Genomic DNA, 125,899 nt, shown 5'->3' with positions numbered 1-125,899 from the left:
AAAATAAAATAAAATAAAATAAAATAAAATAAAATAAAATAAAATAAAATAAAATAAAATAGAGAAAAGAGTATTTAAAAAATATCCAACTGGTCATCTGGTCTGAGGTCTGATGACTTTAATCTGACTCAGACTCTTTTATTTATCATATTTACATCTCTGTAGCAATAGGAAGTCAACACATTGTGGACTACAGGAAATGCAACAACTTTCTGCTGCAATAGTATTGCAAGTCCCACTGAAGACTCTGGGGCATCTGTGTGGAATCAGGCTCATGCTTTGTGTATGATGCATGCAGGTGATGCAATTGATACACTATGAGTGGAAAACCTGACCCCAAATATCCTGCAATGTATGTTTTGTATTACTTTTTGTTCCCCAAGTTACTGCTGCACTTCCGAGTTCAAAAGACCAATGGAGAAGATGGACTGCTCTTCCAGCTTCCTCCTGGAAAAGGAACAGGAATCTGACAAATCCTCCATGGATCTGAGACTGGACATAAATGGAATCTTCTCGAGAGATGGAACCCAAACACCACCCAGTCCTACTTTTGCTATGAGCTGTGGGTTTTAGAAGAAAGTCAGAGGTAAGAAAAGGGAATTTTCATCTGGAGATGGTCCACTGGCATGTATTCAGTGGTCTCTGGCATTTCAACAATGGCCAGGTGCCTACAAGAAAAGTCATGACCCAGCTGATACTCCTCCAGGGCACCTCGCACTTGCAAAAGACTGCTTGGAGTTGCACAGGTTTCTTTAACTCAGACGCTGGTTTTTTTCTTTTCATGGTGTTATAAATCACTCAGACCCCAGGCAGGAGTGAGTAAATAAAATTTAATTAGAACCCATTAAAGTTGCAAAGCAAAGAGAGGACAGTGCTGGGAGCATAGTGAGGCTTTTTCTGCTCACCACAGGCTCAGCTCATAAAATGGCATCTCTGCCTTTCAGACACTCAAGGTTACATCAACTACATTAATATTCATAAACAGTCCTTATATGTCCTCCCAGCACTTCCCACAGTCCGTGGCTTTGCCCATATATGTATATTTGGCTCCTCCTGGTGTCTGTGGTCCCATTCTTATAGGTAGATTTGTCTCCTCCCAAGGTCTGTCAGCCAGTCCTCCATGGCTTTCACTGCTGGAGCCCTTCTCACATCTTGGTGAGATGGTGGTGAGATGCTATCCTGATGTTATCCTGATGTTCTCCTGATGTTAGTTAGATGTTATCCTGATGTTCTCCTGCCAAGCCTCCCAGCAACACGGGTCCCCCACTCCCTGCCCCTCCTGCAAGGGGCAATACACACCCTCCCCCAGATGTTCTGACAGCCCTGTTAGCCAGACCTGCCAGGCAGTAAACACAAAATGGGGAGAGGAGGATTGAGGGGTGAACAGAAAAGGGTTCAAAACCAAGCTAGAACAACAAAAGTACCTGTCAAAGAAACTGTAAACCTTAACAGAACTTCTTCCCACCACACTTAATAACTCCTTCTCATTTACATGAACCAATCACTACACCTTATTCATAACAATGAGGATGGTTCCAGTGGACATAGCATGGAGAGCTGTAAGAGATGAGGAATTTTGCAGTGTCTCTAGATTGAAACCACCAGAAACCTTGAAATGGCAGAACGGTGCCTTCAACTGAAATAAGGTGGAAAATGCCCAGGAAGGAGATTTTTACTGATCCTGGTATGAGCTCTTCTCTTTACTGGGGTGGCCCTGGCTGGATTCAGAGCAGGATAGGGAGCAGTGTTCAAATGTTGCTTGGTTCCCCATGATACAATTTCTAAGGACTCTACAGCCTCTACGTTCTGAGCACACAAGAGAGTTCATAAACTTTATTACTATTGGTTACTTTTCCTGGAGGTGTCTTTGCCACAACTTTTGTGAACAAATTCCTTGGTAAACCTACATTTCAATGTAAAGAATTACAACCACCATGTACATCTTTCACGACCCCCTGAAGCATTGGGGTTTGCTGTACTTTAGAGTTCAGTTTAGTTTGGCTTTAGTTTAGAGACACAGTTTTACTGATTGAAATTTGTAGGCATGAGTCAAAACTGTCTCCTAAAACCATGTTTAGGTTTTCTGAGAAATGTGATCTCATTCAGAGAAATGTCAAGAATCTTTCTGTGGCCATGGAAAGCAGAGGTGCTCAGCACCTTTGAAATATCATCAACCTTAAAGAGTCTAAATATAGGTTTTAAGGTCTAATTTGAGAACATTGTTTAAAAATAAAGAAAATTCTGTGGTTTTTCTTCCCTTGGGTATCTATAAAATATAAAAATTCTAGAGCAACATACTGTCATATACTTGCAATTTTGATTATTTTGCTTGCCAAGGAGCTGCTTTTCAGTAGACTTAAGGTATTTGTTCAAAATAAGTTTGATGTAGTATCTATGTTGTCCCATTGCATTTTGAAGAAATTTCATTTTAAATTACTTTAAATCATTCTTTTAAATATCTATTAAATAATTATTTTAAATATCTATTATGAATCAAGTCCTATGAATCCCTTCAAGATGCAAAGTGTGAGGATTTATTTTATTTTTTTTTTAATAATAAAGCAAGAATAAAAAAGTTGTACAAATATATGCACATGCCTTATGTCAGTTTTCAAAAACAGAGAACACAGTTTTGGTAAGATGTCATTTAACTGAGACATCTGATAAACTTCCACTGAATGATATGTATTTGCATTCTTAATTTAATTTAACATTCTGCCTGGTATTTTTGTTGGGAAATACTCAGAAGGGTGATGATCTGAGATCACAAGAATCTCTCAAACTTTGTCCTCAACAGCAGCATATGACAGGAGAATGTTGTACTGGGGATGTCACCCAGAGGCTTGTACAGCACACTGACTGTGATCCATGGCCATTATTTCATGTGAGCACCAGGGATGGGGCCAGGAGAAGTATGAGGAGCATCAAGAGGGATTGTAGAGCCCTGTGTGGTGGTGAGAGACCTGGGAGTGCAGGTAGTTTTTTACTGGATGTTCCTGGTCAAAGGGAAGCCATTTGAAAGGTCCAGTTGAATCTGGGGAACCCACAAATCCTTGCAGGGCTAGTGCCACAGCCAGGGATTCAGATATTTAGAATGTGGGACTCGCTTTGAGAAACCTGCTCTGCTGAGAGCTGATGGGGTCCTTCTGTCAGAAAAGGGAAAAAGCAATTTTGGTTACAAGTTGGCCAACCTGGCGAGGAGGGCTGTAAACTGAAGTTGCTGGGGAAAGAGAACCTCAGTCCATCCCATTCCTACCAGTTTTATGCCAAAGCCAGCAACAGATGCCCAGAACCCAGAGAGGGATCACAGGTCAGCAGAAGAGCACCTGAAGAGCGGTACAAGGCTGCTCCAGCCACTAAGCCAGCTTAAATGGCTCTGTGCAAATATACACAGTATGGGGAATACAAGAGGAGATGCACACACATGTAGCACCTCAAACTGATCAGGAGCACAGAGATGTGGTGGGATGGCTGCTGTCCCTGGAGAATCGGATACAGGCTCTTCAGGAAGGACACACGGCAGTGGATGTTGTCAATGACCAGCTGGAGTGCATGGAGCTCTGCCTGGGGACAGATGAGGGTGAGCTCACAGGTCAGGAACAAAGGAGAGAAAGGGACAGATGACATTGCAGTGGGGGCTCTACTGCAGGCCATGTGAGCAGAAGAACAAGTGGATAAGATGATCTATGGATAGGAGTAGCCACACATTCAAGCCCTGGTTCACATGGGGGACTTCAACCACCCCAATACCTGTTGGAGGGACAACACAGTAGGGCATAAGCCAGGAGGTTGCTAGAAAATGTTGATAATGATTTCCTTCTCCAAGTGATAGAGACACCAAGGATAAGAGGTGTTATGATGGACCTGGTTCCTGGACAAGGAGAAGCTGGTGGGGAATTGGCAGCTCCAGGACAGCCTGGGCTGCGGTGACCATGAAGTATTGAATGGAGCTCAAGATCTTTGCAGAGAGGAGGACACACAGCAAACTCACTGTCCTGGATTTCAAGAGAGCAGCCTTTGATGTCTTCAGGGATCTGCTTGGAACAGTATCATGGGATAAAGCCCCAGAGGGAGGAGGGGCCTAAGAAAGCTGTTAAATATTCAAGTATCATCTCTTCAAGCTCATGAGCAATGCATCCCAGCAAAGAGGAATTCAGACACAAACACCAGGAGGCCTACATGAATGAACAAGAAGTACCTGGATAAACTCAAACACCAAAAATACACCTTCAGAGGATGGAAGCAAGGGAAGTAACATGGAAAGAATGCAGAGAAGTTGTCTGAGCAGACAGGGATCAGGTTAGGAAAGCTAAAGCCCTAGCAGAATTAAATCTGACCAGGGATGCCAAGGGCAACAAGGAAAACTTCTAAAGGTATTTTGGTGATAAAATATAAACTAGGAAAAATGTATGCATCTTCATAAGGAGATGGGAGACTTGGTTACCCAGGATGTGTAGAGGTCTGAGATATAAAATGATGTTTTGTCTTGGTCTTCATTGGCAAGTGCTCCAGCAGAGAGGAGGCCATGGAGATGCTTTCAGGGCTGGAGCTCCTCTGCTCTGGAGACAGGCTGGGAGAGCTGAGGATGTTCAGCCTGGAGAAGAGAAGGCTTTAGGAAGATCTCAGAGTCCCTGACAGTGACTAAAGGGGCTCCAAGAGAGCTGCAGAGGGACTTTGGACAAGGGCCTGGAGGGACAGGACAAGGGACAATGGCTTCCCACTGACAGAGAGCAGGGTTAGATGGGATATTATATATGGCAGAAATCCTTGGCTGTGAGGATGTTGAGGCTCTGGCACAGGTTGCCCAAAGAAACTGTGGATGCCCCATCCCTGGAAATGTTAAAGGTCAGGTTGGACAGTTCTTGGAGTAGCCTGGTGTAGTGGAAGATGTCCCTGTCCATGGCAGGGCATTGGAACTGGATGATCTTTAAGGTTTTTTGCCTTTATTCTCTGACTCTGTGATTTTGTATTTAGTTGAAGATGTAGGTTTTGAACTCCAGGCCATGTCTTTTCTTTATTGGACCAATAAATCAAAAGAAACATAGCTAACTTACCTGTTGCTTACTGAAATCCCATTAAAATTATTCAACAGCTATTTATTTCATCAGTTATTCTCTTGTATGCTCCTGTTATCAGTCAGGAAGGAGAAAAAAGATATATCTGATGCATAAATTTATTTATCTCATTTTAGGATCAGGCATAGAATTCAACTATTTTTTATAAAAATAAATGTGACTTCTATTGCAGGAGACAGTTTTCAAAGGAATGATGTTGAGTTTCTGAGCATGTCTATTATCTTCAGTATGATGTCATGTTGTCTGAGGCTTAGATATTCTAAGTCACATTAAGACGTGATTTACAAGTTGCATCACTTTTTCCAAATAACCATGGGAAGTCCCCAGCTGTGACAGTTTCACCAAAAAAAGTAATGAACTGGTATTTGGCAAAAAACCTTACAGACCATTTTAAAAGTTGAACTCAAAAGAAAAGCGGGGGGAGGAATGTATGGTTTAAAATGATTAACCAGCTCACTTTGTCCCCTCCCTGTAACTCCACAGTCTTGCTGCACAATCAGCTACATCCTTAAAAGAAACTTTAGTTGGTGACAGAGTCATGTATATGCCATGAAGATACATCCTGGGCCACATCCAGATGGAAGACTGTGCTCACCACCTCATCATCTTAGGCTCTGCAATGTGTTGTGCATCTTATCATCACTCACAAGGGCTTCAGAAGAGAGCTCCCGTCTCTGTTCTTCTCACCTACATCAAGCTGAGTCAAAATTGCTGGTCATCATCTCCAGGATATCTGGTATCCTCTCCTGAAAGCTCCCAGCTCCTCAGAGCAAACCCAAATGTATCTCTTCTGTTGTGTATCAACTGCAGATGTGTGCAGCATGATCTGCTATGATTGAATACATCATCGGGTCAGGTGATGTGTCCTGAGGCTCCTTCCCATCCCTTCCCGTCAAGAATGACCTGCACCCAGGTATTATCCCAAAACACCCCTTATCCATCACCATGAGATAAGAATATATGGTGTGGCTCCAGGAGGAAAACAGAGCTGGGACCAAACCAAGCATTGAATCAAGCCCTGCAGATTAAAGTGTCTTTACTCCAACATACAAATCACACATACCTCCCAAGAATTATAGTGGCATCAAAATGGCAAGCAACAAAGTGAGCTGTAACTCACATTCACTGGCTGAATGTGAAGTATGAAAAGAATTCCTTACAAGAGAAAAAGCAGGCAAAAATCAAGTTGTTGCATCAAATGCATCCGGCCTTGCATTGAGCAATCTTTGCCAATTTGAGGTGAAATTGTCAATGGTTTCCTTAGATAACTTGCTCTCTTCTGGCCTTGTGGTAGGAGCACACCCTGGCAAAATGTGGGAAGAAGGGAAATCTTATTTTCTTTACTTCAAAGACTTGCACAAGATGATTTATCTTGACAGCAACAAATTCTTAGGAAGAAACTCACTGACACATCCTACTGCAGACACATCCCAGATGTCCAGTCCCCTGACAGTTTGAATAGCAAAGACCTCTCCTAGACAGAAGAATTCAGCTTAGGACATCACAGTGTTCTTTGTTTAACCTTTTAATTCTCTGTGGGCTCCTGCCTGTTAGGTTCTGCTTATTACTGACTATCAGACAACTCCTAGATAGAAATGGTGTTTCTTTATGTTCAGTTTCAGCCAAATTTGGAACAACCTCTTAAGAAACCTGACCTCTTTGCAAAGCTTAATGTGAATCCATCCCATGCTCAAGGCTTCAAAATCCCTTACAGGTTTTGGGAATGAAGAGTTTAAGTGTTTATTGCCTTCAGACCTGTATATCTGTGAGCTTCATAAGCAGTTAATTTTGTGTAATGATGCAATACTACACTTTAGCCCCTTTTTTGTGAACAAGACCCAGTTTCCACCAGACAGGAATGAGACATTCTCACAGCAGGTTTGCAAGTAGGTACTGATAAAAGTAATTAAAATGCAAACTCTCTGAGGATGCAAAGGTCGCTAGGTAGGAGTGAAAGCAGGAGATGACATCAGGCTAAGGCAGAGGAAATGAAGAAATGGAAGCAGCCTATGCAATAGAGACCTTGCTGCTGGAGGAAACATTGCATCATATCTCTGAGTGGCATCACTTGCGGTGGCAGGAGCAGGTTTGGGGGACTTTTTACCCTCCAGATCTGTCAGCAGGGGGATTGTGGTGACTGAGACCAGCTTAGACTCACACAAACCTCTACCCACGCACAAAGACAGAAGTGGGTTTTCAAGTATGTCTTGCCCTTCTCAGAAATTACTATCACAAATTAGGGGAAGATAATTTGAAATCATTGTGATCCTTCTTAGGCCACAAGTCCTCAAGAGCTACTTACAGCTGAGACAACTCTGAAAACATCTGGGCTACCAAAACCTATAACACAGTACATGTGGATTTTGTCTCAGAACATACAGCCAAACACTGGACTTAGACAACTGAGTTCAGGGGTAATTTGAGCAGCAAAGAACCTCTATCTTCTTTTACCAGTATTATGGTAAATTGAACTTAGAAGCTATCTCAAAAAAAAAAAATCTACTAGAAAATCACATCAGTGGAATTAGGATTTCAGAATTGATCACTTTTGCTCATTTCAAGCCCAGCCTCTGCCACTTCATCCCTTCTCCCAGGCTCCAGGGCAGTGTTGCTGACACACCACCCAGAATCAAAATAGTCAACTATGCAGTGCAGTGAGTGCTCATGGCATGGGTGCCATGAGTGTCATGGATGAACACCTAAGAACACATCCTGGCAACACTGCTTGGCTCAGTTATGATCACACCCCTCCATCGCTGTCCAGCTCCATTGGCCTGCACAAGAAGAGAATGGGATGGGACTGGACTCCAGATGTTGCTGCAAGGACAATTGCACAACCTCCAGACAGAAACCTCATCAATGTGTGACCTCAACGTGTACAAGGTGGGGACATCCCCAGGGTGTGCCTTAGAGGCTGTTTTTTGGGTTAACAGCCTGGAAACCACCATGAGAAGTGATACTGATGCCTAAAAGAACCTAGAAATGAAACAAGACACTTTTGAGATAATATAAGTCTGGGAGGAAATATAAAGACTGGTCTTTACTGGAGGCCTCCAAAGGCCAGATATGGAAAATGGCTAAATGCCCAAATGCCCACCCCCACATGGGGTGAAAACAGTTCTATAAGTTTAGCAAATTAGCATAATTGACAAAAGTCACCAGTTAGGAGCAGAAGTAGTGAGGCAATTCCTCTCCAGTTCAGCCCCTTTCTAAATCCTTTCCCCTCATCCTTTCCCCTCTTCCTTTCCCTCTTACATTCCTTAGATGAGAACTAAATGTTGTTTATGAAAAAGTGTCTCAAATAGCTGGTTTCAGCCTTGGTTTCCAGGAAGAACCAAGGTAGGATAAGGGCCTTGTATCCCCTTGGCTTGGCAGTCTGAAATGTGTTTTGTCTTTCTGCCTAGGGAAAAGGTAGGGAGAAGCACTGGGATGAACTACAAATACAATAATAGAGCTACAAATATATAAAGAGTTGAAATTCTATATATCTAGAATATATATTCAGAATATATAGAATATATATATATAAATATTATCTATATGATATTTATATATATAAATATATAGCTATATATAAAAATATATAATATAAATTCTATGAATCTATAAAGAATATAGAGAATGTTTAAAAGCAAAAATAATTCTGGCAACTTTACCACCACAGAGCTCAGCAGCTCAGCAGCCAGCCAAGCACTCAGCTGCAGTGCAGCATAAGGGCACCAGCAGCTGTGTAGGTAAAGCTGCATACTTATGCCATCCACCAGCCCCACAGCAATACTGTTTTTATGTATTTTGAGGTAGTCAAATATCTCTGGGTCCCCACTGCTCATCCTTTGTGTTCTTACAGGGAATTGAAGGGGAGATTATATGATGGAATTCTGCCCTGTGAGGGTGGTGAGGCCCTGGCACCTGTTGTCCAGTGAAGCTGTGGCTGTTCCACTCCTGGAAGTGTTCAAAGTCAGGCTGAATGGGGCTTGGAGCAGCCTGGTGTCCCTGCCCATGGCAGGGGGGTTGGATTAGATGGTCTTTCATGTCTTTTCCAATACAAACCATTCTATGATTCTATGAAACTCAGCATTTTGCATAAAGCCAGGGCCACAGGATCATGTCCAGGGAGGCCACAGTTACTGGTGACCGGAATAAGAATTCAATGAGATGGGTCTCTGCTTGTTTAAGCTCAGGAAACCATTTATTCACCTTAAATCAGGGACAGAGAACCCAGAACAGAAGCACAGGGTGGGGGTTTTATGGGGCAGAGTCAGGCCAGAGTTTGATGGGGTCTAATAGGAACACAGCAAGGGAGAAACCCCCGGGGCACAAACCAACCATAAACCCCTGGGCTGCCACCCCACGAGGGGTCCAGGACTGGGGCAACTCTTCCCACCTCACAGGGCACATCCCCCAAGGCAGAGTGGAATTTATTTTCCCCGTGTTTTAGAGCCCTTTAACACTGCTTACCTCAAACTAAATCTTTGCCTCCCTGGGCAGGGGCATCCCACAAAAGCCCTGGAGTCAGAAGTGACTTTGAGAAAGGACAAAGAAAAATGTGTTGACCAGCAAGCCCTACACATTGTTCCCACACACCAGATAAAATTTGTCTTTCAGATTAAAAGACTGTGACATTTACAAATCACCATGTAGGCTTCCTGAAAAATAATTTTTAAGTGGAAATTCCCCAGCTATTCCAGGCCAAAAGCAAACTCTGTGAGAGTGAGAAAAAGAAGCTCTTAAGGCTTTATAATGGTGAGATAGGACTAAAGGGCTGGAGAGAAGCAGCCTGTGCCCTATATAATGGGGCACAGAGATAGCTATGTTATTTGCTGCAGCGTTTATAAGACAGAAAGTAGATGAAATGGTGTTAAGAAAAGAGACAGGTCAAGAGTAATCTTTTGTGCAAAGGCAATCTGCAGCTTTGGTCTGTATTGTGGAGTGGGAGGCAGTTAAGCATGGAATTCAGTAAATATCCAATGCCCAACTTTTAATGGCCACAACAATCTTTTGTTTTTCACAGCTCTTGGATATGCTGGGAAGGAAAACTCCAGTATAACTCCAGATTTTGGTAAATGCCAATGGATTTTGTGTTGTGCTGGTTTCCTGGTACAGCAGAAGAAGCAACCAATCTTCTCAGTCATTATTAGTTATTTCTACCCACATATCCACATTGGATAACATGCAGGACAGTGCCATATTGATTGCATTTCTTACAGACTGGGTCAGGAGGACTAATAACTGTACCAGTTTCCCTTGATGCTTTGCCACGTTTACTTCAGGAAGAACTTTGATTCCCATGGACTGTACTGGTGTGAATCTGGAGAAAAAGGGAAAGAACAACCATTGGTATAGAAAGAAAAGCCTAAAGCACTGAGATTGGACATGATTTCAAATATTCATCATAGGTTGACAATGGTTTGTGTTGGAAGGGACCTAAAAGATCTTTGGTTCTAAACTTCCTGCCATGGGCAGGGACACCTTCCACTACACCAGGTTACTCCAAGAACTGTCCAACCTGACCTTTAACATTTCCAGGGATGGGGGATCCAGAGTTTCTTTAGGCAACCTGTGCCAGAGCCTCAACATCCTCACAGCCAAGGATTTCTGCCATATATAATATCCCATCTAACCCTGCTCTCTGTCAGTAGGAATCCATTGTCCCTTGTCCTGTTCCTCCAGGCCCTTGTCCAAAGTCCCTCTCCAGCTCTCTTGGAGCCCCTTTAGGCACTGCCAGGGGCTCTGAGATCTTCCTAAAGCCTTCTCCAGGCTGAACACCCTCAGCTCTCCCAGCCTGTCTCCAGAGCAGAGGACTCCAGCCCTGAAAGCATCTCCATGGCCTCCTCTGGACTCACTTTGCATGGTTACTTACCCATTGAGCAAATTACATTGGTGTGCAGGGATAAAGGTATGATACATCACAAACTGTCTCCCTCTGCTGCTTAACATGAGCCCTGAATCAATTTTTTCCCCATTTATGTCATTGAAGCAGAGCCAGTATTTCCTGAATGACCCAATACACTGATTAATATAATCATCAGTCACATCTTACAATTATTGCAACCCACTTATTCCACCCAGCAGAAATTAATTAATTAAATTAATTTTGCCCCTCAAAAAAAAGGCCAAAAAATAAAAATTACTTTTATTATTATTTATTTTCAGTCTCTATTTAGCCCTTCAATTTCTGTATGTGAGTCAGTCCCCTCCAGCTGTGAATTTCAGCTAGTTCCCTGGCAAAACAGCTTTCATCCTGCCCAGAATTCCTTTGAGAGCACTACACTGAGGGAACTAACTATCATCTTGCTATTATTCTTCAACACCTTCATCTTCACTCTGAATGCTAATGCAGACTAGAGGTGCCAGCTGGGGTGTTTTGTAGACTGAAGTCCCTGAGCAAATTTTCTCCACTACTGTAAAGCAGGAAAGAACATAAACTTGGTGTAATCATATAGACAGATATAATAATCATATATATATAATCATATATCAGATATATAATCATATATCGTCACAGACATTGTAAGTCCTCCTGGGAACTTTATGGGTTTTGGATAAAGAAACCATGCCCTTAATTTGGGTGTGATTCAAGGGTGGTATGAGAGATGGGTGTGGATTAGGCATAAAAGAAATTATGTAGTTTCTAAGATTTAGCCTAGCAGACAGTTTTGTGTCCTACATTGAAGTTAATCCCATAAGATATAAATAATGGAAATTTCACAAGGTCATAGGGGTGGGCTGCACTTGGTTATATCTGAGCTGGACCAGGAAACAAAATTTGGGTTTAAATAAAAAACTTAAAACTATGGAGAGAGTCAGACACTGCAACTCTGAGGTCGTGACCCTGAGCTCAGTGACACCCTCTTTGGCTCTCAGACAGACTTAGTGGTGCCTTTAGATAGACATTAACTTTGACACATGGAGAGACATCTACCAACCCTATTACAAAACTAAATAATTATCTTCAGAGCCCCATATTCCTTGCTCCTACAAGTGCAGCTTCTGTTAAATCACTGAAGATTATAGATAGGCTGAAGTCTTGGGAGGATTTTTTAAGGTTCATCACTTTATTAGTTCTGTTTATCTTTCTCTTGCATGGTTACAGCTGAAGTAATCCCAGACTTTACCAATAAACTCACCTGTGTAATCTTCACCTGTGTTTAGTTAAAGACCATGAGGTACAATACTTTCCACAAGCAGAGCCTTGTCAGGGGAGCTATACACCATGCATTGTGCTGGAAATGATATTGTCCACATTTAGTGCCCATTTGGTGCCCAGGTAAACTGGTGTAAACTTTAAAATGCTGGCAGCAAATAAGGAAAACAGCTCTTTATTTTTATTTCTGCCAAAATCTCAGCTGAAGGTTTGTCAAGAGGTCACCAGTCCACCTTTCATTACAAACCTGCTGAGTCTGAACTTCTGTTGTTTGTTTGATTTTCTTAAGTGTCTGGTAATCCACATAAAAGACTGAAACAGAGTGTTACTGAACAAGTTTCAATTTTGCAAAGAGAAGCAATAGAGAAACAAAACAAACAAAACTCCCTCAATAAATTTCCAGTTGAAATGTGAGCAAGCTACTGGCATTAGATTCTGCTCTGGGCTGAAACTTTGTCCATCCCTCAGTGAGCCTTTGAGCCAAAGTAATTTTTGGCCAAGTACAGTTTCTTCAGGAAAGTCAAGCACTTAACCTCCAGTCTGTCTTTTGCTGGCAGCCTGGAGCCTGAATATTTTGGGGCAGATGTACAGGGCTGTGGATCACTTAAAATACAGGGAGACCTGTTTGCCTTTCTTGGAGTTAGTCTGAAAGCTATTATTCAAAGTTCTTTCTGCTGCATGATGGATTTTTCATTTTAGTTTTAAATCAAAAGATCTGTTACATGTTTTCTTTCTGCTAGTGAAAAATGACACAAATAATTCTCCTCACAAAAAAAACCAAAAAAAAACAACAACAAAAAAATTGAAACAATGATCCTGTATGGGACACTTAAGGGCATGTAATAACCACAAAATATGCAAGTGAAGAGCATCATAACTCTCACCCTGAAAATTATGCCTTCTGATAATGTTTTCATAGTTTTAGTTACTTTCCCATGGGAGTCCTGTAAGCATAAGTTGTTTATCACATCATTCTAAGAAATGTCTTTTGATGGATGTTTCACATGGCAAGTGTGCTTGGGAAGGTGGTAACTTAGTTATCCAAATCCCTGGTCATTGCTGAGAATCTATAAATACTGGAGTCAGAGGTTTTGTTCTGATACTAAGAGTGATTGTGTGAATCATTTTGTGTCCTTTAGTGACACATAACCTTCAGCCAGGAGACACTGGCTAACAATTTGTGCTACACAACTTGGCCTTCCACCCAGAGTCTGTCCTGTGCAGTGTGCAGGTCGTATGAGTGCATCAAGATGGTATTTCCAATAATCTCCTTGGGGACAAAGAGCAGAAGAATTTACATCCTGAATGAAGCATCCAATGAAGGGATCCAACAGAAGATTACACTTCTAAGTATAAGTTAGTTAATGCCTGGATGCCCAAGCTTGCTCCCCAAATCCATACCTGGAAAAGAGTGTGGAAGGAAAAGGGATTTTTGGCAGAAGGTCACTTATGTACATCCTGAAATGGCTGAGTGTGAGATGGGCACTGGGGAACAGCATAACAGTAGGAAGAAGCAGCATTTCTCACACCTAAATGTGAGAAAATATATATATTCTTGTATAGGAAAGAGACCCAGCTGCACCTTTTCCTCTGCTCCTCCTGTGCTGGTTTCCTCAACAAGAAAACCTGCATGCATGTGTGAGGAAGGAGCTAAAGTGCCTTCCAGCAGGGCTGTGGTTGGGGTGCCAGGTTTAGATACTTTGGTAGACAATCGACTCAGATGAAGTAAGGGATCCTCTGCATTTAATGTAGCTTTAGTTTCCTATTAAGTTTCTGAAATCAATGTAGATCCTCAATTTTTCAAGAACATCAGATGAATTTCTAAGAGTTTTTTGGTTTCCTTCTTGAAAGAAACCAAACTTGGGTATGTGTCTTCCAACTGGCCTGTACCCAACACGCCTGTGTCTTACTCTGGTTTTGTGTCCTGTTTCTACTCAGACCAATGACCACTGCTCTACCAGAGGGGTGCTTGGGTGATACCAGAGATGTAGGGATTGCTTGGTCCTTGGGGAGACAGTCTGGGAGGATCTTTGAATTCCCAGCTGAGTGCTCAAGCTATCCATGCATTGAACCAGAAGCATCTGGGAGGACAAATACTACTCCCATCCATGCCATGACACACAAGACAGCAGCAGGAGCTTCCCAAGAGATGGGTGTGCTTACAGTGCTTTACAAAGTGGGTCTCAGGGCTTCTTGCCCACACCCTGCCTGCCTGCCCAAGCACAGTCCCCTCTCCCAGCCAGACCCAGCAGAGGACACTTACACATCCTGGAATTAACAAGGTCAAAAGGAGAGCTGAGGAAGGGTCTGAGTCTGGTTCTGGTATAGAAGATTCAGTTGGGAGGAAGGGAAGAGTTCCAGATTCCTGATCTCTTCACATATGTTCTGCTATTTTCTCACTGAAATGTGCTAATGTCCTACTGCTCTCACCCCCAGGAAGTCCACCAGGGAGAGAGGGCATTTAGCAAGGACAAAACATAAAAGACAACCGAGGTTCTCTCTTCCCGTGTCCCAGTTTTTAATCCAAATGGTTCCAGGGCAGAAAGAGGGCAAAAGTCTCTTGGGCCGAACTTTTGAACAGAGGGAAGGTGGGGAGAGGGAAGGCAGGTCACAGCCAAAGGGGAGGAAACCAGAGGGGAGGAGTGAGGGGGAAGGAACCAACACAACCACAGATCCAGAGTGGGGACAACAGGGAGAATGTAACATGTAAAGTAATGCAATACAACAGAAATGGTGTTTCATCTGGATTCCCTTCAGCAGTCACAACACAACACAGACTTTCCCATTCCTCAGCAACTTTCCATGACTGTCAAAGCAGAGATCTTCAGATCTTCAGAATTCATATGATGAATTCAGGGAATGACCGTCAGGGGCAGGAATGATGCTCACCAGCTTTCTGAGGGTCTTGATAGCTTAAACTCACACTTTCCAAATAAAAAAATAACCTAGGAGAAGACAACCACAAGCTACCAGGCAGAGGAACACATATACAATGCTATGAATCCTGTAAGAAACCTTAGGCCTTCAACATTTAGTCTGGATGAGGGTGGTGAGGCCCTGGCACAGGTTACCCAGAGAAGCTGTGGCTGCCCCAGCTGTGGCTGGAAATGTTCAAGGCCAGGTTGGTCAGGGCTTGGAGCAACCTGATGTAGTAGAAGATGTCCCTGCCCATGGCAGGGAGTTTGGAACTAGATGGTCTTTAAAGCCTTTTCCAACCCAAACCATACTATGATTTTATGATTCTAAGTATCTCAAACATAATTTTGTGCTATTTACTCATAAAAACATATTTGAAATTAATATCTGTGTGCTTCCTTTGTCTGCAGAGGAAGAAATAACAAACTTTGAGATGTGAATCTCTTCAACCAAATTACTATTGGTCTCACTATATCTCATTGTAATGTTTTGCTTTGTTCTCTTTTCTATTACTTTAAACAATAATTCTCACACTGCAAAGCTGTAAAACCAGTTTTTTTGCTTGGCTCACAGGATTCTGAGAACTTGCAGAAAAATAACATCACTAGAATTGACCATCAGCTAAATGAAGCAAAACTGCTCTCCCAAACAAAAAAATACTTTGGAAATATGTGGGTATTCACTGAAAGGAAGGGTGCATTACAGAGACTTTTACGAGTCAAGGGGGTTTGGCCATTCTGGTATTGTTGCCTTAAGCCCCTAAAATCAAGAGCCAAGCAAGGTTAAGGTGATAAAAATGCAGCTACAATTTAATCATTTAATGAAGGGTCCCTCCAGGTGCACAACATGGTGAAATACATGCTGAAAATGCATCGAAAATGCACATGGGATACAGGGAAAATACAGCTTTATAAGTTTGGCAAATTAGCATAATTGATGAGAATCCCCAATTAGAAATACAGGTAATGAAATCATTCCCCCTCTTGGTTCAACCCCTTCTGAAGCCCCCCTCCTGGCTGGTTGTTTATATCTAACACATGAGAAAGCATCTTGGGAAGGTATCTTGGTCTTGATTCCCAGAAGAAGCAAGATTAGAAAAGAAATTTGCCTGATAGGAAAAGTATTTGAGTTAGGAAACTATATAACTGTACAATACTAGTCTACAGAGCTACAAATATATATAAAGTATATATAAAAGCAAAAATCATTTTGGCATCATTATGGAAGGCAAACAATCTGCAAAGCTGCTGCTGGAAATTTCTGGTTGTTGGCAGAAAAGGTACGTCATAGAAAGGGTGACAGTGACTCAGGAGAGCAGGTATATGCTCCAGATTATGCTTATATAGTTGTTTTCACATGTTTATTTTTTGCAGGAAACACCAGGCTGAGTCTCTGAGAGAAGAAAGAGGCAGTGATGTCTCTTCATTCCCTGTGATTGGGCCAATGCAGAGCACTATGTGGGCACACGCATGAAAGACATTGACAAGCCAGAGCTTGTCCAGAGAATGGCAACAGAGCTGGAGAAGGGTCTGGAGCATAACACCAGGTAGTTTATAGCCCCATCCAACCTGGTTTACTTATGCTTCTTCTGATATGATGAGGAAATTTAAATACTTTCCAAGCCAGCATCTCTCATTATGAAGATAAAGATCTTTTCCACCAAAAAAGTTTCCCCAGTCCCCAGATGAGAGACAAAAAAGACCCTTTTCTGCAAGAGAGGCTGGGAACCTAAGAAATAGCTAATTATCATTTCTTTCAGTAAACTCTAGAAGATGCGTTTTTCTACTTGTGTACTTTTAATTTTGCCCCAAGTGCCAACAGTATCCAAGTGACTCAATCACAAATGGATTTTATCTTTACACTGCCCTGTGGAGAAGGTAGATGGCCAAAGGCTTGGGGAGCCAAGGCAAAGAGCACAGCAAGTGATTTATTAGCCTGGGGTCACAGAGATTCTGGTGATGTGAGCCCTTGTTAAGCCTCCTCACCACAAAGGCATGCTTTCCTCAAAGGAGGGAACTGATCAGCAACCTACTGGTGTTTATTTGAAGAAAGGCCAGAGGATAAGGAAAACACTAATCATAGAGTAATTAAATTTGGAAAAAAACCTCTAAGATTATAGAGTACTCATTAAACCAGCACTACTGTGTTCACCCTCATGCCATGTCACAGAGAAGTGTCACACACACACAAAACCAAAACCACACTGCTATAATTCCAGTTTTCCACTGGAAAAAGAAATTCATGATTATAAATGTGCCACGCTGAGGCAGAGCTCACACTGTATCATACTGTTGGGTCTGCTCATGAGAGACAGTAGTGGGATGGGTCCTGATGAGAGGCAAGATATTGCTCCACTACAGCCATTCACGTGGGGTTTTTTCCATAGGGAAAAGGACTCCTGCATACTTCCCAGCATTGAAAACTCAGCTGCTCCAGCTGTGTTTCCCACCACCTAAACAGTTTGGTGAGGTTAACACATTTTCCCCAAAACAACAACACTCCCTTGTGGCTTTTTGACTGACAGCTCAGTACTGATATAAAACTCATCATTGCTAGGTGATGCTCCCATCATTTGGATAGAGCAGAGACTTCCTTGCTTCAGCACAAGCCTTTTGTGCTTAGAAGTTCTATTACAAAGTTCACCTCCCCAGAATATGGGAGACATGTGAACAGCAGAATAAGAAATTAAATGCAGAAGCATAATTTTTTTTTATTCCATTTGACACGTAGAATCATAGATTGATTTGGGTTGGAAGGCACCTTAAAGATATCTACTTCCAACCTCATAGTGAAGAATTAATTCTTATAGTGAAAAATTGATATTTTTAATGCTGTGGTACATGGCATAACCAGACTAAATAATTTGGGGATTTTCTGGTATTAACTTGATTTTTTTGAGCTATTTATTTTGTCAAAAGATCACTAAGAAGGCCAGCCTGCCACCACACTCAAACTGTAACATAAAAACTGATTAGGTATTGTTCTTCACAGGAAACTATTTATAGCATGATGCAATTTGGGTGTTCTGGCTTAGGTTTGCTATGACACATCTACATGAGATTGTTTACACTCCTCAAGGGAGAGGAGAGAGCTTAGGGCATGGCTGGAGAAGCCTGGCTATATTCCTAGAGAGCTTCATGCAGGTGTCTTGGTTTGGAAGACAGGTGTCTGCTAGGGAGGGCAGGAGCCTCCCTTGGAATGAAAATGTAGATCCCCTCCCTCCGAATTATTATAATTTTGAAATCAAGGGGCTCTCAGGCAGAGATCTGGGGACAGGAATAACAGTTCATTACCAGTATGTATAACAAGGCACACAAACAACAATAACTACAGCATTAACAACAAAACAGAAGCAGGGACCCCGTGACAGCCTTCTCGGCCCAGACAGGAAGGGATGGAGGAGAGGCTTTGCTTCACAAACCCCTCGGGCAGTCAGTCCCGGTGCTCCTGCAGGGCTCTGAGGAACACTCAGCTGGAACAGCAGGGATGAGCTGAGATCCTGGGCTGGGGGATGAGGTGGATCAGCAGCTCCAGGCTGGCACTGCCACACGTCCCGACAGGACAGGGGGTGCGAGGCCCAGAGATGAAGAAGAAAGAAGCAGCAGCAGCAGCTCCGTCTGAGTGATGGCAAATTCCCTTCTCTCGGCCACAGCAGCTCCCAGCGAGTGTCTTGCTCTCAAGCCAAAGAAACCAGCCAGCCCCCAGCTGCCCCCGCACCCACTAAGTACCAGCAATCAGTTTTTCCCCAAAACTAAAAAATTCTATAGGTGAGAAGAAACAAAAGGAAGGACACCCAACTCCCAACAAGGTGGCAACCAATAAAGGCACCTGACTCTTTGATTTATCTTTTATGTCAATAATGGTATGTTTTTGAGGGGTACAGAATGAAATAATAGGTTGAATTTAAAACTCATGTACGTTTTCTGCCAGCAAAATCCTTCATCCTTCATAGAAGAGAAACATACGATACCATCTGCTCATGTTTCAAAAATGAAGTATCCAATTAAAAGTCAGTCTTTTCCAAACAGCAGGCTTTCTTCACTTCCATTATAATCAAGTTATATATTATTATATTATTTAGTTATATTATGAAACAATGAAGTGGCTGTACCTGAAAGCAAACCGAAATTGAAGCTGTGGCAGAGAAACCTAGGGAAGTCCAGAGGGGGTCAGAGACAATGGTTTTAAACTAAAAGAGGAGAATTTTAGATTAGAAACTCATTTCCTGGAGGGTGGGGAGGCCCTGGCACAAGTTGCCCACAGCAGCTGTGGCTGTCCCATCCCTGGAAGTGTTCAAGGCCAGGCTGGATGGGGCTTGGAACAACCTGTTCTAGTGGAATGTGTTCCTTCCCATGGCAGGGGGATTGGAATGAGATGATTTCAAAGGTCTCTTCCAACCCAAACCTTTCTATGGTTCTATGAAATACAAAGTGTAATTGGCCTTTAGTTTTGTGGTTTAAACTATTCATACTACTTATGGCCCTGAGCTATTTTTTGTCCTTAATGCACTAGAAGTTGTAGAGACTCCTTGTTTTTTATTACAAACAAGCTGTATCCTACATAGTTCAGAAGGGACTGGTGTTACCTGAATAGTAATAAAATAGTACATAGGAACAGAAAACTAAATCTGTGTGCTAATATGAGACTGTGAGGAAAAGGAAGTGGGAGTGAGGTTGAGCAGTCCCCCTGGTGGCTCCTTTCTGGTGAGAAGATGGACCAACATAAGGCACTAGCATTAAGAAAAAAAATTTCAAAATATTTGTGAAAGAACAGGACAAATTTGAACACTCCACAACAGCCAAGTGGGGATGTTACAGTCACAAACTAAGAGGAACAAGACTGTAGCCAAGACATTGCACAGCATGGAACATGTTATGGACCTCTGTAGGCTGGGTCCATGCCAAGCCAAAACAGAAGGTATCTACATTATGCTCTCCTGAGTTGGAAAATTTATTTTGGTATCAAGTAATTAAATGAAGAAATTAAATACCAAACAACATATTTGGTGATACTCCAACAGCAGCAATAGTGTTATTTTTCAAGTTGCTATTACAAAACTCATCTTGCCAAGGGAAGCAGAAGACGAGTCTGATAGACAAGTCACACCAAAAAGAGACACACCAGAATAGGAGCAAGACTATTCTGTTTCATTGGGCTTCTTGCACTGGTTTGGTGGAAACTTGGGAATCTACAAGAAATATTTTGATCAGCAGAATGGGTGGAATATAACAAAAAGAGGGCTCAAATCACAAGACTTTGAATTTTCATAGAACATCAGGCCAAAAGGTTGAAACATTCATAAGTCTATAAGAGAAACAATCACCATTTTCCATAGGAATAAAATCCAAGCTGTCCAAGGTGTCTTGTTGTTTCCATTGCATATTATATTCCAGCAGTCATGAGTGAGCTCAAAAAATAATGCAGAAGCTGTCATTGCTTTAAGGGACATTGTCATAGGATGCAGGAGCAAATGCAATGTCTGGCAGTGGGGAATGTTTTTGTAGTGTGGACTCATTTATTTGTGGAGGACTGTGTAGCCCCCTGCTGCAAAACAAGGTGAAGGATGAAAACCCATGAGCTTTCTCACTGGAGACTCCACAGGTCCTTGGGGGTCATTACAATGTGACAAGGATCACAAAATCTTTGCTTTTGTACCTCTTAATTTCATCACAACCAGGACTCTTTACACTCTCCCACGGGAGAGTCATAATGATTGCATGCATCTCTCAGTGGTGTGATTGACAACCTGAAGTTTGCAAGCTTATGTTTCATTTCACCTGCTGAGCTCACCAGGCTACAGAAGGCACTCCATTCCTTCCTGCTTCTCAATGGCCCCATGAACTCCACTGACCTGTGCAGTAGCTCATGTTTCTCCAAAAAAGTGCATGTGTAACACAACATCAACACCTTGGTCTGTGCCCTGCAGTCAGAGTGTGACACACCCTCCTCCAAATCATAAACCACACAATTGTTTAGGTTGGAGAAGATTATTTAGTCCCATTGTTACTCCAGCACTGCCATACTCACCACCAAGCCAGGTTCACATCTTTTGGATGCTTTCAGAGATGGCGATTCCAGCATTTCTGTGGGCAGCCTGTTCCAGTGTCCCATCCCACAGCAAACCTCAGCTCTGTGAGGCAGTCTCCATGGCATGGAAATCAAGATCTTCTAGGCCTGTGGTGAGGAAGCTGTCCCATGATTTTCTACAGCCATCCTAACCAACTAAAGAATTTCTTGACAATTGCCAAGGGAACTTAATTTAAATTTGACCTAAGAACCTCCACTCCTTACATTACTGCTGTCCTGCTAATCTCTAGGCTGTAGATTACTGCAATATGACTGCAAAGTTGGGGAAGAAAAGGACAGAGAAAAAGGAAAGGGAAATAATGAAGTCCTTTGGAAATCACACAAAGGACATCCTTTCTGCCTGAACCAAGATCAAGAGTATGATTTGTAATGAAAACAAACTTCACTCTCATAAAAAAAAAAAAAAGTTGTTGGACAGGAAAATTTATTTCCAGTAGCTTCAATAATGAAGTTGGGTAATTTAAACTTTATTGTCTAGGGGTGGAAGCTAAGGAGAAAAGAGGTAATGGGGGGCACAGTCCACCTCAGTCAGGAACTTGTTAACTTTTTGAGTTCTAAGTTTTGCAAACAAGGGTACCACTACCAGATCAACCATTTAGGTGCAAACCACGGCCGTGTCTCACCATAACAGGAGCTGGAGCTCTCTGTAGGGGATTTTGGTAGTTCTCCTCCAGTTGTCCTGCTGGCATCTGTACATTATCATTTCCCACATTCCATCTGTACATACCATGTACATCCAAACCAAGCAATTTACCAGATAATTCTTCTACCCAGCTTTTGCAATGGGACTAAAACTCTGGGGCCAGAGTTGTCCTTGTGCCATCTCCACCTTGATTGAAAGAATTTAAAGGATCCAGGTTACATTTACCCTCAAGTTTAAAGTTTGAAACCCTTATTCCTCAACTCGTTTATTTCAGCTTGAGCTTCCTATTTTATTTCCAAACAGTAACTTTCCATAAAGCACCAGTTCTAACCCTAACCAAAAGTAACCCCAAGTCCTGTAGTACTTACACAGTGGCTGATCAGATGAGGCAATTGCTCACTGAGTCCATGTCCTACTATCAGTTAAACTCAATAGCAATTATTTGTAATACAGTATTTTGATAACAATTATTTGTAGTAAAGCCTTACTTATCCTGTGTTCTCTGTACTTGGCAAGCTCTGCTTTGCAGTATCTTCCTGGGTTGTCTTAAGATGCTTTGGCAGATTTTTATTATTATTTTGGTCTCCTCAATTCTACTTATTGCAGGGGAATTCATGCATGCCTCAGGACAAACTCATCTGCCACCAAATGAGTATGTGCATCCTCAAGGAATGGCTGTAGCAAGGCTCCATCCTGACCAAAATCCCTGCTTCACAGGGAAGGCAGCCCTTCAGCTCTCAAATTAGTCATTCTAATCATAGACACATAGCTTGCATGTGTCACATTGACATGGTAAATTTGAACAAAAGCCATTAATTGAGAGCTTAAACTGTGCCATGGTCACCTATAGATCTGTATTATATATTTTCATACAAAAAAGCAAGGCTGCACAATGCTCAGTAACAGCTATTGAATCTACCTGTAGACTGATGCAGTTGGAAAAAACATTTCCAAGCATTCAGTTCCTTTTCTGGATACCTTTTTAATATTAATACTAGAAAGTGACATCTGATGACAGTATTTTGTTAGTACCCCGTGTCTCTGCAGTCCTGAAGTGGATGCAGAGAGAATTGAACAAATTGAAGCCTGGAGAGGAAAACAAATATCCCAGTGTTTCTGGGAACACTGCAACTGCAACACTTTTTTCTCACTAAATTTGTGCTTCTTCCCTGTGGTTTGTTCTCATGCTGTTGAGAGCCTCTTCTCAATACAGTATTTCTATTTCACATCCAAAACAAACCAAGAGAAAAACCAGGAAACACAGCACACTCTAGGAAAGAAGGAAAAAGGATGTGTGGGTGGTGACTGGTAAAGGTTGAGTTTCTATCATTCTAGGTTTCCAAAATCCCAGCTGGACAGTCCTGAGCAGTCTGGCCCTGCTTTGAGCAAGAGGGTTGGAATTCTCCAGAGGTTCCTGCCAACCTCAATGACATGTGGGCACAAAGAACTGTTCCCAGCTCTTTGCTGTAAGCAGGTCTTGGGGAGTATCCTTAACAGCAAAAACAGCCTGTGCATAGAGTCTTCCAGAGCCCTGAGCTGGCTTCTGGTAGAGCCTGACATGAAAGAAGTCACAAAGTACTGGAGATCTATGGGCCTCTGGGACAGTTCTGGCAAAGAGCTGTGACAAGCTGATTTTTTACCATAAAAGAGCATTTCTGAACAATGTTTGCTCTAAAGAGTAACAAATAAGGCTCTTACAAGTAAGGATTATTGAAGTTTTACTACAAGTGCCATCAAAAAGGATTAATGCTAGGTACTTTGGGCATTCAAGTGACAGAATTAGATAATCTTGGTTCCTTCCTTCCAAGCCAAACCACTCTATGGAGTCTAAAACCCATATGTAGTTCATGAGAGACTGGCTGATGTGCCTACCACTGTCTGAAAGATTCAATGATAGCCCAAAAAGCCCATGGTCCTAATTACCCACTCCTAGTTGAGTAACAAGAGTAGCTTTTCTAAATCCATTTAATGCAGGCAGTTACAGAAAATAGGATCACCAGGATCACAGAAAATTTCAAAACTGCTACAAACCTAACCGAGCTGGAAAGCTAATGAAAACACCAAGAAACCAAAAAACAAACAAACAAAATCCAAAGCAAACAAACAAACAAATCCCCTTTTTTTTTTTAAAGGAGGCCAAGGATTGAGCAAAACTAAAACCGAAGGAAATTTTGAGTAGGACCAGATCTGGAGTATTTGTTAGACATTTCTAACAGTCATCACAGAGTCACAGAATGGTTTGAACTGGAAAGGACCTTATAAATCATCCTGTTTCAATCCCTTGATGTGGGGCAGTCCTGGGCTTCAAAGATTATATAAAACCATTTGATTACTATTCAGTCCACAGTGCTTAAACACTTAATATATTTTCTATGCCAAATAATTCAAAGACACTTTTCTCTAGAATTAAAGAGCAAGTTCCCAGGTACTGATTTTCTAATTTAACACTTCAACTACTTTTTACCAAAGTACAGTGAAAACACCACCCCCCAAAACCCATCCAAGATGACTAAGCTTCTCTGCATGTCAGTCATAGCTCTACATATCTCAAAATACCACCAAGTTCTTTATTTTTGTTTTTACAGTTTAAATCCTTAGCACACCAATGCAACTCTCAATTCATTGCCAGTATTGGAGATATGAGACCACTCTATTTCAACCTGCAGCACCTGTGCTGATTGGAGAGAAAAGACTGCAAAGCATGGAAGACACTATACCTCTTCTCAATCCCAGTTAATTATCCTCAACCTTACAATTTTTTAATTCTTTTTTTTCTGTCAGAGTGTCAAGGCCCTGGCACAGGTTGCCCAGAGAACATGTGGCTGGCCCCATCCCTGGAAATGTTCAAGGCCAGGCTGGACAGGACTTGGAGCAGCCTGGTCCAGTGGACAGTGTCCCTGCCCATGGCTGGAGAGTTGAACTGGATGAGTTCCAAGGTCCATTCCAACTCAAATCATTTGGCAATGATACTCTGCCTCTATACCAGACTGAAATGGCCCAACAATTTCTTCTTGCAAAGGAACTCACAAATACACCTAAAGGTACCTCTTCACCAACTTTCTGTTTGATAAACTATGTTAAGCTCTAAATTTATTGTAAGTTAAGTGTTTCTTTTCTACTGGAAGATAACAGATTCAAAGATTCTCAGGATAGACTTTGAGTATGGGAAAAACTCAGTCCCACAGTGTGGAAGGAAACCGTGCACAGGGTGTTAGCAAACATTCTCCATGGTTTACTTCAAAACTTATGGAAAGGAGCCAAGCACAGATACAGGTGCTAAACATACTTTTTTTCAAATACAGGAAAACCCCAAAGCAGTATTTTTCTAGTTCATGATCCTAAATTATGATCAGTCTTCTCTGGATTGAATGTTGCCAAGCTGAAATCATCTGCCTTTTATGTGCACCTGGGGGGATGCACAACAACCTTCACCTATGAAACCATTAGACTTCAGGAACTATTTCTGCATTAGAAACAAAAGCACATAATCTTAATTCAAGATTTTTGATTTTTTTGAAGGTTTTAGATAAATATTTGTTGGTGTTGGTTTTTGGTTTTTTGGGGGGTTTTTGTGGTTTTTTTGGTTGGGTTTTTTTGTATTTTTTTTGGGGAGGTTGTTTTTTTTGTTTGTTTGGTTTTTGTTTTTTTTTAATCCCATTGATTTAGTCATGTGTTCTGTTCAAAGGTAAGGGCCCTTTTTCTATTTTGCCCTGAAATTTCAAAAGTTAGTTTTGTCAGTAGGAGAAAGAACGAGACTGAAAACACAATTACCAGAATGGTTTAACCTTTCCAGAAAACATCCAGTCTTCTGTGACTTCCTGCATCTTTAAAGCACACATAAATTCCCCCAAGTTTCAGTACTTCCTCTAACTTCAGTTCACTTTCTTACCATCCTTTTTTGAAAATTCCTGTGTGTTAATGCAGTACTGGAGCACGTTCTTTAAACTGCTGAATTCAAAGCAACTCATTAATGCCATTTCACTTGCTCTACAATTTATCCACAGTTTTCTGATAACATACAAGCCTACTGCCTGCTAATTCCCAGTACCAAAAATTATCACCGCCATACCTACTCTTCCTTCTGTTCCAAGGAAGGACATCAAATTAATTTCAGGAATAAAGATGCAGCTTATGAGGGACATGGGATATGCAAATATTAGTTTACATACTGATGCTTTATTTTAGCAGTTTGCTGATATTTATAGGGCTGTGAGAAGTGGATACATTGCTGCAGGATGATGAAGTATCCCAGGGACAGGTAAGAAAAAGCTGCACATCTGCCAGGGAGAACAAAAGAATAGGCAGTGATATTGGAGTTTATGCAAAGGAGAGAAGACCAAATGCTCCAAGCACCTTGTCTTAGTGTCGTAATAAATCAAGTTAAAAAAACCCCAAACAACTTATCTACCTACATTTTAGCTCATCTTGTCTATTTCTTATTTGTAAAGGTACTCATATGATGAAGTGCTGAAACAGACAAATTCAATAAAAGAATCTGAAGAAAAACATGTTGCAATTTGGGAAAGCAGCAAGAGAAGAGTGTCAAGAATGAACACACTGATTACCAAAGTTCTTTCTTCTAAATTTCTTACATCACCCCTAGACATCCACACCATATGCTTCAACTTGCCAACTTTAAATCAATCACTTCTTATAGAAACATGACAAGTTTTCAACAATTTGCTGTCTTCAAAGAACTGTCAAATAGTCTGCTGTAGTTGTCCATACTTTTGCTCCAGTCATCACTAAAGAGGCAAACAAAGTCTTACATAAAATAAGAATAAATTGGACCAGAACTAAATACAGTGAATGCATGAGGTGTTGAATTCACCTTAGGCCGTTTCTTGGTATCTATTTTTGGCTGGGGAGAGCATATGCCTTCACCTAAAACTGAAACTGTAACTTAGGGCAATGTTCTTAGTCATAAATGCTTAAGAAAAATCTTGCTCTCTCTTATACTCTCATGGCCTTCCAGTTCCAGATATGCCAGGCACACTCAAAGCACTGCAAGAGCCCAGATGGCAATGAGAATTTGATACAAGCCAGAAGAAATGTGTGTGTCACCTGCTTTGGGCCTTTCACAACTGGGTAAGGAAATACAGATCATTCCTTATGCTGACTTATGCAAAGCACTACAGACTGTCCACTGCCAATAACATCAGTATTAAGCCACTTTTTGTCATTCTGTAGCAATGTGGAACTTTCACAACTTGGAGCATAACTTCTTCACTTTTGTTGATTACTATGATTTCATTTTCATCAAGAGTAAAATCACCCAAATAGTTACCAAAACCTGAACTACCTACAATGACATACTGGCAGGGTTATTATTTAGCTAAAGAAAGAAATGTGGAATGTTTAATTTATAACATATTATTCTCTTCAATCCTGAGCACTATGGACAGCAGAACCCAAACCAATACTTATTTCAATACAAAGGTAACACAAAAATCATTCGTTTCATAACCCATTATTCAGTATTTGCATGTCAAATTTATCAGGACATTTCTGCACAATTATAAACTACATTATTTTGGAACTAGCGTTGATGGAAAAAGAAAACAGAAGGAAAAAAAGAATATAAAAGGTCCTAGTGTCTTAGTTTAGAAGACAATTGAGGTTAGAGAAAACCAAGAGCCCCCTCTAGGGGTTACTGAGAGTTCTAACATAGGTGGATACTTGAGTAAGATAAATGGCTTTTAGGGTTTGTATATTTTAGTTTGAGTTACTCCAACTGGAATTTAACCTTAGCTACAATATCAACAGTAAAATGACAGCTTAAAAAAAAGACTGACGCAAAAAGCTGTTATTAGAATTTGGATTAAATCTACTTACAGTACTTCAGCACCAAAACATCGGCAGTTAGGCTTATACATGTATATACAATTAAATGATATGTCAAAGTCATAAAATGCTTAGTTATTTATGGTGAAATCTATACAAAACAGTTAAAAACATGGTTTTATATACATATTGGAAAAAAATGTATTGTCTTGATTACCAGAATGTCTTAAAACTGGTTCTCTTGTCCCATCTGAGCCCAAACCACTCTCTGTGACTTGTAACTATCACAAAACCCCAATGTATTGCTTCAACAAGCCAAGGCATAAGGCTAATTTTGCCCTGTAATTAGCAAGGTAATATACAACCTACCATTGTATACCCATTTCAGCTTTTAAACTCCCCAAATGTTCAACTTTAAAAACAGCATGTAAGAGTAAAATATAGATTTTTAAAAGTGTTAGCTCACTTCTAAATTCTCAAGTTCAACTTGGAAAGATGTTGAACTATTTATCCCCCATTTTGAAAAACTGATTAATAGCAAAAGACACCTCATTCTCCATGGTTTGTACTAGAATTAATACAACTGCCTGTTTCACAGGAAGTTTTTCAACTTGTCTCACTTTAAAATTTATATTTAAATAAATAATCAAAGGTTAACTAGAGTAGATGAGCATCTTGTGTGTTTATGGCACAAAGAAATGCCTCGTCTATGATTACCCTACTTCTTGTAAAGCACGAAAACAAAACTCCACTAGCAAATCCACTTCGCTACCAGTTAGCAGTTTTGCTTATTTCCAAACATTCACCCACAAGAATTTAAAAAAAAACATTTTAAACTTCTGAAAAAAATGTTTAAGTGAGCATGAGTGCAAGAAAGCTAGCCAATTCCACAATTCTTAGGGCTTTTCCAGCACTGTCAGAGACATTTTTTTCTCTCACATGCTATTTGAAAATAAAAATATTTATTAAATGATTTCATTTTTTTAATGGTGTTTTGCTCAACAGCTAAAAAGACAGAGCAAAATAATGATCCCTTTTCACTTAAAGCTGTTTTGGTATCTGGGCAAGGGCTTCAACAGCAGATTAGTTTTTGAACAGGAGTACATTCCACTGTCACAGATTTACTAAATCTTGGTAACTACACATCATGTCTTCTTTGTTTTCCCAAAACCATTTTTAAGATGCAGCTTTTTCAATACTGATGCTTCAAGAGTCCAATGAACAATTCTAATAGGCAAAGTGCTCTAAGACATCACAATAGAAGGGCATCTTGGATGCTTGAAATCCCAAGATATTTTAAAGTGCACTCCAGCGTCCCAATTCCTTAGGATTGTTCAGCAGAACTTTGAGAGGGGCTGGGCTCAGTGCCATCCTCAGTGCTACTGTCCACATCTTGCTCCATTGCTGTCTCCTCATCATCGAGGCGCTGACTGGTGAAGTTGCTGAGCTCCAGGAGCCCACTGGGTTCCACTACCACATTGGAGCTGGAGTGACAAGGGATGGAATAGTGAGGGATAGTCTGAAAGAAAGAAAATATTTAAGTTTATAAACATTTTTGAAGGTAAAGGCATCTGTGCAAGCACAGAGATTTGTGGAAAAGGAATTATTTGGTTTCCAAGGGCAATTTTCCCTAACTAAGGCTTCAAAGCACCCTTTCACTGGATTGGGTTGTGAAAGATAAAATTTGAATAATCTTGCTCTCCAGGCAGTGATCTTGGCCTTTGATCTTCCCTAATGGTCTGTGACAGCATAACCAACGCCCATCATCCACCATTCTGCAAACCCAAAGAAGAGATATTTTCTTCCACCTGATCTTTTTCAGACAAGATGTGCTGATAGGACCACTGAGTCCAACTCCTGGCCCTGCACAGCTCAACCCCAAAATCCCACCAGGCAGTGCATTGTCCAAGCACTCCGGGAGCACTATTGCTTTCTGTATGCGACAGAGTTCAAGCTCTGGCCCTGCTCAGAGCTGCAGCTCAGAGGCTGAGGAAACAACAGTTATTTATTTCTAAGATTATTATTATTATGGTTATTATGTTATTTATTTTTACTTACACTTGCATAGGTTAGAAGCTAAATCTCTGACTTTACACAACTGAAATTCTGGGCATTATTTGAGTTTTGAAACAGCTCGTAGCATGCCACAATAATAAATAGTACCAATTCTCAAAAGATACAGGTTTGAAGTAAAACAGACATCTACCTGTGTCTATTTAAGGAGGACTAAACATGAATACAGAATTGGCAATTTCTACAAAAGAGAAGTTAGCCCCAGTAAAGACTTCACAAAGTAGCATGAAAAATTTGAAACCTCTGTACACAAATTGTTTCCCACAGCAGAAGTATTTTCACTGTAACACAAGTATGGTACATATTAAAACAATTTCAATCCGCACTATCATTTGTGTGGACATTTTCCATGCCAGCTTGTCTAGAAAGATTCCCATTATACCATTTGGAAGACTTAAATACCTCCTAAGTTGTTCTGAGAACTTATTACAACATGAACCATCATATTTAAGGCAGCAGAATTAATTAAAATATCATGCATAGCAGTTAGGAAATTATTCAAAGCATTCAGGCTAAAGATCAATAGTAATTTTATCTCAGAAGTATTATCCTAAATGAAGTTTAAAAGCTTTCTTCTGATTTCAGACCTTATTTGATGAACTTATCCAGTAAGCACAACCCTACTACGTCATTAATTTTATACTCAGAAGCAACTTAATTAGGTAATATAAAAGATTCTAGAACATACTAAGCAGTGAAGCAGTTTTAAGCATTGCAAATAAAAATATTTTGTAAAATGAGTTTGGTTGCTTTCTTAATAGAAGAAGGAAGACACTGAGGACAGAGTGCATGATACACTACCAGAGAAACCTGAGCCAAATTAAGAAATACACTTCAACATAAATTGATTACAAGCTAAGAGTAGAAACAGAACCAAAACCTGGGGAATTAATCCACAACTACTTGAACATCATTCAGTGATTATCACCACATCAGACACGTGTTTGCTCTGCTCAATCTTTGCCTTAGTTGCTCAGTCTTCTCTTACCTGGACAACCATTTCTGATGAGCTCTCTTCAGCTTTCTTTTGTGATATATTCTGAATGTGTATAAACTGGTTTGTTGTAGGTATTCCTCGTGCATCGAGTTTCCTCTCTGTTAAAGTAGGACCAACAGCAGGAGGACTTGAGCTGGATTCTGTATGTGTCTGTTGCTGGGGGATGGAAGGTGCCGTCATCCCCACTGCAGCCACCCTCGGGCCCTGGGTACAAGGTGACGACTCTGCTTCACTAGCAGGTTTACTAGTGGATGTGGCCTTGTTTGGGGGATCCACTACTGTATGTTCTATGTTTGCATCAATCTGAGCTTCCACCATAGACACTCTCAATATATCTGCTACTGATGTCTCCATGGATGCCTGCATGGGAAATAGGCTGGTAACCAGCAGTGCCAGTTTGGGCACAGAACTGCCACCTGCTACCTTTGAAACAAAAGGAGGTTCATGCCCCTCAAAAGTTATCTCTGTAACAGTGGACCCTTGCATTATAGTTAGATGTTGCACCTGAAAATCAAATTTTTGTTGTGCATATTACAGTTAATATTTTCTTTTATTGAAATCCTCATCAATATTTCCAAGGACAGAATGGTAAAAACAACATACTTGCTATTAGGAAGACAATTGAAACTCAGTGTTTTAACAAAGGAATTAGCAATGACAGGGCAACAATTAATTGAAGCCTGGGGAAAAGCAGCTTTCTAGGCTGCTAGATAAGGATTGTCGCAGTATAATACCACAGCAGCCTAATTTTCCTTTGGGATTTACAAAGGTATGTTTGCTGGTTTTCACATCTATTCCTGAAGGGCCCAAAAAAATGATACTTTCCTGGAGTTAGTTAAAATATATTTTTTCCCATGTTCCTCTGTCTCTGCCTTTTTCCCTCCCAAGGAAAATAAAATTACTCCTGTACATGAAAGCCATATAACTTCAGGAAGATGTAAACTACAAAGGAAGAGGAACAATGGAGAGCCTTAGGAGACTGCAGTGTATTCATCTTTATTTCTACAGAAATAAAAAGTGCTACGGGAATGGCAATTACTAATGTGTCATTATCTAAAGATTAAAAGAAAATAACTAGGAATAAATTCCATGCACCAGTGGTGGCTGAAATTAATAAAAACTGTCCAACAAAACCTGTTTGTGAGCTCTACGGATTTTTCCCCTATAACACGTCTTTCTCTTTCCTAGTGTCAACCTTCTTCTGGGGTAATTACTACCAGTGGAATGAGGGATTCTCTCTTGCCAGGACAAAATACTGCTACAGCGACAGGGTCGGTGCTTTATTTTTTTTTTTCCTTGAATGTGTATTTTGCATGCTATCAATATTCCGTTACCTGGCTTGCTGGCTGTTTCTCTGAAGAGGCAGGTAGCTGCATTTGACTCTGGGGGGGCTGGGGTTGCACGTAGATTTTTTGTGCCGTTGGTGCCTGTTGCAGTTTGGGCAGCTGCTGCGTGGTTTTTACTGCAAGCACCTGTACTACAGTTTGCTGTGGCTGTGCCACTAAGGTAGGGAGTTGCCTTTCTTTGGCCATCATATGGTGTGGGGGGTGCTGTGCATCTGGTTTGGTCTGTGCTTGCTCTTGCTGCAGGGGAGTTAGCTTTTGATGCCTTATGGAAAGTTGGGGCATTTGTGGGAGTTTGTGCTGGATTTGATCAGCCTGCAGGTGGATTGTCTGCTTCTGTTTAGTCTGGAAACACTGCAGAGTTTTCACTTGCAGTTGAGTCTGTTCCAGCTGCGGCTGACTCAGTTTTTGCTGCTTTTGTGCCTGCGATTGTGTCAGGGCAGATCTGTAAAACAGGCCAGTCTGAGGATCCAAGGTGTCCATCTCCTCCACTTCTCCTTCCTCAGTTCCAAGTTGTTCACTGTGTTTGGTAAATGCAGTGTGACTGCTTAAGGCCTTAAGAAGAAGAATTTAGAGCAAGTTAGTTAAGAGAAATATAATAATACACAATCTATAAATAATTTTTCATGTTTCAAATGGACTACTTTAACTATTTTTACCATTACAGACTCCCAATTCGTGTATAAAAAGATACCCTTATGTGGGTATTTCACAATATATAACCAATCAAAATCTATTATTATCACATTAAAATGTGGTACATGTGTGAGCTCCACAACTAACCCTCAGTGGGATTATGCAGATCTCACTTGTGTCAGAATGAAGCTCAAAATAGGAAGCTCAAAGCTCCCTAAGGTTGCCTGGCAGTTGGATATGAAGCAACAGGGAGTAGCAGGTGACTGAGCTAGTAGCTCCTCATTCAAGCCAGCGTCTCTCTGCACCATAAATTTTTATTCTGCCTCTTGAAAGCCTCATCATCTTCTCTAGGGTTTCTTCTGCAGGGCCCCATACCAAAGGGCCATAACCACAGGCTGTCCTATTTCAGCAGAGATCCTCTCTTCTCCTTCCTTTCTCAAAATTTCATTGCAATTTTTCTTGGGCATTACACAAACATTAGACTTTGGAGGGAATGAGCAACCTATGCTTTGTAAACCAAAATGTGTAAATGTTCTGCCAAATGGTGTTAGCAAGATCAAACAGCCTAATCCAACACCTGTGAAAATATACTGCCTGACATGAGTTTCTAACTTTAATGCAATACTGTTCTGGACTGCAGCTGAAGTTCCCACAAGTTAAAGCACTGCACAGTTGAGCAGGTCCTGATTAGTGTCATTCAAGTGGCTTCAGGAAGATTTCACCACAAGCTGCACTGCTTGCTTAAATTGTTTGGAATCCCCACAGTCCTGATCTAAATATGATCTGAGTTTTTGATTCAGAGAAGTTTTCCTATTCTCAAACTAAAGACATCAAATGGAAAAAATACTGTGTGCTCTGTGTCCTGACCAGATTCCATTTCAGCCCTCTCCCCCCTACACTACCACCAACATAACCTAAAGAGTCAGGCCACTGCAATACTACAACCACCCTCATCATCAAAACACAACCACAGAGTGGTTTGGATTGGAAAAGACCATAAGGACAATCTAGTCCAACACCCCTGCTAAAGGCAGGGACACCTTCCAGGTTGCTCCAGGCTCTGTCCCAACGTGGCCCTGAACACTTCCAGGGATGCAGCATCCACAGCTTCCATAAGAAACCCATGCCAGTGCCCCACTATCCCTACAGTCAAGAATTTATTTCTAATATTTAATCTAAACCTCCTCTCCTTTGGCTTACAGCTATTGAAGCGATATTAAAATCATTAATGTACGCTGAACATTTTTGGAGGCGGCACCATGATACATACACTCAGAATAAGCCCTGGTCCTATGTAATTTATATGACCTACTGCTGTTTATAGACTGCTGGGAAAATAAAGGATCCAACCTGCTGCATGATATGGGTAATGGCGCCAGTGGAGGATGCAGGAATAGATTTCACCACAACAGAAGTCTGCGTTGCTGTCTGCGACTGAGCCACGTGCTGCAGCAGAGTCCTCTGGGGCTGAGATGACTGGTGGGGCTGGGACCGATGACTGACTGAAAGTAAAGAGGTCAGTGGCACTTCTCCAGAACTAACTGCAGGAACTTCAACTGTTTGCTTTGCAGTTAAGCTTCAACTGAAAGCATACATGAGTGAAAAAGATCTAAGTACTGAAAAGGTCTTTCACTGTGCACTAGTGTCAACCTTGATGGCTAGATCTAGTCTGAGAAACCTCTTAAAGTAGCAGCTCGGGGGTTTTGCTTTTGTCTTTGTTTCCTGAGCAACCACACTTGGTTCAAAACTCCTCTGGTCACTCTTTCCCAATAGACCAATTCTGTAAGCAGAGTTTAGACTTGATGTTCAGCTGGTTCTTTATACAGTACTAGAATATTGCTCTAGAACACAGGTTATTCTGTGTTTTTTACACTGTTAAAAGCACCTCCACAACTGGCTGCAATTATGAACAGCAAGCCTTGCTCACCAGGTTTCCACCACTGATAAACTGCACACAATACTCCCTGGAGCATAAGCTAAATTTGAAAGATTAGCAGACAGAAAATGTTTGGGTATTATTAAAGCAAGTGAGGCTGATCAGAAATTATAGATCAAAAAATGGAGGCCTCATTCTGGATCTATGTCACTTTTGAGAACAGATCTAGCTTGAGTTAAAGAGCTATAGTGACAGGCCTGTAATTAAACAGTGGATTGACAGAAAAATCATGTGCTGCAGAGGAAAGAAACAAACAAAAAAAACATTCTATATTCCAGTCTCTGATAAGATATGAATCCAAATTACTTTAGGCCTGTCCACAATAATACGCAAATATTTGTGTAACCTATTTTCTTAGTTACAAAATGTTTAATCACTGAAGGAGAATAAGCAAAGTTTAAACTTAGTTGTAATGTAACTTAAAGTTTCTAGTGACCTTCTTGAATGCTTAAAGAAAGGTCAAATTTTGAATTAATATGGTAATTTTACTTTCTCATTCTAACAAATTTGGTTTATATCAATACTGGCCTGCATGCTGTGCCAGATTTACCCTGGATATCTCCCAACAATTCCTACACAATTGAAAACTTAATTTAAAAATAAAGTTTCTAACCTATATGGTTGTGCAGATATTCTTCCGAATGTGAACCAATACAGTGTTGTCTTCCTGAGTCTGCAGACAGACAAAAAATGGTGACACTAAGATGTGTGAATTGCTCCCTTCATCTCATGAGGAAGAACCCACTCAATCCCAGCTCCCAAATACCTAATCCTCTGCTCTAGGCCCATGCAGGACATTTCACAACAGACTATGGATTCTTTACTATCTTACTACTGAACTTTTAGCAGAAAATATAGCTATGTGGGTTATTGATAAATTCAGAGAGGCACAAATTAAACCAAAAAGAAACTCAATTACTTGCATTCCTTAGCAATGTTCACAGAAACTGGGGGAAGGGACAAATGTCTAAGTGCAAAATAACCAGTTTAGTACTGCCAACCCATAGGAGCCTGCACTTCTCTGCTAGATTCCCACATTTCTAATCAATGTTTACCAAAGTTCTAATATTTAAAATAGTTTCTCCATATCTACAAGAATTTTTTAGCCATTGTACTTTGTATGGCTTCTAAGCTGCAGAAAAGTACTGAAGTACAAAGTTCACAGATTTTAGTTTTCCATCCTTCCTGCAAAAAGCCCTCTTCTACATCAACTTTCATGGCAAGATCCATCAAAAACAGGAACCTTGAAGAGAAGCTCAATACACAGTATCTGTCAGTGAAGATACCTGACTGCTAATTGGGAAAGCACTTCAACAGCATTTATTATACTTTGAAATTTGTTTTAAAGGACATCCAAAGAAGCACGATTCAAACATTTGAAATTGAAGCCAGATACAGTAAGTACTATTTAAAGGAATAATAACATCCCCCCAGCTCTAATTTCACACAAATTCAGGCTATTCAAGGGATGGAAGCAAGGGGAGGAGGTGCAGAACAAAATGAAAATATCAGATTAGACATTTAGCACTAAAATCACTGGAGCTACAGATATGTAGTAATACAGTTTAATACAATTAAGTTTTATTTCTCTTTTACAATGTAGACATTCAACACGTTTTTGTTTTCATTTTCCAAATAATATAGAGACCAACAATGTGGATTTAAGAAATTAAAATGTAAATCTGATCCTTTCATGTATGTATGGGAAGTGGCTCATACCTAGTGTTCTAGGGTAGTAGGGAACATCAGAGAGACAAGAGAAAGGACTTACACAAAATGGATGTCCAAATAGAAGGAGTCATGAATTTAAAGAGATGAATATAAGTAACTTATATATTTTAGAAGTGCATATTTATTAGTTCAAAGCTTTCTAGCAAATGAAGAAACTGGGACTACATTAGCATGCTAAATGCACACCTGGCTTTAACTTGGGACTCCTTCAGCATGTACAACAACTAGGCAACAGTTCCTATAGCTTAATTTTCTACTTTCTCCTTACTGGACATTTTCCTTTAAAGGTGGTGGGATAGTCTGTCTTCTACATCCATGAATGGAAAATCTACTCAAGTGGACTATCCTGAAGCAACCACCCTTTGTTTCAGTTAGAAATATTTTCCTTTATGTCCCAGCAAGGCAGATGCAATCTCTGTCCCCTGCACAGGGTCTCAGGACTGGAAGATGACTCATTTCTCTACAGAAAATTACAGCAAAAACACAAAAGTGAAACCTGCTGTAAAAAACTCAAAACTTATTCCTTAGACTTCAACTGCAAAGCCATCCTCACACTACCTTAGCCACTTACCAGTTGTGATATATTCAGCCACTAGTTCTGACTCTACAACAGCAATTGAAGGACTTTCTGGAGAATGCCTCTTTTCTTGAGTCATCTGGATTGGAACAGCCATTTGGCTCAAGTCAATGGTAGGCTGCCTTGGCTTTGATTCCAACTTTTCCTTCACTGCTTTAGAAGAAAAGCAAAACATAAAATCAACCTTTAATATATAAACCTTCATAATAAAATGAACTTAAAATAAAAATGTAGCAGTTTAATTAAACATAATGAACACTATAGAATATATACAAACAAACTGATAAAAAGAAGGAATCAAGTTGATTCAAATTAAGTGCTTTTCAATTACAGAATTTATCACAAAAGCCTGCTTAAGCAAAAAAATAACCTCTGAAGTTATACTAAACAATCTCACAATCTCATGGGTTTTCAGACCTGTTGTCTGCTGAAGTTCCAACAAAGCTTTTATTGTGGAAGTAGCTGACTGAGATTCACTGGATACATCCTGGTAAATTATTGTAGGGTTTGTGTCCACAGCAATTTCATGTTCTGACCAATCTTGACTTCTTGAAGCAATCACATGGACTACAGGCTGAGAATCTGTTAGCAAAAAAAAAAACAACAGGGGCTCATCATAGAATCATGGAATGGTTTGGGTTGGAAAAAACCTTAAAGCTCATCTCATTCCAACCCCCTGCCAAGGGCAGGGACACCTTCCATTAGACCAGGTTGCTCCAAACCCCATCCAGCCTGGCCTTGGACACTTCCAGGGATGGGGCAGCCACAGCTTCTCTGGGCAACCTGTGCCAGCTCAAGTCATCATAGAACCATTTTGGGCTGGAGGGCTCTCATCCAACTTCTTGCTTTAAAGCAGGGTGATAATTCAAAATGATACCAAATTACTCATGCCTTATTAGTTTTGAACATTAGAATGTTGCCAAGGATGCACACACTCATTCTGCAAGACTTTAGTTTCTATATAAATTGATTCATGAAGTAAAACACTGTTGATGTTATGAACAGTTTCCAGCAAAAAATGGAAGTTCTGTATTTTAGCTTTTTTTTGTAGAAGATTTTGTTTGAAAAATCAAAGCAGGTTTCTTTGTATGTTGAATTTGCCTTGGATTGAACTTTTTTCCAGAAGGTTTTAGCAGTTCAGGTGTTCAGCACATATTCAGCATTCTGAACTAACAGCACCTAAATTTTGGTAAGCTGCTTTAATCTTTAGAACTTTTTGAAAACTTATTTAAATGGCCATACAGACTAATTACAAAATTATATAGAAAAGGTACAAAGGTTTCAGTGAGACACTTGGTTTTACTTGCTGTAGTGATACATATCATGGTCACTCCTGAACACAGGTTGGATTTTGCTTATGTGCTATTATTTATGCTCCTCTTACACACAAAGAACTACATCTGCATCATGGCTTGAAGCCAGGGCAGAATCCCCATCAGGACTGTATATCTAATATATGTCCTTCCTGATACGCATACATATCTATAAAAGGACCAAAATCTGTGTTTGTCCCATAGCAGCTTTCAAACATGCAGCAGACAGATGCTTCAATGCACTCTGGAAAGATAGAAAGTTTGGATGGACTGCCAAAATAACCTCCAAAACTTGCTACCTTGTCTACCTCTGGCAGACTCTCCAGGAAGAAGTGGCATTGTAAGAGCAAGCTGGAGCCCAGCAAGATACCTTTATCACTACTTTCCAGGATTAATGAAAGCATATAGTAAGTAGCTCAAAAGAAAGAAAAATATAAAAGGAAGGGAACAATGGTGATTCACTGCAAACAGATGGGGTGAAACCTGTGCTAAAAGGAGACACACAGAGCTCTCTGGGGCAAGTTGGCATGCTTGGAAGACAGTCCACTCATACATTATGTGACAGACCTTGAGAGCTCTGGGAGGACTCTGTAGAAGAAGAGCTACTGTCAGTGTAGGTTTGTGGTTCTTCTTTCACTTCTGGGAGAGATGAGCTTCCTGTCTCTGCTACCCTTGAAGCCTGCTGTAACGTTTCAGTCACCAGCTGCCTGGTTTGTTCACTCACAACTGTTGCTTGAAATGTCACTGGTTTTGGTTTTATGAGGACCTAATAAGAAAGGCAAATTTTGTTTATAGTAAAAGCACTCAAGAAAACAGATCTGAGCAACCAGAGTACAGGGTGCCACTCAGATGTTATGTACACCACCTACATAACATTAATATTTTTACTTAGAAAGTCTATCTCTAAATTCAGCAACTTTGATGATTAAGTCACAAAGTCCAAGTAAAATGGCAATGCACAAGAGTGTACTTCTCACTCATTAATTTGAAGTGTGTAACACAATAAACTAGTAAACAGTTATTTTCATGACTACATAAAAATATTGTGATAAGAGAAAGCTATGCAAGTGAGCTGGAACATGCACTGCACTAGTAAGGACAAGCACTTCCACAATAAATACAATCTTGAACAATCAAAACACACAAAATGTTACATCTGATAGAAGCTTAGTTCTTTCAAATACTAAGTGCAGCCAGAGAAAAAGCTTAAACTGAAAGCATCCAGAAATAAGCCAGATTCTCTGTATACAGCCCCACCTACTACACAAGGTTGCAGGGACAGCCAGAACAGGTATTAAGCAAATCACTTAAGAAAATAAACTTCAATAAAACCTCAGATTTGATGGATGACCTATATCCATACTCTGCATCTTTATTTCTAATGGCCTAACCATTAGCTATAAGATGTAAACAAGTATATGGAGCCATGGCCAGACAGTTTCATCTACAGAAAATAAGGGGAAAAAATTAGGAACTTCAAAAATTAAATTAGGACATCCTTTTGGCTTGCTCTAGGCTTTCAGAACAAGCTAACAAATGCAGATACTGTGCTTGAGAAATCAGGATCGAGGCCACCTCATTACACCACTAAGTCTCATTCCCCACAGATATGTATTAAACATAGAACAAATGAGAAAAAACATTGAAAAATTATTTACTTCCCATTAAAATTTAGGGGTACATTCCAAGAGAGAAAGGGGTCCTCACTGTACCTGTGTTTTCCCTTGCTGACCATAAACAATTTTAGTTGGGATGATTTTGGTGGCTGGCTGGACCGTGGACCCTATTCCTTTTGGCTGTGTAACAATCATTTTTGTGATGGGTCTTGTGGCAGTGATGATAGCAGGTTTTGCTCCTGCTGGCACTGCCTGAATAGTTTTCTCCCCCTGTAGAGAAGTCAAAGTTTACAGGTTAACTCAATGGAATTGTTCAGTGAGACCAAATTTTCAAAAATAAAACTATAGTTATATGTGAGTGTGTGAACCATGAAATAAATCTGCTGCTACAACTACATTTATTTGATACAAATATATTAGATGAGAAAGAACAAAAGAAGCTACGGTTTTGAATGGAAAAAGCTACCAAAATCCACTTTTCCATTACCTTACCTTTTGAGCAGCTCTGAAGGGGTAAATAAAAAGAAGTAACTAAAAACATGAAGTTTTTTTAACTGGAACTTTCTTTAAATCCTTCACAAATGTATTTTAAAGACCATCAGTTTTTATTAACACTTTGTCAAGACATCTACAAAACAAGAACTGAGAGTCTAAAAAGAAATTATTTAAATATAGATTTTTGCATTGTCTTCAGGACCAAGACATTAATTATGTATGGACTTTCCTTCAACTAAAAGTTTACTTCATAAAAAAATGCAGATTCACATCTGTTTCACAGGAATCATTTGACTATAGAATAGTGTTTACATATGACTAGACTCCTGATAGCTTAAGAAGAGCAAAGACATTGAGAATGCTTTTTTAAAGCTCTGCACAGTAGCAAACCAATTGAGTAACAACATTAGTAGCCAGTTCCTACCAATATCCATTAAACAGATGAAAATCCCCCAAATCATACTTGTTTCAAAAATACCATCCCATTTTGGGAGTTACTATTGTGTAATATCATAAGATTTCCACCTGTCTGCAAACACACCTTTAATTCTAAACTAGGGAAATTCAAAACCTAAAACCAAAATCATATAAGATTTAAAAAAACCCTTGAGTAGTTCTGCCACTCAAGCAGCCTTTTAAATTTTACAGGACTAAGGCATTAAACCTCACAGTTTTATCTAGGAACATTAATCATTTTCATTTACTAGTACTTACAGATAAGCTCAGTTGATGCCAGAAACTTGATTCTATTCTTAGGTATACCTCAGGTTATCCAAAAAATAATGCACCACTATGCAATATCCAGGGCACAGGATGTCACAATGTTACATACCACATTAAATGACATGGTTCCTATACTGTGAAGACAGTTTATTTCTGCCCTTTATACCCAAGAGACAAATGGCTGGAGATGCATTTATTGACACAGGACCCCGGTTCTCACTGGAACAAACAGGCTAAGATTCTAGTCATTTTCATCTCCTTAATTGCTTTAAAAATACAAAATCATTATCCATGGAAAAAAAAACAACAAGTTCTAAAGCTTATATTTTCCTTAACCTTTGAAAACACCCCCAGTTTGCTTTAAGCATGGAATCATATACTGCAAACCACAGTCAGTTTTCAAACATCCCTGACATCAAGGCATGCTGGATCTGTTAACAAGCTCATGCACAATTTGCTTTTAATTGAGCCTTTAGCAGAATGAATGCAGCAGCCACCACACAGCTTGTCACTAGGCTCTACATTTGAGACTTGAAACAATTACATACCCCAGCATTCAACAGTGTTGTGACAACATTTTTGCCTGGAAGCCCTTGAATTGTAGTTCCTTTTCCAGTAGTCTTTTGCACAACAATCACATTGGGTTTCGATGTCATTGGAATTGTAGTGATTTTGGTTGTAGTTCCTAAATTTTTGTGGGAAAAGAAATAATGTGCAGTTTATCACATTTTGTGTATTTCCTTTCTCCATGGAAGTTGGTGAGCTAGAGGAATCATTGTACTTAAATCTGACAGCCTATCAAGAAACCAGCAGAATCTGGAATGGGAATTCATGTCACCCAACTCAACGTGGAAAGATTACATGCCAACTCAACAGATCTTTCACCCACAGTAAAAACAGGTGTGCCCACAGGAATATAATGTATTCTATATTAGGACAGGCAACCCCTTTCACAAGTTACAGTGCAGACTAACACAGCTTTGTCAGGCAAACATGTAGAACTTTTCAAAGGCTGAGGTCAGGGTGGGATAAGGACATCTCTAATACTCAGCTCAAGTACTTGCACAAATACTATTCTACAGTTGACCTCTGCAGAAGAATCTACATAGTGGGGATGTATCTCCAGTCAAGAGAAACACCAGCTCCTTCTGTTGTAATGTAAGTGATGAGTAGTGGATTGAAAGAAGGAAAAAAGAAAAATATGCTATTGTTTCATAACCAGTCCATGAAAGCTAAGTTTGGAAATGTGGTGTTTTTCTTGGGTTTTTTTGTTCGTTTGTGGAGGTTTTTTTGGTTTTGGTGGGTATTTTTTTGTTTTGTTTTTGTTGTGGGTTTTCTTGGGGTTTTGTTTGTTTGTTGTTGTTTTTCTTAGCTTTTTTTTTGGCAAAGAGCTGTCTTGGCTATTTCTGTTCCTATGTTAATATTTAATGTATTCCATTCCCTTTATCAGGTTTTTATTTACCTGCACTGACAGGTAATTCTGGTCAGCCTTCCACAGTCTGAAAAAGTACATACACTGGAATCAGTCATCAGTGCCATCAGACTGCCATTGCACTATTTACTCAGACAACTTTTGATTGACAATTTATTTCTCCTTCCTCCAGAGGAAAGCACCATTCATTTACAATAGAGCTGCAAACCCAAGAATTCCCTTTACTACCTTCTACCCATTAGTCATGCCTGTAGATACTTCACACCTATTTCAGATTAACAATTCTACTAATTCTGGGAAACTGAAGACATTCTGAAACCAGATTATGATTTATTTAATCCTACTGACTTCAGAGGCATCTAAAGACTATTCCCTTAGCAAAAACAATTAAGCAAACAGAAAGAAAGAAGGAGGCATGATTTCCAAACTTGTGTTCTTTCAGGACAATTATTGTTATCCTCATCAGGACCACGCACAGGTTTCCCCACATTAGCTGCTGCTCAGGAGAATACTTCCACTTGTGTTTAACTCATTACAAGAACTAGAAATTGTCTTAACAATTCACCATACTCACAACAGGCTAAAAAGTTACTTGTTGCCAAAGAAGATGCTGCATTATAACTAAATATAATTTTGTGGAAATCAAAAGCTGCTCCACCAGATTTCAAACCAAGAGTGCATTTACTGGATAGCTTGTGCAGCACCTTATGGTGACTGGAGTTGGCTGGCACCATGTCAGGTCTTTGCTAAACAAAGTTGAAGTCCTAAACATATACTAAGAAATTATTATTGGTACTAGTGTGCTTGGGCCTGGTCCCAAAGAGAACCTATCTTTAAAGATGATTGAACCACTGAATGTTTTGGGTTGGAAGGGACCTTGAAGCCCATCCAGTTCCACCCCTGTCAAGGGCAGGGACATCTTCCATTAGACCAGGTTGCTCCAAGCCCCATCCCACCTGGCCTTGAGCACTCCCAGGGTTGGGGCAGTCACAGCTTCTCTGGGTAACCTGTGCCAATACAAAACCAGCAGGGAGAACTAGGGCTAGTCAACAGACTAACAAAGATAAGCAGCATGGTCTGCATAAAGCTGGGAGGGAAAGCTTAAGGCAGAACATGGGCTAAAGGAAAGACAGGCTGCCACTGATAAAATATCAAAATAAGGTGGAGACTGCATAGCTGAATTTAACATACACAGTCCATTTTTATTCTGGTTCTTTGGACATGCAGTGGAACAGAGAAGGGCAGCATTGAGATTATAAAATGTTTTAAATTTGGGCCAATAGTGTTTTCTGATCTTTCTGCCCTCTGTACAACATACTAGTCCCCACCCCACATTTCTCCTCCCTCCCAGTTTTCCTTCACATTTGCTGTGTCCTTCTTAAACACCTTAGGAATACCTCACTTCATTATAGGTGCCTATTACCTTCTTCCTCATGTTCAGCTATTTTCCTTCTGAATTCTCCAATAAAGATCCTAATAACTATTTGAGCATGTAACCCACAGAAAAGCCCTGAACAATTAGAGCAAGCCAAAAGTTACTTTTGAAATAAAAGTCGTAACAGTAACAAAAGTACTGGTATGCCTACCAGAAACAATATTACTGCTGATGATCTTCCCTCCTAGAGTAGCCAGTGACTTTGGTACTACTGTAATGATGCTACCACTTGTAGTTTTCACATAAGTAGCAGCCTGTGGAGTTCCAGCCATCCGAGCTCCCAGAGAGGGGCTCACCGTTGGCCGTGTATATGTTGCTTGAGTTCCTGTTTTAAAGAGAGAGAGAAAAAAAAAGTTCACTGTTGCAACACAACCCTCTACTAATATTCGTGGGAAGATATGTTAAGTTTAGGAAAAAAGTGTCAGATTTATTCAAAAATATCCCAGCCTGCAATCTATTACCACCCTTTAAAATTCTTCTAGTAATTTTTAAATCCACAGAGCCATATTCAAGTATATACTAAATTTAAATTGATGTAACAGTCTTCTGAGTATTTTAACAAATGTTCCACAACTGCCTTATTTTAATTCATGTCTTTGTGCATAACATTGTAATTTTCAATAGATAAGCAGATCCTGCCTGTAGGTTTGCCTCTTGCTACTAGATGCCCAGGAGTCAGGCATCTGATGACAAGACCAGAACCCATCCCTTCCTCTCAGGGATGATATTTCTCCATATGACAGATTGCTTATAAAGAGAACCACAATGACTGATTTAAGTAACACCCTTAGGGAAGAATATAATTTACAATTTACAATAATTATGCTATTTTATGGATATAGCATACAGCAGCACAAAATAAACCTCTCAATGTAGTATAAATGCTGTTTTTTTAGAACGAGTCCTTTTCTGAATGGGAAGAGAACTGATTCCACAAAAGAAACTTGTTCAAAAATAGTAACAGCTACACAAACACTGAAATTCTATTCTGCTTCTACTGCTGCAGGTAGTGCCCTTAATTGCCAAAGATCACAGAGCAAAGCAGTTTGTTTCATCAAGAAAGGTGTGTTCACATCCAAGAGAGCACAATGCAGATTTTACCAACTAAATGAACTGCAAACCTTCTGTTTTTTCTAACGTACTCAAAAATGTATCTGTGGAGTACTTTAAAAGTTATAAACAGAGTATTAACCATTAGTTTATGCTAAGTACATGAGGAATTGGCCTCAAGTTGAGCCAAGGAAGGAGCAGGTAGGATATTATGAAAAAATTGCTCATGTGAAGGGTGGTCAGACATTGGAAAAAGCTGCCCAGGAAAGTGGTGGAATCAACATCCCTGGAAGCATTCAAAAGCCATGTGGATGTGGCACTTGAGACAAGGTTTTTAGTGGTTAACACAGTGGTGCTGGGTAAATGGTCAGACTTGATGATCTTAGAGGGCATTTCCAACTGTAACAATTTTATGGTTCTAATATTCCCAGCCCACACTAAAAAAAAAATAAAAATCAGGAAATGAAGTTTTCTGAAAACCAAGATAAAGCTACTTTTTAAGTTTTCCTCATGCAAGTTTACAATCAGAATAGTCTGCATTATTATCTACTAGAAACACAAATACAATCACATGCCCAGAAAAACACCGGGAGCTTAAATTTCAATTTACTGGTCTTTTTATAAATTCACTGCAGGACTATGAGCAAGTCACATGTCTTTTGAAGTCAATCTATGCAAAACAGGAATGGTGCTGATCTGTCTGCTTGAGTTAAACCAGTATAAATCATGTAATATAAGGTACTACAGAAGTGCAAAGTATCTGTATAGGTTGCATGAAAACTTCCTTTAAAACAAACCCATTGGGGAAGGAACAATGGTGTTTTTATGTATCAATTCAAACAGAGGAATAAAAGAACACTCAGTGCAAAAATCCTGATCTAGAATAAGTAACAACAGGATTGTGAATGTGCTGTTGTGCACACTGTTCAGAAGAGGTAAGTGCTTTTTTTTTAAACCCTAAGAAACCATGTTTGATCACCTGTATATCTGGGTTTACCCTCCCTTCCCTTCTCAGAGCCATAACTTACCAGTGGGAGTAGTGACCAGTTTAGTTGTCATGATAGTCCCATTACTGCTAACCACCATAATGGGTGAATTGCTACTGCTGGGCAAGGTCGCTGTAACTGGTTTGGGAAGGATTTTACTGGGCTGCACCTGTTGAGTGATTATTTTAACACCTAGGAAAGGAGAAAGGTCACTGTTAAAATACAGGCACGATAAGTCACTTTCTGAAATGCTTCCTCAGACCAAGGCCTAGTGGGCAAGTAGCCCCACAAGGCTTCAATTCTGAGCCCATGTATTCTTGATCATGAAAAAAATTATTTAATTTTTGAGGGTTTTTTGTTTGTTTGTTTTGCTTAGTTTTGGTTGGATTTTTTTACTTGTTTTGCAAATACCAAATAATAATCTTTGCCCTTTATGTGCCTGTTTCAGTTCCTAGCTACTTCTACTGTCCATTCCATCACTGATTTGTTGATGTCATTTTTTAATTTTCCTGGTCCATGATACAAAAAACTAGAACTTTCCCAGGAGCCAACAGGTTACAACCAAGACTGAATTGGTTCATATACAATGAACAATCTAGAAGCAAAATAATTAATCAATTCAGTTGGTAAATCCTAATGTGTCATGAGCCTAGACAAACTTCACCAATCTGAATAAATTAAAGAATATTTCTGTACAAGGAGTATTAGTGACTGTAAGGAAGCAACTGTGACACTGATTAGGGAAGGTTACTTTAAATAAACTGCTTTCTTTCCCCGTGATTTACTGGTTATCTTAAAGCCACAAAGAAAATTGGCTTAAGCTATGACCAGAATGAGAAGGAATGAAGGATGAGGGCACTTTAGTACCTCCAGGATCCTGCTCCCTCTCTCCATTTTGTACTGGGGAATGGTACCTCTGTGAAACTCACTTCTCAGTTGCAAACTAGCAGATTCACAACATCTGTTCAAAAGTACATCCAGGAGATGTGCATCTTATGATCTGTTCCATGATGAGGCAAATGCATTGCACTGTGGTGGTCAAATGCCATGGAATACACAACCTGGATGAATCCCATCTAGATGAGGCACTTACATTTGTACACAAGTATTCTAAAATGAAAAATTTTGTCCACTTGAGATGTGGAGCATCCTCAATGTTTTCTTCTCTCTACACTGACAATAAAAACAGTACAGAGCAAGTATGCTCCAAACTGAAAGAAATTGAAGTCTTTGCATCATCCAGAGACAAAACTGGATAAAAAGTAGTCTGTGTGAAAACTGACTCACATCTTCCAGAAAGATTGGTATCAGATAGTATTTCCAAAGAAACTTTTAACTAAAAAGCACAGTGAGCCCAAATTCATTGTAGAAGACAAGGAAATGAAGCTCATGTTGATACTGTTCAGTGGCTGGAAGCCTTTTTTATGTCTTAATTAGTAGCTACTATTTTTCTTAAGCTATGGTCCTACAATCTAAAAGGTAGTTTTATCAAAGGACAGGAGTAGGGCTGTTTATTTTTCCTTCCATGGTCTGTTTTAATTCTTTGATCTAAATAGTATGATATAAAATAATAATTTTACTGATAGGATTAAAACAAAATACTGCTTTTATATTAATATACATAAAAGTACTTTGCACTTTTATAGCACTTCTTTGAGAACTGGATAACTTTGCAAACTTTATGTCTTACTAATTCTTGCAGAGATAAAAACTGTGTGCTACAGCAGAGAAAAGCCAAGAAAGAAAGATTACATGACTTGCCCAAAGTCAGCTGAATGAATCAATGTCATGAGAAGAATCCAGCCTAACTTCCAGATCTAACTGTATTTGTTTTGACAAGCACCTCAAAAGTATGTTTTGATTTCTGGACCAAAGAAAATAATTAAAACATGGAGCAACGTCTTTTTCCAGGTGATATAGTTGAAGAACTCTTGGATCTTCAGAAAACTGGTGTATTTCAGGTTGCCAATGCTACTTTTGAAGTTATTTACATACCTCTCAACCTCTAAGATAAAAACATATATACATGGTCTGTAATATCTGAACTAAACAAGAAGAGTGAAAGAACAAAATTCTTTAATTACTGTTACTTGAAAACATTTAAACATCCTTCACTATCTACTTCTATTCATGTTTAAAGCCAAATCCCGTACTCAGGAAATGATGCCTTCGTGACCACTCCCCCATGCAAATTTTGGGACAGAATTCTGCCCTACTTTCCTGAGATGCAGTCAGACCTCATCAATGTGACCCAAGATCAACTCCAACTACCTGATTCCTGTTTGATCTGAATGGTGGGCTTGATGCCAGCTGGCAGCTGAGATTGCTGTGGCTGCTGCTGGGCTACAGAACACGGCACTAGCTGCTGCTGCTGTGGCTGCTGCTGCTGCTGTTGGGCCTGTTGGACTTGGTGCAGCTGCTGTTTGGGAGACTGCTGATGCTGTTTGGGAAACTGTGCTAAGATCTGAGTTGGATTCCCAACCAAACCTTTTGGGGAAGGTAGTCTGGTAGAGGCAACTTTAACTGCTGATGTAGATACACCTGTGAAAGAGTAAAGGGTTTAAGATTCAACAGTGCAATGAGAAAGAAAGATACTATAATTTCTAAAATAATCTTACATTTCAATTATCTTTACTACTGAAAAATGCATTGATATATGTGAGGAAATAAAGCTCCCATGTAGCAGAAGTGCTCTGTTAGGAGCCTTATATGGATTTTCAATGTGGCACCAGAACAGCAGCTAATGGAATGACCACAAAACCCAGTTTACTTCTGCACCTTTTGTAAGACAAATAATTCAATAATATTTTCAAAGTCTCATCTTTAAGCTTTAAGACAGCAAAATACCTATAGTGAAAGTATTTAAAATATATATATATATTTATATTTATAAATATTTATAACAACCTAGTTTAATGGAAGGTGTTTCTGCCCCTGGCAGTGGGGCTGGAACTAGATCTTTAACGTCCCTTCCAACCCAAAGCTGTGTGATTCAACAATTCTAAAATCACAATGACAAAAAGCTGGTAATAGGATGATGTCAAATATCAAACCCACCAACACTGGTGGAGTTAGCAAAAGAGTTGGTTGGCATTTTACAAAAAATCAAGTAATTGTATGTTATAAAACTGTCATAAAACTGTGGGCAACCTGTTTTGTGCTGTTAGGTTAGGTGACCTTGTAAGTGATTAAAAGAAGTTTGCAGTAAGGTGAAAAGACAAAGCCCCCAAATAAATTTTATTACTTATTTCTGTCATTCCCCTACATAGCTGTCACAACATTTACAGCAAAACCTGTCTTTGTATATAATACTAAGTTACACATCCATAAGCACCTAAAAAGACAAAGTCCATATTCTGTAAAGTAATTTTTTAACTAAATCCCAGTTGTAGTGGAAAACAGAAAGAGATGGCAGTGATAATGACAGAAATCATAATAAAGGTACAATTCTGGCAATCTAAATAAGCAACCCTTTTCTCACTGCATCATTTAAAATGATTACACCACTTCCCTGGGCAGCTCTTTCCATTCATGAGTTTTAACTTTACATTTGAAGATATTATCAGTTCATGTCACAAAACTTTTCACCAGCATCTTCTGCAAAGACACTGACAGGCTTGGAAAAAAAAACATTGGAGAGATACTCCACCTAATGTACTTTAGAATGAAAGTCTCCTCCATGATCAAACCTAACAAAAAAATCAACAGTTCAAACAATATGAAAGCCTGCTCTGAGCCCTTCTGCTCCATAAATTAATATCTGATTATATTAATACAAGCAGTAGGAAAGGAAAATACCTCCTCAGCCTGGATATGGCTTCCCAATGTTTTGTGGAATGGTACAAGAATGGAAAATATAGACCAGGAAAAATTGTGATGTGACACTTGTCATTGTCAGGCAGTTTTTCTTTCAAGTGCTGCTCACTAAGGCTCATTCATTCATTCATTCATTCATTCATTCATTCATTCACTCATTCATTCATTCACAGCTTCCCTTTCAAATGCTAGCTGCTGGCTGTGAAGCTGAAACAGTCAAGCTGGTATACACAGCTGGAATTTGAAATCAAAAACCTGGGAACTTTAATCAGGCCCACTCAGGTCTTAATTATAAAAGACTTTAAATCTCACAAGCTGATAAAATACACCAATGAAAATACCTTTCAGAATTATTATCTGGGCATGTTAATAAGTTGTATTTACATGATGTTAACTTCGTGTATCTCTGTAAATTTGGCTTTTAGAGATGCAATCACCTTCAAACATTGAAAAGATACATTTTTCTATGCACCAGACAAAGTTCTTAAAGCCAGTAATTTTGAGGTTATACTGTTTTAGAGCTAGGTCACACCACCCCACCACATCTTCTTTAAAAAGAGGATCTACACATTAACTGCTGAAGTACAGAGGAAAACAGTTCAACAACAACTCTTGTTGAGTCTCTTGGATGAGTTTCATCAAATTTCCTTCACACGTCCTGTGCTTTACTCATATGTAAACAAAAAGTGCATCTCCCCAATGCCATTCTCAATGCAAAGTCCAATTCCTCAATGAAAGAGCCTTTATAAGAGAATTGCCATACCTTGTGCTACGGTTGACATAACCACTGATGGTGTGGATGACACTACAGCAGTCACAGCAATGGTATTTGCAGTGCAGGAGGGAGTGGAGCAGCTGCTGCTGCTGCTGCCCACAGAGGACTGGGAAGCAGTGATAACCACAGGCTGCTTTTGAGTAGTTGAGGCAATGACTGATGTTGGGACAAGTTTTGTAACTGCTGCATAGTTGTGGGACTTGGAAAGGATGTTGGGTACAAAAGTTGAGCTTGGAGAGGTGGTTACTATTATGACCTAAAAAAAGAAAACAAAAAAGAAGAAATTCATTTGTTCCTTGCATCTATTTAGAAGTGTAGAATTTCAGTAACATGTCTGTCTGCTTATTTAGTTTTAGGGATACATGTTAATTAAGAGCTTTTAAGACGGTCGATATCACATGTGCTCACAAGAAAATGTTTCAGCTATTTTGAAGAAGCGGTGATTAACATTTCCTTCAAATTCAGATTTTTAAATAAAACAATTATTATCCAATTAAAGTAGAATTATCTCATGTCTGAAGGCAAACAGACAGGAATGAATTTGACTTCATTAAAGTGGGCCACAAAGCTTGAAATCCATTTTAAGATAAATTAAACAGATTTCTAGCAAGTTCTAAGTGCCATTCTTCCAAACCTTGTAAAACTATCAAGAAACAGCAATAAGAGAAAATAGATGATTTTTTTTTTTTAACAATTACCAAGCACTTGCTGAGGCAGTAATGGGAAATGCTTTTGATCTACAAGGCTGTAAACAATATTTCATCCATGAAAGAAAAATGGTTTAGGTTAGAAGCAATTTCTGCTTTATTTAGTGCTCTCAATAACAAGAAATTCTTTCTGATTTGTCTGAAAACCATTTGTCTGAAGAGAATAAACACCACCCCAGTGCAAGTTACAACTATGACTCCATGAATCTGATCTGACATAGAAAAACACAGAATTCGAGACAGAATTGAAACAAGTCTGTCCTTATGCAACTGACCTAGAAAACTAAACATTAAGTATTAAATATGGGGACTGTTTACATAAAGAAATTCCTTTCATTCAACTTATATGTCCCTTCTTGTACTTACATACATACATAAAATAGAAAAAGAAGCACAAAAATATAACATTTTCAGTTTATCCTGTGAGGATATTGAGAAATTATTTTAGTAATGTTGTTGTCCCAACAAAAAAATTGTTTATTAAAACCTTGGAAATTTAAACTTATTAATGATTCAATGTAACAAAAGCTGATAGAAAAATAAGGTTCAAAAGGGGCAAAGAAAACCTGTGTCAGCTCACACAGAAAGTCTTACACTGCTAGCCAAGCACTACTGAAACCTTGCCTGATAAAGAAATAATATGATAATGACACCAGAAATAGATTTAAGCAACAAGTCAAGCAGCAAGAGATTACGAGCTTATAATTTGCTTAAAGAAAAATGAAAATAAATAAATAAATGGGAAATAACCACATGGATGGAATAAAAGCAGCAAATTTCACCAGCATGGCCTGTTCTGCCTCTCCTTTTGCCTCAGTTCTTAGTTTGATGTCTCTGCTGCTCAGATAAACCTTTAAGATCTTGATCTGAGGAAAATCAAAACCTCACTACCTTACAAAGCAGGTTGACCACAACTAACCAGTGGACAAGCTTTGCACATTCTGCTGCTTTTCTACTTGACTGCATTCTCCAGTGAGAACATTTGCTCTGCATCAGTCTTATTTTTGCCTTCTTCCTAATCTTGATTTAATCAAAACACCTTTCTCAAATCGCTCTGAGGCTACAAACATGCAGATGTGCTGAACACGACACAGCTTCTTCCAGTATGAGAACTGAAGTAAAAAGATTCTATGATATGCCTGTGGAGTTTTATCCTGTTTCCAAAACTGTCAGTTAACACTAGGAATACTTCCAACTGTCTGAAGTTTAGGGTCAGCTCCATTCCACCCAGGACAAGTAATTTAGGAACACAGTCAAAGGACAACTTGAAATTTAAAAAGGCGGATTATAGGTTAGTGTGAATATAAACTATAATACAACAGGGCAAGTTCAGCATCCCAGCTAAGTACAGATATGTAGAATGAATCTGGGCATAATTGCAACTCCTGTAGACCACTGCCTTTCCTTAAGTCCAAAATTATCACTAAAATTTTCTTTATTTAATCAAGGAAGGAATAAAGCCTGTAAAGTATTACAGTTCAACAGTGACTGCTAGACTATGACTAAGCAGGTTTGTGTCTGTCTATTCTATCTTGTCTTTCAAAATTAACAGAGCAGAGCAAAGTTCAGTAATCTTCACGTATTAAGTATATCCAGAAAACATAAAATTCAGGAAAAACTGAGGTATTAAAATTCAAATCACAACCACTATATTTCTGAAATACTATGCTGTCATGTTTGTTGAAATTATCCAAATAATCTCATCATGGGTACTAAAACTGCATACCATGTTTTACAGCAGAGAAACTGCCTGACTTTAAACATACACACACACATACACAAATCAAGGTGGTAATTTTGTTGGTTTTAATTGTTACAGCAAAATCTAATTCCCAGCATGTCCTGAATTTAGTCCTGTCAGCTCTATTTTGAGATATGTCAAAACTTAATCCCTGAAAAAATAAGGTTATTGTAACTGCCTGAAACTTCACTAGCTAGATTCCTTCCGTGTCCTACACAGATGAGTCTATTACAAGAGAATCCAGAAACTGGAGCTGTGACATTATTAGTTGTTACGACACATCTTCCTCCAACCTACTAAAATACCAGAATAATTCAAAGAGCTGGCAAGCAGAAAAAAAGAATTTCATTCATATCTAACAACTTACATTCAAACTGGAAATGTGCTGTTGGATATGAATGAACAAGACTGACTTTTAATTTAAAACTACAAAAGGTGATTTCTCCCACCAAAATCATCCAGTTATGTATTTTGGCATATATAAATCCAACAAAAGAGGGCACTGTGACAAGTTCAGATACAAACTACTCTGGCTGCCTAACAAAACAGGCACTGATTCTCCTGTAATTGCAGATTAGTAAGACAGTCAAATAATAGAATGCAAAGCGAACTCAAAAATCTCCATGTCAGAACAAGTGGAGAGGCATAACTGTAGGAAAGGTCCTATCAACAGTCCACTCTTCTGGAGGCTTAGCACACTCCATCTTTAACTTCCATGATATATAGTATCACACTAAATACAACCCTACAGATGTTTAAGGCAAAAGAATTCTTCCTGCACAAATTATAACCTTAGTGTGCAACAGGATGGATAGGTTAAGCGCTGCAGTAGCTGCCTGCAGTGGATTTAATTTGATGGTTTATGCTCACTCATGGATTTCTCTCATACACTTATGTATTCAGAGATGAAATTTGATTAAAGACACTGTTAAAGAATGGTGAATCAAATAAAATCATCTTCCCTGGAATGGGAAGAGGTCAGAAAGCAAGATCTTTATTGCACATTATTTCAGTTAATCTTACTTGATTTTAAAGTTTCCAAAAATCAAGTCACAGGAACTCTGCTAATCTGAAGAGAGTCATAAAGCAACTAAGAAGACTACTAGGACAAATATCATGCAAAGGTCTGAGCTCAATAGTCAAACTCTCATAGTTGGAAAAAAATGCTTTTTAGTGGCCAGCCTGCCATAAGTCTGCTGATATCAAGGCAAAATTAATTCCACAGAGAGCCTACCTTCCCTGAAATCTGCTGTAATTAATAGCTGTACCAAGAATGAATTTGGTCTAAACCATTCATCTTTTTTTAAATCTTAAGAACAGGAAAATAGACACAACTGAAATGCCACCTAAAGAATGGTAATACATTCATGCCATAGATTAGGCACTTAAAAATCTAAGTCCAATATAAAATTTAAACAAGGAAGACCTTTTCTGCACACTCCACTGTGGTAAAAGCTAGAAATATTGCTGAAATAATGCAACTGATTTTGACCACTATAACACTGTTAATGTAGAATGATAAATGGCACACTAATACTGAATGGAAAATAAAGCCCCCCGGACTTCAACCAGCTCCAAGAATAAGTGTTACAGACCCCAAAAAACCAGTCTCTATATAAAAGGCTTGGCAAGGGAAAGCCCATGCTACCTCTCCTGGAATTCTACTACTGCAAAGAATAATTATAAATAAGGAAAATAGAAATAAGAAAGATTACCTTTGACCAACAGTTGTTACCATCTGAAGGCTGTTCAGTGGCCTATGTGATCCAGTTCTCAGTGGACTAGTGTCCATATCACAAAACCCAACACCACAAATGGTACTAACTGGTAACCTTGTTGGCAGTCTCACCAGACAGGCCAAGAATTGAATGAGCATGGAGACTGAATCCCCTCTCATCCCTAGAAGTGGTCCCTTCAGGTCAGGGTTGAGGCACATTGGTGGGGCAGTCTGGGGGAAGCTTGCACTCCCGCTGCCTGTGCTGTACCTGTTCTGTGGATAAAAAGAGGGCTTCAGTCTCCACGGCTGTCAATCCAGGTCCTTTCACACACAGGTGAACTAAATTCATACACGAGTTTGGTTTTCCCTTTTTTTGGGATTAACTTATCCCAAGCGCAATCCTTAAAAAACAGCTAGTCAGATCACAGAAAGGAAGAGTCAAACATCACATCTTATTCATTGATAAAATCAGAGTAAAGTAACATTTGGCAGCTTCCCCCACATACCTTCTGTGTTGTGGTGTTTGTTGTCTGTGTTGAGGGCTTAGTGAAGGTTATTTTCACAGGCGACATGTGTGGTGGTAAGGAGTTGGCAATGCTCTGCATTATATTACTCATTTTGGGGCTCCCACTTACAGGCACTGTGATAGTTTTAGTGACAGGAGTCACTGCCTTCGGGACTTCTTTCAGGAGAACAGGGGAAGAACTAGAAGAATTTGTTCGCCGTCTTTTGCGGGGCTTTTCATCATCATCTGAGCAGCTGACACCTGGAAAAGAAATACTTTTTCTAAATTATGTTTCCCCTGTCTGCAGATCTCAGTGCTTTCTGAAACACTACATCCCTTTTGAGTCTTACACCCTCTTTCAAGTAAGACAAAAAGAAATAAAGTATAAATTTCATCTTATGGTCACAACCAAGCTGTATCACACCTCAGATGCTCTTAGTCCTTGATACGGGCCACACTCACAGTGACATGAATCAGAGAGAGATCACCCAAAACCCCAAGCTACTCAGTTTACTTCTTTCAGTTTGAGTGATTAAAAGAACATAAGAGACAGTACAGGGTTTTCATTATGTCTACAGAAGTTTGACTGGTGAGACTACACACACAAGGGGATTTGGATCATGTCACACATATCTTAGTTTAAAACTTTACAGTATTTTGGGTTTTTTTTTGGTGGTGGTTTTGTTCACAGCAACTGGACTATCAAAGTTTAACCCCCTATAGTTGCCTTAGACTTCAGCTTTTTCACCTATTGTCATTTTATATTTATTCTTAACTTAAAGGCAGTACCCTTCTGCCTTTCAGTTCAAGACAACATTTTGAGATATATTTTTTTTTTGTACTATATAGTTTAACTGTGAAGGTAAATCCTCACTTCCTCAGTTTTTGCCTTCTTTGGTGCATTTTGTGCAACAAATATAAAATGGTACCTAACACACAATCATGAAAAACTAAAGAAGTCCAGGCTCAAAAGAGTTCTTTCTTCCTCACAATCATGTACTGCACACATAGAAAAAAAAAAATCTGCTGCAATATTCAGCTCAGCAAAGGAAAATAGCATGATTAAAGGATCTTAAATCCATTATGAAACTTGCCAAAGTAGGCTACAGATCCATAAATTACAGAAAGACACAAGTCTAGATTACAGAAAGACCCAGGTTAATAACCTTGCAAACCTTACAGCTACCTGGTATCACTGAAGGCAGGAAGGCTCTACAGAAGGATCTGAACAAGCTGGATCCATGCACTAAGGTTCAACAAGGCCAAGTGCCTGGTCCTGCCCTTGGATCACAACCACCCCATGCAGAGACAAAGGCTGGTGGCAGAGTGGCTTAAGGGTGGCCCAGCAGGAAAGGACTTGGGAATGCTGGTCAATAGCTGCCTGGATATGAGCCAGATGTGCCCAGGTGAGCAAGGCCAATGACACCTGGCCTGTACCAACACTGGTGTGGCAGCAGGACCAGGGCAGTGACCATTCCCTATGCTGGGCACTGCTGAAGTACCTCCAGTCCTGGGGTCATTTCTGGGCACCTCCTGACAAGAGAGACATTGAGGTGCTGGAGCGCATCCAGAGAAGGGAACAGAGCTGAGGAAGAGTCTGGAGCATCAGGAGCAGCTGAGGAAGCTGGGGTAGGGAGGCTCAGACTGGAGAAAAGGAGGTTATGGGGGGACATTCTTGCTCTCAACTCTCTGACAGGAGGGTGTAGCCAGATAGCTGGGAGAAGAGCACAGCCCCTAACAAGTGACAGGACAAGAAGAAACAGCCTCAAATTGTGCCAGGGGAGATCCAGATTAGATATTAATAAAAAAAAACTTCACTGGAAGAGTAGTCAGGCTTGCCCAGGGAGATGACAGTCTGGAAGTGCTCAGGAGGTATCTGAATGAGACACTTGGGGAAATAGTTTAGAGGTGATTAAGATGTTGCTGGGTTGATGGTTGGACTAGATGATTTTAAAGGTCTCTTCCAACCTTGACAAATCTGCAACCCTGTTATTTATGCATACCTTGTTAACCTGTGTCAAACGATTTAAAAAGAAAAACAATCAGAGACAAGCTGAACAGATATAATCCTGCCTGTGCAAAAGATGACTGAAAATATTATTCCGTGTGCCTGGAGCTTAAAGACAAAGAATATCATCACAGCAAAAAGCAGTGTTGCAAAAAAGCAAACTTGGTTGCTAGTCAATCTCTAATTAGGGACAAGATCTAACTATGGCCAATCTCTAATTAAGATTACTAAATATTCTGGCATTCTGAAAGTGAAGATGCAAGAACTAGCATGGACAAGAAACTGCCCAGCACCACAACAGTCAGTTTCTGAAAACTGCAATTCTCTCTCAGGAGGAGGAGAAGCTCATTTGCAGGTACACATCCAAAGGCAGACAGCTGTATCTACACAGACAGGAAACTTAACTAGGGAAGAGAAGCAAACTTCTCTTCCAAAAAAATGTAGCTTTAGTTGGTTTTAGCAGTACAAGTGAAGTGTGGATCCACAAAACCCAATTTCAAAGCTCTAATAAATAATTTACTTTATGCCCCTGAATAAGCCTCATGGTGATCTCCCTCTATAAAGCAGAGGTTTGATTACATACCTTTAAGGTTTATTATGGACAGGCTCCTAAGTATTACAGTAAGTACACTAATCATATTGACCATGTACAGTAATTTAAAAACCTCAGAATCCATTTAAATCCAAAACCCACATGCAGATAGCATGTTAGGACAGAGTTGTTATTTTGGTGGGGCACCAAGAAATAAAGAAAACTTTGTGAACCTCATCCACAAAAAACCCCATCAACTCCCAATCAATCAAGATGTAAGAAAGTAACATTGAACTAGCAGAGCATTATTTTATGTTAAGTACAGCTCATTTCACCTCCTGTTTTCACTGCTGGGGTTTTGCAAGAATATTATTCCTATAATTTCATGTTAGAAATTGCCATACAAAGTTTTCCATGGACATTTGGTTAAAGGTAACACAGCTTTGACTGTAACTCACACTTGCTAAGTAAGGAAGCAGTCATGGAAAGGTTAATGGCTGAATCAGACTGTGACTTGGAAGAGGTTACACCACAGACCAGTGGCAAAGTCCTGACTGTAACTCAGACCTCCTGAATCTGCTCCTAAGCAGGTTTGTTAAAATCAATGTGCCTGATGTGACATACTCTGAAAGAATCACAATTCCTTTAAAAAAAAGTCAATAAAAACAGTAGCAACAAAATGAAGCACATGAAGTAGGGAAAAAATTAAATCTAGGGACAGACAATAAAAATTATCATCCCTGTATCATGTAACTAGACTTATTTGATACTCATTACCATGCAATAATTCAATAAAGTCAACATTAAAATTTTAAGGTGTTAAGAACATTTTCCCTTAAATCTTCAAATTAAAGCCAAGTGATTAGTGCATAGATCAGAAAAATTAAAAACCCTAATGCAATGGGTTTCATGGGTTTATGACATTAACGATGTCTTTTTTCAAGTAACACTATATTTATGTACTATGTGACATTTCTGATAGGCTAGAAGCTTACACAGATGTATACATATAGCATAAAAATAATATTTTTTAATAAATAACAATTAAATAACTTTGTGGGAAACAGAAAAATGGAAACTCCTTCTGACACTGAAGGCTTTGATTTACAGATGTGTGTGTATGTGATCTATCAGTTTACTGGCTTGAAGACAGATGCAGTGCAGCAAAATTAGGCAAAGGTAATAGGTTATTAAGTAGAAACAAGTTTTGTGTTAACTGTCTATTGGACCAAAATGTTATATACTGCTATGTGAGGAAGAAACCCATTGCTACCTTGAGCTATGGCTGACTTGTTGCTTCTCTCCAAATCTCACACCTTTGAGACTGACATCTCATCTGGCTTATTTGAGCAATAAATCATCTTAAATAGCATGGTGGTCCCATCCCTCCTTATTTTCATCTTGACAATGTGGTGTCTCTGTGAGGTTGAACGCTGGGAATCACAAGTCAAGAAAGCCCCAGTGGATGCTATCCTGGGAATAAAGCTTTATTCTGAAAGGAAGACTGCAACACACACTGAAGAAAGGCTGAAAGGAAGCCTACACAGTCTCTTGCTGGACAAAGGTGGAAGGAGTGCTCATTTTCATCATCTGACAAGATGTCAGGTGAGGACTGGGGAACTTAGGATGGGTCACGAAATTTCAAAGGAAAAAAAGGATGTTTATTATAAATCAAAAAAAAAAATTGTAAGAAGTAATTATGCTACAACAACTTAACAAGAGTTAAGAGACTTCCTCATTTTTCTCAAGCCATGGAATTGGCTTGATATGGACCTCAAGTCAGCCTTTAGAAAGTTTCTCTGGAATGCTGTAAGAGATGGCTACCTTTGCTGATTTTTCCATACTTTTTGTTAATTAAGATCATTAACGAGCAATCTACACAGGCTGTGAACCCCGTAATTCTACCTGTATCACAGCAGCAGCCATCTTTACGTCCCACTGCTGGGAGGTAAAGATAGCATTCTTGGCTATGCCACCCTTAGAGAGAGGGGGGAGAGTAAGAGATAAGAAAAAAGGAGATATCTGATGCTTTTAAATCGATTGTGGACGTACAGGAGCAAAGTATTAACTCTACCTTTGAAGAGAAGCCAGATTTAGATTGGTTTCCACTCAATCCAGGGGGGCATGGGGGAGCACTGGAGCGTGCACAGAGAGCAGAGGCACCCCCATGGCAGAGCTGCTGCACAAGAAGCTCCAAGGCCACACTGGACAAATAGCCACAATTACAGGAACAGTTGGGCAGAGCCCTGGTGGCTCAGGCAGGTTCAAAGGGAGACAAAATAGCCAAAAAAATTGTAAAAATACAATGCATCTAGTTTGCAATTCATCACTGTAATTAAAGGTTGATAAAGAAGCTGCAATGGCTGCCGCTGCTCTCCACTTAACATTGCCTGTTTTTGTAAAATTGTTCCTTTTCCCTCTGTCTGCAAACAATGAGAGATAAGACTATATTGAGAGAAAGAAATGCATTTCTTAAGTTAACTTTGTGGGTTCTTTTCCTCCCCATTTTTCCCCTCTGTGAGTGTTTGTGTGGGATGGTGATGAACCTTCTAGAGATAACTGCAGCAGTGGCACAGCACGGCCACTCTGCCCCCCGCTCCCTCTCCAAGAAGAAGCACCAGGATAGTATCCAGTTTGTTAAAAAGTCATGATTGTTTTCTTACAATGTCTTTATATACCCTTTTAGAATTAACTTTGTGTTTTTAAGTAATTATGACTTCTTGCGGTTTTACAGTTTTACTGGAGAGTTTACTGTGGTCTCTTAGAAAATTCAAATAAACCCTCTTTAGAAATGTTTAGAGTAAATATTAACAGAATTAAAAAGTTACCTTGAAGTAATCAGTTTTAAAACCTAATGTCAAAATATTGATTTACAGCTACCGATAAACAACCTTCTCATTAATGCTATCTACAGAAGACATTCATGGTTTAAAAAATAATTAGCCAGGAAAATTTCACTGTACAAGAAGACAAAGTTAAGTTAACCATATATTACCTGTTTGCTTGTTTTTTCCACAATTTTAATAAGGTCATTGTGAATCTTTTTGCTATAAAAACACATGACAGCATATATATCCATCTGGACTTCGGATTTTAATTAAAAATTGAATTTGATGTTTCTGCAAAGTACAACAAAAGCTGAATGGCAATTTGCCAAACCCTGCATTGTTGTGATTTTTCTCTAGTAAAACTATATTTTAAAAGTCCTAATAAACTTAAGCCTTTAAGAATTTTAAGAAAAATTTAAGAATTAAATTAAGAATTTAAGAAAAATTCCTACTGAGAATGAGTATTTTCAATAATATCTGCAGTTACTATGGGTTATTCTCAAGGGCAAATTACATAAAATCATAATGTATTTGTCACATCTTTAAAATCTCTATAGTAAATCCATGTTGCTCCTATGTTATATTCAGAAGTTACATACCAAACTTTCAGTTGCCTTTTTTGTAATAATAGAGTCCTAATGAGTTATGTTTTCTTTTGATACAAATTAAGTGTTGATAGAGTTAAGCAAAGTTAAGTTTCAATATGTTTAGGTCTGAGTAATGTTTAAGATTTCTGTCAAATTTCATTCATATTAAATTAGGTGTTCAATCTAAATTGTCTCAAGCTTTGTTAAAGGATGCTTATTTAAACTGTGGAGTATAGTTGTTTTCTTTTAGAGATAAGATGATTATGACTGAGATAGTTGTGATGAAACACTGATAAACAACTGCTTGCAGATGGAAAAATATACAGTCTGTTACACCCTTGATTTCATTGAAGGTTCTATTATTTGTAACAATCTCTGCAGTTTTTGTCCCCTATAGATAGCTCAGAAAAGTGACTGATGGTTCTATATTGTGACAGTTCTTAATCGTAAGCTGTTTTAGTGTTTTGCTTTGTTTCACCTTACTGTCATAAATACATGAAGATCTAGAGAAGTGTTACCTCAACTTCTTAAGACTGTTGTCACTGATACATTGATTACATGATGTGAATTCACTAATTTTTATAGGTATTACTCATAAGGTATTATTACTGTATTTCTAGCCAGCTTTTCATATGCTTTACAATTTTTGTGTAATTACCTTTAAGACACGTGTCATTTGAGATCTTTTTGTTTTCTAACTGCAGATGCATCTCCTTGAACAAGTTATACAGCTGTTCCTGTACAGGGTTTTCTTGCTCTTTAACTCCTTCCCTTGTTTAAGAAGGCTTGCTATTGCTTGATCCAGTGTAGCTTTATTGTTTTTTAGTGCTTCCAGAATTCCAGGAAAATGCATTGGTGATGAAAATCAGCTACCATGAGAGAAACTTCAGATTAAACCAACTGCTAGATAGTTCTATTGGTCTGTTGCCTAAGATTTCTAATAATTTGCTTTACACAAATGCACTACAACTGTTTCTGTGCTTTAAGCATCTCATAGCTGCTATTATTAAGAACCTTGTTTTGAAAATTAGTTAAGAAACATCCTTCCAGTTTAAGGCCTAGGCCAAGGCCAGGCCTTAACTTTACCTGGATGGAATGTTTGACAACAATTCTGATGTTTTCTGCATCAAATCAATATTTGAGTGACTTCTGACTTGGAAATTTGACCCTATTAATATGACAGCTGGATCAATTTTGAAGTGGGCTGGGAGAGTCATTTCTGGAGGTGGTTATCCAGTCCTTCACTGATTTGAGGTTCATCAGCTGTTAGCAGACTCTGAGATGCTGGTACAGTATTTTAGTGGCTAATAGTCATTAAATCTCATGTGTGTTATTAATCATGTTTATTATCTAATTAATTTCTAACTACTGCAAGTTTTCATTCATTATGTGTGTAGTTTTGTGTTGATATTCATGTGCATGATAAAAGAAGAACATCCCACTTTTAAAAGCAAAAGGAATCAATGCCCTAAGAACATTCAATTAATGTAGCGTGTAAATTAGAAATTTGGAACACAATTCATTTTGAATAATGAAATATTTACACAAAAAATTTAGAAAAGTTCATAAAATATGAATTCACAATTAAGTGTACCACAGTTAAATCTAAATGATTCATTAACTTTAAGAAGAGGTATGCCTATGTTTTACTAGCAGGTTCAAGAGTCACCTATTCATCTGACCAGACACTGACCACCTCTGAAAACATGAGACCCAGTGAACAGAGATGTCACCATACAATCTTTGTAGTCAAAACAAGACCAGAAGTAAGACAGGTAAGATACAATTATGTCTGAAAACTACACAGACAGTTTGCCAACAGGAGTTTTACCTTATCATCATAATGTTGTGTCTCTACTACTTTTCTTCAGTTATTCCCTGTTTCAGGATTTGAAAGATCATTCAGTGATGTTAAGGATCAGCGTTTTCAGCTGATAGACTTTTGCCTGCTTAAACAGCACATCTGGAGTCTCAACCATTTGGACCTTAAAACAAGAGCCATCTTTTCATTTCCCTGGAGGACATTGGACATTATTTTTGTTCCATTTGTAGAGCTGTGAACCTTGGGTTTTATATCAATGTAAAGGGTATAAAAAACAGGAATATTGTAAAGCTTTTTTGGGAAAAGTGTGGTATTAGCCCTTGCCTTCCTATTCTTGAAGAAGAATATAAAAAGGAATTTGCAAAAGAATCCGAAGATGTCCAATTTTTTAAAAAAATTCAATGTGCACAGAATAACTTTGTATCTTATCCTTGGTTAGTCCATGAATAAGATTGGGAAGAAACAAAAAAAAAAGAATATGCTGAAAAATTTGTTTGAAAATGAGAAATTTGAGAAAAGAACCTTTTACCAAAAGATAACCTTAGAGAAATATGGAGTTCAATCAACTGTTAAGTTTAAATTTTTCTTTGTTTGTCTTTAGTAGTGTAGCCAGTCTAGAACCAATGTTTGAGTGACTTTAGCTAATGCTTCAGGTTTAGACACCTTATGCTTATCCACTACTGCTCCAGTAAGTACATGAGAATGGTAGACGCCTTATCTTCCACTAAACTTCAGGAATTAGAGCTCCTTGGTTCTGTAAAGGTAATTTTTTAGTGCAGAGAGAGGGGAGATGTGGGAAACAGAAAAATGGAAACTCCTACTGACACTAAAGGCTTTGATTTACAGGTGTGTTTGTACGTGATCTATCAGTTTATTGCCTGAAAGACAGACACAGTGCAGCAAAATTAGGCAAAGGTAATAGGTTATTATTAATCAGAAACAAGTTTTGTGTTAACTGTCTATTGGACCAAAATGTTATATATTGCTATGTGAGGAAGAAACCCATTACTACCTTGAGCTATGGCTGACTTGTTGCTTCTCTCCAAATCTCACACCTTTGAGACTGATATCTCATCTGGCTTATTTGAGCAATAAATCTTCTTAAATAGCATGGTGGTCCCATCCCTCATTATTTTCATCTCAATGTAACTTTTAAAATATTAAAGGTATACAGAGCAATCATAAAAATAGAATTTATCTACTTCACTATTAATCTTTACTTTTTGTTTTGACAGAATCAAATAAGAACTGGAGGAAATATTTTAACAGTAAAATGAAATTACCCATGATGAGGGCATATATATGAGAACATAATGTGCTTTTAGAACTAGCTGACTTATTATCCAAAGATGGGGACACATACATGGGGACACTCAAGAAACAAGACTCTTTTTAGGTTCTATGTCCTGGATTTCCAGATTTAAATACCTGAAGATGGCTCTCTGGCAGGAATTAATATGAAGCTTTCACAGGGAAACCTTTTTCTGCTGAGGAACACGAGCCTCACTAAGACTGACTTCCAGGTAAATCTCAAAATGCCCAGACATAGTATGTAAGCACAAACCCTTGCCAAATGGCATCCAAAAATAAAAAAAGTTCTATGTCAACTGTGAAAGAGGAAAAGCTGGACTTTTTCTAATTTAAGTAAGTGACTACTATGCATTAGTTCTCAATAAGATGGATCAGAAATTCACTGGTATACAGAAATTTCTATATTTAATAATCAAAATATTTTTCTTTTGTTGTTCTTGTAGCTTTAGTGCTCTTTGCAGCACTTTGCAGTAGTGGATTAATCCTGAACACTATTTATCTGAAAAAGGGAAGCAATAAATCCATTCTCTAAAATAAATGAAGGCACAAAGGCCTTAAAATGACTTGCCCAATGTTGGAGTGTTTAACTCAGTCTGTGCTTCAGCCACGCTGTCCCTTTCTTTCTCTTTTGTTAATCAGTTGCTAATATCACTTACTTTTGACGTAAACAGTACTTCCACTTGGCAAGACGACTACATTGGAGGCTGGACTGGCAGGTCTGGGGGACTTCACTGTTGCTACACTGCCACTTGGAACAGGGGTAGATGTTGGGGTTGAAGTGGTACTTGTGTAGGAATAGCAAACCACCACTGAAGAGGAGAAAAGACACCTTCCATATAACTGAAGTGCAGAAACCCATTTTTCTATCACTAGTTTTACAACTGAAATGGAAGCCAAAGACTTACTGGGTCATTATCTGTGCATTTGCCTCTGCATTCCTGTTACTGCGGAATACTCCCCAGTTTAAGCTAAGCCTGGCCATGGAATTAATGGTCTTCAAAGATGACACAAAAATCTAAACTCCCATCCCCAGAAATCTGTGCTGCCAATGTGAGATTTTTTTGTATTAATCTTTGTTTTATTTTATAATTTCTTATTATGTCTAATTTTAGTATTAATTCAGTATGTCGATGTTTTTGCTTTTCTGTCAGTGATCGCATCTAGACTAGTTACTGATAGAGAAGTGTTACTGCCTCAACAGTAACATCAGTTGAAAAAAACAAAATATTCCTTCAGTAGTGAAGAACTGATTGTGCTAATCAGCTTCTTTAAACCACTGCTTTTAAGTAATAGCACAGTGATACAGTATTTCTCACAAAACCTTGAAACAGCTTGTTTCAAGTGTTACACATTCTCCAGTTATATGAAGCCGAATTCAAGACTGCTCAGCCAAGCTAGATGGAATATGTAGAACCATTATTTAAAAATCATAGGGAAAGCAGAAAGCAACCTTTTTAGTTGTTACCATAGTACATTTAATATGAAGGAAAAAACACAAAGCAGTATTTTCTTGACTTTCACCAAAACCTATTTGCATTCTTAAAACAAAGCATTCTGAAATAGCTTTCATCACTTACAGAACTTTACAAAATCTAGCTATTAGTCCAAGTTTCTAAAGTTACCAAGCTGAAGAAGTAATCAGTGAATGTTATTTCCTCACAAATGGGGTTGTTTTTATATTTCAGTTGCTAGAGTGTCAATAACACAAAGCAGTCAGATTAATGCTGCAAATACCACAAAGGTATCTTCAAGAAAAGGGGTGTTTTACATTTCTGTGAATAATGTTTGATAAGAAAGATTGGGATTCTTTTTCATAGCTTCATTGAATGGTTTGGGGTGGAAGGAACTTTAAAGCTCACCCCCTGCCATCAGCAGAGACACCTTCCACTAGACTGGGTTGCTCCAAGCCCCATCCAACCTGGCCTCAAAAAAATATCTTTAATATTTAACACTTTAAAATATTTAATATTAATTTCATATTTAACATTTTAAATCTAAGACACGGATTTCTACTGTGACATTGTTTTTACATTCCCATAGATTGCAGCAGAATCCCATCTTTCTCTCACCTTCTTTGTTTCCAGTTTCTGCAGGAACTGGAAGAGACACATTGTGCTGAATGGCTGCATTGGCAACAGCGTTTGCAGTAACAGTAAAAGCTGTTTGTGGAACAAGTCGTGGCATCAGTGGTACCAGTCGACGACCTTCTATGGACCACTCGGAAGAGCTGTTTGGTCCAGACATACTAAACAGAAATGAATGTTCTGTAAGTATTTTGACGAGTTTCCAAATACTCAGTATCTTAAGTACATTTTTTTCCCCAATAGTGCAAGTTTAAGATACACTAGAGCACTAATACTCAACTTTATTTCATGAAAGCCCTTGCATTTTTGTCACCTGATATAAAAAACCTCCCATTTTAAATTCTAGAGTTGTTTTTTTTGTTGTTTTATTTTACAGAGCTGTTCAAGGGCCAGAAGTGTGTAAACACCATACTCAAACCTCCCACATTAGGTTAGCTACTATTCAGGTATAGTTGGTATACTCTCTACTTCCAGATTACAAAAATACCAAGAAACCCAACAGATATCATAAAAGACTATTGAAATGGATTTTCAGCTTCTAAGGCAAATTTTGTTTTGCCCGAACAGAAGAGTTTCTAATGCTTATTAAAGTAGTCCCAAACAAGGTGACAGAACATGAGATTATTTAAACACACCCTAAGCATCTTTCTAAATAGCAAGCAGTCTTTGCTCTAATTTGCTCTTAACCTTAGTATTTACACCCACACTAAAATGTTTCATAAAAACACTGTTCTTATCTAGATGGAGAAATATTTTTGACTGTTTTACATGAGTCATTTGTCAAATCAGCAAAACCAAAATGGCAAATTATTTTTCAATGTTGTAATGTTTTTAAGCAAATCAGCCCATTTAATGTATTAATACATTCTAAAAAATAACTTCTCACATGAAATATTTCAAGCAAGTTGCAGCAAGAACTACTAAGAAGTAGTTTGTAAAATGCAGAGTATCTGCTCTGTTGTTAAATCTTGATATGCTTCAGCATTCCTCATACATATGCTCATCATATAAAGAGAGCTACAAAAAATACATTTTAAAAACAAAAAATAAAGGATACAAAAACTAGCAAAGTAGGCTTTCCCAATGAGTTAAGAATGTAATACATTTAACTGGTATAATAACATAATTATTTAAGACAAATACTATACTACCAACCATCACTCATAAGGAATCAGCACAGGAAAAATAAAGAAAAGCAGTGCTACAAAATTGCACCTTGTCTGGACTATAAGACTGCATTGAAGTGCAACACCTCAGGACATGTTCTGCAAAATGCCAAGACCAAAAGTCCTACTTAAAAGGAAAAGTCGATTCAGGAGAAGAATCCTGATTTGACAACTATATGCTTTTCATTATCTCCCCCCATTTCTTTATAAAGGCATAAGGAAGTTGGTGGGTTTAGTTTGGCAAACAGCATATTTCTTAATCTTTAAACTTGAAAATGAAAACTTAAAAGTCCTTCTACAGCACTAAACCAGTATTCTGATTTTGACTAGACTTGGATCAAACAATTGCTAACTCCTAGTGTCCTGCTCTTCATATTATTTCCCTTCTTTCCTCCTTACAACACCTAAGATACAACAGTCAAAAAAATCAACAGTTGTAACACAGGAAAAAACCACAGACACTTACAATGCAGCTCTGTTGAAAGACAATCCTTAACAGTAAGACTATTAAGTAATTATCAAAGATACATATCTTTGATACATATCAATCACCTGATATATTGCTCCTTCACTTCTCCAAATCATGTGGAGCTTGTGAAAGCAAATGCAAGGAGGAGCCAGCCCAGCTGATGCCAGCATGGCAGCTGCATCACAGAGAGTGGTGGACACTGATGCCATCAGCTTGCTGCAGATTTTTCTACTCTCACCATTTTTTCCTTTCTATGCTGATACACTGTTTTCCACTAATTTATTACCCCTTTCCCTCTCTTTGTCTTTCCTATGTAGTTTTCTCTTTCCTCTTAATAGAGTCTTTCAAAACAAATTAAAATAAAATTAAAAGCAAAACAAACAAATGAACAAACAAAAGCAAACATGTTCATCCTACCTATTCTCTCCATTCTCTTTATTCTGGTCTATCTTACAGAAAGGTCTCCATGCCAAAAAACTTTTTCTTACATTGTACTTGTACAGTGAATGGGATGTCCTTGGATCTAAAATGTAATGGTACTAAATAACTGTTTCTAGGTTCCTGTAGATCTGATACAGAAATTCCTTCATACATACAGCATTTTAACTACTGGTTCTTTAAACCACCACCAGTCTTCAAAACCCTGCTATTCAGTTAAGGTGTAATGGATTTCCCAAAAGGTACTTCTGGAAATCAGTGCCAAAATGATGTGGAACTTACTTGTGTGCAATCGTTGTTAGTCGTTCATCATTTACTGCTCTCCGAACTTCAGCACGATGTCGCTCTGTTGAAATACTATTGAAAAAACAATAAGACAATATATTTTATTCAGATGAAGACATGAACATTCATCTAAAAATTCCAGTTAAAATTAAACTTATGAATAATCTGTCTAAGAGAAGAAAGGGAACAGGACTTTACATTTAAGAGATTGTCACTTAACCCTTGCTATCACAATGAGAATTAATTGTATTATTGCTCAAAAATGTTACTGAAGAATGAAAAGAATATTACTGTTCACAGGGTATCCTTGAAAAACAGCCAGAATCCAACTTCCTAATGAGAACAATACATTTAAAGGATATGGCAGAAAAATTCATACAGGACATGCAGCATTCCTTCTTGAGGCACCTTGGGCTCAAAGATCTTAAGAGTTCTACCTTGATGAAAACACAAGCCAGTGTACATTCATGACCTGGCTGTAACCCTTTTAACATTCAATATCTCATAAAGCACCAACAAAACAGTAAGGCTTATACCACTTAAGAATGTTTGTTTTCCCTACTAAAACTCCAAGGAGAACAGGAATGAAACCTTGGCAACATGGAGAATTACTTCTCCAAATTCAGATTTACATTGTGATCCCGGTAAAAGAAAAAGCATGTAACACCTTAAAAAAAAACATGTGACAGTTCTTAGTTTAAAAAGATCAGGGTTACCTAAGCACTTTAGAGAGTTCTCCAAGAAGATCCTTCTTCTCTTTTGTAAGGTCTCCCTGTGCACGTAAGGCACTGATGACACCTGCATAGGCTTCCAGTTCTGAAGAATTAGAGCGAATAATATTTCTATTTAATGCTCACAGCAAAGGGGGGAAAAAAATGTTGTTTTCCATATTACTGACAGTATTCTAATAATTTTCAAAATCATTAAGAAGAACCTGTCTTTCAATTATTTAGTGCTTTTTCAAAAGAGATTGATTATTTGGAACTCTACGAAACAACTGTCTCATCACAGAGGATTATCCAGTTTATAAACCCAAAGTAATGTGTCAAGCTCTCTCTGACAATTCAGGCAAAAAGCTTGAATAAACTGTTTGAAGAGTAGTACAAAATTTTCTTAACACATATTATTAAGAGTTCTAAGGAAAAGCTTGGCTTGGAGAAGAAATACACTATGAAAAGAGCAACGGGTTTGTTTGGAATGCCTTTCCTTAATTTGCACAGAGAACATCAGTTCTAGTTTGTTAAATATGATCCCCACAACCTTTTATGCCTGTTTATTTGATATGGTACAACTTCTTGAATAGGAAAGAAATGCAACACACTGAATTAAACCTACTCAACATAAAAGAAAACAATCCAGCTACTCTTAAACATAGAGCTACCCCAAAGATTAACAAAAATACAACTCTGATTTACCAGAAACGTATAATTTCACGTGACTGTGATGTCATGCCATCAGCACTTAAGAAAAATGGAATGGTAAAAGGCTACTGATGTTTTTGAATTTTGTCCTACTAAACAGGGTGAAGATACAACTAATGCAAATAACAAAGCCTGCTAATTTGGCAAAGAATGACTTGGTATTCTCAGCTTTGCACAGTTTAGGGAAACCATAAGCACAAAGTCTTTTGATCCTTACATAGGTACCTTTCATTTGACACCTGCATTTCAGCAGCCAACCCAAAAAAACCCTCAACAGACCCCAGTTAACCAAAACCAAGAATAAAAGGTGCAGGCCAAAACCTAATATTGCCAAAGTTTGCTGCAAAAGAAAAGACTGATGATATCCTGAAAAGCTTTCAGTTTAGGATTCCAAAGAGCTAATTTGCAAATGAAATCAAGGAATTGTGCTGAAAAGAAATTCTGCTTTCCTGCCCCAATTAAAAAGATAAAACAAAAAGGAGAGTAATTTTGGTTAACTATGCAGCCTGCACAGGGATGCTGAGCGACCTACAGAAGCATTTACAGCTCCAGTTATAAAACATTCACTAATTAATGCAACGGTTCTTACTGATATCAACATTTATTTAGACAACCATGTTACAATATTTATGATTCTTATTATTTTTCACCTGTTAACAACTTAAAGTAATTCTCAGATGCAACCATATAATTATTTATCAAGGGCACACTTCTTTTTCTTTCTGAATGATAAATAAAGATCCTCTACACTAAAGCTGTAAAAGTGCACATTCTGGTCTTTTGGAAACTAGGAAGGATTACAGAACAGCTGTAACTTCCTGCCCTTTGTGTTTATGCAGCAATCACTAAATGGTGCGTTCTCTTTCCAGTACAAAACACATTAAATAGCTAAAATGGGTTTGGCAAGTAAATATCATTATTGCTAGTGTTAGGTGCTATCATCATCACCTCGTTCAGTAATAAACTATAATCAACGCCAGGTCCTGCAAACCTTGAGATACATTTTAGCATCACCTACCTCCCTGCTTCACTCCTTACAAGAGTACTCTCACTACTGCTGTACCATTAGCCAAATTAGATATTGGGCTGTAAACTGGAAAAGCAAGACCCTCTAAAGCAGATGGCTATTGCTGAATGTGACTGTCCCACATCTACTGCTCCCCCTGCCTGTGCTCCTTCACACCTCAGTCCCGTGGTGTGCCTCCTCTCTGCTCACAGAGTCAGTGTCTCAGCCTTTCCCTGCTGGCAGGGTCCCCCTGTGGGGACACACCTCATGCCAGCAAAACAAAAATTATTATTTCTTTGAATTTATTTTTTTTCTTTCCTGTCAGCCTAGATTATGTCTTTGAAGAAGGTGTAGCTGCAGTTCTGTTTGGGCTCAGCTGCACCAGCAAGGCTCTGCCAGCACACCGCTGTCAGCTTGGGTGGAAGCTTTTTTCCACGCTTCCAGCCAGCAGCTACATTAATGAAACTTAGTAGCACAGATCTGGTCAAAAGCTTTTGGCACTCTGAACTTTCTCCTAGTTTTTGTACTTCTTGAGCCTTTCTTAGGGCTGCCACCGTAACAGATAGTACAGCTTGTTGCAATGTTGTGTGCAACATCTACATCACTGTTTCAACAGCAGGCAAATCCTATATTCCCAAGAAATGAAGTAAGAAGGGCAAAAGGAGGGAAATTTTCAACTCCCAAAAAACAAAGTGGATGGCTCCACAATGTATGAGAACCATGGCACAGTTAAGAAATACAGCACCCCATCTCTTAGCAGTCAAGCAAAATGAGAACAAGAAAAGCTGTCACTTGACAGTCACGGGAAGTTACAGGGAGCTTCAACTTTCTTCTTGACACCATCTCCTAGATTATGGTCCTCAGAAGAAACTCTGAAAAATCTAAGGCTTTTTTTTTTAAATCACATCTAGTATCATTTAACTGGCAAACCCCAAAATCCTTAATTACACAAATTCAGCCATATGAACTCAAAACCAACTATGCTGGATCAAATCAAAGGTCTAACAAAGGATTCTCTCCCCTGCAGTAGCCAAAAGCAGATATATGAGGAAGAAGCAAATGTTTTTGTTACTTTCCAAAACATGGAAGTATCTCTCCTCATACCCTTAGATCTACAAGGACAGAGAACAAAAATACCTCCCAGTGTCTATCTCTTGTGCAGGGGCCTCAAATACTGAGCTACATTTGAAACAATGAAAAAGGCTCCTGTGGTTATGGGCAGTTGAGCAAGGGCATAGTTTTCCCACTTCCCTGACAACCTATGCAACTGCAAATCACAAACAGCACTTTTTAAAACTCTGTTTTATGTCTTCACAATAATAACTTCAATACTTTAATTTATCCCTGTGCCAGTTTAAACCAAGATTCTGCTATGTTTTTTTGGGGTACAAAAAAATGTCTAATACAGAACTGGGGGGAAAAAAAACCCACAACAAAACAAACAAACAGCAACAAAAACAAAAAAAAAAACTCTAAAGATTTGCCTTTCCAGAAAATGTTGTTCCATGTTAATAGTGACAGAGAAACCCAGCCCTGCAACACAGCAGCTAGAACATCCAAGAGAGATTCAAACAAATCAAAACAATTCCTCTCTAATCATTTTGCTAGGGTTGGGAGTGTTGGCCAAACATAACTTTATGCCAGGGCTGTCAAACCAATGGAAAATGCAGGAAATTACTTGCAAGTTGCCTTAGACACATCAAATATTTCATGCAAGCAGCATGAAGACAAATCTTAAAAGAGCAAAATACAGACCCACAAATTGTATCTTACTGTACCCAGTTTGCGAAGGATCCTCTTGCACTCATCCCTACTGAGGTCCAGAAGAGTTGGCCACACCACAGGCATCCTTCCCTTGTGTCTGTGCTCCCACAGAGCTCAGCCTCGCTGGAAAAGGAATATAAATGCTCAAGCCCATAATTTATTTATTTCCCATGCCGATTAATGTAAACTCCTCTCAGCCTGCTCATAACTCCACCGACATATTCACTCCCATCCCCATCCCAATCTTTGTAGTGGCATGAAGGAATTCAGCTGTTTCACAAGGGCATGGACTTCCTATACTCTCTAGCTCACATGCATCACCCAAGCCTTTTTACAGTTTCCTATCTCCTTCTCAAGCCTTTTTTTTCACGCTGCAACGCTATCCAAATTGATGTTCGAGTCTCCTCCCTCTCTTTATGCAGAGTACCTATTAAAAGATTTCTTCCAGCGCACCGCACGCTCCCCTTCCCCCCAGAGAATGCATTTTGCGCCAGCCTATATTATATGACAGGATGTCAAAAACAGAGTGTCTGAAAATTTGCTCTCTACATACCAAGACCAGCTCCCTCCCCCCAAAAATAAGCCAAACACGGGAACACCTCGATCCCAACGCAGCGAGATTCCGGGGGTGGCGGGGCGAGAGGGCCTATTTCCCCGACGCGACGAGGAAAATAAAGGAAAAAGAGCATCCGGAGGCGAGCTGGGCAAGCGGGGCTTGGGCCGGGCAGGGAACGGCACGACAGTGGGGGTGGGGAGGGTGGGCACAGGGAACAAAAGCCCTGACGCCGTCGCAGCTTCCAGCGGGGGGCTGGACAGGGGAAGGGTCTCCTGCAAGGGCGCTCGAAGGCAGCCGCCACCCGGGCACTCCCCGCCCGCCCTTCCCGGGCCCTGGGCGCGGGCGACCGGCCGGAGCCAGCGGCGCTAGGTCCCCTCCGGGCTCGGGGAAAAAGAGACGGAGCGGGCGGCGGCTGGCGCTGCTTCCCCGCATCGGGCGGAGAGGCAGCGCCGGCGGGCGGGGGCCGGGGCGCTGCCCTGGGCCCGTAACGGGGCGGCGGGTCCCCGCCGTCCCGGAAACGGAGCTGCCCCTCTCCCCAAGGCGGACAGCCCCGGGTAGGGCGGGGAGCAGGACCCACCTGCCCGGCCGTGCCCAGTACATCGAAGGCTCCGCGGCAGCCGCGCCGCCCCCCTTCCCCTCACTCGCCACCGTTCGCCAATGCCGCGCTCGGGTTTGTTTAGCGGCGGCAGCGACAGCGTTTACTCGGGCCAAGATGGCGGTGGAGCGCGCTGCGCATGCGCGGGCGCCTCGAGGTACGCTAGGAATTGTAGTTCTGTTGCCCCTCGACCGTGAGGAGCTGAAGAAAGCGGGTGCCAAGATGGGCACTCGAGTGAACACTGCACATGCGCGGTGACAAAGAGCATGCCGGGAACGACAGTTCTCTCGGTGTTTCTGGACGCGTGGGAAGCGGCGCCCACCGTCCCGCCATGGCTCGGCGGGCGGGTACGGGAAACTGGAAGGGACAAAATACGTTGCGCGTTCTCTGCGCGGGCTGGGGCGTGCTGCGCGGTTCGAACGCAGCCACGTACCCCCGAATTCTAGGAATTAACAGCTGGCCACCACTCCTGGAACGAAATCCGGCAGGGGAGGACATCATCCTGCCACACATCACCCATCACGACATTGGGCTGTTTGCAGTTTTCTAACAAAACCGAGGCCAGGGGCAGACTGCAGCGAACCGCCAGCAGGGAACAATAAAGGAATAAATTCCGCACCTCCAGGCGCCTCACAGCCGCTGCGGGGCCTCTGCAGCCGCCTGAACCCCAACACCGCGAACGCCAGTGTCACAGCCCCGGGCCTGGCCGCTGCTCCGGATATTACAGCAATTGTAACTTGTTTTCCTGAAGATTTCTATGAAAAACAGTAAATTTTGTCTGTTTGAAAATCCTCGGATCAAATTAGAAAAATGAAATAAAATGTCTCCGGGGTGCAGCTGAAAAGCAAGGCATCCAGTTGTGGCTGCATGTGGCAGAGAGAAAGTATAAAAAGAATCCGATCGATAAGGCTGCCTGCAAGGAAATCGCTGAAAAATCACAGCCAACCCCCTTGAATTTGAGGTTTGCTTCTGTCTCTCTGGCTCAAGGCTCCGGTTTTGCTGCATTTGTTTAGCACGCTTCCAGGCTTGGACGCGCTCTGGACATAGGCGCCTGGGGCCGGGCAGTTCGGTGAAGAGGAGCGAAGGGCTCCTCGTTCTGCTCTCTCCCAGAAAATCCTGTGCTGCAGTTCGCTTTCTGAATGCCAGAAACAGCTGGACCTTTGCCGAGGAGGATGGATGGTGTGCATTGAATCATAACAGCTATTTCCAGCAGATCTGCAAGGGCTGTTTTTTCCATCTCACTAAAGATTGACATGTTTCTTCCCTGTTATCACTGATGAGTTTTTTCTCACTTGCAGTTTCATATTATTCTTCACAGCGGTATAAATCTCAAGTACTTGAAAACAATTATGCTGAACAGTACAAGACAGCTAGAAATTTTTTTTCTCCTTTTAATGCCTTTCTAAACAAGAACGAGCTGAAGGCAAAGCAGCACCATCTTTGCATAATACTGCCTAATAAATGTCCTAAGATTTGCACAAATGGGAAAATGCAGGTTTGTGCCAGAAGCTGAAGTTTTCTTTTCCGGGTCAGAGACTCAACTGAAGAGGAAATCACAAATTCCAAATCTGGAAATCACAGAATCCCAGCATGATTTGGGCTGGAAAGGACCCTACAGTTCATCCAGTTCCAAACCCCTATCATGGGCAGTAACACCTTCCACTAGACCTTTTGACATTTGACACTAGACATTTTGAGCTGGCTCAAGATGTGTCTTTTAGTCAGACTACTCCAGTCAACAGGAACAGGCAAGGACAGCCTCATCATTTATCAGAATATAACCTTTTTTTAGATTTATTTGGAATTTGTAATTATGATGCTCTAACAGAATATGAGTTTTATTGCACCCAAGATGTTTAACAGCCAGCCCCTATATTTGTGGAATAAATTCTTCCATGAACAGAAACTACCAAACTTGCCTTCTTAAAGAAAACATATCTACTAAGATCTAGATTTTAGCTGCATGTTGAGTTTGCGTGTTCATGAAAGCGCTCTGTTCTCAGAGTGAAATCTCAGAGTGAAACTGCTAATGATGCAGCTAATAAGGAGCAGAAATATTTTTTTCAAACCTGCTTACTAGCTAAATTAATTAAACAAAATTAGATCTATTTTCTATTTGTTTTAGATCTTTAAACTTTTTTTTCCAACATGGATGAAAGTAGCTCAGAGAATCAAAAGTTATTGTGGGTAAGGTGGGCAGACACACACTGACACTCACACATGTTCATAATGTATGTATTCAAGAAAATGGTATTTGCTTCATTTCCTTTGGAAACACAGAAGAGAAAAGCAATGTGAAAAATGAGTCAGTTATGTATGTATGAAATGTCTTAAGCTGTGATGGCTGCATTTCTACAGATGTTCTAAGATGATTTCCAAGAATATTTCTTTTTATTAAGGATGAAGACCCAGACTTGGAGATGTATGAGAGATTCAGAAAGTCCAAAAGCCAAATTTTCCTTGTAGTTAAAGCCATGATGTTACCATTTACTTCAGACTAGCTTACAATCCATTCCCCATTACCCAGAAAAATGTGAGGGCTGAGATAGCATGGACAAAGTCAAAAAATGCCCAAAACACGTAAATAATGAGTCCTGAAAAGCATAACAAGGTCAGAGCTCTGCAGCAGTTGATCAGCTGGGATCAATAACCAAGGTTGTCTGAGCAGAGGAACCAAAACTACCCCCAAGCCCAAGGTGTGATCAGGAGGGTCTTCTCTAGTCAAATCCCAGATCACACAGCAATCTCTGCGCTGCTGTACAGCCTTAAACAGTCCAAAACCAGCACAGATCTTTTTTGTAAACTAAACTAGGGTTGTCTGAAATCAGAATAACTGCACGCAGCCAGCTCAGATCTCCTAGCCTAATCCAGGAGACTGAAACTTGACAGCATTTCTTTATGTCTAATGACCAAAATATCAAATATTCCAGTTATTGGCTAAAAAAATGAGAAGAGGAAAAGACAATATGGTTTAGGCTCATTTCATTAAAATTTCATTAATACAGAAGCATGGCTAAATGTCCCACATTCTGTCAGTAAACTCATATAAAATAAACAAGGTCATTATAGGTAAAGGAAAAAAATACAGTGTGAAAATGCCAGCATTTTTTCTAGCCTTAGATGCCTCACAGATACCCATCATTTTTTCAATCCTCATTACCTACATCCTTGCTCTCTGAGTCATCATTTAAGGAGGCCCAAAATTACAGAGCACTTTCTCAGTGTCCAGAAAGTAAAACAAGATACAAACTTGTTGACAGCAGCATTTTGTCATTTTTTCTAAGGAAGCAAAGCTCAACACTGTAAAAAAACCACAAGATCAAATTAATTTGTCGGTCAAGGGGAGCTAAGAACTCTAATCTGATGGTGACCTGATGAGCAACACTCTGCAAGTTGTTGTGATCTCTCTTGTGCCTTCATTTCCCACTTTTATAATGCATTTTAAAAATTAATGACAGACAATGATATATAACAGCCAGGCATTATATATAGGGTGGTGAGGCCCTGGCACAGGTTGTCCAGAGAAGCTGTGGTATCCTGGAAGTGTTCAAGGCCAGTTTGGACAGGGCTTGTAACAACCTGGTCAAGTGGAAGGTGTCCCTGCCCATGGTAGGGGGCTGTAACCAGATTTTTATATGTCCCTTCCAACCAAAACCACTCTGGGATCCCATGATTAATTTTATAAAAGCATACTGCTGAGTATTCTTTTTAAGAATTTGTTCAATTATATGCATTTAAACAAAATCTGTTCCTCCTTTCAGAAAGGGAAAGAAATGACCATCAATCTCTAATACTTTTTGTTATGTTCTGTACAACCCAACAATTTCAGATTCCCCGTTGGCTTAAGTAATATGAATCTCATCAATAACACACACTGGTGTAATTAACCACACTTTCTGGGTGCTAACAGAATATTCTGTGTCTCACCACACTTACTTTTATCCTTAAATACAACAGAAGAGAGGAAGAAAATAAGCTTGGAAGCCTCAGCAGTGAGGTGGCCCAAGGAAGAGCTATGATTTTCCCAGGGAGGTGATTTTGTATACAGATTGGGTCACCAGACAAAGCTGTGTTTCTCAGCTCTTTAGGAGCTCATAGGAAATGAGTGGAGCAGCCTCACTGCAGTTCTCGATGAGTTATTAACTACACCTCCCCTCACATCACTACAACCTGATTGATACAGGCTCTGCAATAATCCCTTTTCTTCACAGCAGCCTTTCATGGGTAGAAGAAAGGTGCTTCAGCCTTTTACTATATAAGAAACCAGGCACAGCTGTTGCAGCTGCTGCTTTTATGAGATAAACGGTGAATTTCCAGCTTCCAAGAGACTTATACTAGTAATTTTAGAAGTATAATTGGAAAATCAAGGGGAAAAATTTATAAATGTTTCAGTCTGCCAGCAACTGAGAAAGAAATAAAAAAATCCACTATGCTTTTTATACTAAGATGAATAAACTGTGGATAATTTCAAATTTTAGGGCATGTACGGATAGTTTAAAGTGTCTTCCATGTCTTGCATAAGAGAAAAATAGCCTAGATTCTAACAGAAATTAAATTATTTCTTGGCCTTTTTTTTGTTTCCAAGTGGTTTAACCAATGGAGTTTCCATTTCTCCTAACAGGTTACTCAGTGACTCGATACATTTTCCTGACATGAGCATCTCTATTTTAGTGTCATTCTTCTGCCCTCAGACCACTGCTAAAATCTCTCTTCACTCAAACACCTTCCCATCATATTTTTGCTCTTGGCTAATAGAAAAGCAGGAGCCTCAACAGTGTCTAGGTGCTGGCAACTTGCAGAAGAGCTTTTTATACACAGCCTTGTCAGACAGATTGTCACCCAGGACTATTTGTATTTAAATTCACAAAGATATTTCAACTACTTTCTCTAAGGATAGCTTTATGTTGCCAGTCAATAGATAATTTTCCTCCCTATTCAAAGTAATACATATTCTATTCAACAAATGCTTTTGTTTCACAAATCCTAACAGCTTCTGAGCTGCAAGTATCTAAATTAATCAAGCATTAAAAATGCATCAAAATGCCACTGTGTATTGAGTTGAGCATTTCTTTATACACATTGCCACACTGAGGCAAAAACTCAATTACATGACCTCAGCTAATGAAAAAAATCACTTGTGTCATTCTGTGGCATATCAAAGAAGGAATTAAACCTGGTACCCATTGCAATCTTGGGAGGTAGATTAAAACCTCCACACTCTTTGTGGCTTGCTGTATTGGCAAACAACATATAAACTTGCTTGCTCAGAACAGGAAGCTAAGGAATAAGGCAAAGTATTGAAGTTATTGCTCCATTGAGCCACTTGAGCCCTTATCTATGGCATGTATGTGTTACACAAACACTGGGTATCTCTAACAAGCTTCTGCCATTCAAAGGACATATATCCCAGATCAGCAATTAGCAGAATTCAGTCACACTGGGACCTGATTTGCATTGTACTTTAGTGAAGCTTGCATCTTCTCTTTCAAGTTCCACTTTTAACCCATCAACAGACTATCTACTGCTTTAAAGTTCAACTCACCAACAAATTATTTGCTCCTGATTTTGACTAATTATTTTTACAAGGCTGAGTATGCTATAAATGCTGAGGAAATAAGTGAATATTGAAGATTATAAAACCCTAATACAAGTGTTGGAAATTATATTGATCCTAATTATATTGATCCTGGAACCCTAATACAAGTGTTAGAAATTACATTAATCCTGGAACACCTTGCAAATTCAAATTTAAACTTAAGTGTTGCTGTAGGGTGACAACAGCAACAGAAGAGCAAGCTGGTGCTGCATTTGCAAACCAGAAACTAGCATTATTGTCACACTGCAGTCTTCAGTGAAATTTTGGTCAAGGAACAGGTCCTTTAAGAGGTTGATGTTAACACTGGGGATTAACAAGGCTTGTGCAGACAAATAGACAACCCTGTGCAGGGGAAAGCAAATAGGGAAAAGAGCAGTCAGACAACCTGTGCACAAAACCATGGTTTTTGGGCAGATCCTCACATCAAAGTCCAGTGCTGCAAAGACAGTGGCCCTCTAGGTTTCCTCATATTGAAGATCTGATAGAAAACCTATGAAAATCACCATTCCTTGAAAAAGAACCATAACAATGATCCCAGTGAAACAGAAAATGCAATGGAAATTTGGTCTGATAACCTTTTAATATCATCATAGCCATTGTTAACTTCAATTTGCAAAAAGCTAACCTCAAGAGAGGAGCTGGGATGCTGCATTAGTGTAACTTAGGGTAGGAGTTAAGTTGCATATTGGTCACTAGTCTTGCATACTCAGCCTGAATTCACCTGTCCCCAGAGGTCTGACAGACACCACTTGCAAGACTTGGTTATTCCCCCTTTGCCTTCCAGTTCTTCAGAACAGCAGGCACTTAGAAATGAAAAGAGGATGTACCATCTTTTGAAGGAGGGTCAGGTCTCTCAGGAAGTGTTTAAGGGGGTTGGCTTGGTCATGTAGGAAAAAAATTAGGGAGGCCAAAGCTCAGTTCAAGATTAATTTGGCAACTTTTGTAAAGGAAAATAAAAAAAGGTTTTACAAATACATTAACAACAAAAGGAAGGGTAAGACAAACCTTTGTTCTCTACTGGATGCAGAAGGGAACTCAGTAACTGCAAATGAGGAGAAGGCAGAAGTGCTTAATCCCTTCTTTGCCTCAGTCTTAAGCAGAAAGACAGCTTGTGCTCAATATAACTGTCCTCCTGGGTTGGTAGATGGTGTCAGGGAGCAGAATGTTCCCCCTGTTATCTAGGAGGAGGCAGTCAGAACTGCTGAGCCACTTGGATGTTCATAAATCTATTGGACCAGATGGGATCCATCCCAGGGTGAGGAGGAGCTGGCAGCTGAGCTTGTGGAGCCACTCTCCATCATTTACCAGCAGTCCTGGCTCACTGGGGAGGTTCCAGATGACTGGAAGCTGGCCAGTGTGACACCCATTCACAAAAAGGGTGGGAAGGAAGATCCTGACAATCATAGACCACTCAGCCTGACCTCAGTACCTGGTAAGGTAAAGGAACAGTTTATACTGAGTGTCATCACACAGCACTTACAGCATGGCCAGGGTATCAGACCCAGCCAGCAGGGGTTTAGGAGAGGTAGGTCATGTTTACCAACCTCGTCTCCTTTTATGACCAGGTAGATATTGGAAAAGCTGTGGATGTTGTCTATTTGGACTTCAGCAAGGCCTTTGACAGTGTTCCCCACAGCACAGCCCTGGAAAAGCTGTCAGCCCTCGGCTTGGGCAGGAGCACTCTGTGCTGGGTTAGGAACTGGCTGGATGGCCCAGAGAGTGGTGGTGAACGGTGCTGCATCCAGCTGGTGACAGTCACCAGTGGTGTCCCTCAGGGGGCTGTGCTGGGGCCAGGTCTGTTCAATATTTTTTACTGACGACATGGATGAGGGTATTGATCTTTCATTAGTAAATTTGCAGATGACACTAAGCTGGGTGTGTGTGTTGATCTGTTAGAAAGTAGGAAGGTCCTGTAAAGAGACCTGGAACAATTGGATAGATGGATGGATGGATGGATGCATGGATGGATGGATGGATGGATGGGCAGAGTCCAATAAAGTGAAGGTTAATAAGTCCAAGTGCCGACACCTTCATTTTGGCCACAAAATCCCCCTGCAATGTTACAGGCTGGGGATGGTGTGGCTGGACAGTGCCCAGGCAGAAAGGGACCTGGGCATTTTGGTCAACAGCTGGCTGAACATGAGCCAGCCCTGTGCTCTGGTGGCCAAGAGGGCCAATGTCATCCTGGCCTGGATCAGGATGTGGTCAGCAGGAGCAGGGAGGTCATTCTTCCCCTGCACTCAGCACTGGTGAGGCCACACCTTGAGTGCTGTGTCCAGTTCTGGGCCCCTCAGTTTGGGAAGGCTGTTGAGATGCTGGAGCATGTCCAGAGGAGGCAACGAGGCTGGTGAGGGGCTGGGAACACAAACCCTGTGAGGAATGGCTGAGGGAGCTGGGGTTGTTTAGCCTGGAGAAAAGGAGACTCAGAGGCGACCTTGTCACTCTCTACAACTCCCTGAAAGGTGTTTGTAGTCAGGTGGGGTTGGTCTCTTTCTCCAGGCATCAACTAACAGAAGGAGAGGACACAGTCTTAAGCTGCACCAAGGGAAATACAGGTTGAATATTAGGAAAAAGTTTTTTATGGGAAGATTGATGAAGTACTGGAATGGTCTGCCCAGGGAAATGGTGGAATCACCATCCCTGGATGTGTTTAAAAAAACAAATGGATGTGGCACACAGTGCCATGGTTTAGTTGAGGTGTTAGGTCTGGGCTGGACTCAGTCTTGAAAGTCTCTTCCAACTTAGTGATTCTGTGAACCCTTCTGGATAGAAGTATCTTGGGGATCACAGAGTTACTGTGAATAGATACTTCTGGATGTAAGTCTACAAAACCAGCTCTGTGAGATTAATCTGATGTCCATTTAGGATTTACACACAGGTTATCCCAACAATGGGGCTTTAATGCTTGGAAGACAAATGTATAAGTAAAAAGAATCACAGAAGCATTTCAGACTTTAAATATTCTCTTGCAAATGAATTTTTCATGGCAGGAAACCTGCAGGAGTACACAGTCACACTAACAGTACTCTCAGAAAATTAAGGCATACCAACTTTCACCTTGGGAAAAAGACATACAGTCCATTTCAAGAAGCACACTGATAAAGTTATTTTATACCCACTATTATGTGAGAGAAAATTCTGTATTTAAAATGCAGCTATCTTTGAAGACACGGGGAAAAAAGCAACACGAACACACAAAATTCCTTTAAGAATAATTTATATAACATATATATAATTTAAGAATACAGATTATATGTTCAACACTAATACAGTATATAATCCCTGTTAAATGTTCTATAGACATACCTGGAAACACATTCTGAATAAGAATTGAATATTCAAGAGGATTATTTAAAATACAGGTGTACACTTCAAAGGCTACTGTACAGGAAAAATTATTTCAGGGATTTCTGCACTCTAAAACAGAAGATAATTTTTGAAATTTCCAACTAAGTAGTAATGTAAACTAATTTTTATTTTTAAATAACGTGCTTTAAATAATGCTTCTAGTATTACTACTGTGTTTTGAAAACTATTAAGTCCATTTTCTTTCCATCACATAGAAAGCACTTAAGAATAAGTTTCCACATAAAACCCACCATCCAGCAGACCTCAGTAAGTCTACTTTATAAACAAGTCCTTGCCTTGATTTCATCAGGATAGCTTCTATGCAAATATACACACATCTGGAAGGTAACAGCCATAACATACTTGTATAGTGCTTCATAAGATACAACCAGTATCAGCTGAGACTTTGGTCAGAAGTGGCAGCTCAGAAATATCTGCAATTTAATTTTAATACTGCCATGGTAACATTCTGGTCTAGCTTGCTCAGAGCCCCAAAAAGGAGTTTAGCATGCCAGTACTTCTGTTTGGTGAAGCAATTTGGAGGAGAAAATATTGGGCAGAAGATACAATTTTCTTATTAGCTATGTGAGAAGTAATTTTTTCCTACTGAAACAGATTTTAAGTGTTTTAAAATTCACTCTAACATTATGCAATTATGCTCCTATACTCTTACTACAATTGAAAATGATCCTGCTCTCTTTTTTTTTGTTTCCTTTTATCAGCATGAACATTTATGCTACCTGCACCACATATCAGATGGCAGCTATCTGGTCTAAATCTAACCTAAATTAGTTTATTTTAAAAAAGATTACTTATCTGAGTAATTAATTTCTACAGTTCACTGTCCATGAATGTTGGTGACTGCCCAGTAAAGTCAAACCAATGGAGTGCAATTCTCTTTAGCATTAGCTTAAATGACTACTCAAAACTACTTCAGCTACACACCCAAGGTAGAATTCAGGCAATCAACTAAAACTAAATAAACTGATGTTATTATAACTGGTCAAGAGCACTTGATGACAAGACTTCCTCATGTAAAAGCTTCAATCCTGCTCATACTAGACGAAGCAAGCTTAAAATATTTGAAGCTCAAAAGTAATCAAATAAGTAGGGGTTTCTTTGTTATTTTTCCTTTATGCTCATTTGAAAACTTACACTATTGACTATTTTGTGTCTTTGTATTATCTTTCCTAAAGCCCAGCACATCTCCAGATCAGGAGGATTTTTTATGTGAAGATACAAAAAGGATGTATCACAGCAGAATTCTTAAAACTACAATATTATACCTGAAACCATCATCACTTGCTATCAGTATTTATAATTCCATAGGTGCTCCACCTACTTTTAAACAGGACATATTTGCTGAGGGAGCCCTCACCTACTTATAGTTTTCTGTATCCTGTTTTTTTTTTTCTAAGCTTTATTTTAGTTTTACCTAATATTGGCTTCTGACCACTACAACTTCTATCTAATTATTTCATTACTTCAAATGCTTGTGGCTTTTATCACTACTTCTTTAACTACCTGAAAGGAGGTTTTAGCCAGGTTTTAGCCTCTTCTCCTAGCAACCAGCGACAGGATGTGCCAGTGAAGGCTTAGGCTGTACATCAGGAGGATTTTTTTTTCACAGAAAGGGTGCTCAGGTATGTGAAGGGTCTGCCAAAAGAGATGGTAGAGTCACCATCCCTGGAGAAGTTTAAGGAAAGCCTGGATGCGCTCTGGTCTAGTTGACAAGGTTATGAACAGTCATAGGCTGGACTCAATGATCACAGAGGTCGTTTCCAACCTAATTGATTCAGTGATTCTGTGTGGGATTATCCGTCAGGCTGCAGCGTAACAACATCCTCCTAGAGCCAAACAAAAGAAAGTAAGACAAGAGAACAACGTTATGACTTCGATGTCCACCCTATGCCTGGTTTTAAAGCAGACACAGTGTAGCATACATACAAATGGGGAGCAGCCCCAGGTGAAGGCACACCAGCCCTGCCCCGCTCCACTCACCCCTCTGTGAGTTTCCTCAGGGAGGGAAACTAAGCGAAACTTAGCCACAAATGATCAGAACTGTAACAATGAGGCTGGCTGGCTGGACACTGGCTGGTGACCAGGAGCTGTGAGCAAAGAGAGGGGGGAAACCAGTTGTGGAGTTAATGGGGAACCTGGAAACTCTGTGCTTGGAGACTGGGGGTTAGATAAGAAAACTATGTAGGGCTGCAAATATGTGAATGAAAAAAAAAAAGGGATAACTTATCAGGATCAAGCAGGAAGAGCAGGCTGAGATGAGTAAGTTGGACTGGAGAAGAGCTGGGGAGCAGAGAAAAGTGCTTATATGTACAAAAAATCTTACGATATCCCACCTACACTGGCTTTTGGAGTGGCCACAGTGTAACACACGCACGCCACAACATGTGCACGCACACTGGGCGACACACGAGCACACAGCATCACATGCACGGCCTAACACACTGTAACACACACATGGCCTTACATGCACGGTGTAACACAAATGCACATGCCATAAAACACACACACGGCACAGCCCGTGCACACAGCGTAACTCACATGGTGAAATGCACACACGCACCGTGTCATGCACACACGCACGGTGTAATGAACACACGCACCGTGTCATGCACACACGCACCGTGTCACGAACACACGCACGGTGTCACGAACACACGCACGGTGTCACGAACACACGCACGGTGTCACGAACACACGCACGGTGTCACGAACATACGCAGTGTCATGAACACACGCACCGTGTCATGCACACACGCACCGTGTCATGAACACACGCACCGTGTCATGAACACACGCGGTGCAACACAGAGCGTAACACGCACACGGCGGAATTCACACACAAACCCCCGACCCCCCGCGCATGCGCGCCCCCACGGCGTCCGCTTCCCCGCGCGCACGCGCAGCGCCGCTCCCGCCGCGGGTGCGCGCGGTGCAGTGTGGGAAGGAGGCGGCCCCGGCCCGGCGGAGCGCGGCGCTGAATCCTCCCGGCCGCTCACAGCACTGTGGAGCCACTTCCCGCCCTGCCTCCCCTCCGGCCGCCGCCGCCACCGCCGCCTCCTCCTCCTCTTCCTCCTCTTCCTCCACCCCAACACGCACCCTCCCCCCGCCGGCCCGCGGATTTAAAGGGGCAGCGGCGCCGGCCGGGGGAACCATGCCGAACTTCTGCGCGGCGCCCAACTGCACCCGCAAGAGCACCCAGTCCGACCTGGCCTTCTTCCGCTTCCCCCGGGATCCAGCCAGGTGAGATCATCTCGGGAGGGGCGGGCTGGAGGAGGGGCGCCCGGCTCTCCCCCTCAGGCGCCGCCGGCCCACAGCCTGCCTGAAGACCCGTGCCGGGGAGCCGGCTCCCTCCCTTCTGCCCGCTCTGCTTCGCCCGCGCCTCCCTCACGGCGCCTCCTTACCCGCGTGGCCGGCGGGCGCCCCGACCTCCGATGGTGCCTGCGGAGGCCGCGCTCGCTCTGGCGCCGGCGGGGCGGGGCCGTGGGACCCTCCGGGCTGTGGCGGCGGGAGGCGGGAGGGCGGCTGCGCCTGCGCCGGGACGGCAGCGGCTGCCGCCCCTCGGAGGAGTGGGAGGGATGGGAGCGGCGCCGCTCCGGGGCGCGGCGGGGAGGGGTGCCTGGCCGAGAGAGCGGTGGGAGCTACCTGCCTGTGGGCAGGGTGAGGGTGTGCGAGAGGCGGTGCAATGGATGTATGGCTGTGAGAGATGTGGGGCAGCTGGAAGGGTGCCGGAGCCATGGGCTGACGTAGGGGAGCCCTGCACTGTGGGGAGCCCGCGCAGGCTCCGCACTGGCTCAAGCAGTGGAGGTCCTGCTCTGTGTATTAGGCAATGCGGTGCTGGACGATGGGGTGTGTGCATGGCGAATGGGATACTGCTGCGACAGGGAGGAACTGTCTCAGGGCTGCTGGGATGGTGGCAAAGCATCATGAGCAGCAGCAGAAGTGATGGGACAAATTCCCAATGGGTGAAAAGCAGGGGTGGTGTACTGGTAGAGCAAAAAGTGTGTGAGTGAGAGACAGTGGAAAATACTATGAAATATAAATCATTTACTTTGACATAGAAACCCTCATGTAAAGGTTCACCCTTAAGTCGAGATAACACTCTTAAAATCACTTGATTTAACATGATGCTCACAATACTGAAAGGTGCATAGGCATAGAGCAATACCAGTTACCTCTTTTCTCAGAGTAGATAGTTAAGGCTGAATTTTTTTTTATGATTTATACATGATATTTACTTGCTTCCTTCTGTGAAGCTGCCTGACCTGATTTTTGGAAAATTCAAAACCCCATGGAAATTATGCATATCTAGTATTTTGTAAGGACATGGACCCTCCAAGCAATTTCAAATGAAGATACAAAAAGCTTATATAGGTAGTAGCTGCTCTCTAAAGTTGTGATTTTGGATCTGTTATGAAGTTCTCCTGGATGAATGCAATGCCTTGCTATAAAGGTTGGCTATCCAGAATTCTTGATGCCTAGTACATGAAAAGTATTGTAGTACAATCCATATTCCATATGCTTTTGCTTTAATATGAACTGTAATCAAAGTGGTTGCTTACCTATTATTCTTTCATTTTTATGATTTGTTCCTACTGTCTCTTTCTGCCTTCTGTCCTGTGAGACCTTCAGGATCTCACACAAAAGAATGTCTTCCGTTTGTGTGGAAGAAATTCTGTGTTGTCTCAGCTTCAGTCTTAATTTGTAAGAGGTCCATTCTGTAAAACGTAAATCACATCAAGCTGTACAGAATTCGTCAGCAGGTGACAGTTTACTGCATGAAGAAAATACCCTCTTCAGTTGATAATTTTTTTATGGAAGGACATTTTGAATGAGCTCTTTCCATGCTAGCAGTGCGGAGATATAGTTAAAGGTGTGTGACTAAATGATTACATTTTAAAGATTAGTTTTTTTAAAACTCTATTTTATGAACTCTAGGATGGTTTGGATTGGAAGGAACCCTAAAGCTCATCTCGTTCCAGGCCATGGGCAGGTACACCTTCTATTAGACCACCTTGCTTCCATCCCCATCCAACCTGGCCTTGGAACACTTCCAGGAATGGGGCAGCCTTGGCTTCTCTGGGCAACCTATGCCAGGGCCTCCAAACCTTCACTATAAAAATTTTTTTCAATATATCTAACCTAAACTTCCCCTCTTACAGTTTGAATCCATTCCCCCTTGTTCTGTCAGTACAATTCCTGATACAGAGTTCCTCTTCCAACTTCTCTGGAAGGCAGGCCCTTTCAGACACTGGAAGGCACTGTGAGGTCTCTGTACAACCTAATCTTCTCCAGGATGAGCAGCCAGTACTTTCTCATCCTGTCTCCATAGGGCAGGCGCTCCAGTTCTCTTATGTTCTGCTACTTTGTGGTCTCCTCTTGGCTTGATCCAGCATTTCTTTGTCTTTCTTTATATTGGGGCTTATGGTACACAGTATTTCGTATGGGATCTCACAAGAGAGGGGCAGAATCTTCTGTCCAGAGAGAGGAGAAACTATACATAAACTGTTCATATCATCTTCGTGCTCTTAAAAACAGTCTGTGACAAAGATGTTCTAAGTTCTCTAGAAGTGTCCCCTTTAACATCTTAAAACTTCCTGTCCAAAATTGATCATATATTCTATTTTACAAGAGCATTTAGAGACTGATAAATCCATGCATCCTTTTGGTTTTACAGACTTGAGGGTGTTGGTTTATTCTGTGGGTTGATGTACAGCAGTCTGCAGACGGAATGACAATATGTTCCTTGTACTGCTTGTTTTCACTTTTGTAGGTCAGACTGGGATGGTGAGCAAAGTGCTGTGTGCCAAAATATTATTTGCACTTGGCAGCTTACAGTGGGAAAGCTGAAAATAAAATTGTTAGAATACGTCTTAAAATAAATTTTCATTTTAAAAAATCATTGATGGCAAATGGATAGTCCTGGGTAAATTGTTTCTACTGCCTTACTGTTTTCAGTATTTCCATAATGGCTGGGTAATTGCCTTTAATGTTTTCCAAGCTCAGTGCTAAGCAGTTCTAATTAGACATTCCAAGTCTGATCTTTCAGAAGTCAGTGAGAGCTAACCTGTTAAGACCACCTTCTTTCATTTTGGCTACTTGAGAAGATAGAGGTTTCAGAGATTAGCCTTTGGAGAAGAACCACCAGCATTTAATGGGTGGTATGTTGTCTTTTCACATCTAACTAGTGTAAGTAGCTTCTGTTACCTCCATAAGGTTTTGTATTTTACATTTCTATGCAGTCTGGGCTGTGATCCCCACAGTAAGATACGTTAACTCTCGTCTGTGATCGTGGCTCTATTCATCGTGGTGGCTTGAGTTACAGTTGAGGTATGAGTGTTCAGAACAAAATACTTCTTAAGCAAAGAGATGCTGTTATACTGCAGTTGACCAGTACTGAGATAATACACTTCAATACTAATAATATAATTACTCCAGCTGCATTTCAGTAAAATGCCATTGCAACTTCCATGAGATGTCTGAAAATGTAAAGATCTCTGGAAATGTAAAGTTTATGACTGAAGAAGACCTTCTTCAAAGCTAATGAGCAATGGCTAAGTGGTATTGAGGAAACTTTTCTGTCTGCCCATTCAGGAGCCACACTGGGAGTCCCATTTGCATGACCCAAGACTTTAACTGCTGTGACCAAAGCTCCTCCTGGGCAGGTGGCTCCAGTGAAACAAAGAGTGCCGTTTGACTCCCTGGACATGCCACACTTGTGGTGGCAGACACGTTTCCCTTTCAGCTTCTACCCTGGGTTTTCTGTAGCAGAGTCTCAGATGTCTGGTTCCTTTCAGCACTTTAATCATATCGTGATAACAGCTTGGGCTGATGGCTCTGGGGATTGATCCTGAACCAAGAAATCCCTGGGCTTTTATACCCTTGTGGTATATGCACCCATTCTGTAATTGCTGCCCTAATGAACAGCACTATTCCAAGTACAAATATAACAAAGCTACCAGGATTACCATAGGTAGAGTACAACATTATAGATTCCTGTGCACAAATACTTAAATGATTACCAATAAAAAATCACAATCAACTAGTTGACCATCCACTACTCATTCAATGTGAGAAGGGTGTATCCAGTTTCTTTACCTAAAACTTACAGCAAATAATATATGGCAGTATATGATCCTTCCTGTTTAACTTCCAATTTGTATTTTACTGAATATACCTTAGTTAATCCTTCATCTCTAGGTTGTTTGTCACGTAGCTGTATTTTGTTTTATTTATCATTTATTATTTAAAAGCATTTATTTTCTAAGAGGCTGGTCCTGGATATAATTCTCTGCTAAACATTATTCCTGTTGATGACCATTCTAGAGGTTAGTGAGAGTTATTTCCAATATTTTGCTATCCCATATTACTACTCCTAAACTCCAGGCCATTTTAAATCTACCTGACTAGAAATTTGAGCAGTCTATTACTTCTTTGTTTCACCGAAGCCTTTGGTGTGAGCTGGACAGTGTACTAAAGCGTAAGCGTGGTAGCTTCCAGCAACACTTGTATTTCAGTTCCATTAGATACATTCTTTGCTGCCAAGGTAAAGACCTATGGTTCTTTCTGTAGCATAGATGTATGACACTCTCCAAAAACATATTTAGTATTAATATAGTCACTGATTAATTACATCCCCACCAAGCTGCTCTTCCTAATGCAAGTTAGTTCAGCCCCTTGGGTATAAACACACAAAACACCCACCCCCCATGGGGTGAATGCAGTTTTAACAGTTTAGAAAAGTAGCATAATTGACAGAAATCACCAATTAGAGACATAAGAGGTGATGCTGTTTCCCACAGTTCAACCTTCTCTGGATCTTGCCCCCCACTCCTCCCCCCACCTTAGGTGGGAGCTAAACATTGTTTTTGAGGATGTGTCTTGAAGAGCTGTTTTTTGGCCTTGGTTCCCAGACAGAGCCAAGGTAGGGACAGGAGTGTTAGAATGTGTTTTGTTTTTCTGCCTAGAGAAAAGGTAGTTTAAAGTACTGGGAAAACTAGCCACAGATACAACAATAGGCTACAAAGCTACAAATATATGTGTAAGAATACAGAGAATATATAAAACAAAAAAAGGCAAAAATCATTTGGCATAACAGGCTGTGTTGACTTCAGCAAAAAAGGCAGCAGCCACTGTCAGTTTTTTTGCAATTGTCAAAGAACTTGGTAAGGGAATGATGCCTTGAGAGGCTACCTAGAACAGAGGCTAGACAGTGGTAAAGGAATAAAGTAGGTATTTATTAAAAAGGCCTTGATGCCAAAGAATGCACCTTGGGTAGTACAAAAGCCTGGCTGAGGCTAACCCAAGATGGATGATGGCTCACACATTTTCACACTTTTATAAGTTTTGGTCCATTTACTTATTGGGGTTAATTGTCCAATTACAGCTTCAGGTTATGAAGTCCTATCCTCCCAGATTGCTCTCCTCAATTTGCTGTTGTTTGTACTTTTTGGGCCTGAAGCTGCAATGGTGTCCTTGGTTCTCAGGCTGGAAAATGTTTGTTTTGTCTAACTACACTGTGAGGAGAACTTGCTAACACTTTATATGAAGCTCAGAGTTATACACTAATGCAGTACAGAATCTGGATAATATGAAAGCTAAAACTTAAGGCATCAGGAAAGGAGTATTGTGTGGTTAATGAAATCTGTTTGAGACTTATTTTTGGGTAAGCCCCCTTTGAAGAGGTGGTGGTATCTCTTGCTGTCACTCTGATCTGATCTTCAAATATCACTAATACCTAGTTAGGTTCTCTGGTTGGCATTAACATGGGAGGGTAAGGAATTCAGGCTGATGTTTACCTGCCCTTGACAACTGCCTGCCACTTCTGAATGCACCATTCCTGCCACCAATTTGTCCCCCTGCGATTGCCAGGAGGTGATTCAGAGGAGTTAACATAATGTAAGGAGCTCTGGCTTTGCTCTCTGTCAGTGTTTGTCAGCTTCTGTGAATCACTGAGAGAAGCAAGTAAGATCATGGGGGTCAGGCTCTTTCTCTGGACTGAAACCCTCCCCCCTAATTATAGAGAAGGCTCATCAGCCTTGTTGTTTAGTAGTTGACACCCACTGAGAAAGTCTGAGAGCCAGAGTTAATATAGTTGACATGCTACAGGTCTCTCACTTTAAAAGAGTGTTTATATCACTTGAATAAGTGAAGAAAGCTCCCCTGTTCTCTTTTTGGGGTGATTGCACTGCCCAGACAAAAGTGCAAGATATGTTGGGCCAAAAAATCTGATTTTTTAAAACATTGTTTTTCTTTCATTATTTTAAGTTGTTAGTAAGCATTCTCTGTATGGATCTCCAAGAACAATATTAGAAATTATTCCTGACTTATGGTATTTACTGTCACTGTTATCTTGATATTTTGCATGAACAAAAAATTGAGATTAGCAAACGGTTCAGCCAGCATAGATCAGAATCCGAGATTCCCCTCTTTCATCTGCACAATTGCCCTTTACTGAGCTAAAGTAGAGGTGAATCCACTCAGACATGTGAGTTCCTCACTTGGGCTGCCCACCAAAACATCTGACAAGACAGCCTTTGTTTCTATATTGTTGAATAATCACTAATTGTTTTTCTCCCTCCTTATTGCTATAAACAATAATTTCATGTTTGCAGTCAAAAATAATAGTAAAATTGCTTTCTCCTAAATTCTAGCAACAGAACAAGTAACTTTGTTGCTCAGAAAGTGGTGGCATATACCCCATTAGGGGAAGTGGAAGCTGACTACTGCATTTACATCAATTACTGCAAGTGGTTACTCACCAGAGGAAACAGTCTCTTGCATACCTAAATGGAGTCATATCAGTAAGGGAAATATTTTTTTATCTTTGTGTTATGTCTTGCAGAACTAATCCAAAGCAGAAGTAAATGCATGTAAAAATACGCACCTAAGGAGAATATTCTTCGGGCCTGGAAGCACTGTCAGTGGAATGGTTGCTTTTCTGTTGTTATTATTTCATTTTCATAAATCTTCTCTAAACTCCCCAGTGACCACAATAAATAAGAATACTGTTTTTTGAAGAGAGGTGGAGAAGACAACTATTTTAAAAACTGCCTAGAAAATGTTATGACTTTAGACGACAAGCACATTTCTTTGGTTTTTAATTTTTGTTTTTGAGAGTGAATTCTTTAGAATGTGTGTGTGTGTATGTGAGAGTGTTACAGAGGCAAGAATATATAAATTAAGGGAAAAGACTCCTGAATTTGCTGGACTGATGTTGAGTAGTGAGCAAAAGCAGAAAAAGTAGTTTTTACAAAGATCTGATGGGATGTTCCAAGGGAAGTTGTAAAGAACTTTCCCAAGCCTTGCATCAAGGTCACTTGCACTCAAATTTTGAATATGGTTTGAAATTGTGAGGGATTTTGTTTTATCCTAAGATTATGTAATTCTTCTCCTTACATGCAGATGTCAGAGATGGGTAGAGAACTGTCGAAGGGCAGATTTAGAAGATAAAACTCCAGATCAACTCAACAAGCATTACAGATTGTGTGCTAAACATTTTGAGACTTCTATGATATGCAGAAGTGTAAGTAAAAACAAGCATTTGTTTACTGGATCTTGCTAAATGTGACTGACATTTTTCACCAGGATGCTGCTTTTAATCTTTCAGCTCTTGGGTAACTGGTCCCTAGGAAAATTGATTTCTTAGTCTTAATTAGGATCGCTGCCATTGTCTGGGGCTCCACACAGGCTCACAGCCATTGAAAATGATAATGAAAATGAACAATCAGAGGAGAGAGAAAAAGTAGTGCTCTCCTGCCGGTTTAATATGTTTGTTGAACACTGGCCCTCATTGCAGTGCTTTCCTCATGCTTGTTTTGTTTCACTAGAGATTACACTATTATATAAGTTTATTTGATGTAAGTTTGCATGTCTCTAATTATTTAAATTTATTTATATCCTGTTCTTGAAGTGTGTACGTGGTATGATTTGGTTAAATTGCACTCTGTTGTGGCCAAAAGATTTAGATACTCTTTACATTTGTCAGGTATTTATTTTCTGCTATATTTTCATCCAGCTAAAATGAAAGCCCTGTTTTCTGTTAATGAAGTAGTAGCTTTCAATTCTTTTTGTCAACAATATAAGTTTAGCAGCTTGCATAACAGATGGAAAGGGTGGACTTGGGGCTTTGTATGAGGTTTTAATTTCTAGGCTGAATTTCACTCTGGTACATAAGCAGAACCAATCTTCTAGTTATGAAGGATAATTGAAATTTGTAGGTCAAATTCTGAAGTTCTGGTGATATTGCACACAGTGAGGTCTCTAATTAGCCAGCATCCCAGAAAAAATGAAAATTGGAAGTAATTATGACTATGACATGAAACTCTATGAAACTGAGTTAGTTTGAAATGTATTTCAATCTAATGACAGATGCCATCAGTTACAATTTTGTACTTAGTGTTAGCCACTATTGGCAGCACAGGTTTACAGTATATCCACATATAAAATTTTACTTAAAATACTTTTTTTTTTTAAACTGGGAGCACTTACACAATCATCTAGAAGTCTTTTTTTTCTATTTTTTTATTCACATATTAATTTTCCCACAATATGACCTTTCACAGTAGTGCTTGGTGGACTTCATAGTTCTACAAAAAGAAGCAATTAAAATTTTTCACAGTTAAATGTCTCTAGAATTGTGAAATACGTGATAAAACTCAAAACACAATAGTAACAAAATGTTTCCTTTCTGATGCATGTCTTTTTATCCACAATGTTTATTTTTTGAAAAATATTGCAGTAAAGTAAAATTATTGCATCCAGGGTCTTTGATATGAAGATAGTGGGAACAAGAAAGGATTTGCAGTTTGGAGTTTTCTGTAGTATTTGTCTTCTTATTTTCAGTGTTCTTTTTCTATCCTTGAAATGTGAATTGCATAGCTTAGCTTTCTCTTTGGTAGCATCAAAAAGTCAAAGTATTTTTGGATAATAACATAAACAAGAAAAGAAGGAGAGGAAGTAAGGGGCACATTCTCAAAGAATTCCCTAGTCTAGATGTCTGTTTTCTTACAGAGCCCATACAGAACAGTTTTGCGGGATAATGCTGTGCCGACTATATTTGATCTTACAAGTCACCTGAACAATCCCCACAGCAGACATAGGAAAAGGATAAAAGAGCTGGTAAGCTTTTAATGTAAAATTATTGGTTTGTTATTAAAAGAAGGCAAGTAAGTTAATGTGAAACTTTTACACAAAAATGTCAAATAAAAATATTTAGCACTTGAGTGTTTGTATTTTCTATGCTGCCTATTTCTGTATCTTTTTTGCTGATTATAAGTTAAATGTGTGATAAAAATTTTATCTGCTAAGGAAATCTTTAAGAATAATCTGGAAAACTAAATGTGTTGATCCAGAGCTGATGCTTTCATCCATCCAAGAAATGTATTTTCTTTTCCTTGTTACTGCAGTGCCAAATGAACACAACCAATGCATAACATCCCAAAATTATTGCTGCATATTGATTGTGATCTTCGGTTCACTTCTGAAATCTGAATCAATGCAGACGTGCTTGTTTTAGCTTATTGTTCTGAAAAATATGATCCATAGATGAAACCAAGATTGAGAAATTTTTTGTGGGATTGTGTTTTGTGTGTCATTTAGGGAGAAAGTGTCTCTGTGGTTATAAGTATACTAGCAATTAAAAGGAATTCTACTCCTAATCTCTGTTTATACCTGAAAAATCACAGGCAATTTCTAAATACTTCTTTGTGAGTTTGGTTGCATTGGTTGACTGAAAATGGAATTAAATATGGTTCTGTCTACTGACAGTACATTATCAAACTGCAATAGAATCTATTTAATGGAATCTATTTACTAATAATTAAAAATATTGAAGAACCTCCTAATACAACTGTTCTCATGTAGTTAGTAGATGAATGTCATGGTGGCAATAAACTACCTCAAGAAACCTTCTGGTCTTAAAATTTCTAGCACTTTTTGGCAAATGTTAACTGATATCATCTACAGTATTTGTATCTGATCTTGAAGTGCTAATATTTTAAGGTCACATGTTAGACATTGTTATCAATAAAAGTTATTTTTGTTTGTTTTTTTAAGAGTGAAGATGAAATAAGAACATTGAAACAGCCAAAGAGTAAGTAGTCAAAATATTTGAGATAATAACTTTATTTGCTAAAGCTAACAAGGTAATGCAGTGTCAAGATGAAAAACAAGGGATGGGACCACCTTGCTTTGACATGATTTATTGCTCAAGTAGCCAGATGAGATATCAGTCTCAAGGCGTGAGATTTAGAGCAACAAGTCAGCCATAGCTCGAGGAAGTCCTGAGTTTCTTCTTTACACAGCAATGTATAACACTTTAGCCCAATTGGCAGTTGACACAAAACTTACTAACCTAGCACCTTTGCTTAATTTTGCTGCTCTGCATCTGTCTCTTAGTCACTAAGCTGACAGGTCACATACACACCTCTTGTTATAGTTTCTAGATCTCTAACTTACTCTATAACTCATACTATTACAGCTTAAACCTCAAACTATTTTACCCAGTATAATTTCTTACCTACTCTAGGCATATTCTTACTTATCACTATAGAGACATAAGTTTATAATTTCTCTACCCAATGTCTGTGTAGTTTGATCACTACATCAATCTAAGCTCTTTCTAAGGCTGCAGATTGAATCCTTCAGTATCTGCAGAAGTTTCTATTTTTCCAGCAGGACTCATAACTATAGCATAACTATATATGGCAGGAGGATAATTGAGTTTTTTCTTGATTCAGCCAGCCAGTCTAAATTGTTTCCAAAATACTCATTCACTTTTAAACTGGAAACATTCTTCTCTGGACTGGTAACTTAAAGGTAATGGGCAGGTAAATGTTATGTTTTATTTTTGACACTTACAGTATTTTTTCATTTTGTAGTTGAGGAAGCTTTTGAATGGAAACAGGCAACTCAAGAATCTAATGAAAACAATGAGCAAAATACTGTCTCAGAGGAAGGAGGGGAAGAACAAGAGGAAGAAGCTGTCCCCTTAACACTGGAAGAAAGAGAAAACAAAGATTACCTTAAATCATTATTTGAAATTTTGATCCTAATGGGTAAACAAAATATTCCACTGGATGGCCATAATGTCGATGAACTTCCAGAAGGTATTTTTGCTTCAGGTAACTTTCAGGCTCTACTGGAATATAGAATAAATGGTGGCGATGAAGTTCTGAGGAAACGATTTGAGATGACTGCAGTCAACCTTGAGTATTGTTCAAAAACTCAGCAGAAACAAATGCTTGAGATCTGTGAAAACTGTGTTAGAGAGGAGACACTGAGGGAAGTAAGAGACTCACACTTCTTTTCTATTGTCACCGATGAAGTAGTAGACATAGCTGGAGAGGAACATTTGCCAGTGTTGGTGAGGTTCGTTGATGATTCTCACAATCTAAGAGAAGAATTCATAGGGTTTTTACCATATGAGGCTGATCCTGAAATTTTAGCTGTTAAGTTCCATGCAACTATTACTGAAAAGTGGGGTCTAAACATGGAGTACTGTCGGGGTCAAGCCTACATCGTCTCCAGTGGATTTGCTTCTAAAATGAAAGTTGTGGCTACAAGACTCTTGGAAAAGTATCCACAAGCTGTGTATACACTGTGTTCCTCATGTGCCTTAAATGTTTGGCTGGCAAAATCTGTTCCTGTTGTTGGTGTTTCCATTGCATTAGGAACAATTGAAGAAGTTTGCTGTCTTTTTAATCAGTCTCCACAATTGCTGGTAGAACTGGACAACACAATTTCTGCTGTTTTTCAGGACAATAACGAGAAGGGTAATGAGTTGAAGAAGATCTGCCGTTCTCAGTGGACATGCAGGCATGATACTTTTGAGGTTTTAGTGGACCTCCTGCAAGCACTGGTACTGTGCTTGGATGCTGTGACCAGTGACTTGTCTGACAGGTGGAACAACTTCATTGTTGGTCGAGCATTTGTACTTTCAAGTGCATTAACAGATTTTGATTTCATTGTCACTATTGTAATTATGAAAAATATTCTATCTTTTACGAGAGCATTTGGAAAAAATCTCCAGGGACAAACATCAGATGTGTTCTTTGCAGCTGGCAGCTTAACAGCAGTGTTGCACTCTCTGAATGAAGTGATGGAGAATATTGAAGTTTACCATGAATTTTGGTTTGAGGAAGCCACAAGTTTGGCTACAAAACTGGATGTACAAATTAAACTCCCAGGAAAATTTCGCAGGGCACAACAGGGGAACTTTGACCCTGATATGACATCAGAAAATTACTACAAAGAAATCCTAAGTGTCCCAACAATAGAGCATATTATTCAAGAATTAAAAGATATTTTCTCAGAACAGCATTTAAAAGCTCTTAAATGTTTATCGTTAGTGCCCTCAGTCATGGGACAGCTCAAATTCAATACGTCTGAGGAGCATCATGCTGATATGTTCAAAAACGACTTGCCCAATCCAGACACACTTTCTGCTGAGCTTCACTGTTGGAGAATTAAGTGGAAGCACAGAGGAAAAGATATTGAACTTCCAGCTACTATTTATGAAGCACTTCACTTGCCTGACATAAAGTTTTTCCCTAATGTTTATGCATTGCTTAAAGTCTTGTGCTTGCTTCCAGTGATGAAGGTGGAGAATGAAAAATATGGAATAGGACGAAGGCGCTTAAAGGCATACCTGAAAAACACCTTGACACAACAAAGGTCAAGCAACCTTGCTTTGCTGAACATAAACTTTGACATAAAACATGATTTAGATTTGATGGTGGACACTTACATTAAACTCTATCCAGATAAAGTGGAATTTCAAGACTGTATTCCTTCAAACAATTCTGAAGTAACAGATGATGCCTAACTTTTTAAACTCTAACCAATCTGTTGAAACAACTTGTTCTTAATTAAGTTTCAAAGCTGTTGAGAAAAAATGGTGAAATCTTTAAAAAAATCACTGCAATTCTGTTTCCATTTCAGGCCTTGGACTGAACAAGCTGTGGTCAATAACCTAAATTATGTGTTGTTAGTCCATACTAAATGTGTTTGGCAAACAAAATCAAGCCTGACACGAGCCCATGCTCTTGGTGCTTTCTACATCTGATTGGCTTAAATAGGTGCTCATTTACTTTATTGCATCGTGGAAAAAGTACATTATAATTGTAGATCTGATGGGGCTGTTACATATTCACTGATGAATTAGGCTAAGAAAGAAACTCAGAATATTAAAAGTAATACAATCTATTCCAGTTCTGTTACTTAGGATTTTTTTAAAAAACCCAAACTCTTAAGGAAGACTTTGATGTATATTTAAGTGGCATTTTGGAGAGTGGATTCAGCTATTGCACGATCGCCGTGCTGTGGACAGGTCTCAGTGTAAAGTGAATGTTGGTGATATTGGGGTACGTTTACGGTTTTGTTGGAAGCTCTTTAATCTCATGATGACTGTTTACATTCCTTTGTGTCAGACACTTTTTTTCTTTAAACTTAACAGGCATGGCAGGAGTATTTAAATTCCTAAAAGACACTAAAAATGTAAAATTTATTCCACAAATGTTTAAATCTGTTTGCTCTGCCCCGACTCTGATGCAAACCCATGCATCTTACAGTGTGTTTATTTGTAAACTCACTCTGGAAAAATTAAAATAAGAGTTGGTTGTTTGTCTAGACGTAAAATTGAAAATATTACTGTTACTTTTGGTGAGAATGAAACATTTTTGTACAGTTTATGGAAATTTAAAATAAAATGTGAATTGCTTTTTACATAGCATTGGATTTCTTAGTAAAGCTGTGCCTCTGGGAATGTGTTCTGTTAAGGTACTTTTATTTTAGCAATTTTTTCTTCATTGTTTTTGCAATACTAGTGAGTGGCATTTTCTGAAGATAAAGGAAACTGCAATAGTACTGCTGATCTGCATGTTCTGCAAGGTTTTTTGAAGTATTTTGAGACAGCACTAACTACAGTGCTTTTAGTGATGGAGGTTCTGACAATCAGGTGGAAAGAGATTAAATTTGAAATGGTTCAAAAGTAAAGTTTTGCAGCTATGCTGATGCATGACAGTTTTATAACTTGCTTGTCAAATCAATCATCAAAAATTGAATGGTTTGGGTTGGAAGGAACCTTAAAGCTCATCCAGTTCCACCCCCTGCCATGGACAGGGACACATTCCATTATACCAGGTTGCTCCAAGCCCCATCCAGCTTGGCCTTGAACATGATCAGGAATGGGGCAGCCACAGCTTCTCTGGGCAACCTGTTCCAGTGCCTCACCACCCTCAAAGCCAAGGATTTCCTCTGCATATTTAATTTCCCCTCTTTTATCTAAAAGCAATTCGTGCTTGTCCTGTCACTACAGTTCCTGATGCAGAGTCCCTCTCCAGCTTCCCTGTAGCCCCTTTAGAAACTGGAAGGTGCTGTAAGGTCTCCACTCAACCTTCTCTTTTCCAGGCTGAGCAGCCACTACTTTCTCATTCTGTCTCTGTAAGTGCTCCAGTCCCATTACAAACTTTGTGTCCTTCTCATGTTGGGGGTAGGTGGGAAATTAAGAGTACTTTTATGTAATTTGCAGTTGCAGTGAGAAAAGCCCCCAGCAACAGCAAATTTTGAAGTATTCTAAAGACTGAGTTCTTAGTGCTCTAATGTAGTCAAAACAATAAGATCAAATTTGGGAAAACCTCCACCTTTTCTAAGCATTATCTTTTCACTAGTATCTGTATATGCTCTCTGACATGCTTTCATCTTATTGCAGTTCTTGTCTCAATAGAAAGTAAGAAGTGCTTTAGCTAATTGCTTTCTCTGTTCCTCCCAGTATATGAAAACAGCTCCCAAATCTTGGTTAATAATAATGCTATAAAGAAGCATTTTAAAATTAAAAGTCATATGGAAAGTTGGCTCTTTTAAAAGATGATCTCAATAACAATTTCAATAAAATTAATTAAAAATTATTTCCCATCTTGGAGTTCTGTGAGTTCCCCTGCTAAACACAGCAACATGGTGGTTGTGACCTCAGAGGTCATGAGCCCTGTGCCATAGTCAGGTTGGATGAGCCGGGGCTTACAGGTACGATCAGAGAAGGAAAATTGATATCCAGTACCACAGAACTGGCCAAAAGAGCTGACAACTGCTTTCTGACTGTGTAAATGAGGCCTTTCCAACCAATGTACTGAGCCAAACTGAAGAAGGGAGGTGCAGTAAAACTCTAAGTTACTAAATGTCTACTGGAGCTCAGATGGAGACACACACTTGTGATAAGCATTGCTGATTAGCTGGCTCAATCTTTTAATTTTGCACTGTTTCACAGAGATATTTAGCTTGCCTGTAATAAATTGAGAGCTCCTGATTTATTACAATTTGATTTGTCCTGTTGGTGAGGAATCTCTGGATTTTTTGACACCTATAGGAGTTAGTCTGAATAGTGATAATTTGGTAGGATGCTGAAAACTAAAGGGAGATTAAGATTAGATGGTGTGGAAAATTCTGGTCTGTGCAGGTGGTAAAACACTTGAGACAGGTTGCCCAGAGAAGCTGTGGCTGCCCCATCCCTGGAAGTGTCCAAGCCCAGGTTGAACACGGCTTGGAGCAATCTGGTCTAGTGGAAAGTGTCCCTGCTCATGGCAGGGGGTGGATTGAGATGGTCTGTAAGGCCCCTTCCTACCCAAATCATTCTGGGATTCTGTGATTCGTCTATGATGTGGGGGAGCAAAAGCATAGCAGTATGCAATGATAGGTACCTCTTTAACAGGAGAGGTTTCTTGGAAGGAAAACTGTTTACTGTCAAGTGTTTCCCATCTGATTTCTAGGGGTGCACAGAAAGAATGCAACTGAAGTGTAATTCAGTCATACAATTTTGCTAGAGCAGGTCTGAGACTGATATAAATGTGTCTGAAAATGAAACAATCACTGAAGATAAACTTTGATTCTCTTTTGAACAGGTTCTGGAGACAGGGAATTACAGTTTTAAAATATTCTGTCAATTCAGGACAGCGTGTATTTTGAAGGTGTATGTGAGGTATTTACCTTGGTTTGACACTCTATGTAATGAAGTAATTGGTCTGTTAAAATTAAGTGTTAAATGTAAGCATTGTTGCTCAGATATAATTTTAGTGAAAGTGGATTCCTGTAACTGCTCAGCCTGCCATGCTCTGTGAAAGCAATGCCTGTTTTAATACACAAAATGTATTTCTTTTTCCCATGCACAGAATTCCTGCTAGAAACCAGTACTGATACTTGGAAAAGGAACATGTATCATTTTGTCTTCTGTAGTGTTATTTCTGTCACTGTCTTCAGAAATCCTGTATCCACTTGTTTGGGTGCCAAGGTTGTAGTGTAAAGAAGTGGAGGAGCAGAACCACTTAAGGATTCTAGGTGCAGCTATTCTGTCTTCCACACTCACTTTCTGTGCAACAGTGCAAATTTCAGAGTGGCCAGAAACAGCCCAATTACTCTTAAGCAGAAGAAAATAAATCTCTTTATTGTATCTGTTTCAGGAAACAATCACTAGACTAGAATAACAATAGGTGTTACCCCAAATAAGCTTAACATTCCATCATTTCCAGACTCTAGTGCTCCCTACTTTCCTGAAGGAAAACAGTTCCAACAAGGAATGGGAATTTTTCCAACATTTTGCCTAAATGTAATTTGTGAGACATCAGCAAAAAAAATGGAGTTGCAAGTTCTAAACACATTTACAGCAGTTTCAGACATGTGCACCTTATTTATAAGCTTTCTTTGAAAAATAACACTGGTAATCAAATAGAATTCAATGTGCATGTTCCATAACACAGTAATTGTTTGCTTTATTATTGCCATATTGTGCAGTGTTTCTAATTATTTATTTTCCTGCAGCAAGCTTTCTTTTTTTCTTACAACCAAGTCTGTGGGTCTTCTGCTTTAGCTGGCAAGAGTTATCCCTGGAAGTGTCCTTGCAGTCAATCTGAGTACTAGTGCAGTTTGTTCAGGGAGATAGAAAAGCAGCAGTGACAGAGCAGATGTCCCTGTAATCCCCTGTTCCTCTGTTTTGTAGTGTCCCAAAGTTAAATATATCAGTGAATAAACTGGCCATGTGACTGCTTAGAGTAAAGGATGCTTTTGTGTTGCACAAGGCTCCCAATGCCCCCTGCATGCATGCTAGCTGACCTAAATATGCTAGGAAAAAAATTGTTTTCTAGTTGTAGAACTTCAGGTGCAGAGTAGATGGTGGCTGCTACCATCCCCCAAAGCCACCCAAGCAATCTGCAGACCTTCCTCAAACTCTCATGGCCACAGGCTCCAAATAGCAACACTACAATAAAAAGATGTTTTTCAAAAATAGTTATTTTATTTAGGTGCCTACTTGGGTGCCTTCTTGCTACAATACCATGCTCTGAGCCTGCCACATGAGTCCCAGCTGGAGCCCAGGCTTCCCTTAGAGCGCCCAAGAGAGGGGCCTGTGGCAGCTCCACCTTTATTAAAAGGTGCTAAGAAACACTGATTTACATTTAGAAACAGATCCCTGTGAAAGCCTGTGCTGGAGGCAGCTCAGCACACCTGCCAATAGTTTCAGGTGTCTCATGGCATCTTTCACTGAGAGGGCACTGCTGAGTCTCATCATCTGTGGCAGTCTAGGACCACACACACCACCCTTAGACTGAAAATTCAGCTCTTCAGCCAGCATGTGTCTGAGGATCTTGGCAAAGGACTGTCTTTCCTTGCTCCTGGAAGAACCTCTAGGAGATCAGCAAGAGAATATCTTTTGCACAGTCCCCAAACCTCAGGGTGATTTCTTAGGAAGTAGATTGTGGCAGCCAAGAGTCTTCAGCATCTGTTGTCACCAGGACATGGAGATTGAGTAGAAGAATTCAGCAGGACCTTGGGTTTTTTTGTTCTGTCTTACTCCTGGAACACCAGTCTTCATAGTTGTTTCCTAGTGAAGCATTTCCTGGAAGCTCCTAGTGTACACAGACACTTCTGTACAGTAAGCACTTGCTGTCTTGGTGAAGGAAAGATGCTTGGGAACTGCTGGGAATGGATTTGGTCATTAGGGAATGGGGAGAGGGATGGAGAGATACATGAGAGAGGACAAGGGCACTATTTCATTGGTAGTGTGATGCAGGAAGCTGGTGTAAATTCTGCACCAGAACTAAGCCCAAATGGAGTCCTGGTCTTCTCCATCTCCACCTGCAGTGGTATCAGTCCTGGTTCTTTGCATCCTTCAGACAGGACAATACAGTAGAACCTGGATGCAGTTTCCCATCTGAGAGTGCAACATTCCTCCTGGGAAACTTAAAGGAAAAAAGAGTGCTGAAAATGCAGACACAGCCTTTTTCTTTACTATTTGCTTCTCCAAGGTAGGCATAAGCTCCTGAACACCTTGCTGGTGTGGTCCTTCAAGTCTCACTGGTCTTCTCTTTCAGAACTGACTGATATGCAAAGAGCTGCAAGGAGGACATGTCTTTTTCCAGATCTAGGTGCTATTTTTCTGCAGCTGCATGCTCCATGGTTTTGTGCCCAACTTAACACCCTCTAAGGTCATATGTTTTGAAGGTCAGTGTTCTTAGCTGCCTGTGTTTTGTACTTCCCATTTGTATTGAAAGGCTGTGGGTTTTAGAAATTGTTTAGCACTAGTCCACTCTGTAGAAAGGAGCTTGAAAGTGATGTGGACACTACTAGTAGAAGTGGTGTTTCTCTTTGCAACCTAAAATGTTGGAATTACTCTTGCAAAAAACAAGACAACCAAAATAAAATCACTACTAAAAAGTAGGGACTAAAAAGTCACTACTAAAATTGAAATATTTATTTTTCTGTTGATTCCTCTAAACTTTTCAATGTTTCACAGGTGACATGGAATCACATTAAATATCTGATTCCAAATGTTTTGAAGATCCCTAGTTGTGTCTTTGGTCCAAACAGCAGGTGATTAGGTGTTTCACTTTATGATAGCTAATTGGCTTCAAAGCGTAAATTTGATTTTTCCAAACTGATCCAGCAGTTTACTGGCTTTCAGTTGCAAATGAGTTGGGGTTAGGACCATGGATGTAGTTGGGTACCACAGACCAGGTGATGAGTAAAGATTTGCTTACTTTAGCTCTTGGTTGCTTACTTTAGGTATAGCAGTACTGAACATTGCTAAATACCCAGTAAAATTTGGGCCACAGCCCACTCTTGCTTGAGCAACTCTCTTGCTATTGCAGCAACAATCTCCCATTATTGGCCAAAGGTCTTTTGTGAACCCTGCAAAGTCATTATAAAAGTGAGAATTACTACCTGGAATCAGACTACCTAGTTCTAGACAGTGTTCACATCTTTCATTTCATTCAGTGGATTAACCATTATGCATTTACCATTGTCTGTGACTGCAGAATAAATGCAGAGTAAGGACTACAGATTTTAATGAAGGTAAATCAGATTATAAATGTGATAGAACAAGAGGAAATTGCTTTAAACTGAAGGAGGGAAGGTTGAGATTAGGAAGAAATGCTTGGCTGTGAGGGTGTTGAGGCCCTGGCACAGGTTACCCAGAGCAGCTGTGTCTGCCCCATCCCTGGAAGTGTGCCTGGCCAGGGCTTGCAGCAAACTGGTCTAGTGAAAGGTGTCCCTACTCATGGCTGGGGGCTAGAACAAGATGATCTTTAAGGTCCTTTCCAAACTTTTCTATGGCAGTATTTCCTGCTCCACTGAGAAATTTAATTTTGCCATTGCAAAGATCAGGGTTTTTTTGTCTTGTGGTTTTGGGACAGGGGGTTGGGGGTTTTTTTGGGTTTTTTTGGGGGAGGGGTTGGGCTTTTTCTTTGTTTTTCTTTTGTTTTTTAAGCATCTGCCAAAGTTGAATAGTGACTGTTTTGTGTCCAGTGAAGAACAAACTTGGACTAAATGGAACAGCTGCACAAAGATGTACAACATAATAGCTAATGTGAGTCTTGAAACAAAATCCAGTGCCAACAAAGCCCAGATACAAAAAAGCCCTTAAAAAACATTTTTGGAAAGAATAGATGGAAAAAAAAAAATGAGCTGTATAACAGGATCACATCAATCAGCCCAGCAGCAAGGGCATATAGAACCCTTCACACATGGGCAAAAAATATAACCAGAACCAGACACAACAGTGATATGTTCAACTCCTCAAAAAGAAGAGAGTCAGGGTAAACAGTGTCTTGGGAGGCTGAGGACAGGAAGGAAGCACAGCAGCTATAATGGTGTTTTATTTCCATAAAGCTGGAAGTTGGAAGATATAGGGAAACATAATTTCAATACGTTTTTTCAACCAATCAGTTAAAAATATATCATTGAGCTCTCAACCAGTCTTTTTTATGTGTGATAGAAAGAATGTGATAATCGAGATGTCCAACAAATGATGCAAATCTTCAGAGTCCAATATATTCTCCTGTGTATTTCAATGTTATTCTGCCACTAGATGTCCTGCTGACCTCACAGAGCAGGGGATGAGCTGCTTTCTCTGGTGAACAGCAGAGACCAAGGTGGAAATCAAGCTGTGACAAAACCTGCTTGTAACTTTTAATTCCTAGGGGATCATTTTTGATTAATAATACTTCTTAACACAAAGAGTCAGTGAGAACTTTCTCATCTGCCTCCATTTTTCAAGTGTCACAGTGGGAATAAGACCCGCTGTCATCCATCACTGGTCCTGTTTTGAAGCATTTGTTTTCTACTTTGATATTTTAATCATCTTCCACATCCTATCTCCCTGGTGGTCTCTTAGCTGCTTTCCAGGGAGATTGTTCTCCTTGGATCTCATATGCATGAGTGCTGTAGACTAAGAGCAGCTCATCACTCTGTTTCCATTCATTCTTGACAAAACTGAGAATCTTTCAACACCAAATGGTACCTTCCCAATCTCAGTGTGTTTCCCACCACAGTTTAGGACAGTGTCCAAATGCAAGAAAATTCCAGGGATGCTCAGAAGCCTATTGCAGGGGAGGAGCTTGGAAGAAAATATCAGAGTTCATGTTTTAACAGACTTCCCTCAAGACACGGTGAGAATTAGATAGTTTTCTCCCCTTTCCATTACTTAGTTTTGTATCTCAGTAGCAATTATCAGAAAGGAAGTGCTGTACAGGATAGGTGGGGCTTTGACGAAAAAACTGTGTGAGATAAATTCTAGGACTGAAAAAAATTGGTCAGCATATCTTCTGAACAAACATGACAGCACACTCAGCCTGAGGGTAATACCAGTAGCTGCTGGACTAGAAGGTGGGATCCAGAGCTTGGGCTGGTCCCCAAGCCTGATACAGCATCCCAAATAACAGACCTGAGAATAGGAGGATGTGTGGGTGTCTCCTCTCTTTACTTGTTCCCAGTAAGGGAGAAGCTGTGCCTAAAACTGATGTGTATTTGAGTGAAAATCCCTTTTCTGCCTTCCACATTTATTCTCGTTGCTTTCTTTATTATGGCTCGGGTCAGTGACAAAACTTGGCTGAGAACTGTTCTGAATTGCTAAGGAATTCTTTCCCACTGTACAGGTAAGGTAATGTACTGAACATCTCCACTACTCAGTTTCACTATCTTAAAGCAGAGGATAGCAATAGTGACCCAAAGAGCTTGTGACATTTAAATGCTTGACAAGTCCTGGGGAACAAAGATGACACTGCACTGCATGAGCTCCTGTGGCACACCAAGTAAGAAAATTAGTAAGGTTTTATGTGCAAATTGTGCTCCAGCATTGAGACTATTTCCAGGAATCAAATTGCCAAACATCATACAAAAGCCCCTTCCCTTAAAACTCAAATTTTATCCACAGAATTAAATCTCTTTATCTGTGCTTTTTCCTAGATAACTGATAATGCCCTTAGCACTTAAGAAGAATTACATGGGGATTTTCCTTTATTTGAAGTCTGACTGAGTCTAGCTTAATTATCTAGTTTGATCTAATCCATTGTCCAGCTCATTGACTTTCATTTAGTGGCTCTTACAACATGCTCCAAAACCTGTGGTGCCTGGACTCCTCTGATCATAGATGGAGACAGGATGTTACAGCCACAGGCATGAAGACACTGAATCAGCTCAATTGCTTCATTAAATCGGAGCAAAGAGCTGGAACTCAAATGGGAACGTGACATACTTTATCTAGTCCCTTCCAGCTCATCCATTCTGTAGCTGATTCCAGACAAATGCTGATAGGCATTCTGCAGGATATTTGAAAGCCTGGTTTATTGACAGAGAAGGCCATAAGCACAACATAAAGGGAAAAAAAAAACCATGGGACTGAGAGGTTTTTAAAAAACCTCTTCCTTCTCCTCCTTGTAAATAATGATACCAATTTGGTTTTCATTTCACTCTTTGTCTTTCTTTGCTTCTAGGCAACATCTTGAGCTCAATCTGGCCCCTTGATCCTCACTCCTGTGGTAAAATTGGACTAGCATTCACTGATGAGGCTGTGGGATCATTGTTCTTTCAAGTAAATAAAATTCCTTGGCTGCATCCATACTAATGGCCAGTGCAGGTCACAGCTGACTGTACAGATAAGCTTTATGCAAGGTCCCTGGAACAGCTTTGGACTGTCCCAAACAGTCCTGTAGTGGCCAAACAGGCCAAACAGCCTTCCTGGTGTGGAGAATGGACATGACCAGCCTGTTCTGTAAAGAAACAGAGGTTAATGATAAAGATATAGAACCTTGCATCTCATGTGGCCATAGGGCCAGGGGACAGACCTTGGCAATGCCCATTTTTGCTGGACACTGTGATGCGTAAATGCCTGCCTTAGAAAATGTTCTGCTGAGTTGCAGAGGTCACAGTTTTTATGTGTTTGTTCGGTTTTCTTGCTTCATGCATATTAAGTGTATTTGAGAACTTAATCTTAAAGCTGGCAAGGGAAAAGCCAAGGAAAAACAGAACAATATTTATTGGATCACTTTTACATGGGGCTGACATTCCCAAATTTCCTAGGGCACCTTGCATCTCATGACTGTGCTCAAAGCATGAAGTTAAGGAGTTTGGCAGCAGGTGAGCAGTCACTCCCCTCTGCTGTCCCTAGTTCTTCATTCCAGGAGGAACCACTGAGTTCAAAGTGAGAGATCATATCCACAGTGGACAGTAAAGACAAGGATACAGAAAAGATTTTGAGTAAAGTTTTCAAATGACGTTTCAAATATCCTGAAATAGGTTTCTTCGGTGGTATTTCAGTTGTTTCACCAACCAGTTCCTCCTTTGCCTTGTAAAGGATTTGTACACAGGGACAGCTAGATTTATGCTTTGTAAGTGTTTTGTTCACATTTTCTGTATTGTATTTGGGTCAAACCAGAGATAAGATTTTCAAACTGCAAGTTCCACTCTTTTGATAAATTGAGTTGATCCAAAAAACATACCTGGTGATTCCTGGGACAGCATTTTCAATCAATGCAGGTAAAATTTCTTTCCCAAAGCTGAATTTGGCTTCTGTAAGAGCAGCTGTCCTCCCCAGGCAGCTCTAACACGGCATCACAGCCCAGCATTCAGCTCCCACTGAACAGCAGTGCTCACTGAAGCCCAGTAGGTCACAGGAGAGAGACCCCCAAGGTCAGACAGATGGGGGGCTGCAGGAACAAGTGCAAAGGAAGCTGTGAAGATGCTCTGAGGAGCACCTCTTCTCTGGAGACAGGCTGAGAGACCTGGGGGTGTTCAGCCTGGAGCAGGCTCCAGACCTTATAGTCCCTGCCACAGATAAAAGGGCTCCAGGAGAGCTGGAGAGGGACTTTGGACAAGGATATGAAATTACTTCCCACTGCCAGAGGGCAGGATTAGATGGGATATGGGAAGAAATTCCTGGCTTCAAAGGTAGTAAGGCCTTGGCACAGGTTTCCCAGAGCAGCTGTGGCTGTCCCATCCCTGGCAGTGTTCAAGGCCAGGTTGGTGTCTTTGTTTGGAGACAAATTTAGGAGAAAAACACTCTGAAAGGAGTGTTTCCTCCAAAGAGAAGGCCTCCAGTAATCCCTTTTGCCAGTGATGGAAATGAATACCAGTGGGTGAAAGTGAAAAAACCCCTGTTTATTAACAAAAAAATGTGTGTACCCACAAGGGCATAGAATAGAAAAGGATTGAATAAATGCTAGATGAAATGAATAAGGAATAGTTGGTTGTTGTTTAACCCTTTGTAAAATGTTCACAAACCCTTTTGTTGACTGTTCATTTTTAGTGTAATAGTACTGTTATACTCCCTGGTTATCACTCATCCCTTGTTTTGTCCCTTTTTCCATCGGGTTGTCGTGGAGTTCTGCTGCTTTCCCAACATGGTGACAGAAAGAGGAAGAACATCCTAGATATGCAAATGAAGGAGACTGGGTGTCGACTGGGAAAGAAAGTCACTTCAAATAAAAAGACATTGTCATATCGAATTGCCCAGGAGTCACTCAAAAGACGTGGGCAGGTCGGGAAAAGATAACACTACCTCCTTCTGAAGTTAGGATGGTTCAACTCCTCACCCTAACTCACAAGGAACCTGCTGAAAGTGAGGCCCCCCTGGACCTGTGAGCCCAAGGGAGGCCTTCTGGTGCTCCAGTGAGGACAGAAGTCCTGGTTCTGCCTGTGAATAAAACAAACAAGGCTGCTTTGCCTCCTTCTCTGTGTCGCCTTCAGGAGCAGTGGTGGTGTGCGCGACACCCGTCGGGCCTCCCACCCCAAGCTGACCCAATAAAAGTCGTTTAAAAAGGAGCAAATCTCCTGCCCTGTGTTTTTGTCACTAGACATTGAACTTCCAGAAACTTACCACCCCCTCCCCAGCAGAAGAAAAAAACTCAAAAATGCCTGGGGAAGATATACACAGGCTGATCACCTGTCCCAGAAAGCAAAATGGCAGCTGGCCCCTTTTGTGTCTGGAAAAGGAAAGGAGTTCACACAGCAGCCTGGAGCAAAGCAGATGGGAAACCTGAAGATCCTCTGGCACTGACAACCTTCTCACAGCAGGTGAAGCTAGTGGATTTTGGTGTCCTTTCTCCTCTTGGTTCAGCCTCTCTGAGGTTTTGAGCTTGGAGCAGCCCTTGCCAGCTCCCCGAACCAAAAATGAAGCTGGAAACAGTTCAAGAAAAACAAAAAACAACAACAACAACAAAAAAACCCCCAAAACAAAAACAAAAACCCAAACACAACAAAAACAACAAAAAAACCCCACCAACCACACAAAAAGCTGCCAAGAGGACTCCTGGTACAGCCTCCAGTTTCGGGGAGGGGGTGGAAAAAGAAAAGTTGCTTCAAGCTAGCATAAAGCAATCCAGCAAAAGCAAAAGTACAATGCTGCAGCCCATGCCCCTGCTGAGCACGCTCTTGAGGGAGGCTTTGAATAAAACCCAGGCAGGAAACCAAGGCTTCCCACCCCTGGGTCCATCTTAAAGCTACTGCAACCATTTCTGAGCATAAAGCAGATTATTTGGGAACAGAGTATCATCATAAAATCACCTCAAGACAGTTGGATGTGGCTTGGAGCAAACAGGTGTAGTGGAAGGTGTGCCTGTCCATGGCAGGGTGGAACGGGATGAGCTTTAAGGTTCCTTCCAATCCAAACCATTCTGGGATTCTGTGATTCCATGACATGCAAAGGGAATAAGGAAGACGAGGCAGAACAATAACCAAAATGGCTCTGAGCCTGTTGCTGCAGATTGCATCTTCTCCCAGAGCCCTCTTTTATGAACAAATACTGGTGTAGAGGGCAGGGAGGGGAAGTTCAGGAAACAGTAACTGCATCTAGTTTTAGGATACATCAGATTTCCATTTGCTTGCACTATACATGTTTTATGATGCCAGGAACTACCCATGCCAAGAGTCAGTGATACTGACATGTCATGTCAACATGTCATGGTGTGCATGACATTGTCATAAATTAACAGTGATCATTATTGTTATCTCACTGCAGACAAAGGCTGGTGCTGGATAACTGAGGCAAGGGGAAATCATCTACAGGGATGCAATCTGCATGGCTGAACATGGTTAAGGAGCAGACAGCAGGAGGGACAAATGAGGCATTCCCAGAACAGTGTCACAGGATTTTGTTGGGTAGCTGACTTGGGCTGGATTTCCTTAACCCTACTGATAGCCTGCTCTCCATTTTACTGTGGGAGACCACTAGGTGACTACCTTGTGCTGGATTTAAGCAGGTGAAAACTACTCCCACCACATCTCTTACAGAGGAAATGCTGAAAAATTCCAGGTCTGAATGTCAAACTGACAGCTTGTAAAATACACAGCTAACAATCAACTTTAAGCATGAAGGGTGAGAATAAAAGGCTAAAAAATGGGCTGCCTGAGGTGTCAAACCAGAAAGATTATTTCATATGGATCAAAGGAAAAGAAAGCAGAACCTGATAATCTGGGACTGCCCTTCTCCAGGATAGGATCTGCTGGACTGTCAGCTCACCTCTGCTGGGAGGCAGCAGGAACCACAGGGACTGGATGTGTGTGCTCTAAGGAACAGTCCTAGAACAGGCAGGAGACAGCCATGGCCAAGGTCATCTCCGGCTCTTATTTTGTTTAAGAAGAATAATAGTTTCTTTGGGGATTATTTTGAGTATTGTCAAAATAAGGCAGTAAGCCATGGAGCACAGCCCCAGCTGGCCTTACTGAAGGAGGTGATTTCACTACAGTGAATAAAGGTGCTGCAGCTTTCCTCAAAGGCAGCTGTGAAGATGCTTCTCAGTGAACACGAGTCACACGATGAACAGCCACCTTTGGACTCTGGCTTTGGAACCATCAGGTGGCGCAGTTACCCTGGGTGTCAGATCACAGCCAGCTACACACTGGCCAGTTATCTTCCCAAAAGATGTAACTTTATATGGGAAGTTGGGATTATGTAGCTGCGAAACTACAACCACATGTTACAGAGTTGCTGCTTTATGCATGGTTTAGCTCCATCACCTAACCCCTCTTAAGTTTTGCCTTCCAGGGTGTCAGTGAGGTACCATGGGAGAAGAAAGCTCAATCAAACATGTTGTGCTCTCATGTTAGCAAGTGCTCCCCTTGCAGGGATCCCTTTCCTCTCCTTTTCTTAAATAGGACTTAAAAAAATTAAACTCACTTCCTCCCAGGAAAGCACTACAGGGACATTGCTTGTTTTATTAGTGAGTCAGCATGATGCAAACAAACAGATACAGACCATGTGGCAGAAGATGGTGGGGGCTATCCTCCCTCTGCATGCTCCATCTCCACTAATGGGAAAAAAAGGTTGGAGAGCAGTCTGATGATTGTGAGTAGTGTTCTGTGCTCTCTGTCTTTGGGTCCCTTTTGGGTTTGCAAAGGTGTGGTGGGTCCAGGGCCCTGGCTGATTTCCAAGGAGGGGGAATGCACTGAACATCCTCAGGTTCCCCCTTGGTTTGAACTGGAGCTGTTTCTTTTCCTTGCTTCTCCCCAGTGATTCCAACGCTTTGCTGTGTTCTCATAGATTGCCCCAGAGGGGGGTGCATTCCAGTGGAAAATCTGCATCTGCTCATGAACTGGTACACTGCACCTGCAGAGGACAACTTGACTCCAGTGTTTCACATAAGCTCCATCCTGGGATTAAAAATACTTTGGGATACAAAGAGCATTTCTGCCCTGCGATGCCGTATTTGCTCGTGCAATGGCTGCAACTCCACTCAACCTAGAGTTTGCCTTCTAGTGGGGAAGCTGATGTGGACAGATCCTCTCCTACTCCTCGCAGTCAGCATGGCCACCATGCAGTGTTACATGCACAGGTGCTGTGTGGTGCCACACAAGCACCATGTGGGAAACGTGCCCTGCCAGGAAGTTGGGGTATTCTTTCCCTAGAGCATCACAGATCTCAGGTGTGATATGATTTGAACACACCCTCCTGCCACACAGGCATGTTTTGCTTTGTCTATAAATGCGCTTCCAGTACTATTGGACCTGATTCTTATCACCTGTACACTTGAGAGATCAAAACAGCCGTGAAAAGCACCTCTGACTCTATGAGTGCCCTGCAGCCTGCCTTTTCTGGCCACATGCCACAGGAGAGGAGCTCCACACTCTCCTCTGAAAGCACCACACCAACACCACCTCCTCTCTTGGCCAGAAGTGCAGATCTGCAGAATGTGACACAGACCACTGCTGTCCGTAACAACCAGCACATGCAGATGCTGCCTTTGACTCCAGGTGCCCCATGTTGAGCAAGGACCAGAGCAGCCACTTGTCTGGGCATGTCTGTCTCTGTTGAAGTGATTTGCAGTTGCGTCCCAAGCTCAGTACAGTGGTCACCAGATCTCATCTCAAGCAGCACCAGCTTTTTGGCAAGGGTTAGACCAGTAGAGTCCTTACATGACACTGCTTCACTTGACAACCACTGCACTGAAGCCACCATCTAAGCCATGAACCTAGCATTCCTCTGGACACCTCAGAAGTCCAGCTAAATCCATGTGAGATCTAAATCTCCCTTCAGAGGTGCCTTCCTTCACTCATCAGGTGCCCAGAGCTCCTGAAAAAACATGCTTCAGGGTGCAGTTACTTGCATTTAACTTTTTCTTCACCTTCCAAAATTGCTTCCCACCTTCCTTCTGCAATTCATATGATGCTGGTTCCAGGACCAGTTACCCAAAATCCAGCAGATCTCCCACTTGGGCGGGCTGAGATGTGGAGATATGATGCCTCCAGTCCCCTGTTTCATCCCTGGCCTTGAGACAGTGCATTGGGATCAAGGATGGGGGCAACTGCTACAGCAGGAACCTGACCACCCTTAACACCTCTGGCTGGGGTGCATTCAACCTGCCCCCATCACCCTTGACCAGACTCAGGCACCACATCTGCTTTTGCTATCAGCTCCTGGTTGTGAGATGAGCCCTACAAACCTACACATTCCTCCTTGCTTACACATCACAGGCTTTATTTGTTTTAATCAAAGGGAGCCCTGATAATTATTAACATATTTAATTATTTTTACTCTGAGTCACTCAGCTCAGGCGTGGAGTGATAACAAGGATTGCTTTAGTGCACAGATCCAGCCCTGGAGCATTTGCACCACCAAGTAATCACTTTGCAGACAAAGCTCCCATTGATGCCAGTCTCACAGCCTGCCTTTTCTCCCAGTTTAAGCTGCTTTTTGCTTTGCTTGGAAGTGCTGGTCCTCACAGAAGTAAAACTGGACACATTCAGGCAATTTTCAATGCTAAGACTTTGCATGCTGAGGTTGCTAACTTTAGGACAGGAATGGTGTTCATCTGAGCTGTGCTCCAGCCCTCACCTCAGGAGCTGTGTTAGTCCCTCTGTGCCCCTCAGAAACCTCATCACTCCATCCAGAACCTCCACTCCCAGGTTTGCCAGTGAGTTGCATGGTCTCCCACCAGGAATGAGAGCAGACTGCAATTAGTGGTCTTTGTCTGAGGAAACTCATAACTCTGCACTTCCACGTGATTTATGAGGCTCTCCAGCCTGGGCTGGCTCATGAGTTGCAATCATTCCTGGCCTCAGTGGTTCACAGTCAGGCTACCTGGAACTGTCTCTGTGGTTTCCTCCTTTGTTGTCCATCAGTGGGAGGCACTGCCCTTGGAAAATATCCACCATCAGTTTGTAAGGTCAGTTTGGATGGGGACCAAACCCAGGTTTCTGGGGTGCTTTCACACTGGGGTGCATCTACACCATCCTGAGAGAGCCTGGCTCCTGCTGACTCCTGTGTGGCCTGGGACTTTCTCCCTAAAACACAACAGGGCACTGTGATCATAGATACGCATTTGGACAATGCTCACATGCACAGGGTGTGACTCTTTGGGATGGTGCTATGCAGGGCTAGAAGTTGAACTTGATCCTTGTTGCTCCCTTCCAACTCAGTTTATTCTGTGATCTGGGATTCTGTGATCCCATGGGACTGCCTTGGTCCTGAGCATTCAGGAGAATTAACATGGCTTGTGAACAATAATTACTTTAATTCTCTGTCCCACCAGTGATGTGAGATTGAATTAGCCAAATTTGTAGGTACAAGGAAATTGTGGAGGGTCTCAAGGATGCACAGAGGAGGCCTTGGCAGGGCTGGAAATTGAACAAAAAACTGCAGACTCATACAGAAGATGCTGGCCCTTGCTGAAATACATATTTAAGAATAAGTTTTTGGTTAAATATGTGCATAAATATTTATAGAGAAGAGGTGGAAAGAAATAAGTTTCATAAACCAAAACCTTAACAATTTTAAACAAATCAAATTTTTAATGAGAACCAGAACACTGATGGTACTTCAAAAGTATATAAGATAAGGGTCAGTCTCTGCTTTCCCTTGAGGACAAAGATTGGAAAATTGTGATCACGCTGTTCCCATTAAGGTTGGGCTCTGGCTCAGAAAGTCCTTTTTTTTAAATCTGCATTTTTGTTAGCTCTAGTAATAGCAGCACTTCTTTTGTCTTGGCTGATTTTACTGCAGACTCCAGAAAATAGAGCTGGTGTCCTGGCATGTAAAGGCTTGTCCCTATCAAAGTCTGTTTCTAATCTTGATCAGGAATTTGCGTGGGTAGTGATCACCCCAGAGTCCTTTTATTTTTGATGTTGTCTCATTGCTTTAAAACTTTAGTGTGTGTCTTGAAGAAGTCCCCAAAAGCCACATGGCCACAAGCTGCTGACGAGACCCTGTAAGCACAAGGTGCAGGGGAGGGGGCAGAACATGTGCTTGGAGCTGATTTTAGCTCTTGCACCTTAAGTACAGCCTGGCTCCTGTGATGGCCATGTAGCACTTCTTGCTAAGCACCATTCCAGCCTCACACCCTGCTTTCTTGGGATAGACACAGTGGAGAAAAAGCAAATGCTTAAGTTTGGGGTGAATTCCCAAGCTGAGCTCACCTCTGTCCAGTCCAGGGAAGAGTTTGGCTTGTGAACATAAAGGGACTACTCTTGTTTAGAGATGCTTCAAGACGAAGTACATGATGAATGGGAGAGTGGTGCCCAGCTCTACTTACAGATGCTGCTATCAAGGAAGGAGGGACTTGCCCAAAGTGCCAGATGACAGTAGCTGGAAAGTGCAATGGAAGGCTGGAGAGATGCATGGGAAGAAACACCCAGCATGCCAAAAGTACAGGAGGTAGGAAGAAGCATCATCTGTTTACTTCAGTTGCAGCAGCTGAGCATCCTCTCAGGACGTGTCAGGATCTCAAAATCTCTGCAGTACTCAAGCTTGGCTTATTTTAATCCAGTTTAATTTTAATTTAGCCTGAGCTAATTCCCAGTTTGCATGAGTGACTCTTCTGGCAAAATGAAATGAAAGACCATGACTGGTGGCTCTCTCAGTGCTGCTGCTGCTGCTGCTGCTAAGACCTGTACCAACACTGCATCCTGCACCCACCCTGCTCCCCATCCCCTCGGCAAACAAACCAGACAAAGCTCCTTTATTGCACAGCCAGAGCAGAGAGGGGAAAAAACAGAGCAATTAAGTCCAAGACTATATTAAGGCAGAGAAAACCACAAAAATCAGTGCCTGCAATCCCAGCAGTGCTAATTTGATTGCAGAGCTTGGCACTTAATTCATCCCCCTCTACAAAATAACAAAGCCAAGATGCTGCAGGTAACAGGCCAAAAAGTCTGAGAGTTTCACTTCCTACAAGTAAGTTTTGGCACAGTAGCTACTTCACACACAATTACTTCAGCACCAGATTATACTTGTGGGCTCCAACAGAAGTGATAATAGGAACCAATTAAATTAATTTATATTTACTTTGTAAGCATATTTTCCTTTGGTAAATCTTTGCTTTAATTTGACAGATTGGACTCCAGCATTTTGTTTTTATTAAGAGATACAACCCCAAAACCAGAGGATGAAATCCAAACCTGAAAAGCTAAGAAATCCCTCCCTTTCATGTTCAAAACCATGTATGACATACAGTTAGAAAAACCCAAAACAGAATGTATGCACATGCCCAGACTAATAAAAGCATACCATGAAATATGTGGTAAAATGCCAGCATGTCCTGCTGGAAGTACATGAGGATGAGTTGGGTTGGAGCTGGTGGTTGACACAGTTTTCAAGCCAGAGCTTGAAATATTGAAATATGAGGTATTTGGTGTCACAGTGGGCAGGCTCACAAAACAACTTGCATGGGAGAGAGCCATGGTTTAATGTCATCTGCCGTCAGGAAACTGGCTTGTTAAGTGCAGATGCTTAAAATGGGATGGTCCCAGTTTATGCCATTATATTTTGGCATAAATCATAAATGGTTAAATACTTTTGTGTCCCAGTAGCACTGTCTGCTTCTTTTTAAAAAAAAGTTTGGATATTTCTACAGCACCTGCATCTAGGAGCAGCTGAAGGCCTTTATGTCTTTTGTGAACTCCATACACCGTGACTCAGGAGTGCAAGGTTTATAAACCATTGCAAGTACCCTGTCATTATTGTTCCTTAGCAACAAAAATGGGGGAAAATCCCCTAAGAGAAAAGAAAAACGAAAGGAAAAGCCCTAACCTTCAAAAACATTAAATGCAGCAGAGCTGGGGATGCCCAAGATGATAGTGTGGCTCTGTGACTCAGAAGAGAAATTTATTTGCACTGATAATGGTGGCCTGGACATGTGCAAGATAGAAGCACATCCATGTCCTCATGGACTCTCACTTTTACATCATGAGGAAGAGCTGGACACAAGCCTCTGCCTTCTTCTGAGCTGGCAGGAATGGGGGGACACAATGGGGAAAACTTGCCTCTTTCTTTCCCTGAGGGCTGAAAGGAAGCTCGCTAAAGTCGCCAAAGATGCTTTGCAGACACTTTAGTGCCTTTAGGAAGCCCTTGAGTTTCTTTTGGGCTCTGAAAATCTACTATTTCCAATGTTGCAGTTTTCTCAGCCTAGCATAATGTGTGGATTTTATAGTCATAGAATTGCTACTCGATTTTCACCCTCTGGATGGTGATTTATGGATTCTGTAACAAAGGTTAAACCCTCTTCCTCTCCTTGTTAGTGCTGATTTACAAACTTCATATAGATCAGTGCCACAGCACTTGGAAGAGTTTGTTGGCCAAAGTCTCATAAAATCCAAATTTCTCTTCATTTTGGATCTTCCATGCTTTAGCTCAGGGTAATGTGTGGCAATCTCATCTCACAGACCCACAAACAGAAAGTGGAGAAGGAGTAAAAAAAAAAAAAGGTCAGCAGGACAGCATAAGGACACTTCGCTAGTATATCCTAGTGAGATAGTAACATCAAGCTGTCACAAAGTACTGGATAGATCCCTGTTTTCTTTGCCCATGCAAAGGTATGTTGCTCAGTCAACAGGAAACTTGGGAAGATAGAGTTAAAATCATATAATCATAGACTATCCCCAGTCAGAAGGAACCCACAAGGATCATTGAGGCCACCTCCTGGCCCCGAATAAGACACCCCAAGAATCACAGCACATGCATTTGTCAGGTCAGAAACCTTGTTTGTTCCCCTCTAGTGCTGCAAACAACCTCCCAAACCAAGGAGACAAAACAACTAAGTGCTGCATTTCTGCAGTCTAGGCTTCCCACGCTGTGTTCTGCTGCTGCAGGGTCATGTCCAGGGAGGGTGCAGCCACCAGTGACCAGCGTGGGAAATCAACCAGACCTGGGTCTCCATTTGGTTAAACTCAGGAATCCATTTACTGGGGCATCACCAACACAGAAATTAACCCAGCATGAACCAGAGACAGAGAACCAAGAACAAAGGCAGCGTGGTGGGTTTTATGGGGTAGAGCAAGGGTGGGGTTTAGGGTCTGGGTCTGATAGGGATACAGCAAGGGAGAAGTCTCAGGGGTACAAACCGATAGAGGTACAATAGGAGGAGTTAGAACATTTTGGTCTGATACTTTATAAAGTGTTTGGGGGTGGAGTAACTCTTCCCGGGCTAATAGGGCACATCCCCCAAGGCAGAGGAGTGGAGTCCACCCTTCCTTCCCGGGATTTAAAGCCATGCCTCTCACTTGAACATTGCCTGTCTAAAATCAAATCCCCGCCTCTTTGGGTGGGGGCACTCCACATCCCCAGACCTATTTGAACTGATTTCCCTTTCTGTTTTCCCTTTTAGGGCTCAGCTTGCTTTCTGCTGGTGGCTGTGATGCAGAAGCTCCTGGGAGCAGTCTCTCTGGCATTAGCTGCTGTATTTCCACAGGGCTGGGCTGTAGATTGGGTTAGATGCTGGAAGGCAGAGCTGGGCCCTGAGTAAGAGGCACCACTACTGATCTGTGTATCCTGTGATACATCTGCTGGTGACCTGTGATAGAGGAAGCTATTGTGGGTGGCCAGTGCCCTGAATCTAGAGGAAGGCTTGGATATGTGGTTCCTCATCCACAGTGGGACATTTTGCTGCTTTGCCACCACACCCCATGAACCATTGTTATATTTGGCTTATTCTTCCACCAGATGTAGGTTTTCTGTTTTCAAGTAGAAATGAAATCTATGCAAGGAGTGATTTACAGGCTGTGATACTGCTGGGCCAAGAAGTGAGAGCCTGAAGAGCTGAACTTAGTCTACACAAATACTCCAGTTCTGCTTTCCACCTTCTGTGAACCCCATTGGATTGACTGTGAATAGCCTCTGTGCACTCTTGTCTACTGCTGTTGAATTTGGACATCCTTGAGAGCAGAAGAGCTTTAGAGCAGGCCAGGCTGTGGCAGAACTCCAGAAGTGAAACTGTAAGAGCCACCATTGCTGGGACATGCTCAACAAGCCATGAGAATGAGAGGAATGACAGGTTTGTCTTCACAGATGAGCTGTGGGTCTGCTGATAAGATGAAACTCTCACTGAGAGATAACAGAAACAATGGGAGGGATTCCACTGAAGGATGAAAGGGACAATGAGGAAACACCATAAATTCCATAAGAATTATAAATTAAGAGGGGGGTTATACATTAGAGGGGAATCTTAGGTATCAGGCATTCCGGGAAGTCTGTACCTCTCAAGTACCTCAGCCTATGGGGAAAGAGAGAAGGGACATGTGGCCGGGAAATTAGGATAAAAAGGAGGCTGTGCCCTCCAAAAATTTGAGAGACCCCAGGGGAATGCCCTGTGGCCTCTCCCATTATTTGAATAAAGTAAAAGGACTCTCCTCTGTCTCCTTTTTGGACATAAATCTCTGGTGTTTGTGGATTAATTTTCCTGACAGGAATATTACATTATCATATCTATGCCCTCAACCCTTCTCCATCCCTATTGGAAATCTCTTGTGAGCCCTGGATGAGCTTCTTCCTCTGTCTCCCTTTGAAAACTAGTTCCCGACTTAATAATTTTAGGAGAGGAGATGATCTTATAAAAAACATGAACATTTTAGCACTGTTAAATGTCCCCACCAGACAGAAAATTAAACTCCTGGGTTGTTTCAATTCTTGTCTCTTCACCCCTCACCTTTTTCCCTCATGTGCACTGACTGCATCAATAAATGTTTACTTTGTAAGTTGTCCACACTATTATTATGTCAACCTATTTTGAAAGGCCCTTCAAAGGACTGAAAACTCACAAAAAGTTTCAAACACTTGGAAAAAAAAAAATCTCATGGTAGATCTCTGCCTGCTTCTGTTGCCAAGGGAAGGGCAAGAGGAAGCTCAGAAAGGGTAGAAATTCATCCTCAGGAGAAAAGATACAGAAGCAACAGAGCCTTGTAGTCTATCAGAGGTCCAAGGCTGGAACCCAAAAGCAGACACATTTAATTTCAAAAAGAGCTTTAATGGTGGGAATGATTAGGTGTTGAAACAAAATACCAATGAAAGTAGTAGAGTGTCCCTCTTCAGATACTCAAAAATTGTGAGCAGATGCCTGTTGGAACACAGCTTTCAGCCAAGCACAAGTTATTGTGTTCCTTATTGGAGTGTGCAATTTTACGGTCCATATTATATGGAACTCAGACTAGATTATCTTATAGCCCACTATGGCTTTAAAATCTACGAAATAGGTAGTTCTGGATCAAAAGGAGCCAGGTTTCCTCTGGATTTGTATTTTGAGGCTGACTAACTCTGCTGCCTAAGAAGACACAAAATCCGATTGAAGGCTTACTCATTTTATAGCTGTGCTTTTAAAAAGGCAGACTCTATTTTCAAGTTATATTTGTCTGGCTTCAAATGTGGTTATGGATCTGCCTCTCTGCTTGACTGGCTAGAAAGCCTTGCTCTCTGGAGGATACCAAACAAAGCCTTTTTGGCATCTAATCTCCTGCAAGAGTGGTTGAGCTTGGCCAGCAGAGTCAGATGCTGTTAGAGTGGGAATGGACAGAGATGAGCACACACATTCTCACAGTCTGACAAGACACAAGTTTGCAGTAGCTTCCCATCTCCAGACTAAAAACAGAGAATGATAAAAGTTAATATTAAAGGAAAATTTTTCTCTTCAGATGGAGACTGATATGTTTGAATACATTCTTTGTCAAAGCTGTTGCCTCTGATAGCAATCAAATGACTCTCAAGATCTTGTCTGACTTGACTTATTCTTGGCTTTGTAAATTGTGAGAGCCAATCAGTGCAGAAATCTGGTCTCTACTCAGTTTTCAGAAGAGGTTGGCAACTCACCCTCTTTAAGTAAAAGCTAAAATGGAATTTATTGTCTACATTTTCTAACCCAGTTAGGATTCAATTAAGAGCATTTCTGGGCTGTATTTTAGGAGTTATTGTCTGCCAGAATTTTACCTTGCATTAAACCCTTCCTGTCTCCATATCATGCTGTGTGGAAAAGACTCACTCTTTGAAGGAATCTACCTCCCCTATCTTTCACCCCACAGCCTCCCCAGACATGAGGGTGATCTGATTTTTGGTAGGTAGCAAAAACAATTTGTCAGGATACCAAGTTCAAAGCTTCTAACCTACTGCCAGTGTGAAGCCACAGAGTGAGGTCAGGACTAATCTCAGACTTTTGACCTTCCAGTGACATCCACCATTACTAGATCAGAGAACAGAAGTAGAAGAGCTTATTTTGAAAGGTTTTAGATTTCAGGTGAGGTCAACAAAAGATTTGACCAGATGGAAGAAATCAAGAGGATAATATGGCACATATTAGGGGAGATGAAAGGCATTGTGTAAAACAATCTCCTCCTTAGTCTAGAAAGAAAAGTCTAACTACCAGGGTAACCTTGTAATGGCAAGTAAGCCCAAACTGTCAGAAAATGTAGCAGAAACCAGGCACAGTCCTGGAAAAAGCAATGCAAGCTTAGAAATTCAGAGTGACACTGCTGGGATTTAGAAAAGCTTCCAAACAGAGTATGCTCCAATCTCTTAAACCAGTGGCATTTAGGTGTTTTGGTACTTTTGATAATCCCATGAGATATCTTTTTGCATTTTAAGCAGTGTAAATATCTTGGTAACCCCACTGTGGGAGCTTAATTTGCCCTATTTTGAAAAATTTTGAAAAATAAGGGTCATGTGGAAATTAAAAATATTTGGGCACTTCACCCAGAAGAACCACACAGAAATACAGCATCCAGCCCACTTCCAGCTCAATAGACATAAACAGACCTGGTGTCACCATGCCATTTCGCAGATGTGTGTTCCCAGCTATACTGGGAGCCCAGTATAGGCTTGGGAATTAAAATCAGATTTCCTGACTACCAGCTCTGAGCCATTGATTAAATGGAAAAAGCATCAAAAAATAGATTTCCGTTTCTGAAACCACCTTTTGGGAAAATGGCAGAATTTTTTATGAAATTTTTCAATAGAAGAAAGAAGGGAAACCCCATAGAGATGTGACTGGAGTCCTCTCCTTTCCAGGTTTTATCCTATATGACCTCTTGCTGCTTTTCTTACACCTGGATTTGCCTCATTGATGATGAGGAACAGGAGCACTGGTTAGTCCCTTGCTGGGCATACCACTTGGCCTGGCAGTGGGATGTGTTGGCATTCAAGGCTGTATTTCATCTGCACACAAGACTGCATCAGTAGAAAACCATGTCCAAGGCTAAAATGATAAATTACACAGAAGAAATCAATGCTGCCTTTTAAAGAATAATATAGAAGTTTTGCTAATCTGAGGTGACAGGTACATGAGCACCAGTGGACACACAGATCTGATGGGCACTTGGAAGGAAATCCAGCCCCAAAGGGCATTTGTTACTATATCCAAAGCACTCTGAAAGGTCTTATACAAGAGACCTCATTTTCCATTCCTTAGACACTTTAGTGTTTTGGATAAAGACAAGTATCAGGAGATGATACTGTCTGTCTGTGTGCACAGGATTTTATCTGGGGTTAGCTGGGCTGTTTTCAGTTCAGACAGGATAACTCCACTGTATGGGATTACCATATATGCGTTATGTTTATTAGTATAAACAAAAATGTTGTTACAGGCATAAATCAAGTTAAAATTTAGACTTTTCCTTGTAAGTTCAAATGTGTATCTGTCTAAACCTCTTTCTTACATTTGTTAGAAGCTGCTCCTGGAGAGACAGGGTCCTGGCTCTCTCATAAATGCCTACTTGACACTCACCTCCAGGGCCAAGGACCCCAAAAACCTTGGTACCATCAAGTTGTACACCTGCACCCATAAAGTCCCAGCTCGAGTCAATCAGGCCAGAGTAGCCTTGCCCACCTGTCATGTAACATCTTTTCACAGACTCTAGAGACTGACAAATGACAGGGACTCAGTGATGGTATCAGGCTCCGGCTCCTCTGGGCCCTTGTACTTGATTGGTTTTATGCTCCTCCTCTGCACTGGGGTAACTGCAGCTGGCTGTGGCTCTCCTTGTGGTTTAGCTGGAACCTGGATGTTTGTAATATCTGTTGGTTCTATGGCTCTGCTATCCCCCTTACCCTCAGTGGGAAAGGTCGTACTGCTGGCCAGTGTCTACAGCCTCTGTAGCAGGTTTCTGGGCAGCATTCCCAGCCTCTCGCACAGATTTTGAAGCAACTTCATCCTGTCTTTAACTGCTGAATGGACTGTATTAAATAAACTTAGCAAAAACATCAGCAAGAATATGGTATCTTTAGCATTTAAAGGGAGTTTAAACCCTTCAAAAACTGTCATGGTAGGTCTGAAGAAGTGTTGGCAGAAAACACCCCTCTGCATTCCTCCTCCACAAACAGGTACCATCATTAGTGAAACCCCAACTTAGGCTCTGGTGGTTAGATAACCATGTGCACACTTTCAAAAAGAGGTTTACAAGCACTGAATTCCTCACCCAATCAACTCATTCTAGAAACTTGGTAACAGTCACAATAACCTTAGTTGTAGGACTCATGTTTGGATAATGACCTACAAATGGAAAAAACGTAACCATGATCATACACCAACTGAACCAAGGTAAACTGGACCACATGGATGCCTAATAAGGTTTCTATATCCAGTGCCCAAATGGGTCACCAAAGAACTGTTCTCTTTTCATCCTTTCCTCTTGTAGCCCCACATTGGGTGCCAATTAATGTCTTGGTTTAAAAGACACATTTCTGCCAAGGAAGGCAGGAACCTTCCTGGAATGGAAAAGAAGACTCCTCCCTTCAAATCATTATTATATAGCGCTTCCAGGCAAAAAACAGTAAAAGGAATAACAGTTCTTTACTATAAAATATATAGAACAAATATATAAAAATATACAGACCAGAACAAACAACAAAACACTAACAGAAGTTTCCCACTCGCTAAGCAGCGTTTCCCCGTGGGGTAATTACGGCCACGGCTGGCACTGGCGAGGCACTCGGGTACCGTGGCAGGGTGAGCTCAGGAGCTCTGGGGTGGCTCTGCCGGGCCTGAGTGCAGCCTGCTTGGGTCTGGGGAGGCGGTGGAGACCGGTCTCTCTCTCTCTCCAGCAAACAATGGGTTTTAAAAGCAGGCGGCAGGGAGAAATCCGCAGCAGCGCCACGCCGCTGCGCAGAAGAAGTCCATGTCCAAAATCACCTCCTCTCCCAGTGGGGAAGAGGCCCACCCCTAGCTAAGAACTGTCAAACCCTCCCAGCTAAAATCTGCCAAATTGTCCAGCAAAAAACTGCCAAATCACCTGGCTAGGAACTGCTAAATCCCCCGGCTAAGAACTGCCAAATCACCCGGTTAAGAACTGCCAAATCCCCTGGCTAAGAA

The 125,899-nt window shown here is 40.6% G+C and overlaps 2 protein-coding genes and 1 long non-coding RNA gene across 24 annotated transcripts; 1 reads left to right on the top strand and 2 right to left on the bottom strand.

Annotated features, from left to right (window-relative positions):
* Positions 1 to 25,076: 25,076 nt before the first annotated feature.
* On the bottom strand, positions 25,077 to 74,272 carry EMSY (EMSY transcriptional repressor, BRCA2 interacting). 19 transcript variants are annotated; one of them, XM_015631477.3, is made up of 21 exons: positions 74,108 to 74,272; positions 72,989 to 73,097; positions 69,500 to 69,599; positions 68,781 to 68,855; positions 66,411 to 66,586; positions 64,998 to 65,150; positions 55,255 to 55,514; positions 50,572 to 50,839; positions 48,264 to 48,533; positions 46,035 to 46,184; positions 44,108 to 44,281; positions 41,638 to 41,774; positions 39,968 to 40,141; positions 38,823 to 39,021; positions 37,360 to 37,524; positions 36,937 to 37,095; positions 35,248 to 35,307; positions 34,049 to 34,200; positions 32,054 to 32,617; positions 30,711 to 30,817; positions 25,077 to 29,168 (listed from the first exon to the last, which is right to left on the bottom strand). In XM_015631477.3, the coding sequence occupies exons 2-21, from the start codon at positions 73,056 to 73,058 to the stop codon at positions 29,120 to 29,122; spliced, it is 3,462 nt and encodes a 1,153-aa protein (XP_015486963.1). In that variant the 5' UTR covers positions 73,059 to 73,097; positions 74,108 to 74,272; the 3' UTR covers positions 25,077 to 29,119. The 19 variants fall into 19 exon arrangements, with proteins under 19 accessions (XP_015486963.1, XP_015486912.1, XP_015486862.1 ...); XM_015631426.3 differs by having other exon boundaries at positions 30,711 to 31,079; positions 55,384 to 55,514; positions 74,108 to 74,271; XM_015631376.3 differs by having other exon boundaries at positions 30,711 to 31,079; positions 74,108 to 74,270.
* Positions 74,273 to 82,921: 8,649 nt separating this feature from the next.
* On the bottom strand, positions 82,922 to 86,483 carry LOC107211058. Its single transcript, XR_004499604.1, has 2 exons — positions 86,296 to 86,483; positions 82,922 to 85,177 (listed from the first exon to the last, which is right to left on the bottom strand). It is a non-coding gene; the product is annotated as an uncharacterized LOC107211058 (long non-coding RNA).
* THAP12 (THAP domain containing 12) lies at positions 85,987 to 99,824 on the top strand. 4 transcript variants are annotated; one of them, XM_015642502.3, is made up of 6 exons: positions 86,269 to 86,330; positions 92,741 to 92,890; positions 93,492 to 93,612; positions 95,100 to 95,207; positions 96,144 to 96,180; positions 96,968 to 99,824. In XM_015642502.3, exons 2-6 carry the CDS (start codon positions 92,877 to 92,879, stop codon positions 98,911 to 98,913), a joined length of 2,226 nt encoding a protein of 741 aa, XP_015497988.1. In that variant the 5' UTR covers positions 86,269 to 86,330; positions 92,741 to 92,876; the 3' UTR covers positions 98,914 to 99,824. The 4 variants fall into 4 exon arrangements, with proteins under 4 accessions (XP_015497969.2, XP_015497998.1, XP_015497988.1 ...); XM_015642483.3 differs by lacking the exon at positions 92,741 to 92,890 and having other exon boundaries at positions 85,987 to 86,330; XM_015642512.3 differs by lacking the exon at positions 92,741 to 92,890 and having other exon boundaries at positions 86,255 to 86,330; positions 92,932 to 93,612.
* Positions 99,825 to 125,899: the final 26,075 nt, after the last annotated feature.

The sequence above is a fragment of the Parus major genome, chromosome 1 (genome assembly GCF_001522545.3).
Source record: "Parus major isolate Abel chromosome 1, Parus_major1.1, whole genome shotgun sequence".
NCBI classification, from domain to species: Eukaryota; Metazoa; Chordata; class Aves; order Passeriformes; family Paridae; genus Parus; species Parus major.
The sequence above is the reverse complement of the archived record's forward strand: the minus strand, read 5'-3'. Positions and strand labels throughout refer to the sequence as shown.

Bases quoted from the DNA above. Each gene is read 5' to 3' on its own strand.
- EMSY (XM_015631514.3), bottom strand. From the start codon at position 73,058: ATGCCTGTGGTGTGGCCAACTCTTCTGGACCTCAGTAGGGATGAGTGC. The intron at 65,151-66,410 runs GTGAGAGAAAGA...TCTCCTCTTCAG, and splicing joins AGAAACTGGAAACAAAGAAG to TGGTGGTTTGCTATTCCTAC. The intron at 37,525-38,822 runs GTCTGTCACATA...TTTTGCTAACAG, and splicing joins GTCCTCCCAGAGCTCTCAAG to ATTCTCAGCCTGTAGTCCAT.
- THAP12 (XM_015642483.3), top strand. From the start codon at position 86,242: ATGCCGAACTTCTGCGCGGCGCCCAACTGCACCCGCAAGAGCACCCAG. The intron at 86,331-93,491 runs GTGAGATCATCT...CCTTACATGCAG, and splicing joins TTCCCCCGGGATCCAGCCAG to ATGTCAGAGATGGGTAGAGA. The intron at 95,208-96,143 runs GTAAGCTTTTAA...TGTTTTTTTAAG, and splicing joins GGAAAAGGATAAAAGAGCTG to AGTGAAGATGAAATAAGAAC.